This window comes from Salvelinus fontinalis, chromosome 9 (assembly GCF_029448725.1).
Source record: "Salvelinus fontinalis isolate EN_2023a chromosome 9, ASM2944872v1, whole genome shotgun sequence".
Classification (NCBI taxonomy): Eukaryota; Metazoa; Chordata; class Actinopteri; order Salmoniformes; family Salmonidae; genus Salvelinus; species Salvelinus fontinalis.
The window spans coordinates 8,739,876-8,883,529 of record NC_074673.1 but is presented as its reverse complement, the minus strand read 5'-3'; the positions used below and the strand labels follow the sequence as shown (position 1 = coordinate 8,883,529).

At 44.1% G+C, this 143,654-nt stretch overlaps 6 protein-coding genes and 2 non-coding genes across 13 annotated transcripts; 7 read left to right on the top strand and 1 right to left on the bottom strand.

Moving 5' to 3' along the window:
- The first annotated feature begins 38,658 nt into the window (after window positions 1-38,658).
- Window positions 38,659-47,492, top strand: LOC129862017 (lamina-associated polypeptide 2-like). The gene is made up of 6 exons (XM_055933302.1): window positions 38,659-39,302; window positions 39,725-39,842; window positions 40,124-40,291; window positions 40,555-40,667; window positions 40,879-40,985; window positions 45,200-47,492. Exons 1-6 carry the CDS (start codon window positions 39,069-39,071, stop codon window positions 45,615-45,617), a joined length of 1,158 nt encoding a protein of 385 aa, XP_055789277.1. The 5' UTR covers window positions 38,659-39,068; the 3' UTR covers window positions 45,618-47,492.
- A 1,756-nt stretch (window positions 47,493-49,248) lies between these two features.
- LOC129862015 (phosphate carrier protein, mitochondrial-like) lies at window positions 49,249-56,969 on the top strand. Of its 2 annotated transcripts, none has more exons than XM_055933297.1 (8): window positions 49,249-49,348; window positions 49,722-49,885; window positions 51,358-51,482; window positions 53,104-53,283; window positions 53,721-53,902; window positions 55,030-55,202; window positions 55,480-55,590; window positions 56,228-56,969. In XM_055933297.1, exons 2-8 carry the CDS (start codon window positions 49,738-49,740, stop codon window positions 56,386-56,388), a joined length of 1,080 nt encoding a protein of 359 aa, XP_055789272.1. In that variant the 5' UTR covers window positions 49,249-49,348; window positions 49,722-49,737; the 3' UTR covers window positions 56,389-56,969. The 2 variants fall into 2 exon arrangements, with proteins under 2 accessions (XP_055789272.1, XP_055789271.1); XM_055933296.1 differs by lacking the exon at window positions 51,358-51,482 and adding an exon at window positions 52,468-52,595 and having other exon boundaries at window positions 49,251-49,348.
- LOC129863053 (small nucleolar RNA SNORA53) lies at window positions 54,169-54,405 on the top strand. Its single transcript, XR_008760918.1, has one exon. It is a non-coding gene; the product is annotated as a small nucleolar RNA SNORA53 (small nucleolar RNA).
- Window positions 55,843-56,079, top strand: LOC129863052 (small nucleolar RNA SNORA53). Its single transcript, XR_008760917.1, has one exon. It is a non-coding gene; the product is annotated as a small nucleolar RNA SNORA53 (small nucleolar RNA).
- A 782-nt stretch (window positions 56,970-57,751) lies between the features above and the next one.
- On the top strand, window positions 57,752-64,358 carry LOC129862016 (L-lactate dehydrogenase B-A chain-like). 4 transcript variants are annotated; one of them, XM_055933301.1, is made up of 8 exons: window positions 57,752-57,845; window positions 58,978-59,114; window positions 60,662-60,779; window positions 61,008-61,181; window positions 61,299-61,472; window positions 61,757-61,874; window positions 62,160-62,283; window positions 63,286-64,358. In XM_055933301.1, exons 2-8 carry the CDS (start codon window positions 58,986-58,988, stop codon window positions 63,451-63,453), a joined length of 1,005 nt encoding a protein of 334 aa, XP_055789276.1. In that variant the 5' UTR covers window positions 57,752-57,845; window positions 58,978-58,985; the 3' UTR covers window positions 63,454-64,358. The 4 variants fall into 4 exon arrangements, with proteins under 4 accessions (XP_055789276.1, XP_055789274.1, XP_055789275.1 ...); XM_055933299.1 differs by having other exon boundaries at window positions 57,815-57,918; XM_055933300.1 differs by lacking the exon at window positions 57,752-57,845 and adding an exon at window positions 57,948-58,053.
- Window positions 64,359-67,911: 3,553 nt separating this feature from the next.
- Window positions 67,912-72,130, bottom strand: LOC129862014 (vesicle transport protein GOT1B-like). Its single transcript, XM_055933294.1, has 5 exons — window positions 71,995-72,130; window positions 71,585-71,676; window positions 69,672-69,850; window positions 69,287-69,368; window positions 67,912-69,012 (listed from the first exon to the last, which is right to left on the bottom strand). Exons 1-5 carry the CDS (start codon window positions 72,017-72,019, stop codon window positions 68,974-68,976), a joined length of 417 nt encoding a protein of 138 aa, XP_055789269.1. The 5' UTR covers window positions 72,020-72,130; the 3' UTR covers window positions 67,912-68,973.
- Window positions 72,131-72,202: 72 nt separating this feature from the next.
- Window positions 72,203-88,668, top strand: LOC129862013 (UDP-xylose and UDP-N-acetylglucosamine transporter). The gene is made up of 10 exons (XM_055933293.1): window positions 72,203-72,584; window positions 72,807-72,920; window positions 73,060-73,162; window positions 73,307-73,356; window positions 73,516-73,597; window positions 73,843-73,903; window positions 74,880-74,989; window positions 75,689-75,764; window positions 85,337-85,412; window positions 87,695-88,668. Exons 1-10 carry the CDS (start codon window positions 72,508-72,510, stop codon window positions 87,945-87,947), a joined length of 1,002 nt encoding a protein of 333 aa, XP_055789268.1. The 5' UTR covers window positions 72,203-72,507; the 3' UTR covers window positions 87,948-88,668.
- Window positions 88,669-89,312: 644 nt separating this feature from the next.
- Window positions 89,313-107,941, top strand: LOC129862011 (uncharacterized). 2 transcript variants are annotated; one of them, XM_055933291.1, is made up of 9 exons: window positions 89,313-89,432; window positions 99,111-100,269; window positions 100,590-100,680; window positions 100,884-101,064; window positions 101,854-101,868; window positions 102,064-102,147; window positions 105,220-105,290; window positions 106,629-106,761; window positions 106,877-107,941. In XM_055933291.1, the coding sequence occupies exons 1-9, from the start codon at window positions 89,367-89,369 to the stop codon at window positions 106,895-106,897; spliced, it is 1,821 nt and encodes a 606-aa protein (XP_055789266.1). In that variant the 5' UTR covers window positions 89,313-89,366; the 3' UTR covers window positions 106,898-107,941. The 2 variants fall into 2 exon arrangements, with proteins under 2 accessions (XP_055789266.1, XP_055789267.1); XM_055933292.1 differs by lacking the exon at window positions 101,854-101,868.
- Window positions 107,942-143,654: the final 35,713 nt, after the last annotated feature.

Sequence of the window (143,654 nt, the reverse complement as noted above, 5' to 3'; positions counted from 1 at the left end):
TCTTCCCTGTCCTGGCCAACCACCTCTTTTCCATGTCCTGTCCTGTCCAACCGACTCTCTTCCCTGTCCTGTCCTGGCCAACCACCTCTCTTCCCTGTCCTGTCCAACCGACTCTCTTCCCTGTCCTGGCCAACCACCTCTCTTCCCTGTCCTGTCCTGGCCAACCACCTCTCTTCCCTGTCCTGTCCTGGCCAACCACCTCTCTTCCCTGTCCTGTCCTGTCCTGGCCAACCCGACTCTCTTCCCTGTCCTGTCCAACCACCTCTCTTCCCTGTCCTGTCCTGTCCAACCGACTCTCTTCCCTGTCCTGGCCAACCACCTCTCTTCCCTGTCCTGTCCTGGCCAACCACCTCTCTTCCCTGTCCTGTCCTGGCCAACCACCTCTCTTCCCTGTCCTGTCCTGGCCAACCACCTCTCTTCCCTGTCCTGGCCAACCACCTCTCTTCCCTGTCCTGTCCTGGCCAACCGACTCTCTTCCCTGTCCTGTCCTGGCCAACCGACTCTCTTCCCTGGCTGGAGAAAAGTAACCATTCCCAAATTCATAGACAGAGCAATAGATTCAAGGACTGACCGTCCATGATATCACCATTATAGTTGAAACCATGTTTTGAGGCTATACAGTGTTTGTTTACATTTACATTGTTTACAAACATTGAAGTAAAACAAGCTTATATTTTGAGTTCTGATGGGGTACAACTTCAGCTAATCTAAGCTCACGGGGTATATTCTTCAAGACTCAAGTGGGTATACAGTATGTCATTAATTTGAAAGTAAATAAATGCACGTACCAATCACAGATTGGCACTTTAACATTGCTAGAGGTCAATGTTCTTATTAGACACTGTGTGAGCCTGCCAGGTCTGAGCTACTGTAGACTCTGAGGGATGCGTGGGCATGTCCACCCCAGTACAGTAAGTGATCAGGTGTTTGACTGTCTGGGAGGAAGGAAGTTGTCATTAATGCTGAGAGAGAAGGCAGAGTCTCAGCAACCTCAGGCATGCCTGACCACACACACACACACACACACACACACACACACACACACACACACACACACACACACACACACACACACACACACACACACACACACACACGCACGCACGCACGCACACACACACACACACACACACACACACGCACGCACGCACGCACGCACGCACGCACAAACTCACACACATACATACACACTCTCTCTCTCTCTCTCTCTCTCTCTCTCTCTCGCTCTCTCACTCTCACACACCCTCACACTCGCACTCACACACCCTCACACTCACACACTCACTCACATTCAGATCCATACAGAAGTAGTAGGCAAGGCACTCGCTGTGGTTGATTACGGTGAGAGAGGGTGTAATCCAAGGTGTGCTCTTACAGGAAAGGGGGTGATTGAGAACATATATTTATAGCTTGTGAAGGTGTCTGAAAATAAATGAGGACCGGACACCCAACCTCTCTACCTACAGTATATTCCTCTCTCTTTCTCTCTCTCCCTCTCCACCCTCCTTTCCTTCCTTCTTCCCTTCTTCCCACCTCTCCTACCCCAACTCTACCATCTTACATTCAAAGCAGCTGCACCAGTGTACAATAACTCTCCATCTCTGAGCTCCGTAACTCTCCATCTCTGAACCCCGTCTAAATGAAACATGCTCTGTGCTGACTTAGGAAACCCCTACTCTCCTCATAAGCAGACTGGCTATTTTAAGGCTATTTTACAAAACGTTACTGGAAATTTACCAAATGTTTTAAACGTTTTACTCCATTAGGTTTTTTCTTCTGTATGAAACATGAATCAGTGAAAAACAAATCAGTGAATCGGGCCACCTAACCAGCAATAACTCTTACACAGACAGAAGCCAGATAACGTTATGATAACACGGCATCCTTGACAGCAGCAACTGGAATGACAGATCACACCCACTCAGCCACTTAAATATAGAGCAGGTTCCTCCTAGTAACATTCACTTTAATAACCAGCGACACTTTTCTCCCCCCCCCCCCCCCCCCCCCCCCCCCCCCTGGCTGTAATACATCTGTGCCACGAGCTCAGCTGCCCCTGGGACATTATATTATAAACATAGTCTACATGGCTCAATATTTCCAAATCCACCCCCACAAGTCTTGTGGGGAGCCATGAACTCTGAATCAGTACAGCTTTATTTACAACCTTTTAAAAACAAACTTTTAAAAACCTAATCCCCTCTTGCTCATGAATTGCCGTAGAGTTAATGAAAGCCTGGCCTTATGTAGAGGCTTGAATGGATGAGACAGAGGCCTGAGAGCGTGGGCGGTACAAAACAGACAGTTAGCTCTAGCCACTCCAGCCTTCCTTCCCCCGGTCCGGCCCGGCTTCTTTACGAGGGGACGCAGATTTGAGAAATATGCTGGTTTGTTTTGAACGAAATTCTGTTTCATGGATTTAGACTGTTGGAAAACCACAGTCGGACAGAAAACAAGTTTGTCTGGCGAGGGCGTGTGTTTGGACAACACTGCGTGTTGATTTATCTGCTGCCCAGAATGTGTAATCAAATGTCTAATGAATTCACTGTTCATTAGTGAATTAACACATTCTTACATTTACATCACTGATGCTGGGCATATGCTTTCAATTTAAGTTAGTACTAATACGTTATTTTTGTTTTTGGGGCAGTGAGGTGTAGAATTTTTCTCTGACTGTGTGTGACATCTTGACAAGGATTATAGTCTATATCCAGTATCCACTCCACCAAAGGCCAACACAAACCGACTTAACTCCAACCCTTGGCCCTCTGTTAGAATGACAAAACTGTTGACAGGTTATGAGAAATCAATCTAACTTTTAAAAACAATATTACCAGTCTTGCAATGTAACTGTATTTGAAACATGCTGAAAGACCCAATTAGCTTAATGGCAAAACAACGAGCCCTATAGAACAGAAGAGAAGCACTAGAAGGCATTACAGGGGAAATCTGTGATTGCTACATTCACTTTGAGATTGGTTCAATTTCTCCAACCCCATCCCTCAGCTGTTTACAAAAACAAGTGACAGGCCGCTTTGTTGTTGTTTCAACTGAAGATTGCCCCTTTAAAGGGCGCTGCAAAGTATGAGGGAAGATTATCCTTCACATCAGTGTTACTGGATATATTTCACATCAGTGTTACTGGATTCAGTGGAGCTTAAGGCAAATAGCACGAAGAGGATAAAATGGAAAATACTTCTTAACAAATATGTGAGATTCTAATCTAGGGGGGGGGGGGGTGATTGGTACTCAAACTGAAATTAGCTGGATGATTTCACTGTTTGAATCATGTCATTTTCCCTAATGGACATGTGTTATTTAAAAGCATACAGTACAGTATGCTCAAGCCAACCATGTTTCTATAGAAAGACGAACTGGAGCCACAGTACTTTGTCCCCATCCAGCACAATCACACAGACGTGAAAATGTCAAACAACGGACCACGGTTTGACTGGAAAAACTTTCAAACCACTTGCAAACAGAGCACTCACAAAATGTTAATTGATAAAAAGATAACCTTTCAATTTGAACGTGTCTTCTCTCTTTAAGTTGTATTTACCTCCTATGCCTAACAGTGTTGTTGACTTGATTGAACATGGTATTTATTAAACATTTATGAAAAACTGAAAAGGAGACAGTGGTTGTGTGGTTTTCTCTCTGTCTTTGTTAAATGTGAAGAAAGTCTTCAGTAACAAAATGATATATGGCCTCATGGCCTAGGGTAAAAGAACATGAAGTCATTGTTCACCACAATGGGTATTTTTCTTAGATTTAATCATCTGACTCATATATTTCTGCTCTGAAGTAGGGGTGTGTCATGCACCACTCTACTATTCTGAATAGAGCTGCAGTGTGCTTGGCTTTTGATCAGAGACTGAATTGTAGCCTGCATGATTGACCAGGTGAGGGACATCTCTGGATAATCAAGTTCAAGTTTCAAGTCATGCACTGACAATTCCTTTCTAATTTCCCCTTGGGAATTAATAAAGTCTAATTGAATCGGAAAAAAAGTTTAAACATGATAAGCTAGAGATTTCACTCATCAATCACTGACACTAGGGAGACACGAAGACGTGCAGGACATGTATCCCCAAAGATTGAAGTTGTGCTTTAAAAGATGGGGAATAATACGCAGGGAATAATACACAGGGAATAATGCACAGGGAATAATACACAGGGAATAATACACAGGGAATAATACACAGGGAATAATGCACAGGGAATAATACACAGGGAATAATACACAGGGAATAATACACAGGGAATAATACACAGGGAATAATACACAGGGAATGATACACAGGGAATAATACACAGGGAATAATACACAGGGAATAATACACAGGGAATAATACACAGGATATAATACACAGGGAATAATACACAGGGAATAATGCACAGGGAATAATACACAGGGAATAATGCATAGGGAATAATACACAGGGAATAATGCATAGGGAATAATACACAGGGAATAATACACAGGGAATAATGCACAGGGAATAATACACAGGGAATAATGCATAGGGTATACTACACAGGGAATAATCCATAGGGAATAGTACACAGGGAATAACACACAGGGAATGATACACAGGGAATGATACACAGGGAATGATACACAGGGAATAATGCATAGGGTATAATACACAGGGAATAATCCATAGGGAATAATACACAGGGAATAATACACAGGGAATAATGCACAGGGAATAATGCACAGGGAATAATACACAGGGAATAATAAACAGGGAATAATGCACAGGGAATAATACACAGGGAATAATGCATATGGTATAATACACAGGGAATAATCCATAGGGAATAATACACAGGGAATAATACACAGGGAATGATACACAGGGAATAATACACAGGGAATAATACACAGGGAATAATACACAGGGAATAATACACAGTATATAATACACAGGGAATAATACACAGGGAATAATGCACATGGGGAAAATACACAGGGAATAATACACAGGGAATAATACACAGGGAATAATGCACAGGGAATAATACACAGGGAATAATACACAGGGAATAATACACAGGGAATAATACACAGGGAATAATGCATAGGGAATAATACACAGGGTATAATACATAGGGAATAATCCATAGGGAATAATACACAGGGAAATATACACAGGGAATGATACACAGGAAATAATGCATAGGGTATAATACACAGGAAATAATCCATAGGGAATAATACACAGGGAATAATACACAGGGAATAATACACAGGGAATAATGCGCAGGGAATAATACACAGGGAATAATGCATAGGGTATAATACACAGGGAATAATCCATAGGGAATAATACACAGGGAATAATACACAGGGAATGATACACAGGGAATGATACACAGGGAATGATACACAGGGAATAATGCACAGGAAATAATACATAGGGAATAATACACAGGGAATAATGCATAGGGAATAATACACAGGGAATAATACACAGGGAATAATACACAGGATATAATACACAGGGAATAATACACAGGGAATAATGCACAGGGAAAATACACAGGGAATAATACACAGTGAATAATGCATAGGGAATAATACACAGGGAATAATACACAGGGAATAATGCATAGGGAATAATACACAGGGAATAATGCACAGGGAATAATACACAGGGTATAATACACAGGGAATAACATAATACACAGGGAATAATACATTTACATTTACATTTTAGTCATTTAGCAGACGCTCTTATCCAGAGCAACTTACAGTAGAGTGCATACATTTTATTACATTTTACATACTGAGACAAGGATATCCCTACCGGCCAAACCCTCCCTAACCCGGACGGCGCTATGCCAATTGTGCGTCGCCCCACGGACCTCCCGGTTGCGACAGAGCCTGGGCGCGAACCCAGCCCAGCCTGGGCGCGAACCCAGAGACTCTGGTGGCGCAACTAGCACTGCGATGCAGTGCCCTAGACCACTGCGCCACCCGGGAGGCCGGGAGGCCGGACACATGGAATAATGCATAGGGAATAATACACAGGGAATAATGCACAGGGAATAATACACAGTGTATAATACACAGGGAATAATATAATACACATGGAATAATACACAGGGAATAATGCATAGGGAATAATACACAGGGAATAATACACAGGGAATAATGCATAGGGAATAATACACAGGGAATAATATATAGGGAATAATACACAGGGAATAATACACAGGGAATAATACACAGGGAATAATGCATAGGGAATAATACACAGGGTATAATACACAGGGAATAATATAATACACAGGGAATAATACACAGGGAATAATACACAGGGAATAATGCATAGGGAATAATACACAGGGAATAATACGCAGGGAATAATACACAGGGAATAATACGCAGGGAATAATATAATACACATGGAATAATACACAGGGAATAATGGATTCCGTTGAACTGTATCCATTTATTGCTCAATATGGATAAGTTGTACAGAACCTGAGGATAAGAACAGTTTTACACCATCTATCATTTGTAAATAATTATTCTATGATCCTAATGAAGAAATGATATTAAAAGTCTGGAGCGAGGAAGAGTGGGGGGTTGATTTTCCTCAGAATCTCTCCATTTCAAATGTTGTTGTCTTGACAAGGCGCACTGTTGTTTGTAATGGACAGGTTCTGTCATGAACTGTTGTCAAGCATTGTGCTCATCTTGTCTTCCACTTCTCTTTCCTAATAACCACCCTGAAGCCTAATACAATTATTGGAATTGTGTTACACCTCTTGAGTATAGCATATTACTCATCTATCCAAAGAGCCAAGATTTACATTTTTTCTTTCCTCAACAGACTCTTCATTGTATTGAGTATTGGGGGACTGCCCTGTAGTTAACACAAAATGCATTTGTCAACAGTGTATCAAAACAAAATGTTGCCATAGTTACCTCAAATGAGTAACAGCAATATGCATCATATTTATTCCGCCTTTAATATGTCCAAGACCTCCATAAAGCAGGGTACAATTATTATATTGTTTTTACTTGTTGATTTATAAAAATGAGTTTATTAGCCTTTGCCCTCAAAATGTCCTTCTCATGTCAGTCTTATTGAGCGTTGTTATTCCAACAGGGGACTTAACAGTGAACTGCACTTTAGTACATGGAAAATGGAGGCCTAAGTAATCAATCACACAAGTCCAGCAAAGTTCCTCAATCAAGCAGTGGGTTATTCCTTGGTTAAGTGCTTTTTAACTAGGCTACAATTAAGCTCAAGCTAATTCCTTTATTTTGGGCATGACTGGACACCTCTGTAATGTAACTTCAGTGCAGGTACAGTACAGTTTCTTGTAGAAGAAGAAGAAGAAGAAGAAGAAGAAGAGAAAGATAACAGCAGACAATAGGAAAAGAGGGTTCCTCAAGGTGAAGGGTGATGGTTGTGCAGTATGTAGTTCAGAAAAGTGCTCTTTCCTCTCTTTCCTCTCTGATAGTTCAAATGTAGGGGCGGTATTTTAGTAGAATATTTTGGGGTGTGGCTTGCTCACAGCTCTTTTTGTGCAACCGTAAGTGAGTGAATGAATGAGTGAATGTGTGAGTGTGTGAGTGAGTGAGTGAGAGTGTCATTCCAATTTATCTAATCTGTTGTGTTATGCCATTACACTGTCAGAACTCTGGTTCCCCGGTCTGGGACAGAGGTCCGCCAGTCAGTACCCTGGGCTCCCGGTCTGGGACAGAGCTCTACCAGTCAGAACACTGGTTCCCCGGTCTGGAGAGAGCTCTGCGAGTCAGAATCCTGGTTTCTGGTCTGGGACGGGACCGAGGTCTACCAGTCAGAACACTGGTTCCCCGGTCTGTAGAGAGCTCTGCGAGTCAGAACCCTGGTTTCTGGTCTGGGACCGAGGTCTACCAGTCAGAACACTGGTTCCCCGGTCTGGAGAGAGCTCTACGAGTCAGAACCCTGGTTTCTGGTCTGGGACCGAGGTCTACCAGTCAGAATCCTGGTTCCCCGGTCTTGGAGGCTTGCGGGTGGCCTTTCCCATTGGCCCTGCGTGGTAAAGTTGTTCAGAGTCTCCCTATCCCTGCGTTCCCTTCAGGCTTCAGCATCCGTCTCTGTCTGCCAAACGCTGCTCACCTTGCATGTCCCAGGGCAGGCTGGGAATGCGTCCCAAATTACACTATTCCCTTTGTAGTGCGCTACTTTTGACTAGGGCCCGTAGGGTGCTTTTTGGGACGCAAACCTGGAAGGCTGGAAGGACAAGGACAAGGACAAGGCCGCTCAGCTCAGCAGCTCAACAGGGCCTGTATGTGCGTTGAAAGGCGTCCATTTAAAATAACCTATGGATAATTAAATACAGAGCTCTAAGTTCACTGTACAGTAATTGGTCAGGAAGCCGTTTGCAAGCAAAGCTCATTTACAGTAAATGGATCAGCCTGGAGCTGCTGAAGTACACTTGGCTCCCTCCGTGCATTATAACGATTGGAAATTTCAAGTGAAGTCCCAAAGTTTTTTTTTTTATGTGCAAATATTTATTGCGATGTCTCTTAGACGCTGTTATTTTTTTTCTGTGGACAAAGTCAACACTGTTTGAGTGTGTGAGTACAGGTTTAGTTCAATATTGCGTTTTAAAAGTATAAATATTACAGGAATGTTTTTGATCATGTGATCTGTGACGTTGTGTTAGAGTCTCAGAGGGCAATGAGGTGCAGGTTTAAAATAGAGATTCTTACTATTAAACTGTTGATGTAGAGAGAGAACAACGAGCATAACAAGAGAGGACATATTATCCTCATTGAAGGGCTCAGTCATTTAATTAGAGACATCTGAAAGACAGTGAAGAAATCAACCAATTAAGTTAGATTATAATTGTGGATGTGCTTGCTCTAATAGAGAGGTTTTACCCCGATGACCACACACACACACACAAATCAAATCCAATTTGTATTTGTATTTATTATGGTTCCCCATTAGCTGCTGCCAGGGCAGCAGCTACTCTTCCTTGGGTCCAGCAAAATGAAGGCAGTTTATACAATTTTAAAAACATTACAATACATTCACAGATTTCACAACACACTGTGTGCAATCAGGCCTCTACTCCACCACTACCACATATCTACAGTACTAAATCCATGTGTATGTGTGTGTATAGTGTGTATGTTATCGTGTGTGTTGTATTCATTGAATACAGCAGGTGTAGACCTCACCGTGAAATGCTTTCTTACAAGCCCTTAACCAACAATGCAGTTCATGAAATGGAGTTAAGAAAATATTTACTAAATAAACTAAAGTTAATTATTTATTTATTTTAATCTAAAAGTAACACAAGAAAATTACATAACAATAACGAGGTTATATATACACCGTGCAGGGGTACAGGTTAGTCCAGGTAATTTCTACGTATGGATAATAAGCAGCTAGTAGCAGCAGTGTAAAAACAAAAGTAAATAGTCAGGGTGGCCATTTGATTAATTGTTCAGCAGTCTGATGGCTTGGGGGTAGAAGCTGTTAAGGAGCCTTTTGGTCCTAGACTTGGCACTCCGGTAACGCTTGCCGTGCTGTAGCAGAGAAAACAGTCTATGAATTGGGTGACTGGAGTGTATGACAATTTTTTGGGCCTTCTCACATACTATATTTGTTCCTTTGGTCCAGGTTGGAAAGGGCAGTGTGTAGTGTGATTGAGATAGCATCATCTGTGGATCTGTTGGGGCGGTATGTGATTTGGAGTAGGTCTAGTGTTTCCGGCATGATGATGTTGATGTGAGCCATTACCAGCCTTTCAAAGCACTTCATGGCTACTGACATGAGTGCTACAGGGCGGTTGTGATTTTGGCAGGTTACCTTCGCTTCCTTGGGCACATGGACTATGGTGGTCTGCTTGAAACATGTAGGTATTACAGACTCGATTAGGGAGAGGTTGAAAATGTCAGTGAAGACACTTGCCAGTTGGTCTGTGCATGCTCTGAGTACACGTCCTGGTAATCCGTCTGGTCCCACGACCTTGTGAAAGTTGACCTGTTTAAAGGTCTTGCTCACATCGGCTACGGAGAGCGTGATCACACAGTCGTCCGGAACAGCTGGTGTTCTGATACATGCTTCAGTGTTGCTTGCCTAGAAGCGAGCATAAAAGGCATTTAGCTCGTCTGGTAGGTTCACGTCACTGGCCAGCTCGTGGCTGGGTTCCCCTTTGTAGTCTGTAATAGTTTTTAAGCCCTGCCACATCCGATGAGCATCAGAGCCGGTGTTATAGGATGCAATCTTAGTCCTGTATTGAAGCTTTGCCTGTTTGATGGTTCGTCTGAGGGCATAGTGGGATTTCTTATAAGCGTCCCGATTAATGTCCCGCTCCTTGAAAGAGGCAGCTCTAGCCTTTAGCTCAATGCGGATGTTGCTTGTAATCCAAGTTTACCTACTCGTCGGCAGTGGTAGTTTACCTGCTCGTCGGCAGTGGTAGTTTACCTACTCGTCGGCAGTGATAGTTTACCTACTCGTCGGCAGTGATAGTTTACCTACTCGTCGGCAGTGATAGTTTACCTACTCGTCGGCAGTGGTAGTTTACCTACTCGTCGGCAGTGGTAGTTTACCTACTCGTCGGCAGTGGTAGTTTACCTGCTCCTCGGCAGTGGTAGTTTACCTACTCGTCGGCAGTGGTAGTTTACCTACTCGTCGGCAGTGGTAGTTTACCTACTCGTCGGCAGTGGTAGTTTACCTACTTGTCGGCAGTGGTAGTTTACCTGCTCGTCGGCAGTGGTAGTTTACCTGCTCCTCGGCAGTGGTAGTTTACCTACTCGTTGGCAGTGGTAGTTTACCTACTTGTCGGCAGTGGTAGTTTACCTACTCGTCGGCAGTGGTAGTTTACCTACTCGTCGGCAGTGGTAGTTTACCTACTCATCGGCGAACTCTAACAAGGCACCCTGCCCTCCTTCCTCTTCTTCTCAGGCTTTTCTTCACGCATGCAAACACTGCGGTGAGCCAACCTTGTTGATCTACTGGCTTAGCATGGGGTTACATGCTGTATGCAGAGCATTCATTGACCTATTGAAGCTGCTCTTCACATAAACAAACATACAGGCTCAATCCGTCATTGCTGTGTCAGACTAGACGTGTGTGTGTGTGTGTGTGTGTGTGTGTGTGTGTGTGTGTGTGTGTGTGTGTGTGTGTGTGTGTGTGTGTGTGTGTGTGTGTGTGTGTGTGTGTGTGTGTGTGTGTGTGTGTGTGTGTGTGTGTGTGTGTTTCTGTGCGTGCATGCATGTGTGTGTGCGTGTGTGTGTGGTTTCAGGGGTAAACCTTTTTATTGGACTGTCCTTTGTGTTTCCAATCCTCAGTAAAACATCAGGAAGGGTCTATGAAATTACTTGATCCCATTGGCTACACACCACATTCTTTTTATTTTGATTCCTTCTAGCTCCTAGTGGTCTAAAGAGTCCATGTACTCAGAAACGTCTCGGGTGTAACATATTTATATATTATATATTATTTATATATTATATTTATAATATAGTTTATTTAACAGTAGTAATGGTTTAATAACATTATTTAACTGTACAGACAGTAGTAGTAATGGTTTAATAACATAATGTACTCCTTAGAGCTTCTGGTCTTTATCATCAGCAAAACTTCACTATCCTCCTGGATCTTCCCCTGCCATTCATATACAGATGTGATTTTAGTAGTAATGGTTTAATAACATGCTGTAACTGTACAGCAGTAGTAGTAATGGTTTATTAACATACTGTACAGTAGTAGTAATGGTTTATTAACATACTGTACAGCAGTAGTAATGGTTTATTAACATACTGTACAGCAGTAGTAATGGTTTATTAACATACTGTACAGTAGTAGTAATGGTTTATTAACATACTGTACAGCAGTAGTAATGGTTTAATAACATACTGTAACTGTACAGACAGTAGTAGTAATGGTTTAATAACATACTGTAACTGTACAGACAGTAGTAGTAATGGTTTAATAACATACTGTAACTGTACAGACAGTAGTAGTAATGGTTTAATAACATACTGTACAGCAGTAGTAATGGTTTAATAACATACTGTAACTGTACAGACAGTAGTAGTAATGGTTTAATAACATACTGTACAGTAGTAGTAATGGTTTAATAACATACTGTACAGCAGTAGTAATGGTTTAATAACATACTGTAACTGTACAGACAGTAGTAGTAATGGTTTAATAACATACTGTACAGTAGTAGTAATGGTTTAATAACATACTGTACAGCAGTAGTAATGGTTTAATAACATACTGTAACTGTACAGACAGTAGTAGTAATGGTTTATTAACATACTGTACAGTAGTAGTAATGGTTTAATAACATACTGTACAGCAGTAGTAATGGTTTAATAACATACTGTAACTGTACAGACAGTAGTAGTAATGGTTTAATAACATACTGTAACTGTACAGACAGTAGTAGTAATGGTTTAATAACATACTGTACAGACAGTAGTAGTAATGGTTTAATAACATACTGTAACTGTACAGACAGTAGTAGTAATGGTTTAATAACTTACTGTAACTGTACAGACAGTAGTAGTAATGGTTTAATAACATACTGTAACTGTACAGACAGTAGTAGTAATGGTTTAATAACATGTTGTAACTGTATAGACAGTAGTAGTAATGGTTTAATAACTTGCTGTAACTGTACAGACAGTAGTAGTGTTTTAGTAACTTGCTGAAACTGTACAGACAGTAGTAATGGTTTAATAACTTGCTGTAACTGTACAGACAGTAGTAGTGTTTTAGTAACTTGCTGTAACTGTACAGACAGTAGTAGTGTTTTAGTAACTTGCTGTAACTGTACAGACAGTAGTAGTGTTTTAGTAACTTGCTGTAACTGTACAGACAGTAGTAGTGTTTTAGTAACTTGCTGTAACTGTACAGACAGTAGTAGTGTTTTAGTAACTTGCTGTAACTGTACAGACAGTAGTAGTGTTTTAGTAACTTGCTGTAACTGTACAGACAGTAGTAGTGTTTTAGTAACTTGCTGTAACTGTACAGACAGTAGTAGTGTTGGTGGCACCGGTTTGATTCCAAAGGCAACCATCACCATGGCAACACCACAAGTCACAGAACATAAAACACCATGGTAGGTTTTTATGCTGTGTGTAAACTGCCACCACCAGAACCAAGAGAGCCTCCACACACGCACGCACACACACACACACACACACACACACACGCACAAACACACAACCACCTTCTCAACCAACCCCTCAACCTCCTCCCTTCGTCCCTCAGACTTCATTGCAGAGCTATCTTTACTTGGGCACGGGGGTGGAGAGTGGGTCTAACTGTGTCTGACTGTGAGCTGTGCTGTGTGTTGCTTGGCGGTGCGGCTGAAGTTTATGGTAATGTTTTGGGTGATAGGTCGGTCGGGGGCAGTGGGTTGGCGGGTGGCAGGCCAGGCCAGAGCAGCCATTGGTGGTGGCTATGTGGTGACTGTGTGAGGTTTCAGGCCGTGTCCAGCTGGCCAGAGTTCGTTCTCTGAGGTCAGGGGAATGAGAGGAGGCAGGTAGCAGGCAGTTCGACCTGGAGCTGCTCGTGGTCAGGGTGGGCGGGCGGGGGGCGGCGAGACGGAGCGCCCCTCTCTTGTAGACCAGAGCACAGGGCCAGAGAGGGTCGCCACAGTCAGACACACAAACACAAACACACACACATAAACCCACACATAGTCAGACACACACACAGTCAGACACCCCCAATGCTCTCTCTCTTCCCACAAACAACATCTGCCAAGACTGAGCAATGCCACAGTGACCACTTCATGAGGCCAGGGCAGAAGGCTCGGACTCTGGGCTTCATTTTCTGCTTCTGAATCCCCTGAATCTATTTAAAGTACTGAGGTGTTATCACACAGGCACACACGCACATACACACACAGTTTAAGAAGGGTTAGCGACTACGGGAGCTCAACATTTTATAGATTTATCTACATAGTTTTCTACATAGTTTTTTCTAGCAAAACTCCTTCCCCTGACCTTTAATACAAAGGCCTTTGTGAATTCACACTAAAGAGTTTTTGGAATATTTACTGTAAATGCCTATTTTTAGTACCCATATATATAACATATCTGTTGCCACCCCATGTTATGAAATTTCTCTCCAGTCATCATCAGACCCACACATCTGGTCCCAAGGTGTTCCCCCTGGTTTACCTCCCTGAATCAATTCAAGCCACATTGTAGATGCTTTTGCTACAAAGAAGTGGGTGGAGAGATAAGAGCATCTGCTAAATGACTCAAATGTTAAGCATGTCAAATGCATACAAGGGGATGGGTGCGTTTTGAAGCTACAGGGTGAAAAGATACATCAAAGACCGTTGGCAAAATTTGTTCCAGGCTCTGCCCATATTTTCAATTTCAGTACAAAAAGCTTCTGTGAATTCAAACTAAAAAAATATATGTAAATAATACAACAAATAAATAATATTTATTTAAAAAATAATTTTTTAAAGAAATGAGACATAGAGAAAGGTAACAACAGTTGTTCCTCCTAGTTTCTCTCCCAGCATCACACTGAGTCTGACAAGCCGCTGAAAAATAGGACCAGCTCGAGTTTCACCCTCCAGAAAGAATGTGCTGTGAGGGGCTGTGACTGCTACCAACTACCAACCCTGTGGTCTAGCCCTGGCATGTTTGGTCTGGCTCTTCTGAAAATGATGTTGAGTGCCATTGAAGACCTAGCTAGGCTGGGTATGTACTGTACTGTACACCAAAGAGCTACTCTGAGTGTGTGTTCCAAATGGCACCCTATACCCTTTATAGTGCACTACTTTTAACCAGGGCCCATAGAGATCTTGTCAAAAAGTAGTGCACGATATGGGGAATAGGGTGCCGTTTGGGACGCACACTTATTCTGACTGAGGGTGTTTCTACTCTGGAACTCTGGAGAACAGACTTCGTCCACCAAGACCTAATAGTAGCACTGGTAATCAGTCTTAACCCGGGCCTCAACATCAAAGCATTTTCTCAGGGGCGGTTGGGGTGGTCGGTTGGTGACTTTGGCGGGAATGCGTTCTTTATCATTGGCACTGGGACATTATAAACACCTGGTATTAGATTGGCATTATATGAAGGCTGCACACTAACTGCTGAAAGAAAGAAATATCTTCAGGACAGGAGTAACACTTAGTTTAAAGTGTCAATGAAAAACAATAAAAGCTTTTAGGAGATTTAGGACCAGCAGTGTTTGTTGTACAGTGAACACTTTGTTTTGAAACAAAAGTATACTATCCCAGCAGTGCCCTTTATTAAAAGTAAAGAAAGAAGATTATACAGAGACTAAGACAAAACATTTTTTTTTAAATGGTCTGTGTGATGTAAATTGAAAACAATTATGTTATTGTATTATAAACATATTAATCTCCCATAAATCAATTCTGTTTCATAGTATACCAACTGTTCAGCGCTCACCTCCGGGCAGAACATCTCAAATCCTCAACCTCTCCTTTTATCAAAACCAGAAGTATTGGAAGCCGCTGGCCTAAGCAAGGCTGCGATCTGGTTCAGTTACATAGAGACATAAAGTCCCAACAGAGGAAGAAAAACACTCAAAGACAATTTGGTCAAAACACCTGATCTCGACTGGAATGTATTAGGTGTCCCGTCCCCCCCCCCCCCCCCATAGATGCTTGGTACTTTACCAAATTGTATTCCTTACACCACGTCTGTCTTGCTATTGCACCTGTTCTGAATTTGCAGGAAGACAGAAAACACATACTATACACTAATGGGAGGAAGAGTATCACTCCGACTCAAATGACACCCTATCCTAATGGAAGCCCTCTGGGCCCTGGTCAAAAGTAGGGCACTATGTAGGGAATAGGGTGGCATTTGGGATGTACCCTATGCCAATTAGAAAAAGGAGGTAAATCAGATCAAACCACCCAACATGCAGCATTTTCACTGTGAATTAATTCAAATTGATTTCCCCAGCAAGGCCAATATTTTTTGTCCTGCCTGCCACTAAACATCGGGCGATTTATCATCCAAACATCCTAAGCTAGGGTGAGGGGTTTTGTGTATAGGTACTCTTGGACCTCAGGACCAGTGGGTGTGATGTCCGGCCAGAGATAATATGGCTGTCTTGCCAAGAGCCCAAGCTGTGAACGCTTGTCTGAGAGTTACCGTAAATCCTTCTGCCTGCACCACTAAGAAGCTCAGAAAGCCACAGCCCTGCTATTCGCCACCCCTGTGGTCCTTTACAGGTAGCCTAGACTGACTTACAGACTGAACTATGATCTCCCTCCTCCGTTTGTAGAAGGGAGCATTGCAAGGACAGACAAAGCTCTCAATAGATATAGGATACTTTACTTATTTTGTATCATTATCCATAGGTGAAACCATGAGCAACAACTTTGCCTCATGGATAATGAAAAAATGAAATATTTCAAAAGCTTCTCTCTTAAAAAATATACAGTTCCTTCGGGAAAGTATTCAGACCCCTTGACTTTTTTTTTTTTTTTTTTTTTTTTTTTTTTTGTTACGTTACAATCTTGTTAAAAAAAAGTATTAAACTTCCTCATCAATCTACACACAATACCCCATAATGACAAAGCAAAAACAGGTTTGTAGAATTTTTGGGACATTTCTTAAAAATGAAAATCAGAAATACCTTATTTACATAAGTATTCAGACCCTTTGCTATGAGACTCGAAATTGAGCTCATGTACATCCTGTTTCCATTGATGTTTCTACTCCTTGATTGGAGTCCACCTGTGATAAATTCAATTGATTGGACATAATTTGGAAAGGCACACACCTGTCTATATAAGGTCCCACAGTTGACAGTGCATGTCAGAGACAAAAACCAAGCCATGAAGATAAAGGAATTGTCCGTAGAGCTCCGAGACAGGATTGTGTCGAGGCACAGATCTGGGGAAGGGTACTAAAACAATTCTGCAGCATTAAAGATCCCCCAAGAACACAGAGGCCTCCATCATTCTTAAATGGAACAAGTTTGGAACCACGAAGACACTTCCTAGAGCTGGCCGCCCAGCCAAATTGAGCAATCGGGGAGAAGGGCCTTGACAAGGCACATGACAACCCACTTGGGGTTTGACAAAAGGCACCTAAAGGACTCTCAGACCATGAGAAACAAGATTCTCTAGTCTGATGAAACCTTTGGCTTTGGCCTGAATGCCAGCGTCACGTCTGGAGGAAACCTGGCACCGACCCTACGGTGACGCATGATGGCGGCAGCATCATGCTGTGGGGATGTTTTTCAGAGGCATTGACTTGGAGACTAGTCAGGATCGAGGCAAAGATGATCGAAGCAAAGTACAGAGAGAACCTTGATGAAGATCTGCTCCAGAGTGCTGAAGACCTCGGACTGGGCGAAGGTTCACCTTCCAACAGGAAGCACACAGACAAGACAATGCAGGAATGGCTTCGGGACAAGTCTTTGAATGTCATTGAGTGGCACAGCCAGAGCCTGGACGTGAACCCGATCAAATATCTCATGAGAGACCTGAAAATAGCTGTGCAGCAACGCTCCCCATCCAACCTGACAGAGCTTGAGAGGATCTGCAGAGAAGAATGGGAGAAACTCCCCAAATACAGGTGTGCCAAGCTTGTACCGTCATACCCAAGAAGACTCGAGGCTGTAACCGCTGCCAAAGGTGCTTCAACAAAGTACTGAGTAAAGGGTCTGAATACTTATGTAAATGTAATATATCAGTTTTTTTTATTCTAAAAACCTGTTTTAACTGTGTAATTATGGTATATTGTGTGTATATTAATATAGCAAAAAAACTGTAATGTAACAAAATGTGGAAAAAGACAAGCGTTTTGAATACTTTCCAAATGCACAGTAAATATCTATCTATATCTTGAAGAAGTCTTGAATTGGAGGGAGCACTAGCCATGTAACAAAGGATTGTATAAAGGGCATGCCACTATCTGAAAGCCTGTCTCAGTTTTAGTACAGATGTAGGATCTTAATTTGACCAGTTTCTCACAGCAGTAATATAATCATGCATCAAAAGGAAATGTGAACTATTGTGTGGATTATAATTAATGGATTTGTGTCGGGATTAATTCATTTCTAGTATTAAAAATGTTAAAGTAGAAATTACAAAGTTTAGAAACCTTTTTAAACCTTGAATACACTACAAGTTTTCATTTTCTGTTATGCAGGAAATTTCCTACATCAACAGAGTGATCAAATTAAGATCCTACATCTGTAGCTGCTTGGTTCAGTCAATGGATCGTTATTTGCTTCTTCTCTCTTGCAATTGTTTCTGGAATTACCCTTTGTGTACACAAGTGCTTTCTTTGGCATTTCCGTACGATTGGTCTTGATAGCATTCCTGGGTGCAAACGTTTTGTCAAGTACACCTGTTGGAAAAACCTTTTAAAAGGGGTTTGGGTATCCTGAGACCCAGCAAATGTCCTTGTTTCATAGAAAGAGAGGGAAAGTAAGAAAAAACATAATAATACGAATATTAACAATAATTGTACTAGTTGATTCGAAAAGCTCAGAAAATATATCTGTATTATGAAATTGTATCTGCTGCAATTTGTCACCAAATTCTAATGCTAACTATATTTTATCAGCGTTTGCTGCTGATCATTGTACCTGCTGCTATTTGCTATTTGATATGATTTCTATGTGATTTATGTGATTTATTTTTATTTATTTTTGTCTTTATAATTATTATAAAAACAATTACAATAATAATATTATCATTATTATTTTTCTAAGTGCACCTGTTCCCCAAGTTCATTTGACTTATTAGTTCCTTTGACATAAAGGCTTTGGAACAGCACATGACCCTTCTACGTGTTAAAGGGATACTTCGGGATTTTGGCAATGAGGCCCTTTATGTACTTTATCAGAGTCAGATGAACCCGTGGATACCATTTTGGATGTCTCTGTGTCCAGTATGAAGGAAGCTAAGAGATATATTTGCAAGCCAATTCTAACTAGCACAATGGCTAGAAGTCTATGGGTATCTGCTAGTTAGCAATTGCGCTAGCGCTAGTTAACAACTTCCTTCAAACTGCACACAGAGACATAAAAATGTTATCCACAAGTTAATCTGACTCTGGGAGAAGTAGATACAATCCTGAAGTATCCCTTTAAAGTGGGACACATAGTACCCTGGAAAAAATATGCTGGACCTTCAGGTCTCGCTCAAGTGTTACATCTTTTTTAGTGTTAGAAATACAAATATTTTATACACAAGTTACGGCATGTTATGGACCAATGAAATGTGATGGTATCAGAGGACCAGGCAATCTGATTTTGCGTTGAGATATCATACTGTGACTAAGACCAGTAAAAAGGTCCATGAAAGTCCATTGCCTAATCTGATTGGGTTTTAAATTCAAATTCAATTCATAGTGAATTTATGAACTTCAGGAATTCAATTGTCATGGTATAATCAAGAGAGAACCTCAGATTTCAGATGCTCTCTATTTCTGTGACTTACATTAGAGATCACCCATGGCACACTGGCTCTGCATAGGAACTAAGGACGCGAAACAAGGAATTACCCAACTTTCTTTCCTTTTGATATCAAAGCCTGCCGTTTGGGAGGTAGGTTAGGAGGACAGGTAAGGTCCAACACTGCCCCCACCAGGAGTTATCATCCCAGCAGGGTCCCAGGATCGAACCCTCCATCCCGATCTGTCGCTGCCTGGTCCTCAACCCCAAGCCATAGGGACAGAGAGGGAAGGTAGACTTGGGAGGTGGCAGATTGGGAAAGCTAGGGGAGGTGGAGGTCTTAATCAGGACGAGAGAGACAGCACACCCTAGCTGCGTGTAACTAACTGCCATAACTGCACAGTGAATCCTTTCGCTCGCTGTCACGCCATCCTGCGACCACAGGATTGCAGCGTTTACTTAACAGCCGGTGCATAAGAGAAAGGCACCCTATTCCCTATGTAGTGCACTACTTTTGACCAGGGCCCATAGACTCTATTCCCTAAGTAGTGCACTACTTTTGACCAGGGCCCATAGACCCTATTCCCTATGTAGTGCACTACTTTTGACCAGGGCCCATATACCCTATTCCCTATGTAGTGCACTACTTTTGACCAGGGCCCATAGACCCTATTCCCTATGTAGTACACTACTTTTGACCAGATCCCTATGGGCCCTGGTAAAAAAAAATGCCATTTTGAACGGACCTAAAAAGGGAAGACCACCGGCAGTTGCCACCCGTCGGGTGCTGGGCAAGACCTGGGGCTCATCTTTGTTGAACGTGGCTCTGGTACCTGCCTGCCTCTCACCTCCCAGTGGGCAGCCCGTACTGGAGACTATATTTAGCAACAAACTGAAAAAGAAAAACCCTCTCATTCTTAAAAAAGCTTTCTGTTTATGTTTCCATTGAGGCGGGCTGGGGGTTTAAAAGAGGTGAGAGGAGAGGAGGAGAGGTGAGACACTGGGCTGCACTCTGATGCTCTGACTAAGTGGTGATTTGATTTGCACAGGGTGGTGGTGGTGATGGTGCAGATCAGTTTTTCCCCCGCAGCATTCACGTGTAGATGTTGTGTCTGTACTGCAGACAGTCACTCTCTGGTTAGAGCTAGATCCTCCCCAAGCTCATCTCCTTTCCTAAGCTAAGTACAAAAGCACTGGACCAGCCCGCACAATAAATGAAGCCTTGGATAATTATTTCAAGACAATGATGGGATTTTTCATCCTGGACACATTTACATTTGTAACAGTCCTGACCTATTTATGTTAGTTTTTATGTGTTTTTGGTCAGGGCATGTGTTTTGGGTGGGCAGTCTATGTTATTCGTTTCTATGTTGGTTTTGGTTTGCCTGGTATGGCTCTTGATTAGAGGCAGGTGGTTTGCATTTTCCTCTAATCAAGAGTCATATTTAGGTAGGGCATTCACACTGTTTGTTTGTGGGTGGTTGTCTCCTGTGTTTGTGTCTGTGTGATGTTACGCCACATGGGACTGTAGCGTTTTGTTTGTAGTCGTGTACCTGTTCGTGCGTTCTTCAAGTTATATGTAAGTTCGTGTCCAGGTCTGTTTTCATCGTTTATTTGTTTTGTAGTTTATTCAAGTATAGTTCGTTTTCTGTCTACGTCGTGTTTGTTATTTTGTCGTGTCTTCAATAAATCATTATGTCTTCACAATCCGCTGCGCCTTGGTTCCCTCAATACTCCTCCTTCTCCGAAAATGGAGAGGAGGAGGAACGTCGTTACAGAACCACCCACCTCTCCAGAGCCAAGCAGCGGAGTCAAAGGAGAAAGGGACAGGAAAAGAAGGAGCAATGGACATGGGACGATGTTCTGGATGGAAAGGGTGTCTACACATGGGAGGAGATCCTAGCTGGTAGAGATCGCCTCCCATGGGAACAGCTGGAGGCACTGAGGAGAGCGGAGGCTACCGGAGAGAGGAACCGGAGCTATGAGGGAACGCGTCTGGCACGGAAGCCGAAAAAGCCCGTGAGTAACTCCCAAAAATTTCTTGGGGGGGGGCTAAAGGGTAGTGGGCCAAGGGCAGGTAGGAGACCTGCGCCCACTTCCCAGGCTTACCGTGGAGAGCGGGAGTACGGGCAGGCGCCGTGTTACGCAGTAGAGCGCACGGTGTCTCCTGTACGAGTGCATAGCCCAGTGCGGATTATTCCACCTCCCCGCACTGGGAGGGCTAGATTGGGCATTGAGCCAGGTGTCATGAGGCCGGCTCAACGCGTCTGGTCTCCAGTGCGTCTCCTCGGGCCGGCATACATGGCACCTGCCTTACGCATGGTTTCCCAGGTTCGCCTACATAGGCCGGTGCGGGTTATTCCACCTCCCCGCACTGGTCGGGCAACCGGGAGCATTCAACCAGGTAAGGTTGGGCAGGTTCAATGCTCAAGAGTGCCAGTACGCCTCCACGGTCCGGTATTTCCGGCACCACCTCCCCGCCCCAGCCTAGTACCTACAGTGTCTACACTATGCACTAGGCTACCAGTGCGTATCCTGAGCCCTGTTCCTCCTCCACGCACTCTCCCTGTGGTGCGTGTATTTAGCCCGGTGCCTCCAGTTCCGGCCCCACGCACTAAGCTACCAGTGCGTCTCCAGAGCCCTGTACACACTGTATATTCTCCCCCTACTAATCCTGATGTGCTTGTCCTCAGGCCGGCGTCACCAGTGCCGGTACCACGCATCAGGGATAGAGTAGGCTCTGAGAATACAGTGTGCCCTGTCCCTGCTCCCCGCACTAGTAGGAAGGTGCTTGTCATTAGCACGGTGCCTCCAGTTCCGGCACCACGCACCAGGTCTACAGTGCGCCATATCCGGCCAGAGCCATCCGTCTCCCCAGCGCCATCTGAGCCATCCGTCTCCCCAGCGCCATCTGAGCCATCCGTCGCCCCAGCGCCATCTGAGCCATCCGTCTCCCCAGCGCCATCTGAGCCATCCGTCTCCCCAGCGCCATCTGAGCCATCCGTCTGCCATGAGCCTGCAAAGCCGCCCGTCTGCCATGTGCCTACAGAGCCGTCAGCCAGACAGGAGCCGCTAGAGCCATCAGCCAGACAGGAGCCGCTAGAGCCGTCAGACAGACAGGATCTGCCAGAGCCGCCAACCAGACAGGATCTGCCAGAGCCGCCAACCAGACAGGATCTGCCAGAGCCGCCAACCAGACAGGATCTGCCAGAGCCGCCAACCAGACAGGATCTGCCAGAGCCGCCAACCAGACAGGATCTGCCAGAGCCGCCAACCAGACAGGATCTGCCAGAGCCGCCAGCGAGCCATGAGCAGCCAGAGCCGTCAGTGAGCCATGAGCAGCCAGAGCCGTCAGTGAGCCATGAGCAGCCAGAGCCGTCAGAGCGCCATGAGCGTCGAGAGCCGTCAGCCTGCCATGAGCGTCGAGAGCCGTCAGCCTGCCATGAGCGTCGAGAGCCGTCAGCCTGCCATGAGCGTCGAGAGCCGTCAGCCTGCCATGAGCGTCGAGAGCCGTCAGCCTGCCATGAGCGTCGAGAGCCGTCAGCCTGCCATGAGCGTCGAGAGCCGTCAGTCTGCCATGAGCGTCGAGAGCTGTCAGCCAGCATGGACCTGCCAGAGCCGTCCAAACAGGACCTGCCAGAGTCCTTCAGCCGGGATCTGCCCCTTGTCCCGGTGCTGCCCCTTGTCCCGGTGCTGCCCCTTGTCCCGGTGCTGCCCCTTGTCCCGGTGCTGCCCCTTGTCCCGGTGCTGCCCCTTGTCCCGGTGCTGCCCCTTGTCCCGGTGCTGCCCCTTGTCCCGGTGCTGCCCCTTGTCCCGGTGCTGCCCCTTATTCCAGTGATGGTCCTTATCCTGGTGCTGCCCCTTGTTCTGGTGCTGCCCCTTGTCCCGGTGCTACCCCTTGTCCCGGTGCTGCCCTTTGTCCCGGTGCTAGCTGTTTATTTAGGGGAAGCTAATGTTTGGGTGGTCAGTGGAAGGGGTAGAAAGAAGAGGGGAGTGACTATGGTGGTGCGGGGACAGCGTCCTGAACCGGAGCCACCACCGTGGTCAACTGCCCACCCGGACCCTCCCCTGGACTTTGTGCTGGTGCGCCCGGCGTTCGCACCTTGGGGGGGGGGGTACTGTAACAGTCCTGACCTATTTATGTTAGTTTTTATGTGTTTTTGGTCAGGGCATGTGTTTTGGGTGGGCAGTCTATGTTATTCGTTTCTATGTTGGTTTTGGTTTGCCTGGTATGGCTCTTGATTAGAGGCAGGTGGTTTGCATTTTCCTCTAATCAAGAGTCATATTTAGGTAGGGCATTCACACTGTTTGTTTGTGGGTGGTTGTCTCCTGTGTTTGTGTCTGTGTGATGTTACGCCACATGGGACTGTAGCGTTTTGTTTGTAGTCGTGTACCTGTTCGTGCGTTCTTCAAGTTATATGTAAGTTCGTGTCCAGGTCTGTTTTCATCGTTTATTTGTTTTGTAGTTTATTCAAGTATAGTTCGTTTTCTGTCTACGTCGTGTTTGTTATTTTGTCGTGTCTTCAATAAATCATTATGTCTTCACAATCCGCTGCGCCTTGGTTCCCTCAATACTCCTCCTTCTCCGAAAATGGAGAGGAGGAGGAACGTCGTTACAACATTACATTTCTTCTTCTTCTGTACATCCTGTCCAACAACATCGCATTTCAAGTGGCTGATTTTACGTTTTGTAAGGTGTTTAAAATAACAAATATAATGGAATCATTGGAGAGGAAAGTCAGGGGTTTGCAGCTCATTGAGCCACTGAGAGTCTTCAACCAAAACCACAGAAAATACCTGCTTTTAAAAGAAAGGGTTGAGGACAGCGACCAGTGTTGTCTTTCCTGCGAAACATAAGTAACATTTTTTAAATAAAAGTATTATTCTGCTCCAACCTCCCCAACATGTGTGTACGTCTGTCTTCCAGAGGGATCGGGAGAAAGGAGATATTCGTCAGACATTCTTGGACATTGGACAATAATGTAATCTTATTTTTCTAAGTTCCCAATCCATCTTTATAAGGATTGGACGGGATGCAGCAGTTTCTAAGGAGGACATTTCTTTAAGATATTAGTTCCATGTTCTTGTTCACCCCTACACTGGGGTGAACTAATGTATGTGCGCTCCAATCGAGAGACAATCCCTCTTTTCATGCCTTCGCTTTCTTTCCATGTTTGATTCAGTGGTTCAGTGGGTGGTAAGACTCACAGCAAGAGCCTCACTGTGATTGGGGATGAGGGAGTTTGGCCTGGGAGCATGTTCCAATCCAAGGTGAGTAGGTGGCCTACCTCCCGACGTAACTTATGGGAGATGACTGGTGTGTTCTGTTCACTCACTGCCATTAGTCTAAGTGCAGTAGTGTCAGTTAACTCGCCACTGGCACCAAGAGCACCAGGACTACTTAATGCCAGATGGAGGGAGCTGTCCTTGAAGTCTTCACAAGCAAGACATAGAGAAACAAACCCTTTATTCAGTAGAGGAGAGCGTAGAAAAAAACGGATATCTTAGCAAGGTTACCACAAAGTGTAGGTTAAATCCCACATAGGAAAAGGGAGGGATAAAGGAGATGGGGGGGGGGAGGGGTTGAAATTCCAATTCCATTCCAGAAGTGTATAAAAAAAACACAATTTGGATGTTGCTGACTGTAATTTTTTATTGCGTTCAAAATACAGGCTGAGATATAAAACAAAGCAGTGGTTGTCACGCTAAAGGATCCTGCTGCTGAAGAGGTGTCAAATTATTGTACCTCAGCTGGATACGTGGGTGTTGGAAGCCAGGGGGGTGAGGATGGAGCCAAACCCAGTAGACTTTGGCACATCTGTCCCCTCACCGCTGGCACGGATCAACCCCGCTCGCTGTGAGGCTTCAGACCATCCGTAGGCCTCTGGTGGATTGGCAACCGACTACTACCGAGAAACCATGAAAAACATGCAAGGGCTTCACTGACTGACTCCCAAATATTGATCTATGATGAAGAGGATCATTGGATTGGAAAACAAGTAAACATGACAACAACACTTGTCACTTCCTGTTGTAGGCTTATCTCCACCCAATCCCCTTGGAACTGACACTTACACTGACGTAACACTTCTTCTATGGTACAAATAGGTCAACACTAAACTAGAGAGGGGCCCGCCCAAACAGTACAAAGATGGAATGAAAAGTTTACGTTTTCAGGATTACATAAATAAAATTATAGCGGGAAAAATGCTATGCTGTTTTACCAGAGCGTGTGTTTTACCAGAGGGTGTGTTTTACCACAGGGTGTGTTTTACCAGAGGGTGTGTTTTACCAGAGGGTGTGTTTTACCACAGGGTGTGTTTTACCACAGGGTGTGTTTTACCAGAGGGTGTGTTTTACCACAGGGTGTGTTTTACCACAGGGTGTGTTTTACCAGAGCGTGTGTTTTACCACAGGGTGTGTTTTACCAGAGGGTGTGTTTTACCACAGGGTGTGTTTTACCAGAGGGTGTGTTTTACCAGAAGGTGTGTTTTACCAGAGGGTGTGTTTTACCACAGGGTGTGTTTTACCACAGGGTGTGTTTTACCACAGGGTGTGTTTTACCAGAGTGTCTGTTTTACCAGAGGGTGTGTTTTACCACAGGGTGTGTTTTACCATAGCGTATGTGTTACCAGAGCGTCTGTTTTACCAGAGCGTGTGTTTTACCAGAGCGTGTGTTTTACCACGGGATGTGGTTTACCAGAACTTGTGTTTGCCTGCTTCGGCACATTGCATGAGCTTTAGACAGCTCGGAACTGAATGAAAGCTAATGACTGGATCAAACCTGTTCTGATAAATTCCTTTGAGTAAGCAAGCTCTTGTTTAAGTAAGTGCATACAGTACATTTATACAATGTTTTTGTTTATTTTTGGGGGGTTTATCCAGAACAACAATAAGCAAGGCAGTGACAAAACTGGCAAGACCATTGATGGCCTTGAGTGTGAGCCCCCCCCCCCCCCCCCCCCATAACCATTCAGTTAGAGCCCCCCCATAATCATTCAGTTAGAGCCCCCCCATAACCATTCAGTTAGAGCCCCCCCCCATAACCATTCAGTTAGTCCCCCCCATAACCATTCAGTTAGAGCCCCCCCATAACCATTCAGTTAGAGTCCCCCCCATAACCATTCAGTTAGAGCCCCCCCCCATAACCATTCAGTTAGAGTCCCCCCCATAACCATTCAGTTAAAGCCCCCCATAACCATTCAGTTAGAGCCCCCCATAACCATTCAGTTAGAGCCCCCCATAACCATTCAGTTAGAGCCCCCCCCCATAACCATTCAGTTAGAGCCCCCCCCATAACCATTCAGTTAGAGCCCCCCCATAACCATTCAGTTAGAGCCCCCCCCATAACCATTCAGTTAGAGCCCCCCCATAACCATTCAGTTAGAGCCCCCCATAATCATTCAGTTAGAGCCCCCCCCATAACCATTCAGTTAGAGCCCCCCCCATAACCATTCAGTTAGAGCCCCCCATAATCATTCAGTTAGAGCCCCCCCCCCATAACCATTCAGTTAGAGCCCCCCATAATCATTCAGTTAGAGCCCCCCCATAACCATTCAGTTAGAGCCCCCCCCATAACCATTCAGTTAGAGCCCCACCATAACCATTCAGTTAGAGCCCCCCCCCCCATAACCATTCAGTTGGAGCCCCACCATAACCATTCAGTTAGACTCTCCTCTTTATTTAACTTCTTTACTCAATTACAATTTCTTGTTTTGCTGAAACAGCAGTAATATTATAATTTGTTTCATCTTTGCTGTAGTCAAAAGTATGTGTTTCTTTCTGTAGCCTATTTCAACTTCCCAATACCAGATCACCAGTGTTGGAGAGAAGAGAACAACATATAGTTTAACTGGTAATTTAACTAAATATTGCAGTAGTTTGGTGGTAGTTGCAATAAATTCAAATCTTGGTAGTGTTTTTAATAGTCGTTTTTTAGTAGTTTTTTGCCATGTAGCGGTGTAGCTAACTACTGGAACTACACTCTACTTTTTTGGCAAAAATCAAATATGGGTTTTTATGTTTAACAGGCCAAATTACACATTCTGTTAACTCCAGAGTGACCAGTTCTTGCAATTTGTAGTCAGATTTCAGATTTAAATATATTTGAATGTACTTTGGATGCAGTGAACTACTTTTTCAAAGTAACTTTAGTTAAGTAAACTATCTTTTTATCAATGGTAGCTATAGTGTAGGTTAACTTCTTCCAGTAATTGGTAGCTTGGTAAACTATATTTTCAGAGTGTCTTCCCCAAAACTGCAGACCACCACTACCAGACGTTTTTTTCCTTTCTCATGCTCTAGAGATGAATTGAAAGCATTCATGTTTCATACACGGAACCTTGGAAAAATACTTTTCAACACTGACTTCCGTTTCACTGTGAGACCTTTATTATTTCTTTAATATAGAACTGTAGACTAAAGGAACATTCTTTTAAGGTGGCGATGTCCGATTTCCTCTATAACATTCAATGCTCCGTTTCAAAGTGCTTCCTATTGCTTCTCTATGCAAACAACTCACTTCACGCTGTCCACTCTGATTGTGGGTGGGCAGTGGGCACCCATAGTTTCAACTGACTGACCAAATAAATCTGATCATTTTAAAACACATATTGAGAGTCTATGCTTGGCTTGTGATTCATGATCTGCTTTAAAATGTGAAAAAATATATATTATTGACATCTTTATTCCTTACGATCAAGATCATCATTTTTTCATATAATATCATCTCTTCAACTACATGTAGGCAAAGGTCTCCAGCCATGCACGCCTGACAATACTTTTATTATCAGCTATGGTAGACCCACTCTCCATCCACTCTCCAATTAATTTCTTAATTGAAAAGTTTAGGCTGGAGCTATGCCAAAAAGGGGAGAGTGGGGTAAGTTTAAATGTTTTTTTAAATTCAGCATCACTCCCTCAAGGGAAATATAGTATTCTTTCCAACAAAGATGCCTACATATATTTCAGGATGTTATGTATCCCTGGAAATAATCATAATCCATGTAAATATTACAGTTCTGAAAACATAGCTTGTTCAAAAAAAGTTGTCTCTTGGCACAACTTACCCCGGGTATGAGGTAAGTTGAGCCGCTGGACAGGGTAAGTTAAACCACCTACAAATGTATGTACTGAATGAAATATTACCACTACCTATTAGCATTGACTTAACACCTAACAAAAACTTAACACAGGCCAGGCCCTGTTATTACCTCATATCCCATCGATAATGCCTTGCATTACGCCTGGGAAGAAAACACTTCAATTTGCTCAACTTGCCATTGGCTCAACTATTGGTTCAACTTACCCTGTGGCCATTGTCTCTGCTTACCCCAAGGCAAACATTTTGACTATATTAGCCCACACAGCTACAAGGATGCACTTTCATGCTAGGTTTAGGACCTAATATTGAAGCTTATAGAGACCCTAACTTATGTAGAGAACAATCTTAAAAGTATCTACTTTGGTTAAGATTACAAGCATCATGAAACCTCTAACACAATACATGAATTTGACTTGGTAACAAAATCTGTTTTTTGGACCTAACTTGCTGACTACTTTTTCCATGTAGTTTCCCACTGGGCACAGATGTCAGTTCAATGTCTAGTTTTGATTAACATTTTGGTGGGAGTTGTCAACTAATGTGAATTCAATTTGAAATCAAGAAAAAATATCACCATATCATTGGATTTAGGTAAAAAGTTGGGTAAAAAAAAGACAAAATGCCCTTTCATTGATTACTTTCTGCAAATCCAATCTGTTATCCACGTTCAATCAATCAATCAAGTTTATTTTATATAGCCCTTCGTACATCAGCTAATATTTCGAAGTGCTGTACAGAAACCCAGCCTAAAACCCCAAACAGCAAGCAATGCAGGTGTAGAAGCGTTGATTGAACGTCATCACATTTTTGGGGGTTGAAATGATGTGGAAACAACGTTGAGTCAACCTGTTTTTGCCCGCTGGGTTCTTCCTTCACAGACTCCATGAAATTATGACTTCTTCCTAAATATTTGGACAAATCATAAATGTTGTTTATGGTTTCCTAGAAGCAAGGGTGTTGAGCAACTTACCCATTTGGCTCAACTTACCCCACTCTCCCCTACAGTGAAATGATAAACACATTGAGATGTTGACATCTCCCTCGATCTGGCCCGGTGTGACTGTGAGTGCTGCTTGTGTTTCTACTGAACGCTGGTTGATTAATTAGGTAGGGTTAACAATGAGGCTCCAGACTCCAGGACGACTGGTGGCCTGCTCCCATGGAGGGCAGACTTGGGTTCAAATTCTATTTCAAATATTTCAAATACTTTGAGTGTTTGGCTTAGCCTGCCAGTAGTGCCAGATGGTGCCAGGGTTTGCCGTTTTGGGGCTATTCTATTGGACTGTTAAGCCAGGTGCACTCAATCTAGCCCAGCTCAATCAAGCCCAGCTCAATCAAGGCCATCTAAAGGATTTGAAATGGATTGTATTTGAACCCCAGTCTGCTGCTCCCAGAGGGCCGCTGGGCCAGGCTGGTGAGCTCAGAGTCCAGTCATCAAGGATGGAGAGGAGAGGATGGAGAGAGAGGGAAACGGACAGAGCCAGAGGGCAGGCTGATGCCATGGCTGCCACTGGCATATCACAGCACAGGAGTCTTTTGAGAAAGGTATTTTGCTCTTTGGCTTTTCCACACATCCGCCGGGGCCAGGCAGTTGGTTCGGTAACGATGTTCATTCAACCATGCGAGGCGACCGGTGGGCAGCGCAAAGAAACTGAGCAGAAGCTGGTCTGACTGCTTGCCTTGCCTGACTGAGGGTTCCTGGGCCAAGTTAAGCACAGAAATATTTATTTCCTGTAAATTCAAGAGCCTTCTAGGTTACCCTCTCTCTGTTCATCCTGAGGTACCGGCCAGCCACTCGGTTCAACCGTGTCAGTCAGCCACAGGACTGTAGGCTATGTATGGTCAACTGGGTTCGTGGCTTGGTAAAACCATGTAGCGGCAGGTAGCCAGGCAGTTAGAGAGGCGAGCCAGCAACTGGAACTGAAGGGTTTGCCAGTTTAAATCCCTGGTCCGACAGGAAAAAATCTGTCAGGAAGTGAGCTGGCAGGGTTGCTGGTATCAATTCCTAGATGCCATTGCCTGCTGTTGTGTCCTTGAGCAAGACACCTACAACCCACCCTCACAACAGCTCCCCGTTGTCCCAGTGTGGCAGCCCCCCACACTGCCAAATAAAACAAACTGTATTTGTATGTGTGTCTTTCAAAGGGGTTGGGTTAAAAGCGGAAGTGACATTTTTGGTTGGACCTTGTGTGCAATTCACCAATAAAGTGATGTCAATCTTAATGTAGGTCGGCCATATTAATTTATGTTTGTTCAGTGACGGTTTGAGACATGGTTAAACCATGTTTAGGTGAAGGGTTTAACTGTTTGTCTGAATTACCGTTGAGAATTTCAGTGATAAATTGCTTACACATCTGTTGTTCATTTTCAATAACATTTAGCATGCTCAGAATCTCCATTGAAATAACTTTATAGTCCAGGACTAGGAGTAATCTCTGTCCGGGAAACAGGCCCATAGAATTTAATCGAAGACTCTTTAGCTATGTCTATTATATCAGCTGTCGCCTATATAAGGAGACGTTCACTTAGCAGGGTGGTTTTTTGTTGGCCAGAGTAAAAGTTCCCTTAATTGTGCTGCAGGTATTGAGTTGCTGAGGGACGCTGGGAGGCTGAACGGCATAAGGTTTTCTCGGAGAGCCAGGTCTGTGCTGGGGGACACGAGATGGATTTATGTTTGGTCAGGGCTGCTGGGCTGGTGATTGTGTTTGGCGTACAGCACTGTAGCTCTCCTGGCACCGGCTATGCTTAGCTATGCACATAGGGCCCGTGATCTCTTAAATTACAGCAAGGAGGATAAAAGATTTACAGGGTTGAAAGCTCCAACTCCTGTACTAATGTCTACTGGGATGTGAGCTGGGAGTCAGGGGTAACTTTAGGTCCTGTATTCAAAAAGTGTCTCAGAGTAGGAGTGCTGATCTAAGATCAGATCCCCTTTGTTCATGTAATCTTATTGATTATGATCCTTGATGGTAAAACTGATCCAATATCAGCACTCAGTGAGTCTTTTGTGAATATGGGCCTAGATATTGAATATGTATTGGGTAGTGTTGACCCTTGCATAGTATTTATTAGATATGACTCCATTACACTAGGAATAGACATTGGGTTCACACTTCAGTTTTCCTCTAAAAGGTGCTAATTTTAAAAACTCACATAAGCCCTGACGAAGGTCGTGAGGTCGATACGTAAAGCTTATTAAAGAGCAGTGATACTATCAAGAGCAGTGATACTACCAAGAGCAGTGACACAATCAAGAGCAGTGATACTACCAAGAGCAGTGATACTATCAAGAGCAGTGATACTACCAAGAGCAGTGATATTATCAAGAGCAGTGATACTGCCAAGAGCAGTGATACTATCAAAAGCAGTGATACTATCAAGAGCAGTGATACTACCAAGAGCAGTGATACTATCAAGAGCAGTGATACTACCAAGAGCAGTGATACTATCAAGAGCAGTGATACTACCAAGAGCAGTGATACTACCAAGAGCAGTGATACTATCAAGAGCAGTGATACTACCAAGAGCAGTGACACTATCAAGAGCAGTGATACTACCAAGAGCAGTGATACTACCAAGAGCAGTGATACTATCAAGAGCAGTGATACTACCAAGAGCAGTGATACTATCAAGAGCAGTGATACTACCAAGAGCAGTGATACTATCAAGAGCAGTGATACTACCAAGAGCAGTGATACTATCAAGAGCAGTGATACTATCAAGAGCAGTGATACTATCAAGAGCAGTGATACTATCAAGAGCAGTGATACTACCAAGAGCAGTGATACTACCAAGAGCAGTGATACTACCAAGAGCAGTGATACTACCAAGAGCAGTGATACTATCAAGAGCAGTGATACTATCAAGAGCAGTGTGCGGGTTTCTTCTTTTTTCTAATTTTATTCAACTGTTACCATGCACCTGCAAAAAAGATATCTCAGATGTGCCTTTTGAATTTGAATCCTCTAAATTACCTAACACGTCATGCCATACCCTGCCGGTGGCCTTGACAGGGATTTTAACAAATGAAATAAAATATTCATTTTGAGACTTGAAAGTTCACCTAACATTTGTCTGAACTGAAGCAACCCAGTGCAGTGCACACAGACATGAGCTGTGTTTTCTGTATTCGACAGCCAAACAAAACTGGTATAATAATTTTTTTTTTAACTATAATAACAATAATGCAAGTATATGGAGCACTTAGTTGGTATGGTGCCAATGAGTGGAGAGCCATATGAGCATCAACAGATGGGCCAAGAGAGAATCTCAGTTTCCCCTGCAGAGAGAAATGTCCACAACTAAGTGTGTGTCCTTTATGTACAGTTAGTTTGAATTGTCAACAGACGTAAATATACTGTGTGAGCAGCAGACTGAGTTGAACCACCACTGGATGGCTGGATGGCTGTTCTTAGGCCAGGACACATAAATCTCCTCTTCAGCTCCTGTGAAACGAAACACAGTCAGAGTGCCGGCGCCCGCATCCCTCCCTCCCTCCCTCCATCCTAGCTCCGTACCTCCCTCTTGAACAGGAAACGACAGGGTCTGATCTTAATTCGCTTGGCAGTTATGAATAACATCCTCAGTGGATTAAGGGGATTGTTGTTGTAGGTTTGTGTAGGGAGCAAGGAAAATGTCTCAACAACCAACCATTCTGATTCCGTTATTGTATAGTGATGGTACACACACATGCACACACACACCTTGAGTGTGTATCCAGTGCCACGGAACTGTTGGAACTGTTGGAACCCACCAAGGCATGATCAGGATTACACAAGGGGCCATATTCAATCAAACATCAAACCCAGTAAATGTGAGATTTGGGATACCAGAAAACAGGTTAGTAGATCACCTGTGGGTTGCACACATAACGAACATAGTGTAAAGAATGTGTACTCCACTTGTAAACTCTATTCCTTGTGCAATGTACCCAGGGCCAAACCTAGCCTTTTGGGGGCCCTAAGCGATTTTTGTTTGGAGGGGCCCCACCTCACAGGTATAACATTACCGTGCCCCCACCCTTCTTGGCAGTGGATCCTTTTTTTCAGTGTTACATTTATTTCCTGCAACTCCGCACATTTTGCCATCGGGTGTAGAGAAAATGTATCCGTTTTATAACTAATTTCATGCAATTCTACACATTTTGCCATGAGGTGTAGAGAAAATGTTTCAGTGTTATAACTAATTCCATGCAATTCTACACATTTTGCCATGAGGTGAAGAACTGCTGATGCACTACCAAATTTTGAAATTGCATCTTGTGTTTTCTACTTTTGTAACTCTCAACAATAAATTGAGACTCAGAGTGTGGTCGGCCACTGGGCCCTACGCGTAGTCTGCATATAGGCAGAGGCGGCACTGAATGTACCTGGTTGTCTCCATGCAAAATATCAAAGTGCTTTCATCAAGTTCAACCATTTACAGTAACGGCTTTCTTCCTGGGATGAAGGAGAGGACCAAAATGCAGCATGGTTATTGTTCAACATGTTTAATAAGACGATAAACCGTGAACATTAACAAATAACAAAATAACAAATGTGAAAGCCGAGACAGTACTATCTGTTGCAAAACACAAACACAGAGACAGGAAACAATCACCCACAAAATCCCAACACATAACAAGCCTCCTAATATATGATTCTCAATCAGGGACAACGATTGACAGCTGCCTCTGATTGAGAACCATATTAGGCTGGACACAGAAACAGACAAACTAGACACACAACATAGAATTCCCACCCAGCTCATGTCCTGACCAACACTAAATAAGCAAAACTCATAAGAACTATGGTTACGACGTTACAGTACCCCCCTTGAGGTGCGGACTCCGAACGCACCCCTAAAACTCAAGAGGAGGGTCTGGGTGGGCATCTGTCCGCGGTGGCGGCTCCGCCGCAGGACGAGGCTACCTTTCCACCATTGTCTTTGTCCCCCTCCTTAGCGTCCTTTGAGTGGCGACCCTCGCCCCCGACCTTGGTCTAGGAACCTTCACCAAGGCCCCCCCTAGATAGAGGAGATAGCTCAGGACAGAGAGGTAGCTCAGGACAGAGAGGTAGCTCAGGACAGAGAGGTAGCTCAAAACAGAGAGGTAGCTCAGGACAGAGGGGCAACTCAGGACTGAATGGCAGCTCCGGACTGAATGGCAGCTCCGGACTGAGTGGCATCTCCGGATTGAGTGGCAGCTCCGGACTGAAGGGCAGCTCATGACTGAAGGGCAGCTCATGACTGGAAGGCAGCTCATGACTGGAGGGCAGCTCATGACTGGAGGGCAGCTCATGACTGGAAGGCAGCTCATGACTGGAAGGCGGCTCTGGCAGCTCCTGACTGGCTGGCGGCTCAAACAGCTCCTGACTGGCTGGCGGCTCTGGCAGCTCCTGACTGGCTGGCGGCTCTGGCAGCTCCTGACTGGCTGGCGGCTCTGGCAGCTCCTGACTGGCTGGCGGCTCTTGCAGCTCCTGACTGGCTGGCGGCTCTGGCAGCTCCTGACTGGCTGGCGGCTCTGGCAGCTCCTGACTGGCTGGCGGTTCTGGCAGCTCCTGACTGGCTGGCGGTTCTGGCAGCTCCTGACTGGCTGGCGGCTCTGGCAGCTCCTGACTGACGGACGGCTCTAACGGCTCGGGACAGACGGGCGGCTCTAATGGCTCGGGACAGACGGATGGCTCAGACGGCACTGGGCAGACGGATGGCTCAGACAGCACTGGGCAGACGGATGGCTCAGACGGCACTGGGCAGACGGATGGCTCAGACGGCACTGGGCAGACGGATGGCTCAGACGGCACTGGGCAGGCAGGCAGCTCAGACGGCGTTGAGCAGACGAGCAGTGCAGGCGGCGTTGAGCAGACGGCCGACTCTGACCTGCTGAGGCGCACAGTAGGCCTGGTGCGTGGTACCGAAACTGGAGGTACTGGGTTGGAGATACGCACCATAGGGAGAGTGCGTGGAGGAGGAACAGAGTTCTGGAGACGCACTGGAAGCCTGGTGCGTGGTGTAGGCACTGGTGGTACTGGGCTGGGGTGGGAAGGTGGTCCCGGATATACCGGACCGTGAAGGAGTACACGAGCTCGTGAGCACCGAGCCTGCCCAACCTTACCTGGTTGAATGGTCCCCGTAGCCCTGCCAGTGCGGCGAGGTGGAATAGCCCGCACTGGGCTATGCTGGCGAACCGGGGACACCATTTGTAAGGCTGGTGCCATGTACACCGGCCCGAGGAGACGTACTGGAGGCCAGATATGTTGAGCCGGCTTCATGGCACTTGGCTCAATGCTCACTCTAGCCCGGCTAGTGCGGGGAGGTGGAATAACCCGCACCGGGCTAAGCACACGTACAGGAGACTCCATGGGCTCTTCCGCACAACACGGTGTCTGCCCGTACTCTCGCTCTCCACGGTAAGCCCGGGAAGTTGGCGCAGGTCTCCTACCTGACTTCGCCACACTCCCCTTTAGCCCCCCCCCCCCCCCCCCCCCCCCCCCAATACATTTTTGGGTGAGCCTCTTGGGCTTCCAGCCGCTCTGCCTTGCTAGCGCCTCATAATGCCGCCTCTCCGCTTTTGATGCCTCCAGCTCCGCTTTGAGGCAGCGACACTCCTCTGGCTCTGCCCAGGGTCCTTCTCCATCCAGAATCTCCTCCCATGTCCATTCCTCCTTGTACCACTGCTGCTGTCGCTGCTGCCCGTTTCCACGCTGCTTGGTCCGGGTTTGGTGGGTGATTCTGTAACGGCATTCTTCCTGGGATGAAGGAGAGGACCAAAATGCAGCGCGGTTATTGTTCAACATGTTTAATAAGACGATAAACGGTGAACATTAACAAATAACAAAATAACAAACGTGAAAGCCGAGACAGTCCTATCTGGTGCAGAACACAAACACAGAGACAGGAAACAATCACCCACAAAATCCCAACACAAAACAAGCCTCCTAATATATGATTCTCAATCAGGGACAACGATTGACAGCTGCCTCTGATTGAGAACCATATTAGGCTGGACACAGAAACAGACAAACTAGACACACAACATAGAATTCCCACCCAGCTCACGTCCTGACCAACACTAAACAAGCAAAACACATAAGAACTCTGGTCAGGACGTTACATTTACATTTGACATCTTCTATCAATTTCACCAGTATATATTTTGTTGTTTCAGTGGAATTGGATCAGACACATTCACTGGGTGGTAAAAGGTTGAGTTTTCTTATGCTCCTAACGCAGCGGCGGTCGGCTCTATTGGGATTCAGAAATGCTTAAAATCCAAGATAAACTGGACCAAGGACAGAGTCTTATGTTCAACATTTTTCCAAATGATCAAAAAATTCATTGGATCTTTGAGTTGGATTTCAGTCAAGACCTCATCCGAGTCCCCACCCATCATGCTGTTACATTCTTGAATATGGAGACTTTCTGAGTATATGAATCTTATCTGGGCTCATCTGAGACTATACAACTGTAATTATAAGGTTTATAATAATGTTATGCCTCTATGACACACTTAGTCACAATAATACTAGGATGATAATAGCGTGTTGTAAGGGTGTCATAAAAGTCAAGTCTTATAATGCATTATACGTACAGGCTTTAAGTGAAATGTTACCAAACTCCACACAATAACTATATAGGTCACGGAGAGCCTAAACATCTCCCATATCTGGAGACAAACAAATTCACTGACAAAGCTAAAAGATGACAATCAAATACTTTGCATGCTCAGATGAAGGTCTTCATGACTGAAAGCTTGAACTGTATACTCATTGACTGTGCATTGATCTAAGTGCGCAGAGACTCGTCTACAATTTAATCAGGTGGGGAAATTTAAGAGAGGTTCAGTAAGTTCAGTAAGTATCTAAAAGTTAACACCAGTGAAAAATCTTTATCTAGCCTCAAGAGGTTACAAACATTCATCCCAAAATATATATTATTAGCTATTCACAATCACTGTATGGTACTGTAGCCTAAGAGAGCAATGTCCTTATACAGTATTTAATTTTTACATGAACTCATTTTGAAAACGTGAACGTTGATAATTGCAGCCTCCACTTTGATCATTTTTCAGAGGGCACGACTGTTATGCTTAAGGAGGTACTTCCTGTGATTCTTGGCCCGCCGCGTATTTTCTGTGTAAATGACATACAAAGAAAACTTAAGAGGTGTTTCTCAAGGGCTCAACATTTTTTATGCTTACACCCCATTGGCAAGTCGGCTATGGAAAACCTGAACTATAAACTTCAAGCACTGTATTCTGTGTGGTTTGAGGCTGAAGGCTGAGGTGGGCTGTGGATCCATTGCTTGGTTTCTACGGTAGCAGCAGCATCCCAGAAAGGCCAGGGTTGTGTCCCAAATGGCTCTCTATTCCCGGTATAGTGCACCACATTTGACCAGGGCCCAATGGGCTCCAGTGCACTATAGGGAATAAGGTGCCATTTGGGATGCAGCCCAGGTCTAGGGGCAACACTCTGCCACCTCAAACCACTGTCACCATGGCATCATATGGCCTTCACCACCACAGAGTTTAAAGGCTTGGCAACTGGCATGCCCTGAAGACCAGAGCCAGACAGTGGTCAGAAATATTTTTTATGACTGTGCTCTCTCTCTCTCTCTCTCTCTCTCTGTCTTTCTCTCTCTCAGCTGGTCAAATTAGTCATGGACATTTATTTCCTTGTGAGATAAGGAGGGACCTCTTATCTTACATAAATTTATAATTTATACTTCAGAACGATCTGACCAGCATGTACATAATGTTAAGAATATTCCTATGTACGCCTGTGTCAAACAATGTTTATAACGTTTAATGTAACACTGTTATACCAGCTTTCCCTTGTCTGTGAATTGTGAAGTGCTTAGGGGACTGCTCTCACAGAACACTGGTTTAAAGACTCAACCATATAGTGGATAACACTGCCATCTTCAGATGGGGATGCAGAGTTTCATCATCATCATCAGTGTTATAAAATTGTAAATTACCTCTCATGTCATTATAAAGGACTTTTGAACTATACCAAAAATCAATCTGGGCAGAAATTCAGACGACATACTATGTTGACTGCTGACTAGGCCTACTGATGTTGAAGCTCCTCTTTCTTTGTGGCAGGTGCATCTGTTATTTTCAAGACCGACCAATCACCATCTAGTTTATATTTCATTGCGGTCTACTGTCCAATAGCTCTCCTCTTTGTTGCCTTGGCTTGGTATTAACTGGTTTACGACTGCGGACAGACAGACGCAAATAGGCCGGGCTTTAATTCATAGGGCCTACAGTTCTTTAAATAGTTTTAAATCCGTATTTACTTGTTCGGTTTAAATATACAATTAAATTGCATCTGTATTTTTGCTAAATAATCGCAGCCTGAGACAAGCGATCGGAGGTGATATTATCTGAAGATAAAAAATAAGTAACTAAACCGGATAGCTAGTTCATGCTAGCTAAATTAAATCGCTGGGCGCCAGTCTTTTCATTTGCTGACATTGCTAGCTCTGCACGTTTCCTTGTTGTTGTTGTTAGCGACCGCGTTTGCTAACTGCTACATTTCAGCATTACTTGCTAGCTACAGTTTTTAGCTAGAAGAAAGCAACCAGGCATGGCGGAATTCCTCGAAGATCCGTCTGTTCTCACCAAGGATAAGCTCAAAAGTGAGCTCACGGGCAACAATGTCCCACTTCCCAGCTCCGAACAGAAGAAAGATGTTTACGTCCAGTTGTACCTGAAAAACTTGACCGTTCAGAACAAGAAATGTCCACCATCTGTAGACACGTTCTCCAGTGATGAAGAATTGCCTGCCCCTGTAGTCTCCAACAAGAGCCGATCTGGAAGAGTAAGTAATGAAATGTGTATGATATAAATGGTTATTACAGTGCTATGAGTGAATTGATATTCTAATCTTAGTCATAATGCATTAAATCACTAGATACCTGTGTTGTAAAATGAAGGTCGCTGTCCATGTGATGTTATTTACACACTTAAAAAGAACAAATGTGCTAAGAACAAATTCTTATTTTCAATGACGGCCTAGGAACCGTGGGTTAACTGCCTTGTTCAGGGACAGAACGACAGATTTTTTACCTTGTCAGCTCAGGGATTCAATCTTGCAACCTTTCGGTTTCTAGTCCAACGCTCTAACCACTAGGCTACCTGCCGCCCCAAGGTGGCAGATAACGTTAGATAGGCAAATATTTGGTATCTATTAGATAATCTAATTAACCAGTATATGTATTGACACCCATAATCAATCCATAGAAAGCTACCAGGAAGACAGACAAGCCTCGCTCAGAAGAAGTGGAAGTCACAGACCTCACCGATGCAAGTTTGAAAGATGAGCTGTTGAAGCATGGAGTCAACGCTGGACCCATAGTTGGTGAGTCCTGCTTATATCTCTCACTTGTCTAAGGTGTTCTCCTCTCCTTCGTCTGCACTGATTGGAGAAGAGAAGTGAGAGCGAAATGGCAGAAGCCTACTGAGGAATCTGCTTTCACCTCGTCAGTTCTTTCAAACCTGTGCAGATGAAAAAAGGAGACGAGGAGAGGAAGCCACTTGAGACTATGGAGGTGTTTGCGCCAACAGACTCAGACAAACGGAGATATATTTTTAACCACAGTTCACTTCATCCCTAACTGGTTTCCTTTGCCTTCCCCTCAGGCTCCACCAGGAAGCTTTATGAGAAAAAGCTTCAGAAGCTACTGGATACACCTGCAGCTGAGACTACGCCCAGCCCACCTGAAACTGCCACAGTTAACGCTGCAGCCAAGGCAGATGGCAACCAGAACGGCAACACATACTCTGGCCAGTACAGTGACAAGGAGGAAGGTGAGAGCAATCATCTTACCACTGCACAAGAACATGCACAATTAATTAGGCAGCTCACCTATACAAATAAAGTTCATTCAGAGTTGGGATCAATTCCATTTCAATTCAGGAAGTAGGCCTAAACTGAAAAGCAATGAGGAAAATGTTAATTTCAGTCTACTTCCTGAATTGAAATGGAATGTATCTTTTTTACTTTATGATGTTTGACTGTCAGTTTAGATGCCTTGATTCTCACTGACTCATGTTGGCTTTGCCTGTGCCAGATGAGATAGGTACCGCTACGGAACCAGAGCCTGTTCCTGTTGTGGAGAAGCCTGTGAGGAGCGGAGGAAAGACTCCTGCCACTGTTAGGAACAGCAGCAGACGGAGCAGCAAGGTAAGTTTTCAAGTTCAACTTTATTTTCCATATAGAATAAATAATAAATAAATAAAAATTAAAACATACAATGGAAATCAGAGCTCTCACATTAAAACCGCTTTTGTCTTCAACAGCAAGAAAGTTCAGCACAAATATGTACAAATAACATTATCTTGCCCCCATAAACTCCAGCCTCTCAATCATCTGTTGCTATTGTCAATGTTCACAGCTACAGGTGGTGGAGGTGAGCCTAGCAACTGGCGACCAGACCCCTAAGAAGACGAGGGAGAATGTTGAAGAGATTCTCGCTGAGATCCTTTCACCCACAGGCATCAGGTAAGTCTGTTGACATTTCATTTCATCAGCAAAGTAGCCTTGAAGAATGGTTGTTTTTCCCAGAAAGATTAAATAGAATTTTGGAAAAGTACTTATCTTTCCAGTAGGCCTGGCACAATTACTGTATAACCATGTAATCAACCGTTATGAATGAAGACTGTCATGAAAAAAAAATAACTGTCATAACCGCAACAACAACAAAAATGAACTAACAAACACTGACTGAAGACGGGATGGCTAGGTATTCGTGTGGTTGGGTCTAGAGGTCCACCGATTAATCGGAATGGCCGATTAACTTCTACTGCCTCAGAAACCCGGATCCGGGAGCACCCCCCACCCCCCACACACTGTTTAGCATAGCTAGCATAGCTTCACAAGTAGATAGTAGCATCTAAATATCATTAAATCACAAGTCCAAGACACCAGATGAAAGATACAGATCTTGTGAATAAAGCCACCATTTCCGATTTTTAAAATGTTTTACAGGGAAGACACAATATGTAAAGATGTACATCTATTACCTAAAAACACATTAGCATAATCCACCATCTTTTATTTGTCCACCAACACCAGTAGCCATCACCAATTCGGCTAAACTAAGATATTTATAGCCCCTAACCAACAAAAAAACTCATTAGATGACAGTCTGATAACATATTTATGGTATAGGATAGGTTTTGTTAGAAAAAAGTGCATATTTCAGGTAGCTGCCATAGGTTACAATTGCACCCACCGTCACAAATGGACTAGAATAATTACAATGAGCAACGTGTTTACCTAACTACTAATCATCAAACATTTCGTAAAAATACACAGCATACACTAATCGAAAGACACAGATCCTGTGAATACAGACAATATTTCAGATTTTCTAAGTGTCTTACAGCGAAAACACAATAAATCGTTATATTAGCATAGCACATAGCACATAGCAGCCCAGCATTGATTCTAGCCAAAGTGAGCGATGAAAGTCAACATCGCCAAAAGATATTAATTTTTTCACTAACCTTCTCAGAATTCTTCCGATGACACTCCTGTAACATCATTTTACAATATACATATACAGTTTGTTCGAAAAGGTGCATATTTAGCCATACAAAACCGTGGTTACACAATGAAAATAGTAGCAAAACAAGCCTGAAAATGTCGGTCGCCATCTTTCAGAGTGATCTAGTTTAATTAATAGCTAATCATATACTTGACTAAAAAATACAGGGTTTACAGGAATCGAAAGACAAATTAGTTCTTAATGCAACCGCTGATTTACATTTTTAAAATTATCCTTACTTTTCAATACAGGGTTCGCCAAGTGAAGCTATACCAAACAAAATGGCGAAATATGCGTTTAAAATATTTCGACAGAAACACGATTTATCATATTAAATATTGCTTACTTTGAGCTGTTCTTCCATCAGATTCTTGGGCAATGTATCCTTTCTATGTTATAAACGTCTTTTGGTCGATAGATGTCCTCTGTCCTTCGAAATGTCCACCACCAACGACCGACACCCCAAAACGTGTCCAAAGTTTCAGAGTGCACAACAAATAAATTCCTCTAAAATCGCACTAAACGGATATAAATTGCTATAAAACGGTTCAAATTAACTACATTTTGATGTTTTTAACACCTAGAACGAGTAAAAACATGACCGGAGAAATATTGCTGGTTAGAAAACGATTTGGAACGAGGCAGGTCCGATGCCCTTCACGCTTCAGGCGCACGACGAGAAAGGGCGGTCTCTATACATTTTGGTCTTTTATACTGGCTGTGAATATCCCATCGATTCCATTGAAAGCGTGATGACGTACAGACACCCAGAGGAAGACGTAGGCAGTGTCGGTTTCTTCATAGCATTCACTGTCGCCTTAAAAACAGACCCCAGATCAGAGGTAAAAAAAATTGAAATCTGAACCCTGTCATGAAAAGTGCTGTAGAAATTGTTCTGTACAACTCAGAGACAAAATTTCAACTTCTATAGAAACTAGAAGGTGTTTTCTATCCAATAATAACAATAATATGCATATTGTACGATCAAGAATTTAGCACGAGGCAGTTTAATTTGGAGACACAAATATGCTAATGCGGAACAGCACCCCCTATAGTTCCAAGAGGTTAATTTGGGGCCGATTTCAAATTTTCATAACAATCGGAAATGGGTAATTTTGGACGCCGATTTCGCAGTTTAAAAAATAAAATAAAATGTACACCTTTTATTTAACTAGGCAAGCCAGTTAAGAACACATTCTTATTTTCAATGACGGCCTAGGAACGGTGGGTTAACTGCCTTGTTAAGGGGCAGAACGACAGATTTTTACCTTGTTAGCTCAGGGATTCAATCTTGCAACCTTAGGGTTAACTAGTCCAACGCTCTAACCACCTGCCTTACGAGGAGCCCACCTGTTATGGGAATGCAGTAAGAAGCCAAGGTAAGTTGCTAGCTAGCATTAAACTTATCTTATAAAAAACAATCAATCAATCATAATCACTAGTTATAACTACACATGGTTGATGATATTACTAGTTTATCTAGCGTGTCCTGCGTTGCATATAATCGATGCAGTGCGCAATCGCGAAAAAGGACTGTTGTTGCTCCAACGTGTACCTAACCATAAACATCAATGCCTTTCTTAAAATCAATACACAGAAGTATATATTTTTAAACCTGCATATTTATCTAAAAGAAATCCAGGTTAGCAGGCAATATTAATCAGGTGAAATTGTGTTTCTTCTCTTGCGTTCATTGCACGCAGAGTCAGGGTATATGCAACAGTTTGGGCTGCCTGGCTCATTGCGAACTAATTTGCCAGAATTTTACGTAATTATGACATAACATTGAAGGTTGTGCAATGTAACAGGAATATTTAGACTGATGGATGCCACCCGTTAGATAAAATATGGAACAGTTCCGTATTTCACTGAAAGAATAAACATTTTGTTTTCGAGATGATAGTTTCCGGATTCGACCATATTAATGACCTAAGGGTCGTATTTCTGTGTGTTATTATGTTATAATTAAGTCTATGATTTGATAGAGCAATCTGACTGAGCGATGGTGGGCACCAGCAGGCTCGTAAGCATTCATTCAAACTGCACTTTCGTGCGCTTTGCCAGCAGCTCTGCTGTTTATGAATTCAAGCTTATCAACTCCCGAGATTAGGCTGGTGTAACCGATGTGAAATGGCTAGCTAGTTAGCGGGGTGCGCGCTAATAGCGTTTCAAACGTCACTCATTCTGAGACTTGGAGTAGTTGTTCCCCTTGCTCTGCATGGGTAACGCTGCTTCGAGGGTGGCTGTTGTCGATGTGTTCCTGGTTCGAGCCCAGGTAAGAGCGAGGAGAGGGACGGAAGCTATACTGTTACACTGGCAATACTAAAGTGCCTATAAGAACATCCAATAGTCAAAGATATATGAAATACAAATCGTATAGATAGAAATAGTCCTATAATTCCTATAATAACTACAACCTAAAACTTCTTACCTGGGAATATTGAAGACTCATGTTAAAAGGAACCACCAGCTTTCATATGTTCTCATGTTCTGAGCAAGGAACTTAAACGTTAGCTTTCTTACATGGCACATATTGCACTTTTACTTTCTTCTCCAACACTTTGTTTTTGCATTATTTAAACCAAATTGAACATGTTTCATTATTTATTTGAGGCTAAATTGATTTTATTGATGTATTATATTAAGTTAAAATAAGTGTTCATTCAGCATTGTTGTAATTGTCATTATTACAAATAAATTTCAAAAAATCGTCCGATTAATCGGTATCAGCTTTTTTTGATCCTCCAATAATCGGTGTCGGCGCCGAAAAATCATAATCGGTCGACCTCTAGTTGAGTCCTTTTCTAAGGTAACATGGACTCTTAACAACGTGATGAAACTTTGTTTCTCTTTTCTGAAACAAACCAGGTGTTGTAGCAAACAAGCACACATAGAAATCTGCAAGCAAATTGCAGCAGCACACAGAAATGTAATCTATGGTAGCTCATGCAGTCAGGAGTGGAGGAGAAGAAAAAATGTGTGTAATAATAATATTTAACATTTCTTGCTATTCGAATGGTTAATGGGGAGACTTGCGGTCATTTGGCTGGCCAATTACCGTCATCCAAAATTCCATGACCTTCACAGCTCATTTCAGTGATATTTAAAGCAGTAGATTTAAATTACTTTAGTCACTCACCTCGTCCTCTAATCCCTCTCTCCCCAGCGCCAGCTGCAGGCGACCTATTCGCGGCGCGGCGGGCCGACCGGTGAAACCCAGCAACTACTGGCTGAACGAGACTCTCCTGGAGCGCTCCATCTATACAGAGTCTGATTCTGAATGCAGCTCCTTGGGCTCCAACGTGCCGGCCAGGCCCGGCTTCCTCTCTGTCCTACTAAAGCTCATGGTACTCGTCACTGTAGCTGGGTCCATCTACTTCGCCATTCAGCACCTCGATGCAGATCAGGTTCAGGCCTTCAAGGGAATGCTAACCAATGCCAAGGGTCACCTGAACAGCGCTAAGGGTCATCTGTGTAGCACGGTTGATAAGATGGTGGATGCCGTGTTCGATAATGTGATTGTGCCGCTTGGTATCGGGGGAGGCAGCAGCCAAGGTGCAGAAGCAGAGAGTGGCGGCAGGTAAGCAGTGCACCCTTTCCACCCTGCTCTCTTTTTTTATTGTATTTTTTGAACCTTTATTTTACCAGGTTGTCCATTTGAGGTCAGAACCCCGGTTATTCAACAGACCACCTGGCCACTGCTCTGCCATCCACACCTCACTAGCTCACCACACCCCCTCCATCGTCATCCTCTGGTCACCACATTGGAGGACTGACTGACTTTTAATCTGGGCTGGTAGACTATCACCCTGTCCCCTCCTTGTTCGCTTTTCCTCACCCCACGTGAGGAGAGGAGGAGGGGTATTCAACCCAACCAACTCCAGCTTCCTGGAAAACCAACACTGTCTTGCCAAGACAGTCTGAAGAGACTTTGTTTTTAATTATTAAGTTGTTTTTAATTGTAGTGTGAAGTCTATGTTGTGTATTCTTTGTGTGTGTATTTTTTAGAAAGGACAGACAAGTCGTATGCATGGTTGTAGTTCTTGAAGGACATGTTTGTAGTTTTTGGAGTGTCTGTGGTGCCAGGTGTTTTTCTGATGGTGAAGTGCATGCACAGTGATAGCACTTAGTGCCAGTGTAGGTGTCCATTACATTTCAATTCCAGTCAATTCAGAAAGTAAACAATTCCAAACGTTCCTCATTAAAAAGCATGGAAGAGAATTGGAATTCCAGTGTACTTCCTGAATCGACTGGAATTTACATGGAATTTACCTCAACCCTGCTTAGTGCCCTCCCACTAATTCAAGCACAAAGAAATGCTATTAATTACGGAAACATTTACAAGTATTTCTGTATTGTTTTTTGAATATACACTAGTAGTAATAATAAAGCTAGGTAGAATAATGGTGCTCAGGTCTATTCTAATCTGCTCTAAATTAATCTGATCAGTGCTGGGAGGAGTGACAGTGTCCAATAGTGTATCTTCAGGTCTCGTCACTGTATGAGGAAAAACCCTTATTTTCAAGCTATAAAGGTTATAAAACTGATTTTCTTTGGTTAAATTGCTCGTTTTTGGTATATGCTGCAGTAACTAAGTAAGTGGTCTGACCTTTGAATGGTTCATGATGGCACCTGACTTGACGGGCAGTGACCCAAATCCCAGTATAGCTTTGTGAGTTTGTGTGAGTTTACGTACATGTTTCATTTAGTAGTGATTTGTTGTGCTAAAGATTCCAGATCTTCCAGTCCCATCTACCGGGTCATGTTCAGTAGGGCACCGTAGCAAAATGGTTATAATCCTCCCTGTTTTAATGTGTGTTTTCCCTGTTTGTTGCCTAAGGAACATGACCCAAGACTGGCTGTTTTTTTTAGTGCACCCACACTGCCCTTCTAAGCGGTTCTGCACACTACTAATCTGGGAAGAATAACGTTTTTGCAATAGGTAGTTGAGCAAATATACGAGTTAACAATGTATTCCATTTTGTTACTTGAATTATAAATTGAAATTTACTCTGCCTCATGTACACTTCATTGTCATAGAAGAGGTAACACTAAAGGGGACAGTAAAACAATTGACTGAGGAGAGACAAATGGTAATATTGATAGCAACTTAACTTATGTTGACCATTCATAGAATTTTGATGTCAAGATGTTGAAATTTTTGTCCAGTGTTGAAAATAAGTATTTTTTATTTCTGTAATTTTCTAATGTGAATTGTTAATGTTGGTCTTTTGTCTAGGTGAAAGTGATTTTTTTTTTTTTAAATGCTATCCTAAAACTGAACCTCTGTTGACTTGTGGTTACACAGTGAATATATTAAAGATTCAATGTTTTTGACTTTAATCAGGCAGCTAGCTTCCCAACGATGGACAGATATGATAGGGATTGTGGGGGTAAGGATTTTGAATCTGTTTTTATTTAAAATACTGTCAAGAAATAAATGTGGTAATTCAATTGTCTCCCCGTGGTTTTCTTTATTGAGATGGAGTGTGTACTCTGTTCGATGGACAGCTACTGTATTGATATCTGTAAGTGACGATTATGAGAACCCTTGTCTTGCCTGAGACTTGAAGATTTGTGTTGGCTCACTGAGGTAATGCCTAGGATTTAGTTCAGTGGGTTAACAGTCTTGTGGTAGGCGCTGTGCAGACGCCCACAGTCGAACACAGTTGGTCACATGCATAAAAACACCTCAGAAGGATGCTCTTGTTTGAGAATATTTCAACAAAAACTGAAAACATTCATGCATGGTAAGATGAGCGTCCAACTCAAAGGTGAAAGAAGAGTTGAGTGGCATCCTTCAACTTGAATCAAATCAAATTTTATTGGTCACATACACATGGTTAGCAGATGTTATTGTGAGTGTAACGAAATGCTTGTGCTTCTAGTTCCGACAGTGCAGCAATATCTAACAAGTAATATCTAATAATTCCACAACAAATACCTAATTTACACAAATCTAAGGAATGGAATAAGAATATATAAATATATGGATGAGCAATGTCAGAGCGGCAGCATAGGCTAAGGTGCAATATCAATCAATCAATCAATTTTATTTTATATAGCCCTTCGTACATCAGATAATATCTCGAAGTGCTGTACAGAAACCCAGCCTAAAACCCCAAACAGCTAGAATGCAGGTGTAGAAGCACGGTGGCTAGGAAAAACTCCCTAGAAAGGCCAAAACCTAGGAAGAAACCTAGAGAGGAACCAGGCTATGAGGGGTGGCCAGTCCTCTTCTGGCTGTGCCGGGTGGAGATTATAACAGAACTATGCCAAGATGTTCAAAAATGTTCATAAGTGACAAGCATGGTCAAATAATAATCATGAATAATTTTCAGTTGGCTTTTCATAGCTGATCATTAAGAGTTGAAAAACAACAGGTCTGAGACAGGTGGCGGTTCCATAACCGCAGGCAGAACAGCTGAAACTGGAATAGCAGCAAGGCCAGGCGGACTGGGGACAGCAAGGAATCAATAGATAGTATAGAATACAGTATATACATATGAGATATGTAAACATTATTAAAGTGGCATTATTAAAAGTGGCCGATGATTCAAGTCTGTCTGTAGGCAGTAACCTTTCTGTGCTAGTGATGTTTTCTTTTTAACAGTGATGGCCTTGAATAGAAGCTGTTTTTCAGTCTCTCGGTCCCAGCTTTGATGCACCTGTACTGTACTGACCTCGCCTTCTAGATGGTAGCGGGGTGAACAGGCAGTGGCTCGGGTGGTTGTTGTCCTTGATTATCTTTTTGGCCTTCCTGTGTCATTGGGTGCTGTAGGTGTCCTGGAGGGCAGGTAGTTTGCCCCCAGTGATGCGTTGTGCAGACCGCACTACCCTCTGGAGAGCCCTGCGGTTGTGGGCAGTGCAGTTGCCATACCAGGCAGTGATACAGCCCGACAGGATGCTCTCAATTGTGCACCTGTAAAAGTTTGTGAGGGTTTAGGTGACAAGCCATATTTCTTCAGCCTCCTGAGTTGCTGTTGCCCCTTCTTCACTACACTGTTTGCATGTGTGCCTGTCACAAAGGAAAGGGACAAATCAATGAATGAACAACACAAAAAATGACACAAATTGCCACCTGGGGCAGTCAGAAACCTTCATATTGTATGCAGAAAAGCCTGGTATAGGTAGGAGGCCACATAGCGCAAGAGGGCATCCCAAAGACACCAAAAGTGCGGAACTGACGTATCCTCTAACCTCAGGTGACGTAGTCTCTTGCACAGTTAGGACGGACACTTGCCAGACACATCGGTCTCTACGATTCGCCGGTGGTGAAGGACGGCGGCGCCATTTTGCGACTGAACGCGTGGAAGTAAAGAACATATAAAGATAACTTTTTGTGAATTTATACTTTACGTAGTAACACATTTGTTGATGTGGGATACATTTCTCAATACAAGAATATTGGTTGCTCCAGCAAGGATAATCTAAAAAATGTTGGCCGGCTAGCTAACGTTAGCTAGCCTAGCAACTAGCTAACACTCAGGCTAGCCAGCAGGCTTTTGTGTACTAACGACGTTAGCTAGATAGCTCTCTTGCTTTAAAGTAACAAGTACACGTTGAAACAACTTACATGACATGTAATTTCAGGCCAAGTTGGCCAACTATCTAACTAAATACATTTGTTTCGTCCATTGTTTTTGGTAAAGCTAGCTAACCACGTTGTCTTTATCTGTTCCCCACAGCCACCCTTAAGGAACAATGTACCCCAACGCGTTAACACAGTTGGCGCGATCGAACCCGTTCAGCGCTCCCCTTTTCACTTTCCAGAAAGTCGAGGAGCCATCACAAAGTCTTGCTGCCGATCATGGACCAAGAAAACGCACATTGGCTGCCGCTGCAGTGGCCGGTAAGAAGAGTGGTGTATGTTACTTAATATTAGCCAACTAACGCTAGCTAGCTTGCTAGCAAAGTCCTCAAAGAATTAGCTAGCTAAAATAGGTTTGATAGATAATATTACCACTTATGTTTTTACTAGTCCATAGCGTTATGGATTTATGAACGAAAGCCAATTGAACCGTCTCTTATCTCTCTGTACTTATCAGTGAGTACACCAATGACTATGTTTGAACTACACCAATAAAGTTTAAATCGTCTGGGCCCAGTTTTTCTAAAATTATCTATCCGGATTTCGGCTATAGGATTAAATGTGCATACATAGAATGAATAGAACAGACTAATCATTGACATGAATATGAACTAACGTTCTATTTCTATTCGTGTAATACTATCCAATAGCCGAAGTACAGATAACTTTTAAAAAACTGATCGCTGAATGTTAGGCATCAGACATTTTTTAAATTTGCGTTTGGCTTCTGTACAGTCCCTTTGCACTTCCTTTTAGGCAAGGCCTTGCAGTCATGCATGGAGGACACTGTGAAGGGCAAAGTTTTGCAGTAAGTAGGTCAGAAGCTATGACAACTTATTAGTAGAAGTCTGCAGAAAAATCGAGCTAGCTTGAGAATTGTTAAATAGGAATGCAGCTAATACCAAGGCCCAATCCCCTTTTTATGACGACTAAAGCTACAAGGCAAATCATATTGATAGACCTAAATTGTCTCGTGTTGTCTATAGCCCTGGCACAGGTAGCTAGATAATTACAAAGTAAACACTAACAGCCTAGGACTGATTTTGTTGCAAATAAGTGGAATAATACATGGGGGCCTAATGTCATGGTTGAGTTGAAAGAATACTGTCATGAAGACGTGTGTATAGGGGCTTGCACATGGTGTGTCCTGATCTCCTTGCCACGTGAGTTTGGAAGTCTACCAATTTACTAAAGGTCTCATGCCCTTGTCCTGGGCTGTGCTACTAAAGGTCTCATTATGGCCTTGTCCTAGGCTGTGCTACTTGCTTTGACAGTTTCTTCCATTAAGTCTTATCAGTTAGTGATTTAATGGGAACCGTTGGGCTTCGTTATACTTGAGCCCCTATCAAATAGATTAGATGGATAGGCTACCGTTTACAACCCTCAATTTATGTACTATGTAAGATACGGTGCCCTTTAACTACATGTACCCATATATAAATGGAATAATCAGCCGTAACGCCGTCATGAAGGTGATCTTTTTTGCCACCGTTGCTAGACTGTCGAGCTCAGGTATCGGCTTGAATAGAATGTGAGGCGCCAGTTAAAGACTCAGTACTAGAAAAAATATATGGTCTTCACTCTTGGAGTTGAACTGAACATTTGTATTCAGGTCTGCACCAACTACCCAACTAAAGAGTAGGCCTAATACTGCAGTGTATATTTAAAAAAAAATGTTTCCCCCCCCCCTCTTACATCTGTGAAAGAACCCCAATTCACTGTCTTTTCCTCAGAGGGAGACAGTTGTGAGTTTGGCTCATCACATTATTTCATCATGTGTGGCATCGGTGGAATCCTGAGCTGTGGTACCACACACACAGCAGTGGTGCCCCTTGACCTGGTCAAGTGCAGGTTGCAGGTCTGTGGCCCCCGACCACGGTTTGCATGGCATGTATATTGTGTTGTGGATTCCACTAAGACATTGACTTCCCAGTTAACAGTATTTTTCTGAAACAAGACTACATCCCAAATGGCTAGTATTTTCAGGAACGGTGTGTTTCCACTAATATGCAGTGGGGGGGGGGGGGGGGGGGGGGAGCAGCAGCCAGTTATCATTTTATTTGCATGCTTGAACTAGAGATGTATTGTTGAGGCCCTAGGAGCTAAAATGAGAGTAAAGTAAGTCACATGAACTGGGAAGCTTTAACAGAATGCGAAGCTGGCATTCTTTAACTTTATGGTATGACCCCCTAAATGGTCCTGGCAGGCACTTGCTCTTTCTCTGTGCCGCTAACAGCAATTTGATACTGTACCCACATTCGTTCAACATCAGCGACCTTTAGCCTAGCAAAAACTGCAGTCAAATTCCTAGCCAGGACAGGACATCCTCCTTGTTAAAAACTGGACTGCCCTGCCTTGGAGTTGGGCCTATAATACTTGCAGAACAAGTTTTCAAAATGACGACTGGTGTCCTTGGCCAGTATTCACGAAGCGTAGGAGTGCTGATCTGGGATACGTTTTGACCTTTCGATCATAATGATTAAGATTACATTGATAAGAAGGGACCTGATCCTAGATCAGCACTCCAACTCTTGACACTCAATGAATAATGACCCTGGTATGGGAATAGAGGAATCAACCAAACACACCTTGCTTTTGTTATTGAAGATTTGTTTTGTGGTATTACTTAACAATAACAACATGAATGACTGTCAGTGTCGGGGAGAGAATATTCTCCACTGTGCTAGAGGGCATAATCAAGAGAAAAGCCTAGAGAGCGTATTATGATAATCCATTGCTAACGTTGTGGTGTGAGACACTCGGCATGGCTTCGAAGTGATGTTGACTAACAGCATGGTGTGTGTTGTCTGTCTCTCTTCTGGATTGTGTTCGGTCTGCCCTAGATTCTGACGTTAGCTGTGAGTTTGGCTCTAAGAAATACTATGCCTTGTGCGGCTTCGGCGGCATCCTCAGCTGCGGGATCACACACACGGCGGTCGTTCCCCTTGACCTGGTCAAGTGCCGTCTGCAGGTCTGTATATCCGCTTGTCGTGTGGGATGCGCCCCAAATGGTGCCCTATTCCCTATATAGTGCACTACTTTTGACCAGGGTCCCATAGGGTTTGTGTCAAAGTAGTGCACAATGTAGATAATAGGTTACCATTTGGGACGCACTTCTAGTCTGTGATCAATGTGCTCTGCTGCGCTGGAAGAATGGATACATTGTAGCGTTGAAAGTCAATTCCATTTCAATCCAGGAAGTAAATTGAAATTCCTTTTATTTTTTATGATTTGAAATGGCATTGACCCCAACTTTAATAAATGTATAATAAATACATTGAGTGTGTTTTGGCACTGTAGTATTGAGTGCATTTCTGTAGTATTGAGTGCATTTCTGTAGTATTGAGTGCATTTCTGTAGTATTGAGTGCATTTCTGTAGTATTGAGTGCATTGCCCTTTACAGGAACCCTGCAGCACAATTTCCCCACTTTAATTTTTTTTTTATCAGTTCAGTTTCTAATGTAGGTTCTGTCTCCAGGTGGACCCAGACAAGTACAAGAGCATCTTCAAGGGTTTCTCCATCACCATTAAAGAGGATGGCATGAGAGGGCTGGCTAAGGGCTGGGCTCCCACCTTCATCGGTTACTCCATGCAGGGCCTCTGCAAGTTTGGCTTCTATGAGGTGTTCAAGATCACCTACAGCGACATGATCGGAGAGGTCAGTACTGTAGTAGTGCTCATCAGTGAGACTAAGTCCACGTCCCAAATGGCACTCTTTGAACAAAAGTAGTGCCCTGTACAGGGAGTAGCCAATATGTTGATTCCTGTATCCTTGACTCCTCAACTGTATTGGACCTTCTTCGCAAGGAGAGCGAATGCAAGGAATCAAGTAAAGTTGAATTGCGAAAGACCCAAAGAATAACGTCGTCCTCCTCCCATTTTTTATAATAATCCATCGGCTCTTTCTCAATTAATCTTTCCTTGATTCTTTGCATCCTCTCGCCAGCTTTTCAAAACGCATTGAATTATGTCTTGAAGTAAGGAATCTTGGCGCTTCTGTCCCAATGCAGGTGAGATGTGAGGAGTCGTGGAAAGACTTAATTGAGATTGTGATTTTGCTCTTCACCTCCTACCCTGCCTGTCTGGTAAATGCAGGAAAACACCTACCTGTGGAGGACCTCACTCTACCTGGCTGCGTCTGCCAGTGCAGAGTTCTTCGCTGACATCGCCCTGGCCCCAATGGAGGCGTGTAAAGTGCGTATTCAGACCCAGCCCGGCTACGCTAACACCCTCAGACAGTGTGCCCCTAAGATGTTCGCCGAGGAGGGAGTCTGGGCGTGAGTATCCCTACTGAATCAGCCAGTCACATTTTGCTACCTCCGTCTTAGCCCTAACCCTTTTGATGTTTTGTTATTCTGAAGGGTCTGGGTTGGTATGGTCAGTGAAGTGCTGGTGCTCTCAGATCTGCAACCATCGAAAGGGCTAGGGCCGAGGGTCAGGGAACACATTGGGACCAGCTGAATTAATATGGCCTTGTTTTGTAATGACTAGAATAAACTTGGCCCAGAATAAACTCCTCAATGACGAGGATGTTTCAAAGTCCAACACGCTCCTTAGATCCACCTCTGGGGGGCGCTCCTGGTCTGTTGAGTCTGCTTTCTCTCTCTTGAGTGTTGACTGCAGCTCCAGGCCAGATGCTCCCAGCAGCTTTCTGGCTGTACAGTTGGAGGTGCTTGAGTCATTGGCGTGTGAGAACAGTCTACCTGCTCCTCAGCCCACTCCCTGCACTGGCACCCTCGCTGGAAAATGACCAGTGCAGACAGGCTGGGGAGCGGACAACTTTTCTATGTCCCTACATAACTTTTTCTTTACACAGGTCATAGACTATTTGGTTCCTGTTTCCTATACCCAGTTTAAACCTACTCCTGGTCTTAAATACATGCTCATGGAATAATCTATTAAAACAGTTGTTTTAGTCCAGAATTAAAGGTCCAACGTAGCTGTTTTTATCTCAATATCAAAAAACCTTAAGTGTGATTGCTTTCATTTAAAACGGTCAAAAATAAAATAGCTTTTTTAGCAAAGAGCAATTTCTCAAGCAAGAATTTAGCTAGGACTATCTGGGAAGGGTCTGAGTTGGGAGGAGAAAACTAGCTGTTATTGGCAGAGTTTGGAACTTTCTTATTGGTTTATTAACTAATTTACCGACTGGTGATGTCACCAGGCCGGTCAAAACTCCATCCCACCAAAACAGGCTGAAATTTCAGGTGGTCTTTTCAAACAGCTCTTACACTAAAATGTCATTATTTTCACACTATTATTTCAACCTCAGTGTGGAAATGGTATATAAAACAAGAGGACAGTCACGTTTTTGACTGCACTGGGCCTTTTAATCCTGGCGAGGTAAAGGTCAATAACATGGAACAAGTCACTCACGCTCTGCCCCTTTGTTGCTGCTCTATAGTTTCTACAAGGGTGTAGTCCCTCTGTGGATGAGGCAGATCCCCTATACCATGATGAAGTTTGCCTGCTTTGAGAGGACCGTGGAGCTGCTGTACAAAAATGTGGTGCCTAAACCCCGTGCTGAGTGCTCCAAGGGTGAACAGCTGGTCGTCACCTTCGTGGCCGGATACATTGGTGAGTCCACAGTTCTAAAGAGAAGCGTATTGAAGTTGGTAGATGTTTGTTTTGGTTAGACTTCCAACCACAAATGGGTATACTGGGTATTAAATAATTTAAAGATGAGTTTTACAACTTATTTCCGTTGGTATGAGATGTAGCCTGTAACTTTACTCCTAAGCCATAACTCATCCAAAATGGGGGGTTTTTCTTAATCGATTTAAGAATTTCGACTTATCTGATATTTTCTATGTTGTCCTGATCACATCTCTGATGGTTGTTCTGTCCCCTGCAGCTGGTGTGTTCTGTGCCATCGTCTCCCACCCTGCTGACTCCGTGGTGTCTGTGCTGAACAAGGAGAGTGGCAGCACCGCCATCGGAGTGCTCAAGAAGCTCGGGCCCAAGGGTGAGGAGTAGCACTGCATTCCTCTGTCAGAACCCTCCCTACCCCCATATCCTTTTCACTCTACTGAGACATACCAAATTGTACTGTGTTGACGCTGGTATTTCCCTTTCACCTTGTTCTGTCCAGTAACTTCTATTAACTGTGGCAGATGTGTAACCAGGCCAGCTCAGTACCGCTTGGTTTGGCTCGGTAGTGTGACTCAGCCAGTAGGATTTTTCAGATGGAAATGTATTGTGTAGTAAAGAGGTTTCCAACACGCTCCTTAGATCCACCTCTGGGGGGCGCTCCTGGTCTGTTGAGTCTGCTTTCTCTCTCTTGAGTGTTGACTGCAGCTCCAGCCCAGACGCTCCCAGCAGCTTTCTGGCTGTACAGTTGGAGGTGCTTGAGTCATTGGCGTGTGAGAACAGTCTACCTGCTCCTCAGCCCACTCCCTGCACTGGCACCCTCGCTGGAAAATGACCAGTGCAGACAGGCTGGGGAGCGGACATGATTCAATATCTCCTACATCATCTGAGTACCACCATCAGACTTTTTGATTGGTTGATATTTTTGATGTATATGCTGTAACAAAGTATTACATTTTGACTTGAGTGTAAACTGTTGTGTTCTGTTGCTTTCTTCCTTTCTATCTCCTCAGGTGTGTGGAAGGGTCTGGTGGCCCGTATCATCATGATCGGTACCCTGACCGCCCTGCAGTGGTTCATCTACGACTCTGTCAAGGTCTACTTCCGCCTGCCCCGTCCCCCTCCCCCAGAGATGCCCGAGTCCCTCAAGAAGAAGCTGGGGATCACAGAGTGAAGAAACAAAAAGGGCGGCCTTATCAACAACTATCTATTCAAAATGGCGGCCTTATCAACAGCAATATAAGATGGCGGCCTTCAAACAACACATCCTTAAGTTAACATCCACACTGCACACCGCTATCTGCCTGGTATAGTCATAGCTGTCCTGTTCTGTCTGTAGACCACCTACCCTGGTCTGAGCTACTTCAGCATATTACATTCAGAGCGAAATTTGCTATGTAGAACGGACATGCCGCTACGACGTGTAGAATAAAGAATCATGTTGACTCTATTAGCGTTTCTATATGCGACGTTCCAAAACTTTTTCGTACTGAACATGGCCCTGGTCAGCATGAGTTGGGGTCCATTTCAATTAGATTCCAGAAGTAAACTGAAATTTCACTTCTAAATTATAAATTCTTAATTGGAATTTCAGTTTTTGGATTTGTTTGAAATGGAACTGAACCCAACCCTACTGGTCAAAAGGGAGGAGGGTTCGCTCCTGTGGGGGAATAGAGAGAAGACAATAACACATGCCATCAGGTTAACACCCGACTGCAGTTGGTTAATGTTCTAATAAATGAAAATGTGGAAACATTTTATGTCCTTGTTCTTCAACGGTGTGTGTGACTGATGTTTGATTGTAGTTCAGGGGATGTTTTATTCCCCTTTTAAACAGATCATTGCTTGTTCTGTTATTGGTTGTAGTTTAGTTATGAGGATTTTTGCACTAAAGTTATGGAACATTCTTATGATTTGTCTGATTCTTGCATTATTACCTAGAATACACATACATCCTACAGGTGAAGAAGCCTTGTGTGGAGGTCCTGGGCTGGTGGGGTTACAAGTAGACTGCGGTTGGGAGGCTGGTTGGATTTACTGCCAAATTCTCTAAAATGACATTGGAGGTGGCTTATGGTAGAGAAACCAAAGCGACTAATACACGCCTTGCTCACAATGATTAGTGTCATATCACAAAACAGTATGCAGCATCATCTGGATGTGTGCAAGAAATGTTCAACATTCACCTTATGCTACCATTTCTGTCAAGCTGACTACGTGTACAGTTTGACACAAATGTTTGATAAATCCAATGTACTGTACTCACTGCAACTGCCTCTGTACTGCAAATGCAGCGTTCCATTGGAAATGAATGTACTTCTAGTGTACCAAAATGCAAAGGACCTGTCGGTGTGATCGTAAACCACAAGGGATTAAAAAAAAAAAAAAAAAGTATTTAACCTTTAACAAGGCAAGTCAGTTAAGAACACATTTTTATTTACAATATCGGCCTACCAAATGGTAAAAAGCCTGCGGGTGCTGGGATTAAAAATAAATTACATTTAAATATTGGACAAAAAACGCATCGCGACGGAGACAACACTACATAGAGAGACCTAAGACAATATAGCAACACGGTAGCAGCACAAAACGGTATAAACATTGGGCACAGACATCACAAAGGGCAAGAAGGTAGAAACAATACATCACGTAAAGCAGCCACAACTGTCAGAAAGAGTCCATGATTGAGTCTTTGAATGAAGAGGTAGAGCTAAAACTGTCCAGTTTGAGTGTTTGTTGCAGCTCGTTACAGTCGCTAGTTGCAGCGAAACGTAAAGACGAGCGACACAGGGATGTGTGTGCTTTGGGGGCTTTTAACAGAATGTGACTGCCAGAACGGGTATGTGGAGGATACACAGTGTAGATCGCCATCTGAGGTGCACCAGATGGAGCCTGTGTCATTACAGACATTTGGCATCCGATTAGTAAACCTAGAGCGTTGTCCGGTCGGAGTAAAGCAGGAGGAGGAGCCGATTCTAGAGCTTTGTGCTGCTGTCACTGTCACATTCTGTGGTACACACTCGTTTTGGGCCTGCGTCACATGCTCCGACTCTAGTGCTGCAGCTCATCTACAGTATTCCTCCTGACCTGACTGGATAGAGGATACGGTCGTTGTGTGAGGTCCTGTGGTTGCAGGGAGAACGCACCTTAGCTCTCTTCTGGTCTAGTCAGACATGTTGATTACATGGTGGTATTTATATCTTACAGCTCGGGGCATCCTCCAACAAAGCAAGTATTTGTTTGTTATTGTTTGTGCCTAAAGTAGTTAAGGGTTTCCTGCTAGGATCGACAAGCTCTGCACGGTGAAATGGTGTTTCTGTTGATTGAATGATTGGTTGTGTGCGTGTTTAAGAATCGGGTGTAGGTGGTAGTAGGCGAAAGTCATGCAGGACTAAAGACTAGAATCAAATGTCTAAAACCTTAATCTCTAATCTCTGGGCAGTGCTGTCAACCTGCCATTTTAAAGCGACGCAGGCTATTTTTTGAGTGCATCAATTATTTAATGAAACCCAAATGAATCCTAGCTGGGTCAGGAAAAGTGTTTGTCCTGCTTGTTTCTGATGGTTCACTATTGTGTCTCTTTGGACATGTAAAAGACTTACATTTTATGTGTCTGACCAGGTACATTCTCTCTCCCCCCTTTCTCTCCCTCTACCCTTCCCTCCTCTCACTCCCCTCTCTTTCTTTCCTATGTCTGCCCTCCCCTTGCATCTCTCTTCCTCCCTCCTCTCTCCCCCCTATTTTCCCATCTCCTTCCCTCCAGCTTTGAACATGGCCTTTATCCTTCAGAAGCTCATGACCCCCCTGGTCAGTGGGAACCCGGAGCCACCCAGGAACAAGGTGACGGTGGTGGGGGTCGGCCAGGTGGGCATGGCCTGTGCTGTCAGCATCCTGCTGAGGGTAAGACCCGACCTGCTCTCTATTGTTGACTGACTCGTGTCAAAGGCATTGCTACAGTATTATGTCTAGTCTAACCCCCACCGTGTGTTACAGTATAACCTGTCTAGTCTAACCCCCACCCTGTGTTACAGTATAACCTGTCTAGTCTAACCCCCACCCTGTGTTACAGTATAACCTGTCTAGTCTAACCCCCACCCTGTGTTACAGTATAACCTGTCTAGTCTAACCCCCACCCTGTGTTACAGTATAACCTGTCTAGTCTAACCCCCACCCTGTGTTACAGTATAACCTGTCTAACCCCCACCGTGTGTTACAGTATAACCTGTCTAGTCTAACCCCCACCCTGTGTTACAGTATAACCTGTCTAGTCTAACCCCGCCCTGTGTTACAGTATAACCTGTCTAGTCTAACCCCCACCCTGTGTTACAGTATAACCTGTCTAGTCTAACCCCGCCCTGTGTTACAGTATAACCTGTTTAGTCTAACCCCCACCCTGTGTTACAGTATAACCTGTCTAGTCTAACCCCCACCCTGTGTTACAGTATAACCTGTCTAGTCTAACCCCGCCCTGTGTTACAGTATAACCTGTCTAGTCTAACCCCCACCGTGTGTTACAGTATAACCTGTCTAGTCTAACCCCCACCCTGTGTTACAGTATAACCTGTCTAGTCTAACCCCCACCCTGTGTTACAGTATAACCTGTCTAGTCTAACCCCCACCCTGTGTTACAGTATAACCTGTCTAGTCTAACCCCCACCCTGTGTTACAGTATAACCTGTCTAGTCTAACCCCCACCCTGTGTTACAGTATAACCTGTCTAGTCTAACCCCACCCTGTGTTACAGTATAACCTGTCTAGTCTAACCCCCACCCTGTGTTACAGTATAACCTGTCTAGTCTAACCCCCACCCTGTGTTACAGTATAACCTGTCTAGTCTAACCCCCACCCTGTGTTACAGTATAACCTGTCTAGTCTAACCCCCACCCTGTGTTACAGTATAACCTGTCTAGTCTAACCCCACCCCGTGTTACAGTATAACCTGTCTAGTCTAACCCCCACCCTGTGTTACAGTATTACCTGTCTAGTCTAACCCCCACCCTGTGTTACAGTATTACCTGTCTAGACTAACCCCCACCCCGTGTTACAGTATAACCTGTCTAGTCTAACCCCACCCCGTGTTACAGTATAACCTGTCTAGTCTAACCCCCACCCTGTGTTACAGTATAACCTGTCTAGTCTAACCCCCACCGTGTGTTACAGTATAACCTGTCTAGTCTAACCCTCACCCTGTGTTACAGTATAACCTGTTACTACTCATCTCTCAGTAGTCTGTGTTACACAAACATTCCCTCTTTATTAGTGTCAGAACAAGGTTCTTGCTATGCTTTTGTGCTGTGTTATTGTTCATGTAGGAACACCTCGTTCATTGTGTGTTCAACTAATTTATAAAACATTGGTTTTTAGAAGCATACATGCAAATGATATGTAATCAATAATGTTACCATTTACTTATATGAATGACCTGTATTGGGGCTATCTCTCTGCAGGAGCTAGCTGATGAGCTGGCCTTGGTGGACGTGATGGAAGACAAGCTGAAGGGAGAGATTATGGATCTGCAGCACGGCAGCCTCTTCCTTAAAACATCCAAGATAGTCGCAGGCAAAGGTGAGTCTATAGCAATGCGACACTAGGTAACCAGAGAGCCAAGATGGCCACCCTCTACGTGTCAAATGTCTTTGTGATATTCAGTACCCTTACTGACTGAGGGGACCACGATATAAATAAGTGTTTTGACTTTTTAGTATATTTCTAAATTTTATTGGTCACGTTGTCTTTTGATATGTTATACATGTCCTAATAAACTGAACTTGTTCATTTGTCTCCCGCGGCCAGACTACTCTGTGACGGCTAACTCTCGCATCGTCGTGGTAACGGCGGGCGTACGTCAACAGGAAGGAGAGAGCAGGTTGAATCTGGTTCAGAGGAATGTCAACATCTTTAAACACATCGTCCCTCAGATCATCAAACACTCCCCCAACTGCATCATCATTGTGGTTTCCAACCCAGGTACTCACTACACACACACACACACACACACACACACACACACATACTAGTGTTAGTGACTCCAATTATTTGTTAAAGCAGTGTAGTCTAAGCCCAGAAGTCTCTCCCTGGCCATAGTTGATGTGCTGACCTATGTGACCTGGAAGTTGAGTGGCCTGCCCAAGCACCGCGTCATCGGCAGTGGCACCAACCTGGACTCCGCCCGATTCCGTTACCTGATGGCAGACAAACTGGGCATCCACACTACCAGCTTCAACGGATGGATCCTGGGAGAACACGGAGACACCAGCGGTAAGTGTCCGGTGTGTGTGTGTGTGGTGTGAGCGTGTGGTGCATAATTAGGACAAATTAAAGAACACACACTCAGGAAGTCAAGACAAGTGTGTATTTTTATTCCATTCAAATATGCTTTAGAATTCTTCTACTATAAATAGTAGCAACCCCCTCCTTTAGGGTTACTGTGATAAAGGTGAGACGTGAGAGCCCTGCTAATCTATCTGGGCCTTAAGGAGTTAAGTGTTAATTAGGTTAACTGTGTGTGTGTGTGTGTTTGTGTTTGTGTTTGTTTGTTTTAGTGCCTGTGTGGAGCGGTGCTAACGTAGCAGGCGTTAACCTGCAGACGCTGAACCCTGACATCGGTACTGATGCTGACCAGGAGAACTGGAAGGAGACGCACAAGCAGGTGGTCGACAGGTAATGTCGGCCTACACAGTCTTATTCAAGCAACCTGTTATCTCTGTTGCTGTTGGTGTAAATCAATGTCATTTGAAGTTGACATTTCTGTAGTTCTGCTCTCTCACTGTTCTGGAGTTGTGTGTATGTTGTGCTCAAGGTCACAACTGCAATCTGGTTGCCTGCTCACTTCCACAATCATTTTTACTGTCACCCCTGGGATTCGAACCGACAACCCACCGGTTACTCCCCTACTTCTCGAACTGCAAGGCTACTGAGATTTAAAAATGTGACTGTGAGTTTCAGTGCCTATGAAGTGATCACGCTGAAGGGCTATACTAACTGGGCCATTGGCCTGAGTGTGGCTGACCTGACAGAGAGTCTGATCAGGAACATGAACAGAATCCACCCTGTCTCCACCATGGTCAAGGTAAGGAAGACACACACAGTACTGTATGTGTGTGTGAGAGTGTAGAATGTGTGTTAGTGTGTAGACACTTATCTAATGTACAAGCACACACCTACACCCACATATTACAGCACACCCATAATGCATAACACACATACTACCGTTCAGAAGTTTGGGGTCACTTAGAAATGCCCTTGTTTTTGAAAGGAAAGCAAATGTTTTGTCCATTAAAATAACATCAAATTGATCAGAAATACAGTGTAGACATTGTTAATGTTGTAAATGACTATTGTAGCTGGAACTGCATTTTTTTTAATGGAATATCTACATAGGTGTACAGAGACCCATAATCAGCAACCATCACTCCTGTGTTCCAATGGCACGTTGTGTTAGCTAATCCAAGTTTATCAATTTAAAAGGCTAATTGATCATTAGAAAACCATTTTGCAATTGTTAGCACAGCTGAAAACTGTTGTTCTGATTTAAAGAAGCAATAAAACTGGCCTTCTTTAGACTAGTTGAGTTTTTGGAGCATCAGCATTTGTGTGTTCGATTACAGGCTCAAAATGGCCAGAAACAAGTAACTTTCTTCTGAAACTTGTCAGTCTATTCTTGTTCTGAGAAATGAAGGTTATTCCATGCGAGAAACTGAAGATCTCGTACAACGCTGTGTACAACTCCCTTCACAGAACAGCGCAAACTGTCTCTAACCAGAATAGAAAGAGGAGTGGGAGGCCCCGGTGCACAACTGAGCAAGAGGACAAGTACATTAGTGTCTAGTTTGAGAAACAGACACCTCACAAGTCTTCAACTTCAACTGGCAGCAAAACACTAGTCTCAACATCAACAGTGAAGAGGCGACTCTGGGATACTGGCCTTCAAAAACAAGGACATTTCTAAGTGACCCCAAACTGAACAGTAGTGTGTGTGTGTTACATACAGTAGATATAAATACATCCACACAAATAACTACACACACACATACCTACACTGCTCTAAAGTGTCCGTGCTGTTGATCTTCAGGGCATGTACGGTGTCAAGGACGAGGTGTACCTGAGTCTGCCGTGCGTCCTGAACGCTGGGGGCGTGGCCAGCGTGATCAACATGACCCTGACGGATAATGAGATCGGCCAATTAAAACAGAGTGCTGACACACTGTGGGGCATACAGAAGGACCTGACGGATGTGTAACAGAACAACAGGGGGCGCCACACTCCACTCACCACCAGGTTGCGTCCCAATAATATCTCCTTTGTCCGGAAGTGTGGACTCCTTCACAATTTTCGAATCTACAAAATGTATCTAATCTTATAATCTAGATTCACACAATCCAAAAGCATTGGATCTCTGGAGGCATGGGCCAGTGCGAGTTTACATCAGTAATTTCCTTTCAAATCAATGAAGGGAACTAGTACACACCTTTTGGAGGAAGGATCGATAATTGGGACAGAGCCCCACTCTCTTGATCACCTACAACTCAACGTTTGCCACTTAGCAGACAGTCGCTTTTATCCAAAACGACTTTCAGTACAGGGAATGCATATATTTTCAATGTGTATTTGTTTCCTGCGGTAATTCCCTTCATTCATTTTAAATGTTTGAATTCACTACTGTAAGTCGTTCTGGATAAGAGTGTCTGCTAAATGACGTAAATGTAAAATGTAAAATGTAATTGAACCTGAAACTTTCCCATTGCTAGTACTGCACTACTCTCTTAACTGGGCTACACAGTAAAGAAATTACTCAACTTCCAAAAATACACTGTCAGTGTCACTGCTCCCATTTTACACTCTAGTACTGTTCTTAGCTTCCCTGTCATCTGGGGGGGTTACCATAGAAATAGGATCTAGTCGTTCTATTTCTATGTTGGTCTCATGGGCACTTGGTGTATGGGTTACTTTGTACATGACTGCTTTACTGGAAAAGGGGCCAATTACAGCGTCTTTGGGTTGGTGAACAGCACTATAAAAATAACATTTATTCAGGTGTGGGATCAGCAAAAGCCTCGGTCATTTGTCCTTGTCAGAATGAAGGGAAATACAATCTGTCAGTCATGTTGTTTGATGTGTAAATGAATAAAGCAAGATTATTTATTGGTCCTGTCTCATTTCTTTAGTTTTCAGGGACAGAATCATTCTTAATCAATGGTAATTTATTTGTTTCAGATTTATAAACATGTCTTCTGTAAGAAAATCGCGAGTCCCATATGGTGGCGCACAATTGGCCCAGCGTCGCCCGGGTTTGGCCGGGGGCGGGGTCTACTTAGCTCATCGCGCTCTAGTGACTCCTTGTGGTGGGCTGGGTGCCTGCAGGTTGACTTCGGTTGTCAGTTGAACGGTGTTTCCTCCGACTCATTGGTGCGGCTGGCTTCCTGGTTAAGCGGGCAGGTGTTAAGAAGCGCAGTTTGGCGGGTCATGTTTCGGAGGACGCATGACTCAACCTTCGCCTCCCGAGCCCAATGGGGAGTTGCAGCGATGAGACAAGATCAAAAAAGGGGGGTTGTGGCCTACTTATTTGAACTGTATTTTTATTTATTTATAATGATTTAAAGGGCCAATCAGCAGTTGAAACAATAACAAAGCATCATCCCCACCACTGTTTCACTAAAAAGCTGAGAGATGGGGCTAGAGAAATGTAATTACTCTGAACTTCATAGACCGCTATGGATGCAAGAACTGACAATCCATTATATCAAATTACAGTTTGAATCACGTTTTGAGGCTATACAGTGTTTGTTTACAAACATTGGAGTAAAAAAAGTGTATATTTTGGGTTCTGATTGGATATGACAGTTGAACTATACTCTTCGAGAATCAATGGGAGTACAATATCATGAATTTTAAAGGGTTTAGCCCTTTAAGGCATGCATTAACACTTGTTAACACTGACCTTTTATAAGGGGTGTTTTCAGTAATGCTCAGATTGGGCCCCAAGCCTAGGGTGGAGTGTCACCGTACTGTTTTTTATTAGACAGATTGTGCCTCTAGGTGCAACCTAGAAAAGGTTAAATAAAAATTCTGTATGAGGCAGTGTGGTGCAGGACAACAACCTCTCAATGTGAGCAAGACAAAGGAGCTGATGGTGGACTACAGGAAAAGGAGGGCCGAACAGGCCCCCCATTAATATCGATGGGACTGAAGTGGAGCGGGTTGAGAGTTTCAAGTTCCTTCGTGTCCTTATCACCAACAAACTATCATGGTCCAAACACACCAAGACAGTTGTGAAGAGTGCACGACAACACCTTTTCCCACTCAGGAGACTGAAAAGATTTGACATGGGTCCCCAGATCCTCAAATAGCTCTACAGCTGCACCATTGAGAGCATCCTGACCAGTTTCATCACCACCTGGTATGGCAACTGCTTGGCCTCCGACCGCAAGGCACTACAGAGGGTAATGCGAATGGTCCAGTACATCACTGGGGCCAAACTTCCTGCCACCCAGGACCTGTATAATAGGTGGTGTCAGAGGAAAGACCAAAAAATTGTCAAAGACTGCCAGTCACCCAAGTCATAGACTGTTCTCTCTGCTACTGCACGGCAAGCGGTACCGGAGCGCCAAGTCTAGGACCAGAAGGCTCCTTAAAAAGCTTCTACCTCCAAGCAATAAGACTGCTGAACAACGAATCAAATGGCCACCTGGACTATCTACATTGACCCCCCCCCCCCCCTTTGTTTTTGCACTGCTGCTTATCGCTGTTTATTATCTATGCATAGTCACTTTACAAATTACCTAGACTATCCGGTACCCCAGCACATTGACTCGGTACCGGTACCTCCTGTATATAGCCTCCTATTGTTATGTACATTTATTGTGTTACTTTTTTATTGATTTGATTTTAGTTTATTTAGTAAATATTTTATCAACTCTTTCTTGAACTGCATTGTTGGTTAAGGGCTTGTAAGCATTTCACTGTAACCCTAACCTGTTGCATGTGACAAATACACTTTGATTTGATGGATGGTGTTCAGAGTGGTGTGATGGCAGTGTCCAAAATGGTACCCTATTCAGGGGTCAAAAAAGTGTATTTTATAGGTAATAGGGAGCCATTTTGGCCACAGGCCATGTTAAGTATGGTGGACTGTCAGTTAAGTTAGACTACTTTTGTTTTTTATCACCTCAGAGTTTATGAATGAAAGTCCACCATACAGTGACCGTCTTCCCTGGTCCCTCATTAGCTTCTTAACTTTCCCTGGTCCCTCATTAGCTTCTTAACTGTCCCTGGTCCCTCATTAGCTTCTTAACTTTCCCTGGTCCCTCATTAGCTTCTTAACTTTCCCTGGTCCCTCATTAGCTTCTTAACCGTCTTCACTGGTCCCTCATTAGCTTCTTAACCGTCTTCACTGGTCCTTCATTAGCTTCTTAACTTTCCCTGGTCCCTCATTAGCTTCTTAACTTTCCCTGGTCCCTCATTAGCTTCTTAACCGTCTTCACTGGTCCTTCATTAGCTTCTTAACTGTCCCTGGTCCCTCATTAGCTTCTTAACTGTCTTCACTGGTCCCTCATTAGCTTCTTAACCGTCTTCACTGGTCCCTCATTAGCTTCTTAACTGTCTTCACTGGTCCCTCATTAGCTTCGTAACTGTCTTCACTGGTCCCTCATTAGCTTCTTAACTGTCTTCACTGGTCCCTCATTAGCTTCTTAACCGTCTTCACTGGTCCCTCATTAGCTTCTTAACTGTCCCTGGTCCCTCATTAGCTTCTTAACCGTCTTCACTGGTTCCTCATTAGCTTCTTAACTGTCCCTGGTCCCTCATTAGCTTCTTAACTGTCTTCACTGGTCCCTCATTAGCTTCTTAACTGTCTTCACTGGTCCTTCATTAGCTTCTTAACCGTCTTCACTGGTCCTTCATTAGCTTCTTAACTGTCCCTGGGCCTTCATTAGCTTCTTAACTGTCTTCACTGGTCCTTCATTAGCTTCTTAACTGTCTTCACTGGTCCTTCATTAGCTTCTTAACTGTCCCTGGTCCCTCATTAGCTTCTTAACTGTCTTCACTGGTCCCTCATTAGCTTCTTAACTGTCTTCACTGGTCCCTCATTAGCTTCTTAACTGTCTTCACTGGTCCTTCATTAACTTCTTAACTGTCCCTGGTCCTTCATTAGCTTCTTAACCGTCTTCACTGGTCCTTCATTAGCTTCTTAACTGTCCCTTGGGTATTATTATAACCCATTGTGCGCTAACTGTGAACTGTCATTACTCCTGAGGCAGAAAGTTCATCCACAGGTTGGAGATATCCGATTCAGATTCAAAAGCTTGTAAGTTTTGAGGGGGGGGGGGGCAACAACTCTTCCCTGCGTTATGGACAGTATCCATGCAGTTATGGGGAGCATTAACATTTGATCTTTGAACTTTCATTAGGGCATATATAGAAAACAGAGTATGTATAACCTGTGTTCACTGGATTATCCCGCTTATTGTTCCTAATTATACATGCTACGAATGAAAGGGGGATACTTAGTCAGTTGTACAACTGAATGTATTCAACTGAAATGTGTCTTCCGCATTTAACCCAACCCCTCTGAAACAGAGAGGTGCGGGGGGCTGCCATAATCGACATTCCAATTTAAAGCAGAATTTCCGGTTATTTTAATCTACATTACTGTCATCTGAATTTCATGTGTCATTAAAACAAATTTGTCTGACAAACAGAATTTTAAAAACATACTTTATTTCAAGCATGTATTTACAAAAGATACTGTACATTGAGTAAAACATCTCTCTGACAACAAGCCTCTTAATACATTAAATAGAAAGTGACTTGTAAAGCCAAGCTGTGAGACCAGCAGTATCTGGGCTGTAGAGACACATTTGTAGTATTGGAGGCATTTGTTTTAGCTCGCGCAGTGTCCCGGGTGGGTGGAGATTTCCTGTAGGACCAATGGAATAGACTCAAATTTGAAAATTCAGCTCACAAGGTGCCCTGGACGCGCTAAAACAAATGTACCCGTTGTGCGCTCAGGGCTATTTATCTACAACAGCTCCAGATACCATTCATGGGCAGGTGTAGCAGGTGTGTATTCAGTGACGCTGAACATTCTGAACATTGCAGATAGAAATAGAATAAGCAGAGCTGACGTAATTCTCTGACAATCATATCTGTTCTACTCTATACATTTCTATCTGAGCGTTCTGTAACGCTACAGCCTCCAGAATAGGCCCCAGGTGTAAAACAAGCTGTGTTCTCAACAGCCGTACAAAATCTTCAGAAACGCTTCTTCATCATCAAGGTAACCCAAAAAACGATTTTCTTCGTGACGCTACAGGCACAACATTCCAATCTAGAACATATCTATCAATGTAGAAGGCATCTGTAACAGATTCCAGACTCCTCCATAGAGATGTCCATTCCAGTGGTTGGTCCAGTCACATGTCAATCATCATCATCAGTCGATCAGGAACGGACAGTAACACAAAAAGGGCCCAATTCACCCATTGGGCTTCGAAATAAAGTAGTCCTTTAGTAACAATGTCCATCAATGGCAACCAGGTTACGAAGCCGTTTCCTTATTGTCAAAATAAACTTTACGATGCCAGTCGTATTCATACACCTGCCCAAAATAACGTTATATTTCTTTGAACAGAAAGAGGTTTTTGATTCACAGCTTTGACCTTTAACTTGTGTTGACCAATATTAGTTGACCAGTAAGGAACAAAGTCCCCATTATAAATAGAGTTAAGCGATGTAATATCCTCCAATCCAAAGGTTGTCACTGTTATACCATATTGTTGCTGTCGCTGACTTTGTCCACCAACTGAAGAAGAGAGAATTTGATTATCAGTAAACCACAATCTTACCAATTCAGGGGCTGGTTTCCCGGTCACAGATTAAGCCTAGTCGTAGACTAAAAGCTCAACAGAGAATCTCCATTTAAGCACTTTTTAGTCAAGGACTAGGCTTAATGTGCATCTGGAACCCCTCCACGAAAACAGGCACAGTGATGAAAAAAAGCAAGGAGACAAAAACATCTGACTGGCAATTCTATGAACTTTGCCACATTACACACAGCAAATAAACGTGATACTTACTCCACTAATCCCTGGGAGGTTGAGTATGGAGCCGAGGACAGGCACCCTTCTGATGAAGCCTACTGCCACTGGGAAAAAGCCCCTGTAAAAGAGAAGAGAGTGGCATAGAGAGGTGAGAGACTGAGGAGGACTATCATTTAGGGTGAAATTCAAAAGTATTTTTCTTGATTCATCACATCCTTGATACATCACACACCCCCCCCCTTCCCAAAATATCAGAGGGAAGCAAACGGGAGAGCACTGGAGGAGAATATATAAGGTTGTTTCTCCTCCAAAGCTCTCATCGCTTCCCTCTGATATTTTGATTAGACAAGGAGAGAGGAAGCAAGGAAAAAACTTGAGATTAGCCCATTTTTTGACCAACATTAATTTCAGACCAACTCACCTGAATAAGAGGAAAAATCCATAGATCTCCAGCACCACTCCAATGATGGGCCAGCCAATCAGAACCACGATCACACCCCCCAGGAAGAAACTGGTGGCTTTAAATTTGTGTCTCTGGAAGAAGAATTTGAAGGTACGCTCCAAGCCGATGACAAAGGCTAGGCCTGCTACAAACAATATCTGACACACAAACACAGGGAAAATTAATGAACAGAGGATTGGCAGTACTAGCCTGGCTGCATCCAAACTGATTTATACTGAACTAAAATATAAATTCAACATGCTACAATTTCAAAGATTTTATCGAGTTACAGTTCATATATGGAAATCAGTCAATTGAAAAACATTCATTAGGCCCTAATCTATGGATTTCACATGACTGGGAATTCAGATATGTATATGTTGGTCACAGATCCCTTAAAGAAAATAGGTAGAGGCGTGGATCAGAAAACCAGTCCGTATCTGGTGTGACCACCATTTATTTGCCTCATGCAGCGCAACACCTCCTTCGCATAGAGTTGACCAGTTGACCAGAGTTGATTGTGGCCTGTGGAATGTTATCCCACTCCTCTTCAATGGCTGTGCGAAGTTGCTGCATATTGGCTAGAACTGGAACATGCTGTCGTACACGTCGATCCAGAGCATCCCAAACATGCTCAATGGAAGACATGACTGGTGAGTATGCAGGCCATGGAAGAATGGGGACATTTTCAGCTTCCAGGAATTGTGTACAGATCCTTGCGACATGGGGCTGTGCATTATCATGCTGAAACATGAGGTGATGGCGGCGGATGAATGGCACGACAATGGGCCTTAAGATCTCGTCAAGGTATCTCCATTCAAAATTGCCATTGATAAAATGCAATTGTGTTTGTTGTCAGTAGCTTATGCCTACCCATACCATAACCCCACCGCCACCATGGGGCCCTATGTTCACAACGTTGACATCAGCAAACCGCTCGCCCACACGACACCATACACATGGTCTGCGGGTGTGAGGCCAGTTGGACTTACGGCCAAATTCTCTAAAACAACGTTGGAGGTGGGTTATAGTCGAGAAATTAACATTATATTCTCTGGAAACAGCTCTGGTGGACATTCCTGCAGTCAGCATGCAAATTGCACACATCCTCAAAACTTGAGACATCTGTGGCATTGTGGTGTGTGACAAAACTGCACATTTTAGATTGGCCTTTTATTGTCCCCAGCACAAGGTGCACCTGTGTAATGATCATGCTGTTTAATCAGCTTCTTGATATGTCACAACTGTCAGGTGGACGGACGGATTATCTTGGCAAAATATAAATGCTCACTAACAGGGATATAAACATTTTTGCCAAATATTTGAGATAAACGAGCTTTATGTGCATATGGAACATTTCCGGGATATTTTATTTCAGCTCATGAAACCTGGGACCGATACTTTACATTTTGCGTTTATATTTTTGTTCAGTGTAGCTACAGTTCGCTGTTATTTCACTTCAGGTGAAAGGTAGTGGCGAGGTAGTGAAATCATTTTGGATGCAAAGCTAGTGCAGTACAGTATGTCATATCACTTAATTTAGCTATACAAACTGCTGGAGGTCACATACCAATAATACCAGCTAGACAGGTCCTGACACGATGGTTTAATCAGAAACCCTGATAATACTGTCGCTAAGGAAGTGTCGCCATGCATTACAACAGAGAATCATCAAAGGCCTCCACAACAATAGCTGAAAGTGTTTCTTCCAGAGAGAAAGGAGTATAGCAGCAGAAATACGTCATTATTGTTACTTTACCATAAAGAAAGTTGGTGCACATACACACAGAGGGGCATCTATGGCATACGTCATACCATTATGATTATGTAGGCTTGGGCTGTAACTCACATTTAATACCATTATGATTAAGTAGGCTTGGGCTGTAACTCACATTTCCAATGGCAAGAAGAACTTTGTCAAAAAACAGGACCATACCGAAGAAGAGGAAGAACACGCCAAAGCCTGTCAACCCCATCCCGATCTCTGTGGAGCCAAAATAGATGTCAATACATAGTGAACTTACGCTTTCCATTGACATTGATTGACACCTTCATTCATCCATCCATTCATTCATATGGGCACTCAGTCTGCAGATCAGGGAACTCATGAGTACGAACTACTGTACAGATTCTTCTAACTAGCGATGCCTAGCTGCAATGATATGACTAGCATTGAAGCTCATAAAATAGGGCGATAGGCCCAACTGGTCCCATTCATTAAATTATGGCTAGCTAGAAGAAGTAGTACACAAAGCGAAGAAACAAGCTTAAAACATTTCATTTATAAATTAAATGGTCTTACTTTGTGAATCCGTTAGAGATATCATTTTGGCTGCAGTGTAGCAATTGGCCAATAACTACTGCTCATTCAATAATCGTTAGATAGCTAACTAGCAGTCTCTGTTGTGTGAAGCTTGTTGACAGCAGAGGAGAGAAGCTGGCGCCACGTCTTCTGGAACACGTACGTACGCTCAAATGATACGTTCGCAGGAATCAGTTATCCGCAGTGCTGCGTAGATGCAATTTTGTTGTTCCTCGTTGTAGAAAATGGGGATCTATTTGTAAATATTTAAGCTACTACCACTTGGATGTTCTTTCTATCAAGGCTCTCTGCAGTTCAGATTTCTTTGAACAAGACTATCTTTATGGGAAATGTGGTTATCCGTGTGAAAACTACAATACCCATGCGTACCAATTTATTTATCTAGCTTTATCTCGGGCAGAAACCTGTGTTTACACAATGTCCTCGTTAGAAATACTCTTGAACAAGTAACGTATATAATTTTCGACAAAGTTTTTACCGATAACTGCAAACATGAACACCATTTTTGCAGTACTTCTTGTTTTTGTTGGGTGCTGCAGCAATGTTGTGTTTCTGGAACTACTTGTAAGGTCAGTTATTAACTGAACGAATGAACTATTGACTGCGCTAGACTAGGCTACTAGCTTCCATGGTTAAATTAGGTTAAATCTTTCCAGTATTTCTGCATTCTTTGGCTGTATAGCTAAGATGATGTTTCGCTTACATTACAATATTATATTATGTAGGCTAGCATATTACCTACTAATGTATACTATTCATGCACACTTTTAATGCATTCTGCCTACTCCCAGAACGTTTCCAGGATGTGGCAACATTGTGACCTTTGCTCAATTTGCCTTCATTGCATTGGAGGGGTTCATCTTCGAGACGAACTTTGGAAGAAAGAAACCAGCTATTCCAATGAGGTAGCCAAACGTCTGTATGTCTAGTTATCGTTTTGTTGTGTGCTTGTCTGTCTGCGTGTCGGTCCGTCTGTATGTCTATTAAGAATGAGATGAGAAGCACAGTTTTCATTCAAACTTTGTGTTTATTTCTTCTTTATAGCAACTATGTGATCATGGTGACCATGTTCTTCACTGTCAGTGTGATCAACAACTATGCCCTCAACTTCAATATCGCTATGCCTCTGCACATGATCTTCAGATCTGTAAGTATATCAATTTCCTTAGTCCAAATCAATTTCCTTATAGCCTAACTTTAACTCAATGTCTGATGCCTCATACCACCTATTACCATCTAAAATCTCTTATTGGTTGACTAAGCGTGTGCTTTGTGTGTTATATCTCCACAGGGATCATTAATAGCTAATATGATCCTGGGTATAATAATTCTGAAGAAAAGGTATACATCCCTGCCTAATATCTTTTGCATGCTCAGACTGCTGTTTATAATTGTGATCTTATGAGCTTAACTATATTTTTATAGATCTTATAGCTTATTTGGTTATCCAAACTCTGATAGGAAGGTTCTAAAACCAGGTACTGCATCTTTCCCCTGCAGGTATTCAATGAGTAAATATCTCTCCATAGCGATGGTGTCTCTGGGTATCTTCATATGCACCATTATGTCGGCCAGACAAGTGGTGAGGTCCTCATTAACATGTTTCTGTTCAACCACACACTTTTCTTCCATATAAAGTGCATTGTGGGTTGCAGCTTCGCAGTTGTGTTGTAGCAGAGTTGTTAATAACATTGTTACACAGTTGCAACACTTTGTTACACACCTACAGTACATGTTCATAGTGTACAGTGAGATCTTTAACTCAACACAGAACAACATAATACGTTACGCTGTGCTATTTAGTGACCTCTGTTTTTCCTTGTGCAGAACACAGGGGCCGAGGGCTCAGAGGAGCAAGATGTTTATGCCTTCCTACACTGGCTGCTAGGTAAGTTTGCCATGGACTGTTGGGTGTGTACAGGATTGATTTGAGTGAGTCATCACTCCCACTCAGCCAGAAGTCTTTGTTGACTTGCATTTTTGATATTGAGATCGTTACCTGAGCCCAGACAAGTTGGGACTGACTACATTTTAACCGAGAACTGGCCACTTATTGTTTCAGTTGACAGTTTTAATTTTTTATTTAACCTTTATTTAACCAGGCAAGTCAGTTAAGAACAAATTCTTATTTACAATGACAGCCGACCCCAGCCAAACCCGGACGATGCTGGGCCAATTGTGCGCCGCCCAATGGGACTCCCAATCAGCCTGGATTCGACCCTGGGGACTGTAGTGATGCCTCTTGCACTGCGATGCAGTGCCTTAGACCGCTGCGACACTCGGGCGGAAAAATGCTTGAGATACGCATGCACAACTCTAACAATCACATAAATAAACCACAAATTCATGTCAATGGGAAATGACTTGATTTGCATAAATTCTATTTACGCCTGCAGATCTCAACTCAGAATTCCACCCCTGGTGCATTACCTATCCAATTCCCTATTTAATGTTTACATACTAGCTGATCCCAAAGACTTCCAGGCATTGTGCTAACGCTTGATAAGCATTGGTTCGTGAAACTACCTCTAACTTCCTTCATACAGGGCGCAGATATAATGTGGTATCCACAAGTTCATCTGAATCTGGGGAGTCAAGCTAAACAAAACAAACTTCCTTCAGTGTTTGAAAAGAAATGGAACTCACTCAGCCCCAGCCTGATTCTCTCTGTGTGTGTGTGTGTGTGTGTGTGTGTGTGTGTGTGTGTGTGTGTGTGTGTGTGTGTGTGTGTGTGTGTGTGTGTGTGTGTGTGTGTGTGTGTGTGTGTGTGTGTGTGTGTGTGTGTGTGTGTGTGTGTGTGAGAGAGATCAGTATCTCAACCATGATCCACTTCATTTTCTGACCTAGCTTTGTTGTTATTCTAGGGATCGCCATGTTGACCTTTGCTCTGCTCATGTCTGCGAGAATGGGCATTTTCCAGGAGACCCTGTACAAGCAGTATGGCAAACACTCCAAGGAGGCTCTCTTCTACAATGTGAGTGTCAACCAGGGCTTAGACGATACTATCAACGCGATACTCTTTAGTAACGTGGCAAGCAAACAGAACACAAAGTGGAAATTATCCCTAATGTTGTCATCCAGAGTCACATTTATTTATTTTATCAAGCTATAGCACACAATATTTTACATACAGCAGGTTTAAAAAAAGGACCAAGAGTTTTGTCTGCTTTGTGTTTTCATTTTTTGCCTTGGAAAAAATATCGCAGTAGTGGTATCATCACAGCCCTAGTGTCAACCCCAAACTCCTGTATGCAATGCATTTCATACCTGACCGATGCCGTACACTTCTTCAAGCAAAGTAACTAACAAAAGTGATTGTCGTGTATCCCCTGGCAAGGGCGATAAAAAGCTTTGCTTCTCTCACCAAACATAGTGCTCCACCATACAATAGTACAAAGCCTAATCCTTAACATTTGCTGCAAACAGAGTTGCTGAATTGTCAGTGTTTTGTGTGCATTGCTTGATTTGTACTGTACCTCTATGAATGTATGTCTCTTCTCTGCACATTTAGTTTCCTTGACGCAGATTAAGTTTAGTCCTGGACCAAAAAAAACATTTCAATGGAGATTCTCAATTGAGGATGTTTTCTAGTTTAGGACTAGGCTTCATCTATGTCTGGGAAATGTACCCATAATCTCTGACATTGTAATATGTTTTGTTGTTGCCATCTCAGCACTGCTTGCCTCTTCCTGGGTTCCTGCTTCTGTTCTCAGATATCTACAACCACTGTGTCCTCTTCAGTCAAAGCAGTGAGTTAAAACACAGTCAAATATTTGAATGAAACATGTCAAAGTAACCTCATTGAGTAGAGTTGCAAAGTTCCTGTCATGCCCTGACCTTAGAGAGCCTTTTTATGTCTCTATTTGGTTTGGTCAGGGTGTGATTTGGGGTGGGCATTCTATGTTCTTTATTTCTATGATTTGTGATTCTAGGTTTTGGCCGGGTATGGTTCTCAATCAGGGACAGCTGTCTATTGTTGTCTCTGATTGGGAATCATACTTAGGCAGCCTGTTTTGCCACTTTAGGTTGTGGGGTGTTGTTTTTGTTAGCTCTGGTGAGCCTTCAAGACGTTACGTTCGGTGTTGTTTTGTTTGGTGTTTGTTTTTTTTAATAAAGAAGCATGAACACGTACCACGCTGCACCTTGGTCTTCTTCCCACGAGCGTGACAGTTCCCAAGTTTTAAAAACATTTTTTTTAGCCCAGTTGGAGGATTCTCTTCCTGCTTATTTCTTCATGGTTCCAAAAAACCTCTGGGATTTCTGAACAACCTGGAAAAAATCTGTTAACTTTCGAATTTACAACTCGAATCCTCATTCAGTGTAGTAAAAGGACTTCAAACCTCAATCTAAGGTTAAGTTTGTTGTTGTTGTCTTTGCTGACTGAAGTCATTTATGCTTTGTTGAATCTACACTGATCAAAAATATTAATGCAACTTGTAAAGTGTTGGTCCAATGTTTTATGAGCTGAAATAAAAGATTCCAGAAATTTTACAAACGCACAAAAAATGTATTTTGCTCAAATTTTCTGCACGGAGTTGTTTACATCCCTCTTAGTGAGCATTTCTCTTTTGCCAAGATAGTCCATCCACCTGACTGGTGTGGCATATCAAGAAGCTGATTAAACAGACTGATCATTACACAGGTGCACCTTGTGCTGGGGACAATAAAAGGAATGTCCAACAGAGCTGGTGCCAGATCATTTAATGTTCCTTTCTCTATCATAAGCGGCCTCCAATGTCCTTTAAGAGAATTTGGCAGTATGTCCAACCGGCCTCACAACCGCAGACCACGTTTAGCCACACCAGTCTAGGACTATCCACATCCGGCTTCTTCACCTGCGGGATCACCTGGACAGCTGATGAAACTGTGGGTTTGTACAATTGAAGAATTTCTCAATAAACTGTCAGAAACCATCTCAGGGAAACTCATCTGCGTGCTCGTCGTCCTCACCAGGGTCTTGACCGGACTGCAGTTCGACTTCAGTGGGCAAATGCTCACCTTCAATGGACACTGGCACGCTGGAGAAGTGTGCTCTTCAAGGATGAATCCCAGTTTCAACTGTACCGGGAAGATGACAGACAGCATGTATGGCGTCATGTGGGCGAGCTGTTTGCTCCATGGTGGGGTTATGGTTTGAGCAGGCATAAGCTACGGACAATGAACATAATTGCATTTAATCTATGGCAATTTGAATGTACAGAGATATCGTGACGAGATCCTAAAGCACATTGTCGTGCCATTCATCCGTGGCCGTCACCTCATGTTTCAGCATGATAATCCACAGCCCCATGTCGCAAGGATCTGTAAACAATTCCTGGAAGTAGAAAATGTCCCAGTTCTTCCATGGCCTGCATACTCACCAAACATGTCACCCATTTAGCATGTTTGGGATGCTCTAGATCGACGTATACGACAGCGTATTCCAGTTCCCACCAATATCCAGCAACTTCGCACGGCCATTGAAGAGGAGTGGGACAACATTCCACAGGCCACAGTCAACAGCCTGATCAACAATATGCGAAGGAGATGTATCGCGCTGCATGAGGCAAATGAATGGTGGTCCCATCAGATACTGACTGGTTTTCTGATCAACGCCCCTACCTATTTTTTAAGGTATCTGTGACCAACAGATGCATATCTGTATTCCCAGTCATGTGAAATCCATAGATTAGGGCCTAATGAATTTATTTCAATTGACTGATTTCCTTATATGAACTGTAACTCAGTAAAACCGTTGAAATTGTTACATGTTGCGTTTATATTTTGTTCTGTGTGTGTGTGTACAGTACCAGTCAAAAGTTTGGACACACACACCTATTATTTTCAAGGGTCTTTCTTTATTTGTACTATTTTCTACATTGTAGAATAGTAGTGAAGACATCAAAACTATGGAATAACACATATGGAATCATGTAGTAACCAAAGAACTGTTAAACAAATCTAAATATATTTTAGATTCTTCAAAGTAGTACGACAGCGTATTCCAGTTCCCGCCAATATCCAGCAACTTCGCACGGCCATTGAAGAGGAGTGGGACAACATTCCACAGGCCACAGTCAACAGCCTGATCAACAGGCTTTGTTAAAACAAAGCAGCCAACAAGTGCTCAGCATATGTGGGAACTCCTTCAAGACTGTTGGAAAAGCATTCCAGGTGAAGCTGGTTGAGAGAATGCCAAGAGTGTGCAAAGCTGTCATCAAGGCAAAGGGTGGCTACTTTAAAGAATCTCAAATATAAAATATATTTTGATTTGTTTAACACTTTTGGTTACTACATGATTCCATATGTGTTATTTCATATGTCTTCACTATTATTCTACAATGTAGAGAATAGTACAAATAAAGAAAAAACCTTGAATGAGTAGGTGTGTCCAAACTTTTGACTGGTTCTGTGTCTATGTTTTTTATATACAGTCGTGGCCAAAAGTTTTGAGAACGACACAAATATGAATTTCCACAAAGTTTGCTGCTTCAGTGTCTTTAGATATTTTTGTCAGATATTAATATGGAATACTGAAGTATAATTACAAGTATTTCATAAGTGTCAAAGGATTTTATTGACAATTACATGAAGTTGATGCAAAGAGTCAATATTTGCAGTGTTGACCCTTCTTTTTCAAGACCTCTGCAATCCGCCCTGGCATGCTGTCAATTAACTTCTGGGCCACATCCTGACTTATGGCAGCCCATTCTTGCTTGGAGTTTGTCAGAATTTGTGGGGTTTTGTTTGTCCGCCCGCCTCTTGAGGATTAACCACAAGTTCTCAATGGGATTAAGGTCTAGGGAGTTTCCTGGCCATGGACCCAAAATATCGATCTTTTGTTCCCCGAGCCACTTAGTTATCACTTTGCCTTATGGCAAGGTGCTCCATCATGCTGGAAAAGGCATTGTTCATCACCAAACTTTTCCTGAATGGTTGGGAGAAGTTGCTCTCGGAGGATGTGTTGGTACCATTCTTTATTCATGGCTGTGTTCTTAGGCAAAATTGTGAGTGAGCCCACTCCCTTGGCTGAGAAGCAACCCCACACATGAATGGTCTCAGGATGCTTTACTGTTGGCATGACACAGGACTGATGGTAGCGCTCACCTTGTCTTCTCCGGACAAGCTTTTTTCCGGATGCCCCAAACAATCGGAAAGGGGATTTAGAGAAAATGACTTTATCCCAGTCCTCAGCAGTCCAATCCCTGTATCTTTTGCAGAATATCAGTCTGTCCCTGATGTTTTTCCTGGAGAGAAGTGGCTTCTTTGCTGCCCTTCTTGACACTAGGCCATCCTCCAAAAGTCTTCGCCTCACTGTGCGTGCAGATGCGCTCACACCTGCCTGCTGCCATTCCTGAGCAAGCTCTGTACTGGTGGTGCCCCAATCCCGCAGCTGAATCAACTTTAGGAGACGGTCCTGGCGCTTGCTGGACTTCCATGGGCGCCATGAAGCCTTTTTCACAACAATTGAACCGCTCTCCTTGAAGTTCTTGATGATCCGATAAATGGTTGATTTAGGTGCAATCTTGCTGGTAGCAATATCCTTGCCTGTGAAGCCTTTTTTTGTGCAAAGCAATGATGACGGCACGTGTTTCCTTGAAGGTAACCATGGTTGACAGAGGAAGAACAATGATTCCAAGGACCACCCTCCTTTTGAAGCTTCCAGACTGTTTTTCGAACTCAAACAGCATGACAGAGTGATCTCCAGCCTTGTCCTCGTCAACACTCACACCTGTGTTAACGAGAGAATCACTGACATGATGTCAGCTGGTCCTTTTGTGGCAGGGCTGAAATGCAGTGGAAATGTTTTTGGGGGAGTCAGTTCATTTGCATGGCAAAGAGGGACTTTGCAATTAATTGCAATTCATCTGATCACTCTTCATAACATTCTGGAGTATATGCAAATTGCCATCATACAAACTGAGGTACCAGACTTGGTGAAAATTTATATATGTGAAATTCTCAAAACTTTTGGCCACGACTGTGTGTATGTGTGTGTGTGTATATATATATATATGATAGTAAAGAAGTGACTTTACATGTTATGTGTTATGCTGGTGAATGAGGACCCAAAAGCGACTTAACAAAAACAGAGTCTTTATTCCAGTCTTAAACAAAACGGTACTCCAGGATATATCTTAGATGACACCTGCTCACACGCAGCATCTGTTGAAGGCAAAAACACGACAGGGCGGAACCAGGACACAGAACAGCAAACCTCAAACAAAGATCCGACAAGGACAGAAGCGGAAAACAGAGGGAGAAATAGGAACTCTAATCAGAGGGCAAAATAGGGGACAGGTGTGAAAGATTAAATGAGGTAGTTAGGAAAATGAGGAACAGCTGGGAGCAGGAACGGAACGATAGAGAGAGAGCGAGAGAGGAAGAGAGGGAGGGGAAGAGAGAGGAATAAAAAGAGGGAAAGAACCTACTAAGACCAGCAGAGGGAGACAAATGGAAGGGAAGCACAGGGACAAGACATGATAATCAAATGACAAAACATGACAGTACCCCCCCACTCACCGAGCGCCTCCTGGCGCACTCGAGGAGGAACCCTGGCGGCAACGGAGGAAATCATCAATCAACGAACGGTCCAGAACGTCCCGAGATGGAACCCAACTCCTCTCCTCAGGACCGTAACCCTCCCAATCCACTAAGTACTGGTGACCACGTCCCCGAGAACGCATGTCCATGATCTTCCGTACCTTGTAAATAGGTGCGCCCTCGACAAGGACGGGAGGGGGGGAGGGAAGACGAACGGGAGCGCGAAGAAAAGGCTTGACACAAGAGACATGGAAGACAGGGTGGACGCGACGAAGATGTCGCGGAAGAAGCAGTCGCACAGCGACAGGATTGACGACCTGAGAGACACGGAACGGACCAATGAACCGCGGAGTCAACTTGCGAGAAGCTGTCGTAAGGGGAAGGTTACGAGTGGAAAGCCACACTCTCTGACCGCGACAATACCTAGGACTCTTAATCCTACGTTTATTGGCGGCTCTCACAGTCTGCGCCCTGTAACGGCAAAGTGCAGACCTGACCCTCCTCCAAGTGCGCTCACAACGTTGGACAAAAGCCTGAGCGGAGGGAACGCTGGACTCGGCGAGCTGGGACGAGAACAGAGGAGGCTGGTAACCAAGACTACTCTGAAACGGAGATAGCCCGGTAGCAGACGAAGGAAGCGAGTTGTGAGCATACTCAGCCCAGGGGAGCTGTTCTGCCCAAGACGCAGGGTTTCGAAACGAAAGGCTGCGTAAAATGCGACCAATCGACTGATTGGCCCTTTCTGCTTGACCGTTAGACTGGGGATGAAACCCGGAAGAGAGACTGACGGAAGCACCGATCAAACGACAGAACTCCCTCCAAAACTGTGACGTGAATTGCGGACCTCTGTCTGAAACGGCGTCTAACGGGAGGCCATGAATTCTGAACACATTCTCAATGATGATTTGTGCCGTCTCCTTAGCGGAAGGAAGCTTAGCGAGGGGAATGAAATGTGCCGCCTTAGAGAACCTATCGATAACCGTAAGAATCACAGTCTTCCCCGCAGACGAAGGCAGACCGGTAATAAAGTCTAAGGCGATGTGAGACCATGGTCGAGAAGGAATGGGAAGCGGTCTGAGACGACCGGCAGGAGGAGAGTTACCTGACTTAGTCTGCGCGCAGTCCGAACAAGCAGCCACGAAACGACGCGTGTCCCGCTCCTGAGTAGGCCACCAAAACCGCTGGCGAATAGAAGCAAGCGTACCCCGAACACCGGGGTGGCCAGCTAACTTGGCAGAATGAGCCCACTGAAGAACAGCCAGACGAGTAGAGACAGGAACAAACAGAAGGTTACTAGGACAAGCGCGCGGCGACGCAGTGTGAGTGAGCGCTTGCTTTACCTGTCTCTCAATTCCCCAGACAGTCAACCCGACAACACGCCCTTCAGGGAGAATCCCCTCGGGGTCGGTAGATACCACAGAAGAACTAAAGAGACGGGATAAGGCATCAGGCTTGGTGTTCTTATTTCCCGGGCGATAGGAAATCACGAACTCAAAACGAGCGAAAAACAACGCCCAACGAGCTTGACGTGCATTAAGTCGTTTGGCAGAACGGATGTACTCAAGGTTCTTATGGTCAGTCCAAACGACAAAAGGAACGGTCGCCCCCTCCAACCACTGTCGCCATTCGCCTATGGCTAAGCGGATAGCGAGCAGTTCGCGGTTACCCACATCATAGTTGCGTTCCGATGGCGACAGGCGATGAGAAAAGTAAGCGCAAGGATGAACCTTATCGTCAGACTGGAAGCGCTGGGACAGAATGGCTCCCACGCCCACCTCTGAAGCGTCAACCTCGACAATAAATTGTTTAGTGACGTCAGGAGTAACAAGGATAGGAGCGGATGTAAAACGCTTCTTGAGGAGATCAAAAGCTCCCTGGGCGGAACCGGACCACTTAAAGCAAGTCTTGACAGAAGTCAGAGCTGTGAGAGGGGCAGCCACTTGACCGAAATTACGAATGAAACGCCGATAGAAATTAGCGAAACCGAGAAAACGCTGCAACTCGACACGTGACTTAGGAACGGGCCAATCGCTGACAGCCTGGACCTTAGCGGGATCCATCTGAATGCCTTCAGCGGAAATGACAGAACCAAGAAAAGTGACAGAGGAGACATGAAAGGCGCACTTCTCAGCCTTCACGTAGAGACAATTCTCTAAAAGGCGCTGGAGTACACGTCGAACGTGCTGAACATGAATCTCGAGTGACGATGAAAAAATCAGGATATCGTCAAGGTAAACGAAAACAAAGATGTTCAGCATGTCTCTCAGTACATCATTAACTAATGCCTGAAAGACAGCTGGAGCATTAGAGAGACCGAACGGCAGAACCCGGTATTCAAAATGCCCTAACGGAGTGTTAAACGCCGTTTTCCACTCGTCCCCCTCTCTGATGCGTACGAGATGGTAAGCGTTACGAAGGTCCAACTTAGTAAAGAACCTGGCTCCCTGCAGCATCTCAAAGGCTGACGACATAAGGGGAAGCGGATAACGATTCTTAACCGTTATGTCATTCAGCCCTCGATAATCCACGCAGGGGCGCAGAGTACCGTCCTTCTTCTTAACAAAGAAAAACCCCGCTCCGGCGGGAGAGGAAGAAGGCACCACGGTACCGGCGTCGAGAGAAACAGACAGATAATCCTCGAGAGCCTTACGTTCGGGAGCCGACAGAGAGTATAGTCTACCCCGAGGGGGAGTGGTCCCCGGAAGGAGATCAATACAACAATCATACGACCGGTGAGGAGGAAGAGAGTTGGCTCTGGACCGACTGAAGACCGTGCGTAGATCATGATATTCCTCCGGCACTCCTGTCAAATCCCCAGGTTCCTCCTGAGTAGAGGGGACACAAGAAACAGGAGGGATAGCAGACATTAAACACTTCACATGACAAGAAACGTTCCAGGATAGGATAGAATTACTAGACCAATTAATAGAAGGATTATGACATACTAGCCAGGGATGACCCAAAACAACAGGTGTAAAAGGTGAACGAAAAATCAAAAAGGAAATGGTCTCACTGTGGTTACCAGATACTGTGAGGGTTAAAGGTAGTGTCTCACATCTGATACTGGGGAGAGAACTACCATCTAAGGCGAACATGGGCGTGGGCCTCCCTAACTGTCTGAGAGGAATGTCATGTTTCCGAGCCCATGCTTCGTCCATAAAACAACCCTCAGCCCCAGAGTCTATCAAGGCACTGCAGGAAGCAGCCGAACCGGTCCAGCGTAGATGGACCGACAAGGTAGTACAGGATCTTGATGGAGAGACCTGAGTAGTAGCGCTCACCAGTAGCCCTCCGCTTACTGATGAGCTCTGGCTTTTACTGGACATGACATGACAAAATGTCCAGCAGAACCGCAATAGAGACAAAGGCGGTTGGTGATTCTCCGTTCCCTCTCCTTAGTCGAGATGCGAATACCTCCCAGCTGCATGGGCTCAGTCTCTGAGCTGATGGGAGAAGATGGTTGAGATGCGGAGAGGGGAAACACCGTTAACGCGAGCTCTCCTCCACGAGCTCGGTGACGAAGATCTACCCGTCGTTCTATGCGGATGGCGAGTGCAATCAAAGAGTCCACGCTGGAAGGAACCTCCCGAGAGAGAATCTCATCCTTAACCTCAGCGTGAAGTCCCTCCAGAAAACGAGCGAGCAACGCCGGCTCGTTCCAGTCACTGGATGCAGCAAGAGTGCGAAACTCTATAGAGTAATCCGTTATGGATCGATCACCTTGACATAGGGAAGCCAGGACCCTGGAAGCCTCCTTCCCAAAAACTGAACGATCAAAAACCCGTATCATCTCCTCTTTAAAGTTCTGATATTCGTTAGTACACTCAGCCCTTGCCTCCCAGATAGCTGTGCCCCACTCCCGAGCCCGACCAGTAAGGAGTGATATGACGTAGGCGATCCGAGCTCTCTCTCGTGAGTATGTGTTGGGCTGGAGAGAAAACACAATATCACACTGGGTGAGAAAGGAGCGGCACTCAGTGGGTTGCCCAGAGTAACATGGTGGGTTATTAACCCTAGGTTCCGAAGACTCGGAAGACCAGGAAGTAACAGGTGGCACGAGACGAAGACTCTGAAACTGTCCTGAGAGGTTGGAAACCTGAGCGGCCAGGGTCTCAACGGCATGACGAGCAGCAGACAATTCCTGCTCGTGTCTGCCGAGCATTGCTCCCTGGATCTCGATGGCAGTGTTGCGAGAATCCGTAGTCGCTGGGTCCATTGTGGTCGGATCTTTCTGTTATGCTGGTGAATGAGGACCCAAAAGCGACTTAACAAAAACAGAGTCTTTATTCCAGTCTTAAACAAAACGGTACTCCAGGATATATCTTAGATGACACCTGCTCACACGCAGCATCTGTTGAAGGCAAAAACACGACAGGGCGGAACCAGGACACAGAACAGCAAACCTCAAACAAAGATCCGACAAGGACAGAAGCGGAAAACAGAGGGAGAAATAGGAACTCTAATCAGAGGGCAAAATAGGGGACAGGTGTGAAAGATTAAATGAGGTAGTTAGGAAAATGAGGAACAGCTGGGAGCAGGAACGGAACGATAGAGAGAGAGCGAGAGAGGAAGAGAGGGAGGGGAAGAGAGAGGAATAGAAAGAGGGAAAGAACCTACTAAGACCAGCAGAGGGAGACAAATGGAAGGGAAGCACAGGGACAAGACATGATAATCAAATGACAAAACATGACATTATGTCTGTTGGAGTCTTTCTTGTAATATTATTTTGAGTTCTTGTCCTGTTGTCTTCTTGTTGTCCTCTTGTTGTGCTGTAGCCTAAATGTAATTTGTCTTCCAGCTCCTGTAGAGGTTCCTGTGATTGGCCAGGCTGTTCCAGTGATGTGGCTCTACCTGCTGATTAACGTAATCACACAGTATCCTTGATCAAATTGTATTTGTCACATGTGAAAAGTAACACAAAGTAACAATAACGAGGCTTTGTACAGGGGGTACAGGTTAGTCGAGGTAATTTGAACATTTTGGTAGAGGTAAAGTGACTATGCGTAGATGATTAACAGCGAGTACCAGCAATGTCAAATCAAAGGAGGAGGTGTGGGGGGGGGGGGGGGGGATCGATGTAAATAGTCCGGGTGGCCATTTGATTAGTTGTTCAGCAGTCTTATGGCTTTGGAGCCTTTTGGACCTAGACTTGCTGCTCTAGTACCACTTGCCGTGCAGTAGCAGAGAGAACAGTCTATGACTTGGGTGACTGGATTCTTTGACAATTTGTTGGGCCTTCCTCTGACACAGTAGGTCCTGGATTGCAGGAATCTTGGCCCCAGTGATGACCTGGGCCATACGCACTACCTTCTGTGGCGCCTTACGGTCGGATTCCAAGCAGTTGCCATACCAAGTGGTGATGCAACCTGTCAGGATGCTCTCGATGGTGCAGCTGTAGAACTTTTTGAGGATCTGGGGACCCATGCCAAATCTTTTCAGTCTCCTGAGGGGAAAAGGTGTTGTCATGCCTTTGTTGGTGATGTGGACACCAAGGAACTTGAAACCTCTGGTTGGGATATGTAAGTATGGTCACTGTGGGGATGACGTCGTTGATGCACTTATTGATGAAGCCGGTGACGGAGGTGGTATACTGCTCAATGCCATTGGATGAATCCCGGAACATATTCCAGTCTGTGCTAGTGAAACAGTCCTGTAGGATCCGCATCATCTGACCACTTCCGTATTGAGTCAGTCACGGGTACTTCCTGCCTTATTTTTTGCTTGTAAGCAGGAATCAGGAGGATATAATTATGGTCAGATTTGCCTAATTGAGGGCAAGGAGAGCTTTGTATGTGTCTCTGTGTGTGGAGTAGAGGTGGTCTAGAGTTTTTCCCCGCCCTTTGGTTGCACGTGACATGCTGGTAGAAATGATGTAAAACCGATTTAAGTTTGCCTTCATTAAAGTCCCCAGCTACTAGGAGCGCCACTTCAGGATGAGCATTTTCTTGTTTGCTTATGGCCTTATACAGCTCGTTGAGTGCGGTCTTTGTGCCAGCATCGGTTTGTGGTGGTAAATAGATGGCTACGAAAAATATAGATAAACTCTCTTGGTAGATAGTGTGGTCTACAGTTTATCATTAGGTACTCTACCTCAGGCGAGCAATACCTCGAGACTTCCTTAATATTAGACATTGTGCACCAGCTGTTAATGACAATTCGACACACACCCCCACCCCTCGTCTTACCAGATGTAGCTGTTCTGTGCTGCCATTGCTAGGAAAACCCAGCCAAATGTATATTATCGGTGTCTTCGTTCAGCCACGACTCGGTGAAACATAAGATATTACAGTTTTTAATGTCCCGTTGGTGGGATAGTCTTGAACAGAGATCATCCAGTTTATTCTCCAGTGATTGCACGTCAGCCAATAGAATGGGTGGTAGAGGTGGATAACCCACTCGCCGACGAATTCTAACAAGGCACCGCGATCTCCGCCCCCTCTATTTCCGTCTTTTCTTCACCCGAATATCTAGGATTTGTGCCTGCTCTCGGAGAAGCAGTATATCCTTCGTGTCAGAATAATTAAAGAAAATATCTTTGTCCAGTTCGAGGTGAGTAATCGCTGTTCAGATATCTAGAAGCTCTTTTTGGTCATAAGAGGCGGTAGCAGCAAGATTATGTACAAAATAAGTTACAAACAATGTGAAAAAACATACAAAATGGCACAGTTGGTTTGGAGCCTGTAAAACGGCAGCCATCCCCTCCGGTGTCATTCTGTTACAGTATTATTGCAATTGTTTTATTTGTTTTTAAAGTACACCTAAAGACAAAACATAATCGACAGTAACAAAACATTAAGGACAAAAACCTCAGAAAAGTGTCCTCACAGGGCTTCACTCACGTCACGTAACTCTTACTTGAAACACTTTGTGTGTAGTCACTGAACACAAATGGGCATAATTGGTGGGGAATACATCGCACTGTAAACTAATTAGATGAATGTAGAGATTGTTTTTATACAGCTGTAAGAACGGCACACTATTGCTCTCTGCATACTAGAAGACTATGAACATTCACCTTAAACATGTATGACTGTACATAGTACTCATGCAAGGATATAGAAGAGCCCCCCCCCCCAAAAAAAGCATAACATTTATATTAATGAACATTTATTAAATATCATCATCACCCTCTTGCAGTCCTTCACCTTCTCCTCAGATACGTGTGTATCCGCGGCGTGTTCATCCTGACCACAGAGTGTGCCTCTCTCACTGTGACCCTGGTGGTCACACTGAGGAAGTTCATCAGCCTCATCTTCTCCATCCTCTACTTCAAGAACCCCTTCACCACCTGGCACTGGGTGGGCACTGCCGTCGTCTTCCTGGGCACCCTGATTTACACGGAGGTCTGGACTAGCGTCCGCATGGCACTGAGAGGAAAAGAAGAGCTGAAAGAGAAGAAAGCGGAGTGATACGCAGCACTGAAGGCGGAGTAATACACAGCACTGACGTATCACTCAATGACTGTTTTTCACTTAATCTTTCCTCAATTCCTTGCATCCTCTCTCCTTACCTCATTCTCAAAACACATTGGAGAAGAAGGTCTAGGGAGGGACCTGAGACATTCTCTTCCAATATGACTGTAAAGTAGTAGAGGAGAGAGGATGCGAGGAAATAGAGCCAATGTCACGAGAGTGCCTCTGGCAGCACTGTTGTGTGTGTGTGTACTGTATTTGTTGTAGGTGTGCTTCCCCCCTTCTCTCTCTGCTGCAGTTGCAGTGGGACCACCTCCGTTTTTAATATGATCATAATTATGTATTTTTAGTACGGATTTTCCTATTTCCTTAGGAAAGATGGCTTCCCAATAGGCTTCCCGCCTAACCCATTTTTAAGGACATCACCTAACAGTGGAGGCTGCTGAGGGGAGGACGGCTCATAATAATAGCTCGAATGGCGTGAATGAACAGGCATCAAACGCATGGAAACCAGACCATTCCACTATTCCTTTCCAGCCATTACCACGAGCCCGTTCTCCCCAATTAAGGTGACACCAACCCCCTGTGCTAGACAAACACTACAGTACCTATTGACCGAATAAGCCAAGGCAAGATAAAAAATAAAACACATATTTGTCCTCTGAAGACAAAGGGGTTAATAAAAAAAATAAAATAAGGCAAGCTATTGTGAAACTGATACCGTACTGTTATGTTAATTTTGTTTTGTGAAAACAGTATTTATTTAACTAAATATGAGGTTGGGGATATTCTGATCTATGTGTTAGTGAGTTGACAAACTACTTCATCAACGGATATTGATGGGACACGATTGAAAAGCATTATGTTAATGTATTGTGATACTTGTTCGTTTTATTTTAGAAATATTTCATTAGGAAACTGTTTGTCCTATCAAAGTAGTACTTGGCAGGACCAGTAACTTTGTCATGAAAAACACCAATGTGAAAAACCATGCAAATGCATTTTTGCCATTTTCCTACATTCTAGAATCATTACACCATCCATTCTCTATCTACTGAAATTGCATTGTATTATATAGTTTCCATAGATTACATTTCTCTGTACGTATATTTCCATAACATCAGACCCTGATAATGGGACATACTGTACTTCTTACGTCATAGTTTCCGTGAAAATGAAGACCAATGGAAAGGGGTCTTGTTCAAGACGCTTTTTCTCAGCCAATAGAAATGACCAATAAACATTACTCAGAAGTGGGAAGGGCAGGCACTTGCGGTTGTGTTTGTATCGGAGTTGTGAGATTAAACTGGGTCCCGTGTTCTCGGTCCAACGACCCACTTTGTGGTACAAGATCTACACCAAACTTACCTACACATTTCTCAATAACATTTTAGGCACTCTGTCTGTACGAAAAGGATGGGAGGCAACAGCAGCCACGTCTCGTATGAAGACAACCACGTTACTTTTGTGAAGGGCATTAGGGTGAGTGAGCAACGAGATACAAAGTTTATGTAACCCCAAAAACATGCAACGATGTTACGCGCCCTTAGTCATTGATTACAGAAAACTGAAATTATACGGTTATGTTGCATTTGTTTTTGTCGAATGTCGATATTATGCCAAAATACTGAAACGCACCACATTCGTGAAAAGCATCGATACATAGGCTTCTTCCAACAGCCTCATCAGCACGTTCACTTTCCAAGTAAATCAAAATCGATGTATTTTCATAAGCGGGCAAACAGCCAGTTTTTACACATTGCACAACCATTTAATTTGAAAACAATATGCTGCTACACCCCCCAAATTGCCCAGGCCTTTTCTCATTTGGGGAAAAGTCCGTCCCCGCCCTCCATCCTCTCTCCTCCGTGACCCCCCCGTCCCTTTTTAAATCGTTTGCAGTACTGCAATAATTTTGAAATGTAACTGCAGTTACAATTTGATTTTGGACAGTAATTGTCACATGCACAGAATACAACAGGCGAAGACATTACCGTGAAATGCTTACATAGGAGCCCTTAACCAACAATGCAGTGTTTTTTTTGGTGGTTTTTTTTTTCAAGTTAGAAAAATGTGCTAAATAAACTAGAGAAAATTGTAACAGAATAAGATAACAATAACGAGGTTATATACCGAGTCAATGTGCAGTGGTACTAGTTAGTCAAGGTAATTGAGGTAATATTTAGGTAGGAGTGAAGTGACTAAGCATAGAGAATAGCAGCAGCATATGTGAAGGAATGTGTGTCAGTGTAGTGTGTGTGTGGTTGGAGTCCAGTGAGTTGACATCAAGTCTGTGCAAGAGAGTTGATGCAAATAGTCCGGGTTGCTATCTGATTAACTATTCAGCAGTCTTATGGCTTAGGGGTAGAAGCTGTTAAGGAACTTTTTTGACCCAGACTTGGCGCTCCGGTACCGCTTGCCGTGCGGTAGCAGAGAAAACAGTCTGACTTGGGTGGCTGGAGTTTTTGAACATTTTTAGGGCCTTCCTCTGACACCGCCTGGAAGCTCAGCCCCAGTGATGTACTGGGCCGTACGCACTACCATCTGTATTGTCTCGTGGTCAGATGCCGAGCAGTTGCCATACCAAGCGGTGATGCAACCAGTCAGGATGCTCTCGATGGTGCAGCTGTATAACTTTTTGAGGAGTTGATGTCCCGCCATGCCTAATATTTTCAGCCTCCTGAGAGGGAATAGACGTTGCTGTGCCCTCTTCACGACTGTGTTGGTGTGTTTGGACTATAGGTCGACTGACAATGATTTTTCAACGCCGATACCGATTATTGGAGCACCAAAAAAAGACGATACTTGTTTTATTTTATTTTATTTATATAGTTGTAATAATGACAATTACAACAATACTGAATGAACAATGAGCACTTATTTGAACTTAATATAATGCATAAATAAAATCTATTTAGTCTCAAATAAATAATTAAACATGTTCAATTTGTTTAAATAATGAAAAACACAGTGTTGGAGAAGAAAGTAAAAGTGCAGTATGTGCCATGTAAAAAAGCTAACGTTAAGTTCCTTGCTCAGAACATGAGAACATATGACAGCTGGTGGTTCCTTTTAACATGAGTCTTCAATATTCCCAGGTAAGAAGTTTTAGGTTGTAGTTATTATAGGACTATTTCTCTCTATATCATTTGTATTTCATAGACCTTTGACTATTGGATGTTCTTATAGGCACTATAGTATTGCCTGCCTAATCCCGGGAGTTGATAGGCTTGAAGTCATAATCAGCGCTGTTCTTCAAGCATTGCTAAAAGCTGCTGGCAAATGGAGGAAAGTGTGGTCTGAATTAATGATTTAGAGCCTGCTGCTGCCTACCACCGCTCAGTCAGACTGCTATATCAAATCATAGACTTAATTATAATATAAACACACAGAAATACGAGCCTTAGGTCATTAATATGGTCAAATCTGGAAACTATCATTTTGAAAACAAAACGTTTATTCTTTCAGTGAAATACGCAACTGTTCCGTATTTTATCGAACGGGTGGCAACCCTAAGTCTAAATATTGCTGTTACATTGCACAACCTTCAATGTTATGTCATAATTATGTAAAATTCTGGCAAATTACGGTCTTCACACAGTTCGCAACGAGCCAGGCAGCCCAAACTGCTGCATATACCCTGACTCTGCTTACACTGAACGCAAGAGAAGTGACACAATTTCAGGCACCGCATTGATGCAACGCAGGACAAGCTAGTTAACCTAGTAATATCATCAACCATGTGTAGTTAACTAGTGATTATGTTAGGATTGATTATTTTTTACAAGATAAGTTTAATGCTAGCTAGCACCTTACCTTGGCTCCTTGCTGCATGCACTCACGTAACAGGTGGTCAGCCTGCCACGCAGTCTCCTCGTGGATTGCAATATAATCGGCCATAATCAGCGTCCAAAAATGCCGATAACCGATTGTTATGAAAACTTGAAATCGCCCCTAATTAATCGTCCATTCTGATTAATCGGTCGACCTCTAGTTTGGACCGCGATAGGTCCGTAGATGTGGATGCCAAGGAACTTGAAGCTCTCAACCCGCTCCACTACAGCCCTGTCGACGTGAAAGGGGGCGTGCTCGGCCCTTCTTTTCCTGTAGTCCACAATCATCCCCTTTGTTTTGATCACATTGAGGGAGATGTTGTTGTCCTGGCACCACACTGCCAGGTCTCTGACCTCCTCCCTATAGACTGTCTTTTATATTGACAAGATAGTTGAGTGACCGCTCCAACAATGGAAATACATGTCCTCAAAGATAGAAGGCTGATGGGAGAAAGCGAAATCAGGTTGGACCATTCTAGTCAATGCGAGGGCAGATACGCGTGTGATCAGTCCTACCACGTCATAGCCACGCGGTCGTGGGTGAACAGGGAGATTAAGCACTGTGGTGGAATAATTGTTTTATTTTCCACAACAGCACGTACCCCTGAGGGGCCCCCGTGTTGAGGATCAGCGTGGCAGATGTGTTGTTGCCTACCCTCACCACCTGGGGGTGGCTCGTCCCAGGATCCTTAGCTTAGTGATGAGCTTGGAGGGCTCTATGGTGTTGAACACTGAGCTGTAGTCAATGAACAGCATTCTCACATACACTATATATACATAAATATGTGGACGCCCCTTCATATTAGTGGATTCGGCTATTTCACCCACAACCGTGGCTGACCTGTGTATAAAATCCAGCACCCAGCCGTGCAATCCATAGACAAATATTGGCAGGAGAATAGCCTTAATGAAGAGCTCAGTGACTTTCAACGTGGCACTGTCATAGGATGCACCTTTCCAACAAGTCAGTTTGTCAAATTTCTAGGCCACACAAGCCATAGAACGGGACCGCCGACTGCTGAAGCGTGTGTAAAAATCGGCTGTCCTCCATTTCAATAGTCACTACTGAGTTCCAAACTTCCTCCGGAAGCAACATCAGCACAATAACTATCTGTGGGGAGCGTCATGAAATTGGCTTCCATGGCCGAGCAGCCGTACGCAAGCCTAAGATCACCAATGCTAAGCGTTGGCTGTAGTGTTGTAAGGTGTTCCGCCATTAGACTCTGGAGCAGTGAAAATGCATTCTCTGGAGTGATGAATCATGCTTCACCATCTGAAAGTCCGGCGGACAAATCTGGGTTTGGTGGATGCCAGGAGAACCTGCCCCAATGCATAGTGCCAACTGTAAAGTTTGGTGGAGGATGGATAATGGTCTGGGGCTGTTTATCATGGTTCGGGCTAGGCCCCTTAGTTCCATTGAAGGAAAATCTTAACGCTATAGCATACAATGACATTCTAGATGATTCTGTGCTTCCAACTTTGTGGCAACAGTTTGAGGAAGGCCCTTCCCTGTTTCAGGATAACAATGCCCCCATGCACAAAGTGAGGTCCATACATAAATGGTTTGTTGAGATCGATGTGGAAGAACTTGACCGACCTCCACAGAGTCCTGACCTCAACCCCATCGAACACCTTTGGGATGAATTGGAATGCTGAGTCCGAGCCAGGCCAACATCAGTGCCCGACTTCACTAATGCTCTTGTAGCTGAATGAAAGTAAGTCCCCGCAGACATGTTCCAACATCTAGTGGAACGCCTTCCCAGAAGAGTGGAGGATGTAATGGCATCAAAGGGGACCAACTCCATATTAATGCCCATGATTTTGAATGAGATGTTCATGTAGTCTAGGTGTTTCTTTTATCCAGGTGGGAAAGGGCAGTGTGGAGTGAAATAGAGATTGTGCAATCTGCGGATCTGTTGGGGCGGTATGCGAATTAAAGTGGGTCCAAGGTTTCTGGGAGGATGGTGTTGATGTGAGCTATGACCAGCCTTTCAAAGCATTTCATGGCTACAGATGTGAGTGCTATGGTGGTGGTAGTCATTTAGGCAGGATACTTTGGCAGTCTTGGGCACAGGTACTATGGTGGTCTGCTTGAAACATGTAGGTACAGACTGGGTCAGGGAGAGGTTGAAAATGTCTGGCATGTGTCCAGCGCATACTGGTAATCTATCTGGCTCTGCGGCCTTGTAAAAATTAACCTGTTTAAAGGCCTTACGCACATCAACTATGGCGAGTGTGATCAAGCATAGTTGTCTGGAACAGCTGGTGCTCTCATGCATTGTTCAGTGTTGCTTGCCACGAAGCGCGCATAGAAGGCATTTAGGTCATCTGGTAGGCTCGCAGCTGGGATTCCCTTTGTAATCTGCGATAGTTTGCAAGCTCTGGCCTTTAGCTCAGTGCGAATGTCTCCTGGAATTTATGGCTTCTGGTTGGGATATGTACGTACGGTCACTTTGGGGATGACTTCCACAATGCACTTATAATGAAGCCGGTGACTGTGTTGGATTCCTCAATGCCATCGGATGAATCTCCGAACATATTCCAGTCTGTGCTTGTGAAACAGTTCTGTAGCTTAGAATCCGCTTCATCGGGCCGCTTTCCGTATTGAGCTGGGACTTTTTGAGTTTTAGCTTGTAAGCAGGAATCAGGAGGATAGAGTTATGTTCAGATTTACCAAATGGAGGGAGAGGGAGAGCTTTGTACGTGTCTCTGTGTGTGAAGTAAAGGTGATCTAGAGTTTTTTTTTTTTTTCTTCTTCTAGCTGCACATGTGACATACTGGTAGAAATGAGGTAAAACGGATTTCAGTTTTCCTGCATTAAAGTCCCTGGCCACTAGAAGCGCCATGAGCATTTTCTTGTTTTCTTATGGCCTTATACAGCTCTTTGAGTGCTCTCTTAGTCCCAGGATCAGTTTGTGGTGGTAAATAGACAGCTACGAAGAAAATAGATGAAAGCTCTCAGTAAATAGCGTGGTCTAAATCAAATCAAGTTTATTTTATATAGCTCTTCGTACATCAGCTAATATCTCGAAGTGCTGTACAGAAACCCAGCCTAAAACCCCAAACAGCAAGCAATGCAGGTGTAGAAGCACGGTGGCTGGGAAAAACTCCCTAGAAAGGACAAAAACTAGGAAGAAACGTAGAGAGGAACCAGGCTATGAGGGGTGGCCAGTCCTCTTCTGGCTGTGCCGGGTGGAGATTATAACAGAACATGGCCAAGATGTTCAAAATGTTCATAAATGACCAGCATGGTCAAATAATAATCAGGAATAAATGTCAGTTGGCTTTTCATAGCCGATCATTAAGAGTTGAAAACAGCAGGTCTGGGACAGGTAGCACGTCCGGTGGACAGGTCAGGGTTCCATAACCGCAGGCAGAACAGTTGAAACTGGAACGGGAGCAAGGCCAGGTGGACTGGGGACAGCAAGGTGTCATCATGTCCGGTCGTCCTGACGCATGGTCCTAGGACTCAGGTCCTCCAAGAGAGAGAAAGAAAGAGAGAAAGAGAGAATTAGAGAGAGCATACTTAAATTCACACAGGACACCGGATAAGACAGGAGAAGTACTCCAGATATAACCAACTGACCCTAGCCCCCCGACACATAAACTACTGCAGCATAAATACTGGAGGCTGAGACAGGAGGGGTCAGGAGACACTGTGGCCCCATCCGATGATACCCCCGGACAGGGCCAAACAGGAAGGATATAACCCCACCCACTTTGCCAAAGCACAGCCCCCGCACCACTAGAGGGATATCTTCAACCACCAACTTACAATCCTGAGACAAGGCCGAGTATAGCCCACAAAGATCTCCACCACAGCACAAACCGGGGGGGGGGCGCCAACCCAGACAGGAAGATCACGTCAGTAACTCAACCCACTCAAGTGACGCACCCTTCCTAGGGACGGCATGAAAGAGCACCAGTAAGTCAGTGACTCAGCCCCTGTAATAGGGTTAGAGGCAGAGAATCCCAGTGGAGAGAGGACAACCGGCCAGGCAGAGACAGCAAGGGCGGTTCGTTGCTCCAGAGCCTTTCCGTTCACCTTCACACTCCTGGGCCAGACTACACTCAATCATATGACCTACTGAAGAGATAAGTCTTCAGTAAAGACTTAAAGGTTGAGACCGAGTCTGCGTCTCTCACATGGGTAGGCAGACCATTCCATAAAAATTGAGATCTATAGGAGAAAGCCTTGCCTCCAGCTGTTTGCTTAGAAATTCTAGGGACAATTAGGAGGCCTGCGTCTTGTGACCGTAGCGTACGTGTAGGTATGTACGGCAGGACCAACTCGGAAAGATAGGTAGGAGCAAGCCCATGTAACGCTTTATAGGTTAACAGTAAAACCTTGAAATCAGCCCTTGCCTTAACAGGAAGCCAGTGTAGGGAAGCTAGCACAGGTCTAATATGATCAAATTTCTTGGTTCTAGTCAGGATTCTAGCAGCCGTATTTATCACTAACTGAAGTTTATTTAGTGCTTTATCCGGGTAGCCGGAAAGTAGAGCAGTGCAGTAGTCTAACCTAGAAGTAACAAATGCATGGATAAATTTTTCTGCATCATTTTTGGACAAAAAAAATCAGATTTTTGCAATGTTACGTAGATGGAAAAAAGCTGTCCTTGAAACAGTCTTGAAATGTTCGTCAAAAGAAAGATCAGGGTCCAGAGTAACTCCGAGGTCCTTCACAGTTTTATTTGAGACAACTTTACAACCATCAAGATTAATTGTCAGATTTAACAGAAAATCTCTTTGTTTCTTGGGACCTAGAACAAGCATCTCTGTTTTGTCCGAGTTTAAAAGTAGAAAGTTTTCAGCCATCCACTTCCTTATGTCTGAAACACAGGCTTCTAGCGAGGGCAATTTTGGGGCTTCACCATATTTCATTGAAATGTACAGCTGTGTGTCATCCGCATAGCAGTGAAAGTTAACATGATGTTTTCGAATAACATCCCTAAGAGGTAAAATACACTGCTAAAAAAAATAAAGGGAACACTTAAACAACACAATGTAACTCCAAGTCAATCACACTTCTGTGAAATCAAACTGTCCACTTAGGAAGCAACACTGATTGACAATAAATTTCACATGCTGTTGTGCAAATGGAATAGACAAAAGGTGGAAATTATAGGCAATTAGCAAGACACCCCCAATAAAGGAATGGTTCTGCAGGTGGTGACCACAGACCACTTCTCAGTTCCTATGCTTCCTGGCTGATGTTTTGGTCACTTTTGAATGCTGGCGGTGCTTGCACATTTGTGGCCTGCTGGAGGTCATTTTGCAGGGCTCTGGCAGTGTTCCTCCTTGCACAAAGGCGGGGGTAGCGGTCCTGCTGCTGGGTTGTTGCCCTCCTACGGCCTCCTCCACGTCTCCTGATGTACTGGCCTGTCTCCTGGTAGCGCCTCCATGCTCTGGACACTACGCTGACAGACACAGCAAACCTTTTTGCCACAGCTCGCATTGATGTGCCATCCTGGATGAACTGCACTACCTGAGCCACTTGTGTGGGTTGTAGACTCCGTCTCATGCTACCACTAGAGTGAAACCACTAGAGTGAAACTACATTTGTATACGATATCACATATATCTCTCTATTATGCATGGGAATACTTTGGACCAAAGATTTCCCAAATTAAAATCACTTGATTTGCTGGTGTTTTTAGGCTTTTATGTTCCCCCCCCCCCCCCCCCCCCCAAAAAATATAGTTTTTCGTAGAGAACTTGGGGGTCCAAATAAAAATCGCCCGCAGGCCGCCAGTTGGGGAACCCTGCGGTAAGTGGTTGAGAAGAGTGTTAACAGAGAGGAAGAGGCAAAGCGAGAGGTTTTACTCCGCCCAAAGTCTGACCACGAAAATAAGCACACTAAGTGAGGAGTGTCAAATATGGGGGAGCAAAATGTTTTATTGCTTATTTGCTACGTCGGGATTATTTGATCAAATAGAAGTTTGGTAATAGTTAGGTTGTTACGAATGCACTGATATAAGTGGACGCACGTAATATTTCGGCAACTTTGGAAAAAAATGACTTTATATTGGAGTTGTGCCTGTGTAACGGATTTGAAATGGCTAGCTAGTTAGCGGGTACGCGCTAGTAGCATTTCAATCAGTTACGTCACTTGCTCTGAGACTTTAAGTAGGGTTGCCCCTTGCTCTGCAAGGGCCGCGGCTTTTGTGGAGCGATGGGTAACGACCGTGCTTCGTGGGCAACCGTTGTTGATGTGTGCAGAGGGTCCCTGGTTCGCGCCCGGGTCGGGGCGAGGGGACGGTTTAAAGTTATACTGTTACACCTGTTGACATAGATGACTCATGGATATAACCTGTTTTAGAATGGACATTACCATTGAGGCCTTCCGACATTTTTTAAGTAGTCAACTGGGTGGGGATTGCTCCCAACTCATAGGAATCAGCCAATGAAGAAGAAGAAGAAGAAGAAAGCACGAGCAGCGTCATTGAGGCTCTCAGAGACACTATGATGGCACAGACATAAAGATGAGTGCTCTATCTCTGTGGCCTGTTTACACGCGTATCTGCCCTCGCATTGACTAGAATGGTCCAACCTGATATCGCTTTCTCCCGTCAGCCTTCTATCTTTGAGGACATGTATTTCCATTGTTGGCGCGGTCACTCAACTATCTTGTCAATATAAAGACAATCTTTGGTGTCAATTCATTAGTAGGCAAACGGAAGACTGTCCTCCCCTTCTCGATAGCCTCCTTTTGGCGAGGAAGCACAAGTGTATCCTACTTGAGTCCTTCGCAGAAGAGTTTTGCTATCTGCAACACACCCCTTGAATTAGCTATTGTTTTCTCAAAGGAGAAAAGCATGCAAACATTTAAAAACAACGTATCCTTTTATCTGCTAAACGTCTTGCACAACTAGCTACATTTTGTTTTTATCACTTTATACATTTTATTTTGGAAATCTATCCTGTAAAGAAAATTTGCCGGAGGACGCGCAATTGGAGAAGGAGTTTCATACAAGCGTATTTTCCTCCACTTTCCCTCTCCTTGCCTCCTCTCCTTGCCTCCTCTCCTTGATTACCTTTTGACCTTTCTCTCAAAAGGAGGCTAGAGAGAATGGAGGAGCGAGGACCCAAGAGTTGAGCAAATCTAATTGAGAAAGTTCCCAGTCTTTACATGGTGTAAGCTTGTGCACGTCTTTGCATGAGCTGGTGGGAGGGGGGGTGCTACGCCAACATAAGCTATTAGTGTTAGTTGATTTACATGGCACACAAATCTAATTGTATTATCTTTAGTACAGTCTAGTGCTGTGTTTTCTAGAAATATCTTATGCCTGATGATTGTTGACCTTTTGCCTTCTTTCCCTGACAGCTGACCGACAAAGTCATCAATCGAATGAGAGAGGAGTGCCAGGCCCAGAAGGTTGTCCATCCTCGCTCACAGCAGAATGGCCCCGCTTCCACGGTCTCAACAGAACCTGTGGTCCCTCTGTCCACACCGGCCCCCACAGTCGATCATTTGGTCCCCCTTCTGGTCTCCCCTTCCCTGTTTATCCCCACAGCCCCTCCACCTGTGGTCCTACCCACACCTCCGTCTCCCCCTGTTCAGCCAGTAAAGCTTACTCCTCCACCTCCTGTCACATTTGTTTCTGCTCCCTGTCCACCTGCGGCCCTACCCACACCTCCCTCTCCACCTAAGGAACCGATAGTCCGAGCTCCAGCTGTTGAACCTATTGTTCCACCTCTAGATACAAAAGTGCTTCCTCAAGGGGCAGAACCCATACTTCCTCTGGTGCCTTTAGAACCTATAGTGCCATCTTTGGCCCCATCTCCACCAATAGAAGAACCAGTACCTGTACTCCTATGTACCCCTACCACCGAGGAACCTGTAGTTCTGCCGACACTGGCTGAAGCTATTATCCCACTTGTCCCTATAGAACCCGCCGTACCACCTAAGCCTGTGAAAAATGTGGTTCTAGCTCCTCCAGCTGTGGAACCAATTGTGCTGCCTCCAGTGGTTGAATCTGTTGTCCTACATCACCCTGTAGAACAGGTAGACCCCCTTACCCCTGACCCTTCACCTGTTGTGGTTGAGGAAGTAGCTACACCTACCCTCGTAGAACCTGTAGTCCTGTCACCTTTTGTGGAATCTATCACCATTACGACACCGCTTGTTGTTGAAGAGGTTGTCCTACCCACACGTCCACCTGTAAAGCCCCTACCTGTCTCTACTCCTCCGCCTGTTGCAGATCCTCCCCCAGTCCTAGCACCTATCCCAGAGCCTATTATGGAGGAACTTCCTCCAGCACCATGTCCCTACATGGAGCTGGCCACCCTGTCTACTGCATCGACTGCTAGCAAACCAACTGATATCCCTCCCCCTGTAGAAGAGCCCATAGCTCCCCCTCCTCTCTCTGCCCCAGTAGAACCCATGGTCAGCATTCCACCATTCCCTCTCATTGAAAACGTGGCTGTTCCAGTCGTGGCTCCTGTTGTGACCCCCACTGTGATCCCACTGCAACCTCCATTAGGTGAGTCTGCTTTCTCTCATTCAAGTTGTATTGATTTGTGTTATTGGTTTGTAATCATGTAGGCATGATGTATTCCTTATTGGCTGCAATAATTGAAGCGTATATGGTTGTTGACCATGTGTACCCGATTGCAACGGTGACGTAAATGAAGACACAGAGACCTGTCATGATGCATAAGTGTGTGCTTTGTTTGACTCCTACACTACAGAATTCAATATAGACCTTTCAGATGTCTCGGATGATTTGATAAGTCGAGCATTGTTGATTTTAACACAAAACCTTCGCATGAAACGTGTCCATCTTTTCTGGTTTGGTGATAGATGAAGAAGTGCTGAGGAGGCAGATCCAAGCTGAGCTAACGAAGGGCCTGGAAGAGGAGATGACAGTGAAGCGGCAAGAGTTTGAAAAACAGTGAGGAGACCAACATAAATAATAAAGGGCTGTTTAAGCATAGGTTAAGCCGAGTACTGGACTTAAACACAAGCTCGATGGAATATCTCATTTGAAAATGCCTTTTTAGTAAAATACTTAGTAAAATACACTTTTTCAAAGTGGTCCTAGGAATAGCCTTTTTAGGGACATGGTCAGGTCTGAACTTCTGTGTCTATCTATAGGTTGTATGAGGTGAAGGTCCAGGCCAGAGCCCAGGCGCAGGCTGTAGCCCAGGCCCAGATCCAGGAGGAGGTTAAGAAAATCCTGGATCTGGAGAAGGCAGCGCAGGGAGAGAACCTGATGGCGGCCCTCGCGAAGGAACGCATGACCGCAGAGGATGAGAGACTCATGGCCCAGCTCTACGTAAGACACAGCACTAGATACAGTGGTGGATGTGCAAGCTTGAATAAAAGCAATGCCTGAAATGCTAACTAAGTACAGTCAGACTGGTCTATCAACTTAACCAGAGCTACCTAGCCATTTGCCACTAATTGTGTTCACTAAGAGGTATTTGCTCTTCTGTAGTTTAAATATTTGAATATATTTGTATATTTTAATATTTGTTTGAGGTTTGTCTGTTTATACTTTCTGTCTGATAATGACTAATGTTACAGAGTACTTGGATTTATTTATCTATTGTTTCATTCTGTCTAAAATGCTTGCGAAGGCCTTGCAAGTAAGTGTTTTAGCTGTTTCCATAAAAAGTCTGACTGATGTTGGTAATATTTTGTGCATGACTGCTTGTGGCTTGTTTGGCATGCTGGATTGCTCCTATTCTTTTGGCACGAGATCACCTCTTAGGGTGAGCCAGGTGATTTGCCCAGGAAAACAGGCAAAGGTACCACTCCTTACCCCCTGCCACCACTAATGAGCTTGGCTGCAGCTGGCCGATACAGCTCACCCAGATTTGTGGACAGAGCACTGGTCAGTTGACTGCCAGGCTGGCAAGTTGAGTTCAGAACAGAGCTGCTTCCTCAACCCTGACTGCCAGGCTGGCAAGTTGAGTTCAGAGCAGATCCCAAGGGATGGCTTGTTGTTTCTTTCTGCATGACGCTGCATCTTGGATGTCTGCGTTTCCTCTTAGACCTGTAAAGATCCTAGTTCTCACCAATCCGTCTTCATCTTCCTTCCTGTTCTGCTATCTTGTTTCAGTGGATAGAGCTTAAGGTAAGACAAGGGAGTGATCCTACTTCATGCATGCCTTGAAGATTATCTATTCACTTCCTTAAAAACAAAAGTTCTATATGAATTTCGGGTTGAATATTTGATTTTCATTGTCATTCACTCAGGCTGTCATTTAGTAGGAAAGAATAAATTACTTTATGTTCCATTATACAAATATATTCTCTCTGTCCTTCTCAGGCCCACAAACTGCAGGAGAAAGAGAACCAGGTGAAGAAACAAGATGCACTCTTCAGGGAACAGGTCGCCAAGCTGGAAGAAAAGGTACACGGACTCTGACATACAAACGTCTCACACACACGGCCACAGCCTCTGTTATTATTCCTGTCACATTGTGTTATTACTGTAGGCACTGGAGAAAGGTTTGTGGTCATACGCACATCCTTAAAGGTAGGTGCTGGACTAAGGAAGAATACTAGAAAATAACAAAGGCCCGCACACTGAATATGCTCCCAATTGCCACCGTTATTGACAATGTTTAGATCCTTAAAGGATTTTATTCAGGTCAAAATTACTGTGCACACTGCGTTGCAGCATTGCATCTACAGTTGAAGTCGGAAGTTTACGTACACTTAGGTTGGAGTCAGTAAAACTCGTTTTTCAACCACTCCACAAATTTCTTGTTAACTAACTATAGTTTTGGCAAGTTGGTTAGGACATCTACAGTGGGGCAAAAAAGTATTTAGTCAGCCACCAATTGTGCAAGTGCTCCCACTTAAAAATATGAGAGGCCTGTAATTTTCATCACTTCAACTATGACAGACAAAATGAGAAAAAAAATCCAGAAAATCACATTGTAGGATGATTTTTAAGAATTTATTTGCGAATTATGGTGGAAAATAAGTATTTGGTCAATAACAAAAGTTTCTCAATACTTTGTTATATAGCCTTTGTTGGCAATGACAGAGGTCAAACATTTTCTGTAAGTCTTCACAAGGTTTACACACACTGTTGCTGGTATTTTGGCCCATTCCTCCATGCAGATCTCCTCTAGAGCAGTGATGTTTTGGGGCTGTTGCTGGGCAACACAGACTTTCAACTCCCTCCAAGGATTTTCTATGGGGTTGAGATCTGGAGACTGGCTAGGCCTCTCCAGGACCTTGAAATGCTTCTTACGAAGCCACTCCTTCATTGCCCGGGCGGTGTGTTTGGGATCATTGTCATGCTGAAAGACCCAGCCACGTTTCATCTTCAATGCCCTTGCTGATGGAAGGAGGTTTTCACTCAAAATCTCACGATACATAGCCCCATTCATTCTTTCCTTTACACGGATCAGTTGTCCTGGTCCCTTTGCAGAAAAACAGACCCAAAGCATGATGTTTCCACCCCCATGCTTCACAGTAGGTATGGTGTTCTTTGGATGCAACTCAGCATTCTTTGTCCTCCAAACACGACGAGTTGAGTTTTTACCAAAAAGTTCTATTTTGGTTTCATCTGACCATATGACATTCTCCCAATCTTCTTCTGGATCATCCAAATGCTCTCTAGCAAACTTCAGACGGGCCTGGACATGTACTGGCTTAAGCAGGGGGACACGTCTGGCGCTGCAGGATTTGAGTCCCTGGCGGCATAGTGTGTTACTGATGGTAGGCTTTGTTACTTTGGTCCCTGCTCTCTGCAGGTCATTCACTAGGTCCCCCCGTGTGGTTCTGGGATTTTTGCTCACCGTTCTTGTGATCATTTTGACCCCACAGTGTGAGATCTTGCGTGGAGCCCCAGATCGAGGGAGATTATCAGTGGTCTTGTATGTCTTCCATTTCCTAATAATTGCTCCCACAGTTGATTTCTTCAAACCAAGCTGCTTACCTATTGCAGATTCAGTCTTCCCAGCCTGGTGCAGGTCTACAATTTTGTTTCTGGTGTCCTTTGACAGCTCTTTGGTCTTGGCCATAGTGGAGTTTGGAGTGTGACTGTTTGAGGTTGTGGACAGGTGTCTTTTATACTGATAACAAGTTCAAACAGGTGCCATTAATACAGGTAATGAGTGGAGGACAGAGGAGCCTCTTAAAGAAGAAGTTACAGGTCTGTGAGAGCCAGAAATCTTGCTTGTTTGTAGGTGACCAAATACTTATTTTCCACCATCATTTGCAAATAAATTAATTAAAAATTCTACAATGTGATTTTCTGGATTTTCTTTCCTCGTTTTGTCTGTCATAGTTGAAGTGTACCTATGATGAAAATTACAGGCCTCTCTCATCTTTTTAAGTGTGAGAACTTGCACAATTGGTGGCTGACTAAATACTTTTTTGCCCCACTGTACTTTGCATGACTCAAGTAATTTTTCCAACAATTGTTTACAGACAGATTATTTCACTTATAATTCACTGTATCACAATTCCAGTGGGTCAGAAGTAAACATACACTAAGTTGACTGTGCCTTTTAAACAGCTTGGGAAATTCCAGAAAATGATGTCATGGCTTTAGAAGCTTCTGATAGACTAATTGACATAATTTGAGTCAATTGGAGTTGTTTGCAGCTGCACGAAGATCGTACTTTTTGGAGAAATGTTCGATGAAACTAAAATAGAACTGTTTGGCCATAATGACCATCGTTATGTTTGGAGGAAAAAGGGGTAGGCTTGCAAGCCGAAGAACACCATCCCAACCATGAAGCACGGGGGTAGCAGCATCATGTTGTGGGGGTGGTACACTTCACAAAATAGATGGCATCCTGAGGTAGAAAAATTATGTGTAATATATTGAAGCAACATCTCAAGACATCAGTCAGGAAGTTAAAGCCTGGTTGCAAATGGCTCTTCCAAATGGACAATGACCCCAAGCATACTTCCAAAGTTGTGGCAAAATGGCTTAAGGAAAACAAAGTAAAGTTATTGGAGTGGCCATCACAAAGCCCTGACCTCAATCCTATAGAAAATTTGTGTGCAAAACTGAAAAAGTGTGTGCGAGCAATGAGGCCTACAAACCTGACTCAGTTACATCAGCTCCGTCAGGAGTGGGCCAAAATTCACCCAACTTATTGTGGGAAGCTTGTGGAAGGCTACCCAAGCTTCCCACAATTTAAAGGCTACCCACAATTTAAAGGCAATGCTACCAAATACTAATTGAATGTATGTTAACTTCTGACCCACTGAGAATGTGATGAAAGAAATAAAAGCTGAAATAAATCATTTTTGCTAGGATTAAATGTCAGGAATTGTGAAACTGAGTTTAAATGTATTTGACTAAGGTGTGTCTAAACTTCCAACTTCAACTGTAAATGCTGACACACCCACCTTACTTTCCCTACAATGCATGACAGCTCAGTAGACAGTCATACCAGTGTCCTACAGCTTGTCAACAGTCCAACAGCTGTTGTGTTGTTCACCTCGTTAACAGAGTGCTCAGTTCTTCAAAGTCACCACAGAGAACTTCAAGAAGGGCAGAGAGGACGCTCACAACACCTTCAAGTGAGTATCATCATTATTGGGGCTGGGATTTGCCAGGGACCTCCCAATATGATTGTTTCACTATACTTAGGTGCCGGTTCGATACTTTGATTTTATTGCAATTTGATGTTCCAAACTTTGCTAGGGCTGGCACAATAACCATGTAACTGACAGTTGTGGATGAAGAAATAAAATGTCCGCTATAACCGAACGAACAGGTGACTGAAGACGGGATGGCTAGGTATTCGTGTGGTTGAGTCCGTTTCTAAGGTAACATGGACTCTTAACAACGTGATGAAACTGTGTTACCCCTTGCTGAAACAAGCCAGGTGTGGTAGCAAACAATGAATAGAATGGGCTTGGAACCTCTAACCCTGGCAATTTTATAGGTAAACTCATGGGTACAATGACTGCCTGGTATTGTGATGCAATAATTTCCATGGTAATGGAGAATATTCATTCAAATTATGTTAACTGATGTGGCTCATGCAATAGAATGTGTTTTTATTTTTTATGTCAGTTGAGTTGAATCAACAAATCACAGCACATATTGATGGGTGCACTTCCTGCTTTTACATCCTCCTTTGTTCCTATGGATACACTCGCAATGGCCGCCAGTCCACCCATTATGCCATCATTGACTTGAATTCGGAGACCCGTTCTATTCATTTTATTTCTTTGGCATCACATGCAGTCAGGAGAGGAGAAAATGTGCATCCATTTTTTATGTATATATATATATATATATATATATATATATATATATATATATATATATATATATATATATATATATATATATATATATATATATATATATTCAAACTGTTATTACCATGGTAATTTGGCTGGTCAATTACTGTCATCCAAAATTCCATGACCTTCAGCCCTACATATTGCTCACCATATGTCTGCTACAGAGGGACAAGAGACAGCATGACAAAATTAGTTCTGATCAGTCGTGGAAGTAAAAGTACTGAAAACATGTTGGATTACTATTTAAAAAGATGGAGAACAAGCTATAGGATGAAAAATACCAGCGTTTTGTCGGAGATACAGCTGACTAGCTCTATCTAACGCTACCTAACAAAATTTTGTTTTTAAAATCAATACTTGGAGGCAAGTATCAATTTATAATATCATCCAAAAATTATATCGCGATATGTAACTATCTGTTTTTGTCCCCCCCCATTGCTCGTCATTACACTGGGCCATAGGCTAAAGGTTTTAACTTCCTTTACTATTTAACCAGGTAGGTTATTGAGGACACATTCTGTTTGACAAAAACAAACTGTCTTGACTGGGCAGACTATGGTATAGTAGGATGTGTCTATCATCTCTTTCTCTCTCTATTCCCAGGCGTGTTGACATCAAGCCAGTGTGTGGTGACCTGCAGAGTCAGATCCTGAAGTGCTACAGGGAGAACACTGGACAGACCCTCACCTGCTCTGGCATCGCCAACTTGTACATGCAGTGTGTGGACAACCACAAGGTCTCACACACATCTTTATTTCTCTCTCTGACACACAGACTGAAAGTGAAACATACACAACGCTATTGTGAACTGACATTTTAGTCAAGCCCCGTTCTTCTTCTTTGTTTTCCAGACTAAGAGCATTGGAGGTTAGACGAGCCTCATTTTTCACCAATGTTACTGTTTAACCAGAGGAACAGGAGCCGGACGCCATCAGCCATCGAGACACACCAAAACCAGTTGAACTGTTGAACCACCCCAGCTGAAGACACCATCCCTTCCTCCCATCCATGGTATCTGTATTAACACCCCCCCGCCTCCACCGAGAGGGTCAGAGGTAGAATGAGGAGACCATGTCCTGACCCAGTACAGGCTAGAGACTGGTACTGATGTGAGAGAGAGCGCACAATATGGTTCTTGGGTACACAACTGGACAGTGCTACTAGCACTACACTGACAGAAAATGGACATTGTTACCATGACTACACTATGACAGAAAATGGACATTGTTACCATGACTACACTTTGACAGGAAATTGACATTGTTACCATGACTACACTGACAGGAAATTGACATTGTTACCATGACTACACTATGACAGGAAATGGACACTGTTACCATGAATACACTATGACATGAAATGGACATTGTTACCATGAATACACTATGACAGGAAATGGACATTGTTACCATGACTACACTATGACAGGAAATGCGAGACATCTCATCCCTGACTGTATATAAAATGCTTTATACATCTCCACCAATGGAAATATTGGGATTACGGTTTTGCCGTTGACAGCAGTATGAAACATAATGGAATAGCCAAGTTGTGAAAGATATTGTGCATTGTTTGTTTGTTGAGTTAATATGCACCTATGCCTTAATGTTCTATCAAAACACAAATGTTGCCTATGCAAAAAAAATAATGTCATTTTGATCTTTATTGTTATAAAATACAAACACATATGGGGGTGGGAACTGTCTGTGTGTCCCAAATGACATTCTATTCCCTATGAAGTGCACGATGACCAAGTGTGAGGTCTGGCTAAAACTAGTGCAAAAGTAGTGCATAGTGTGTAATTTGGGCCAGACCTCACACTTGGTCGCCACAGACCAAGACAAATTTGGCACTTTGTTCACGGAGGGTGTAAACGGGAGTTGTTCTGATCTCAATAAATTGTTGTGAAACACCCATCAGCCTTCAGATTGGAATTTATATTGGTTCAGCTATAAGAATGTTTATTGGAAATAAAAATGTTGCTTTGTTTGTGGCACTGCCCTCCTGTGGACATGGTTAGAATTACACAATTGTTATTGATTTTTAATTCAACCTTTATTTAACTAGGCGAGTCAGTTAAGAACAAATTCTTATTTACAATGATGGCCTTCCCTGGCCAAACGCAGACGACGCTGGGCCAATTGTGCGCTACCCTATGGTACTCCCAATCACGGCCGGATGTGATATAGCCTGGATTCGAACCAGGGACTGTATTGACGCCTCTTGCACTGAAGATGCAGTGCCTTTAGACCGCTGCGCCACTCGGGAGAGGATAACAAGTAAACAATTGACCCAAAATGTCACTCTTTAAAGGGTTGTTGTTTTAACTTAATCACATCCAGTGTAGCCTACTTGTGTGGAAATGTATCGTCTTCCGATACCTGTCACTGCGTATAGTCTACTGCGCTCGTGTGTTGACCATTAGATTGCGCACCTTTTATCGCATACTGCAGCATGCGGAGATCGGGCGACCCGGGTACATACTCAACTGTAGGTCTACCTGTCGGATTTCTAATCTACCACTTCGGAGTTACCTTAAATTTCCAAAGAGAGAAGACGCACATTATGGCATGGGTACGATGACAGAATAGATAGGGAAAAGCAAAGTGCGCAACGGACCACAAAAACATCGGTCAAAGCGAGCGCACGGAACGTCCCACCTCCATCCATTCCACTCGGAACGACATAGGTGCGGTGGACCACACCATCCGCGACTCGCGCTTCGTCTGCAGGGCGGGGAGACGGACACCTGCACGGAAGCTTCGCCATTTGCTTGTACATGCAAGTTTGACATTTTATTTTATCTTAATTTCAATTATGTAAGTCCAATTATTTACTGTATCCCAGTTGGTTTATTTGATGCTGAAGTGTTGTGTTTTATTATGCCGATTCTAAGTATGCTATGCTAATATATTTAATTGTAGCTACAATAACGGTGGCCAACGACGTTAATTTGTTTGTTTTATTAAATAGTCTATAAAAACATTTCTATAGACTAGTGTGACTAGAGGAATTGATGCTGCCCAATGTTTTTGTTGCCAAATGGAGGATGTTTTCGTCAGCCGCCACATGTGTCTGACACTTGGGGCATTGCCCAACGTCCGCATTCCGCATCATGTTGCGCAGATACAAATCCAGTGCTGAAGTATTCGGAATAACCAGGAGATTAATGTCTTTTTAGCTATCAATACAAGAAAGTGAAACCGTAAATAACTTGTGAATCCCTCTGCTATTTAATGCACGTAACTCCTCAGTGGATGACCTGATAAATATATAATCCTCAAACACTGTTTTCTACTCGAGATCTGCAGGAGACTGCCATGATTCTAGGAGATCCCAAAGTATTGGCTTCTATAGGCTGTATGATAATTGTTCCTTCAGGTGAACCTGACGTGTGGTACATGTATAGCAGCTTGCTTTATAGATGTATTCAATGTCCACCCCGTTTTTACCGATTTAAAACAAATGTGCTGTGGTACTTGGCTGCACCATGCTCTGTCACCAGGAGAGGGCCCTCTTTCTTAGACCCTTTTCAAACCTAGTGAGCCGAGCTGTACTGCATTGGCCTGGTTACAACAACTAAAAGACTGAGTCAGTTTGACTCGTTCCTCAGTCAACTCTAGCTCACCTCATCTGCTGCCTTAAAAAGCTGTGAACTCACCGATTATATTTTGCATCCATTGACTGATGCTTTGCCATGCCTCCTACAGAGTGAGAGTCTTGGCAGTTCTCCTGTGCGCCAGACATCAGGGCATGTCTCTGTCTCGCCATTATGCTTATGGGAGAGTGTCTGACAGTGCATATTTATGCCAGCAAATTTGGGTGAGTGTTTTTTAGGCTTGTGTGTTTGAGTGGGACTGGTAGTCAATGTCCCATTATAGTACATGAAGCAGGTACGGGGAAAAAAGAATCACATCCAAACCCATTAACCATTGCAGAATATATTATAACTGGGTGTTGTGTTGGGGGCCATCACACTGGCGCCATTTGTGTTAACAAGTGTGTGTGTGTGTGTGTGTGTGTGTGTGAGATGACAGGAATTAGACAGAGAAGGTGGGTGGTCCAAGTGAGTTGTACCGTAACCTAGTAGGGGTAGTGAGAGCAGGAGGAAGAGGAAGTGGCTACCACACGACACATTTTAGAACACATTTTCAGTCCTTTCACTTTTAGCATCTCTTGGCAACGAGTTCAGTTGCTGAGGTGTGAAGTCGTCACTCTGCAGGACCAGTCAGTGCATCTCAGACAAGAAGAGCATGTGGTAGTTCATTGTTAGAGATCCAATGGCAGAATATTTCAAGGGGGAACTGTATTGACCACAGTAATAGTTCTGTTTGTCTTAGTAGAGCAAGTGTGCGTGCGTGTTTTTTTTGTTTTTTGTCTTCTGCCTCAAACACTCCCACAGCTGCTTATGGGCTAACCCACCTAATAGCAGACTGGGAAAACAAAACACTAAACCAAACTGTGGTCTGCGTCTCCAAAACCAGACTTGGCGTCTGTCTGCTCCCTACTCCATTATCCAGAGAGGATGCTGTGGTCAGAATAACATGGTGGTTTTCTGTGGCTTGTTCTGTTTGTACATCATGATTCTGACTGGTGTGAGTTTGACGTAACTGTGTTAGTGCACACCCATATTCTCTCTCTGTGTGTGTGTGTGTGTGTGTGCATGAGCGAGTAGTACAGTACTTAATCGTTGTATACTAGCTTATAAAGACTAGAGCATACAGCTGTCACTATTAGAGATTCTAAATCTCCCCCCCCTCCACCCCGTTGACCTGATTGGTCACTCAGAGGTACAGGAATTCACACATTTGAGATGCATGTTGTAAGATGTATGCAATAGCTAAAAGTTGTACTGAATCGTACAATTACATCAGTGTCCATAGCAACATAATCTGGGCAATGTTATGTCTTCAGATTTAAGATTTTGGTAAAAACGTTCTAGCGAATGTGTTCATACAGCCTTGTTTCAGTATTCCAATCCCCTATGTAAATGTATAGCAGCTCCAGCTGTATAGCTGTGTTTTATAAGGGATACAATTGGCTATTATATTTGGTATTGTTGGTATTTTATTAGGATCCCCATTAGCTGTTGCAAAAGCAGTAGCTACTCTTCCTGGGGTCCACACAAAACATGACATAATACAGAACATCAATAGACAAGAACAGCTCAAGGACAGAACGGCCTCATTTCATAGACTCAGGTGGCAGGGCATGCCATAGTGATTGTTACCAAGGATGTGTCTGTTTGCAGTCTGGAGACCAATCAGGGGTAGTATTTATTTTATATACACTACCGTTCAAAAGTTTTGGGTCACTTAGAAACGTCCTTGTTTTTGAAAGAAAAGCCTTTTTTTTTGTCCTTTAAAATAACATCAAATTGATCAGAAATACAGTGTAGACATTGTCAATGTTGTAAATGACTATTGTAGGTCCAAACGGCAGATTTTTTATGGAATATCTACATATGCATAAAGAGGCCCATTATCAGCAACCATCACTCCTGTGTTCCAATGGCACGTTGTGTTAGCTAATCCAAGTTTATAATTTTAAAAGGGTAATTGATCATTAGAAAACCCTTTTGCAATTATGTTAGCATAGCTGAAAACTGCTGTTCTAAATAAAGAAGCAAATAAACTGGCCTTAGACTAGTTGAGTATCTGAGCATCATCATTTGTGGGTTCGATTACAGGCTCAAAATGTCCAGAAACAAAGAACTGTCTTCTGAAACTCGTGAGTCTATTCTTGTTCTGAGAAATGAAGGCTATTCCATGCGAGAAATTTCCAAGAAACTGATGATCTCGTACAACGCTGTGTACTACTCCCTTCACAGAACAGCGCAAACTGTCTCAAACCAGAATAGAAAGAGGAGTGGGAGGCCCCGGTGCACAAATGAGCAAGAGGACAAGTACGTTAGTCTAGTTTGAGAAACATACATCTCACAAGTCCTCACCTGGTAGCTTCATTAAATAGTACCCGCCAAACACTAGTCTCAACTAAAGGTCAACCGATTATGATTTTTCAAAACCGATACCGGTTACTGGAGGACCAAAAAGGCCGATACCGATTAATCAGCCAATTTTTATTTATTAATTTGTAATAATGACAATTACAACAATACTGAATGAGCACTTATTTTAACTAAATATAATACATCAAAATCAATTTAGCCTCAAATAAATAATGAAACATGTTCAATTCGGTTTAAATAATGCAAAAACAAAGTGTTGGAGAAGAAAGTAAAAGTGCAATATGTGCCATGTAAGAAAGCTAACGTTTAAGTGCCTTGCTCAGAACATGAGAACATATGAAAGCTGGGGGTTCCTTTTAACATGAGTCTTCAATATTCCCAGGTAAGAAGTTTTAGGTTGTAGTTATTATAGGAATTATAGGACTATTTCTTTCTATACGATTTGTATTTCATATAGCTTTGACTATTGGATGTTCTTATAGGCACTTTAGTATTGTCAGTGTAACAGTATAGCTTCCATCCCTCTCCTCGCCGCTACCCGGGCTCGAACCAGGAACACATCGACAACAGCCACCCTCGAAGCAGCGTTACCCATGCAGAGCAAGGGGAACGACTACTCCAAGTCTCAGAGCGAGTGACGTTTGAAACGCTATTAGCGCGCAACCCGCTAACTAGCTAGCTATTCACATCGGTTACACCAGCCTAATCTCGGGAGTTGATAGGCTTGAAGTCATAAACAGCGCAATGCTTGAAGCACGAAAACGCACAAAAGTGCTGTTTGAATGAATGCTTACAAGCCTGCTGGTGCCTACCATCGCTCAGTCAGACTGCTCTGTCAAATCATAGACAGACTTAATTATAACATGATAACACACAGAAATACGAGCATTAGGTCATTAATATGGTAGAATCCGGAAACTATCATCTCGAAAACAAAATGTTTATTCTTTCAGTGAAATACGGAACCGTTCCGTATTTTATCTAACGGGTGGCATCCATAAGTCTAAATATTCCTGTTACATTGCACAACCTTCAATGTTATGTCATAATTACGTACAATTCTGGCAAATTAGTTCGCAATGAGCCAGGCGGCCCAAACTGTTGCAAATGCCCTGACTCTGCGTGCAATGAACTCAAGAGAAGTGACACAATTTCACCTGGTTAATATTGCCTGCTAACCTGGATTTCTTTTAGCTAAATATGCAGGTTTAAAAATATATACTTCTGTGTATTGATTTTAAGAAAGTCATTGATGTTTATGTTTAGGTACACGTTGGAGCAACAACAGTCCTTTTTCGCGATTGCGCACCGCATCGATTATATGCAACGCAGGACACGCTAGATAAACTAGTAATATCATCAACCACGTGTAGTTATAACTAGTGATTATGATTGATTGATTGATCGTTTTTTATAAGATAAGTTTAATGCTAGCTAGCAACTTACCTTGGCTTCTTACTGCATTCGCGTAACAGGCGGGCTCCTTGTGAGGCAGGTGGTTAGAGCATTGGACTAGTTAACCGTAAGGTTGCAAGATTGAATCCCTGAGCTGACAAGGTAATAATCTGTCGTTCTGCCCCTGAACAAGGCAGTTAACCCACCGTTCCAAGGCCCTCATTGAAAATAAGAATGTGTTCTTAACTGACTTGCCTAGTTAAATGAAGGTGTAAAAAAAATCAAAGAAATCGGCGTCCAAAATTACTGATTTCCGATTGTTGTGAAAACTTGAAATCTGCCCTAATTAATCGGTCGACCTCTAGTCTCAACGTCAACAGTGAAGAGGCGACTCTGGGATGCTGGCCTTCTAGGCAGAGTTGCAAAGAGTTCCTCTGTCAAGTGTCTGCTCTTTTTCCCATCTTAATCTTTTCTTTTTATTGGCCAGTCTGAGATATGGCTTTTTCTTTGCAACTCTGCCTAGAAGGCAGGACAATGACTCTAAACACACGGCCAAGACAATGCAAGAGGGGCTTTAGGACAAGTCTCGGAATGTCCTTGAGTGGCCCAACCAGAGCCCGGACTTGAATCCGATCTAACATTTCTGCAGAGACCTGAAAATAGCTGTGCAGCGACGCTCCCCATCCAACCTGACCAAGCTTGAGAGGATCTGCAGAGAAGAATGGGAGAAACTCTCCAAATACAGGTGTGCCAAGCTTGTAACATCATACCCAAGAAGACTCGAGGCTGTAATCGCTGCCAAAGGTGCTTCCACAAAGTACTGAGTAAAAGTATGAATGTGATATTTCTGTTTTTACATTTGCAGAATTCTTTTTTTTAAACAGTTATTGCTTTGTGATTATGGTGTATTGTTTGTAGATTGAAGAGGTAAAAAAAACAATTTAATCCATTTAAGAATAAGGCTGTAATGTCACAAAATGTGGAAAAAGTCAAGGGGTCTGAATACTTTCCGAATGCACTGTATATCTTGATGTTTAGCATATTGTATTAAACTGAAACACCATTCTATGGTTTATGACCTTTATTTTTTTGTCACATTTTATTAAAGGTATGGGCCTGTAATCAGCAGGGGACTCTCCAGATTGTCCTGTTTTTAATATCACTGAAATAACTGTTTGATACATGGAATGTAAGGCCCAGTACATCCCTGGGGCCAAGCTTCCTGCCATCCAGGAACTCTATACCAGGCGGTGTCAGAGGAAAGTCCTAAAAAGTGTCATACTCCAGCCACCCTAGTCATAGATTGTTCTCCCTGCTACCGCACGGCAAGCGGTGCCGGAGCACCAAGTCTAGATCCAAGAGGCTCCTAAACAGCTTCTACCCCCAAGCCATAAGACTGCTGAACGTCTAATCTAATGGCTACCCAGACTATTTGCATTACCCCCCCCCCCCCCCCTTTCTACACTGCTGCTACTCTCTGTTGTTATTATCTATGCATAATCACTTCAATAACTCTACCTTCATGTACATATTACCTCAATTACCTCGACTAACCGGTGCCCCCTGTATATAGCCTCACTAGTGTTCTTTTACTGCTGCTCTTTAATTATTTGTTACTTTTATTTTTTATGTATTTTCTTGAAACTCCATTGTTGGTTAAGGGCTTGTAAGTAAGTATTTCACTATTGTATTCGGCGCATGTGACAAATACAATTTGATTTTAACTAGGAAGTGCGGAATTGAATGACATTTGTGTAAATAAGGGAGCTGCTTTGTACCAAAATGTTAACCGTGTCTAATATTTATATTTGGGTGATCTCTGTTTTTACATTTTTTTGTCTGCTGATAATTGTTTCAGGGTTGTTGAGTCTAAGAAGGCTGTAGGTTGTTAAATTCTGATTTATATCGATTTTCATAGAAGCTTTTAAAATAGTCCTTAATTGCGGTATTGTTTCTAATTAACACATTTGTATGTTTTCAAATTATAACTGGTTTGGGGATTATTTGTTTTGTGAGAGCTGCGAGATGTTTACCAGGTGTATTTGCCATTAAACCGTATGCTTTATTTGAGTTCAACCTGTAGTTGTTGGCTCTCTTCAAACGTAAAAGATCATATTCTTGCTTAAGTTCAGAATTTAAATATTCTTACCTTGTAAAGATTTTAGATGGTCTTTTTTTATTTAATTTTAATTTCTAACTCAGATTTAATTTTTGCCTAGTATGAGATTATCATTCACCTAATGTACGCCTTAAAAGCATCCTAAATTATATTGGGGGTCGGCTTATCTCTGTCCTCAATGTGTACATTTGTAATGGTAAAGGTTTTCATTATTTAATTTACGTATTTAATACATTTCATTGAAGATGCGCTCTGTTCATATTCTGTCGCTAAGTGTATTTTCTGTTGTAATTTAGCATGAAAGTGGAGAATGATCCAATATCACTGTCATGGATTTTTTAACCAAGTAAATTGCTGACAGCATTTTTTTTGAGAAGAATAAAATGTCAATACTTAAATAGCTTTTTCTTACGTTAAGAAAAAAATAGTAGTCTTTTATAGTTGGGAATAGTAAACTTCAGGTATCCTGTAAATTATTTGTAGAGGTTTTTCAGCCTCTTTGGAGTTTCCTTGAATTTGCCTTTTTTTTGTTGCTACTTTTCAATCTTATCAAATGTATGATTTAGGTTGCATGCTAAAATAATAGTTTCTGTCTGGATTTGATCTAATATAGTTTGAATTCTATCTAAAAACACACCAGATTTGCCCCTGGTAGGATATAAAGTCAGCAAAAAAAGAAACATCCCTTTTTCAGGACCTTGTCTTTCAAAGATAATTCGTAAAAATCCAAATAACTCCACAGATCTTCATTGTAAAGGGTTTAAACACTGTTTCCCATGCTTGTTCAATGAACCATAAACAATTAATGAACATGCACCGGTGGAACGGTCGTTAAGACACTAACAGCTTACAGACGGTAGGCAATTAAGGTCACAGGTATGAAAACTTAGGACACTAAAGAGGTCTTTCTACTGACTCTGAAAAACACCAAAAGAAAGATGCCCAGGGTCCCTGCTCACCTGTGTGAACGTGCCTTAGGCATGCTGCAAGGAGGCATGAGGACTGCAGATGTGGCCAGGGCACTAAATTGCAATGTCCGTACTGTGAGACGCCAAAGACGGCACTACAGGAAGACAGGACCGACAGCTGATCGTCCTCGCATTGGCATACCATGTGTAACAACACCTGCACAGGATCGGTACATCTGAACATCACACCTGTGAGACAGGTACAGGATGGCAACAACAACTGCCCGAGTTACACCAGGAACGCACAATCCCTCCGTCAGTGCTCAGACTGTCCGCAATAAGCTGAGAGAGGCTGGACTGAGGGTTTGTAGGCCTGTTGTAAGGCAGGTCCTCACCAGACATCACCGGCAACAACGTCGCCTATGGGCACAAACCCACTGTCGCTGGACCAGACAGGACTGGCAAAAAGTGCTCTTCACTGACGAGTCATGGTTTTGTCTCACCAGAGGTGATGGTCGGATTCTCGTTTATCGTTGAAGGAATGAGCGTTACACCGAGGCCTGTACTCTGGAGCGGGATTGATTTGGAGGTGGAGGGTCCGTCATGGTCTGGGGCGGTGTCACAGCATCTCAATGCTGTGCATTACAGGGAAGACATCCTCCTCCCTCATGTGGTAACCTTATTGCAGGCTCATCCTGACATGACCCCCAGCATGACAATGCCACCAGCCATACTGTTCATTCTGTGTGTGATTTCCTGCAAGACAGGAATGTCAGTGTTCTGCCATGGCCAGCGAAAAGCCTAGATCTCAATCCCATTGAGCATGTCTGGGACCTGTTGGATCGGAGGGTGAGGGCTAAGGCCATTCCCCCCAAGAAATGTCCAGGAACTTGAATGTGCCCCGGTGGAAGAGTGGGGTAACATCTCACAGCAAGAACCGGCAAATCTGGTGCAGTCCATGTATGAGATGCACTGCAGTACTTAAACCAGATACTGAATGTTACTTTTGATTTTGACCCCCCCCCCCCCCCCCCCCCCTTTATGTTCAGGGACACATTATTTAATTTATATTAGTCACATGTCTGTGGAACTTGTTCAGTTTGTCTCAGGTGTTGAATCTTGTGTTCATACAAATATTTACACATGTTAAGTTCGCTGAAAATAAATGCAGTTGACGTTTTTTTTTTTTTTGAGTTTACAATGAAATCAATGTGTATTTTTCACCATGTAAGGTACAATTCAAAATTAGAAAATGTCCTTCTTGGTCCATGTGCTGGGATAAGGGAAAAGGGTGTCTTCTTATTTATCAGGATGCCTATACCTCTGTTGTTACCACAGTAGGTGGAAGCATAGGCCTCTCCAACCCAGCTCCTCTTTAAATATTACATTTCTCATTTTTTGAAGTGTAACTCTTGCAGGAAACCACATCTGCTGACAATCTCTTTAAGTGTTCAAGAACCATATACTTCCCCCCCGTCACGGAGCCCGGACAGATTCCATGTAATAAATTGGATTTTCTTGGTCTTGTACAAAATCAAGTTAACCTTTTCTGTTCTGTCTATCATTGAAGAACTAGATAAAAAAAATGTATCAGACATATGAGGGCAGTGGACATTCTATGGAATGGAGAAGTTATAGTATGAATACATAGTTATTATGTAATTACATACAGTTGAAGTTGGAAGTTTACATACACTTATGTTGGAGTCATTAAAACTCGGTTTTTCAACCACTCCACAAATTTCTTGTTAAACTATAGTTTTGGCAAGTTGGTTAGGACATCTACTTTGTGCATGACACAAATAATTTTCCAAACAATTGTTTACAGACAGATTATTTAACTTATAATTCACTGTATCACAATTCCAGTGGGTCAGAAGTTTACATACACTAAGTTGACTGTGCTGTTAAACAGCTTGGAAAATTACTGAAAATGATGTCATGTCTTTAGAAGCTTCTGACAGGCTAATTGACATAATTTGAGTCAATTGGAGGTGTACCCGTGGATGTATTTCAAGGCCTACCTTCAAACTCAGTGCCTCTTTGCTTGACATCATGGGAAAATCAAAAGAAATCAGCCAAGACCTCAGAAAAACAATTGTAGACCTCCACAAGTCTGGTTCATCCTTGGGAGCAATTTCCAAACCCATGAAGGTACCACGTTCATCTGTACAAACAACAGTACGCAAGTATAAACATCATGGGACCATGCAGCCGCCATACCTCTCAGGAAGGAGACGCGTTCTGTCTCCTAGAGATGAACGTACTTTGGTGCGAAAAGTGCAAATCAATCCCAGAACAACAGCAAAGGACCTTGTGAAGATGCTGGAGGAAACGGGTACAAAAGTATCTATATCCGTAGTAAAACAAGTCCTATATCGACATAACCTAAAAGGCCGCTCAGCAAGGAAGAAGCCACTGCTCCAAAACGGCCATAAAAAAGCCAGACCACGGTTTGCAACTGCACATGAGGACAAAGAGCATACTTTTTGGAGCAATGTCCTCTGGTCTGATGAAACAAAAATAGAACTGTTTGGCCATAATGACCATTGTTATGTTGGGGGGGAATTGCAATCCAAAGAACACCATCCCAACCGTGAAGCACGGTGGTGGCAGCATCATGTTCTGGGGGTGCTTTGCTGCAGGAGGGACTGGTGCACTTCACAAAATATATGGCATCATGAGGCAGGAAAATTATGTGGATAGATTGAAGCAACATCGCAAGACATCCGTCAGGAAGTTAAAGCTTGGTATCAAATGGGTCTTCCAAATGGACAATCACCCCAAGCATACTTCTAAAGTTGTGGCAAAATGGTTTAAGGACAACAAAGTAAAGGTATTGGAGTAGCCATCATAAAGCCCTGACCTCAATCCTATAAAACATTTGTGGGCAGAACTGTAAAAGCATGTGCGAGCAAGGAGGCCTACAAACCTGACTCAGTTACACCAGCTCTGTCAGGAGGAATGGGCCAAAATTCTACCCAACTTATTGTGGGAAGCTTGTGGAAGGCTACCCAAAACGTTTGACCCAAGTTAAACAATTTAAAGGCAATGCTACTAAATACTAATTGAGTGTATATAAACTTCTGACCCACTGGGAATGTGATGAAAGAAATAAAAGCTGATATAAATCATTCTCTCTACTATTATTCTGACATTTTCACATTCTTACAATAAAGTGGTGCTCCTAACTGACCTAAAACAGGGAATTTGTACGAGGATTAAATGTCAGGAATTGTGAAAAACTGAGTTTAAATGTATTTGTGTCACGCCCTGGCCTTAGTATTATTTGTTTTATTTATTATTTTAGTCAGGTCAGGGTGTGACATGGGGTATGTGTGTATTTTGGGTTATTATATGGTAGAGGGGGTGTTTGTTGTAGTTTATGGTTTTGTGTTGAGTGTATGTGTCTAGCTGTGTCTATGTTGGGTGTAGTTCTAGGAAAGTCTATGGTGGCCGGAATGGGTTCTCAATTAGAGACAGCTGATTTCGGTTGTCTCTAATTGGGAGCCATATTTAAGGCTGCCATGGGCTTTAGCTGTTTGTGGGTCATTGTTTGTGTATATGTATAGTTCGAAGTAAGTAGTTTGTGTGTGCACTTACGTTTGAAGTTTTCACGATCGTTTGTTGTTTTCGTTAGTGTTGTATAAGTGTGTCGTGTTCATCTTCGTCGTTGTTATTAAAAGATGTATTCAAATCATGTTGCGCCTTGGTCCTCTCGTTCATGTCAACGCGATCGTGACAGAATGCATTCTTATACAACACTTATACAACACTAACGAAAACAACAAACGATCGTGAAAACTTCAAACGTAAGTGCACACACAAACTACTTACGTCGAACTATACATATACACAAACAATGACCCACAAACAGCTAAAGCCCATGGCAGCCTTAAATATGGCTCCCAATTAGAGACAACCGAAATCAGCTGTCTCTAATTGAGAACCCATTCCGGCCACCATAGACTTTCCTAGAACTACACCCAACATAGACACAGCTAGACACATACACTCAACACAAAACCATAAACTACAACAAACACCCCCTCTACCATATAATACCCCAAAATACACACATACCCCATGTCACACCCTGACCTAACTAAAATAATAAATAAAACAAATAATACTAAGGCCAGGGCGTGACAATTTGGCTAAGGTGTATGTAAACTTCCGATTTCAACTGTATGTAGAGCGTGTGTGACATTCAACATAAAACACAGAAAAAACATAAAGCAAAGTACTTTGCACTCGGGAAGTCTGATGTAACACCAGTGTTTATGTGGCCTCAGAGTCTCGGCTCTCAGTGGCAGGTTAAACATTATGGAAACTGATTGCACTGTTGATTATACAGTGAATGTTCATTGTAATTATGTGCATTTTATATGTAATTGGTTTTGACAGATTAATGAAGATGCCTGTGTAAAGTGCTTCTGTGAAACTGTGTGAGCGTTCGTGTGAAAAGAGAGAGAAAGTTCCACTTGCTAGGTGCCAGATAAGACAGCTGGTTTGTATTTTAAACAGACAGAGAAATAGAGGGGTGGTCAGGATTTCTGGTAAAAGGGTGGGGACTGTTTGTGGGACAGCAGCATTCCACACGATGCTGTGGCAGCATGCAGCTCAGATGGTCAGCTGGTCAGAGCACAAACAGAGGGAGAGGCGAGAGTAGAGGAGCAGCAGGTGCACACACACAATGGACTAGTATTATTTTTATTCAAAAAAAATCTAGATCCAAGAAACCATCCCTGAAACATGATGATTCTGTCACTTGTTAGTGGTGTGTGGAGGGGATGAGTGGTGGTGATGGAGGCTGATCTGGGTGAGGGGTTATGGGTAGCTGTGACTCAGCCCCCGCAGAGATGGAAGATGAAAGGAGGAGAGGAAGGAGAGCGGGAGTGACTCAGCATGTGGTCAGCTGACTCTGACCACAGGGAACGACGGGGAGCATGTGCAGCTGGAGGGGCAAGTGTGTGTGTGTGTGTGTGTGTGTCTGTCTCTGTCTCTGTGTATGTGAGTGAGTGTGTGTGGTCGTTGTCAGCCAGGGCTTCCATTAGTTCTGTTTCCTGTCACTTGATTGGAATGTTGGAGCAGGATTCCTGTCCTGTTAGTCTCTCCCACTCACCTGCCCAACCTTCAACACCTGGATACCAATACATCCTCTTGTCTATGCGGGACTTTCCCATTCTGTGTGCTCTGGACATAGTGAATGTCACTGGGGTTGTAGTGCGTGCACATGTGGATAATTAGATCTCAAGTGTGCCTGATTTTAGGGATTTATCATTTATGATGAGTCTGTCTCTCATCAAAACAATATTATTTTTTAAATGTGTTAAGTATTATTTTAAAAGGGGCTCTGAGGAGAAAAAGCAAACAATGTCACCATGTGGTGAATACTGAAGCTGCACTGTGGGTGTGTCGCACTCGGTTTCAAGTGTACGGGAAGTGATTCTAAAAGTGTGTTTGTACAGTTGTGATTCTAAAAGTGTGTGAGAGTACAGTTTGTGTGTGTGTTTTAAAAGGAGAGCAAGAGTGTGTCATAAAGCCTGTTGACTCACAGCATAAGAATGACTTAATCTGCTTCAGTTCTGGATGAACAGATCACAGCCTCACACTTAGAGTAAAGAGGAGAGGAGAGAGGGAGGAAGGCAGAGAGGAGAGAGAGGAAAGGGAGTGAGAGGAAGGTAGAGAAGAGAGAGGGAAAGGCAGAGAGAGGGGAAGGCAGAGAAGAGAGAGCGAGAGGAAGGCAGAGAAGAGAGGGAGGAAGGCAGAGAGGAAGAGATGTAGTAGCTGTACAGTCTCTCTGGAACCTTCCCTTCAGAGCATCTATTCTTCACTCTCTTTGGGCTTGTTTAGAGACAGACATGAGGGCTTAGAGAGCTACATAATGTTTCTATAGTGTGGCTGGGTGGATGGACTCCTCTCCTTTAAACCAAACAGTTTAATGTTTCTATAGTGTGGCTGGGTGGATGGACTCCTCTCCTTTAAACCAAACAGTTTAATGTTTCTATAGTGTGGCTGGGTGGATGGACTCCTCTCCTTTAAACCAAACAGTTTAATGTTTCTATAGTGTGGCTGGGTGGATGGACTCCTCTCCTTTCAACCAAACAGCACAGCAACACAGGCAACATGGAGATGGCTCCTGGACCTCATGTGGCTCACAGGGGGAGTTTTCTAACAGGTTAGTGTGTCTTTGTGTACATGGTACTTATTCTAGAGTATAAATGCAACTGAAATTCACTGTTACAACAACTATGTTAAATTATGTTCAATGGCATTTAGATGGTGTAATTGGAAAAGTAACTCATGTTTTCAGTAAGATTCGGCATTTATAGTGTATCCATTTATAATAACGGTTTGTCTTTATTTTTGTCATAGATGTGGTAACTGTTCATGTAGTAGTGGTGTGTGTTTGTGTAGTTGAGTACGTTTTTGAAAACATGTAGTGCATCTAGCAGTCAAACCGGGAGACAGTTGAATCAATCTCCTATTCTCTGGCACGCGCTGACAAGACTGTTGAATCAATCTCCTATTCTCTGGCACGCGCTGACAAGACTGTTGAATCAATCTCCTATTCTCTGGCACGCGCTGACAAGACTGTTGAATCAATCTCCTATTCTCTGGCACGCGCTGACAAGACAGTTAAATCAATCTCCTATTCTCTGGCACGCGCTGACAAGACAGTTGAATCAATCTCCTATTCTCTGGCACGCGCTGACAAGACTGTTGAATCAATCTCCTATTCTCTGGCACGCGCTGACAAGACAGTTGAATCAATCTCCTATTCTCTGGCACGCGCTGACAAGACTGTTGAATCAATCTCCTATTCTCTGGCAGGCGCTGACAAGACTGTTGAATCAATCTCCTATTCTCTGGCACGCGCTGACAAGACAGTTGAATCAATCTCCTATTCTCTGGCACGCGCTGACAAGACTGTTGAATCAATCTCCTATTCTCTGGCACGCGCTGACAAGACAGTTGAATCAATCTCCTATTCTCTGGCACGCGCTGACAAGACTGTTGAATCAATCTCCTATTCTCTGGCACGCGCTGACAAGACTGTTGAATCAATCTCCTATTCTCTGGCACGCGCTGACAAGACAGTTGAATCAATCTCCTATTCTCTGGCACGCGCTGACAAGACTGTTGAATCAATCTCCTATTCTCTGGCACGCGCTGACAAGACTGTTGAATCAATCTCCTATTCTCTGGCACGCGCTGACAAGACTGTTGAATCAATCTCCTATTCTCTGGCACGCGCTGACAAGACAGTTGAATCAATCTCCTATTCTCTGGCACGCGCTGACAAGACTGTTGAATCAATCTCCTATTCTCTGGCACGCGCTGACAAGACTGTTGAATCAATCTCCTATTCTCTGGCACGCGCTGACAAGACTGTTGAATCAATCTCCTATTCTCTGGCACGCGCTGACAAGACAGTTGAATCAATCTCCTATTCTCTGGCACGCGCTGACAAGACAGTTGAATCAATCTCCTATTCTCTGGCACGCGCTGACAAGACAGTTGAATCAATCTCCTATTCTCTGGCACGCGCTGACAAGACTGTTGAATCAATCTCCTATTCTCTGGCACGCGCTGACAAGACTGTTGAATCAATCTCCTATTCTCTGGCACGCGCTGACAAGACAGTTGAATCAATCTCCTATTCTCTGGCACGCGCTGACAAGACTGTTGAATCAATCTCCTATTCTCTGGCACGCGCTGACAAGACAGTTGAATCAATCTCCTATTCTCTGGCACGCGCTGACAAGACTGTTGAATCAATCTCCTATTCTCTGGCACGCGCTGACAAGACTGTTGAATCAATCTCCTATTCTCTGGCACGCGCTGACAAGACTGTTGAATCAATCTCCTATTCTCTGGCACGCGCTGACAAGACTGTTGAATCAATCTCCTATTCTCTGGCACGCGCTGACAAGACAGTTGAATCAATCTCCTATTCTCTGGCACGCGCTGACAAGACTGTTGAATCAATCTCCTATTCTCTGGCACGCGCTGACAAGACTGTTGAATCAATCTCCTATTCTCTGGCACGCGCTGACAAGACTGTTGAATCAATCTCCTATTCTCTGGCACGCGCTGACAAGACAGTTGAATCAATCTCCTATTCTCTGGCACGCGCTGACAAGACTGTTGAATCAATCTCCTATTCTCTGGCACGCGCTGACAAGACTGTTGAATCAATCTCCTATTCTCTGGCACGCGCTGACAAGACTGTTGAATCAATCTCCTATTCTCTGGCACGCGCTGACAAGACTGTTGAATCAATCTCCTATTCTCTGGCACGCGCTGACAAGACTGTTGAATCAATCTCCTATTCTCTGGCACGCGCTGACAAGACTGTTGAATCAATCTCCTATTCTCTGGCACGCGCTGACAAGACTGTTGAATCAATCTCCTATTCTCTGGCACGCGCTGACAAGACTGTTGAATCAATCTCCTATTCTCTGGCACGCGCTGACAAGACTGTTGAATCAATCTCCTATTCTCTGGCACGCGCTGACAAGACTGTTGAATCAATCTCCTATTCTCTGGCACGCGCTGACAAGACTGTTGAATCAATCTCCTATTCTCTGGCACGCGCTGACAAGACTGTTGAATCAATCTCCTATTCTCTGGCACGCGCTGACAAGACAGTTGAATCAATCTCCTATTCTCTGGCACGCGCTGACAAGACTGTTGAATCAATCTCCTATTCTCTGGCACGCGCTGACAAGACTGTTGAATCAATCTCCTATTCTCTGGCACGCGCTGACAAGACTGTTGAATCAATCTCCTATTCTCTGGCACGCGCTGACAAGACTGTTGAATCAATCTCCTATTCTCTGGCACGCGCTGACAAGACTGTTGAATCAATCTCCTATTCTCTGGCACGCGCTGACAAGACTGTTGAATCAATCTCCTATTCTCTGGCACGCGCTGACAAGACTGTTGAATCAATCTCCTATTCTCTGGCACGCGCTGACAAGACTGTTGAATCAATCTCCTATTCTCTGGCACGCGCTGACAAGACAGTTGAATCAATCTCCTATTCTCTGGCACGCGCTGACAAGACTGTTGAATCAATCTCCTATTCTCTGGCACGCGTTGACAAGACTGTTGAATCAATCTCCTATTCTCTGGCACGCGCTGACAAGACAGTTGAATCAATCTCCTATTCTCTGGCACGCGCTGACAAGACTGTTGAATCAATCTCCTATTCTCTGGCACGCGCTGACAAGACTGTTGAATCAATCTCCTATTCTCTGGCACGCGCTTACAAGACTGTTGAATCAATCTCCTATTCTCTGGCACGCGCTGACAAGACTGTTGAATCAATCTCCTATTCTCTGGCACGCGCTGACAAGACTGTTGAATCAATCTCCTATTCTCTGGCACGCGCTGACAAGACAGTTGAATCAATCTCCTATTCTCTGGCACGCGCTGACAAGACTGTTGAATCAATCTCCTATTCTCTGGCACGCGCTGACAAGACTGTTGAATCAATCTCCTATTCTCTGGCACGCGCTGACAAGACTGTTGAATCAATCTCCTATTCTCTGGCACGCGCTGACAAGACTGTTGAATCAATCTCCTATTCTCTGGCACGCGCTGACAAGACTGTTGAATCAATCTCCTATTCTCTGGCACGCGCTGACAAGACAGTTGAATCAATCTCCTATTCTCTGGCACGCGCTGACAAGACTGTTGAATCAATCTCCTATTCTCTGGCACGCGCTGACAAGACTGTTGAATCAATCTCCTATTCTCTGGCACGCGCTGACAAGACAGTTGAATCAATCTCCTATTCTCTGGCACGCGCTGACAAGACTGTTGAATCAATCTCCTATTCTCTGGCACGCGCTGACAAGACAGTTGAATCAATCTCCTATTCTCTGGCACGCGCTGACAAGACTGTTGAATCAATCTCCTATTCTCTGGCACGCGCTGACAAGACTGTTGAATCAATCTCCTATTCTCTGGCACGCGCTGACAAGACTGTTGAATCAATCTCCTATTCTCTGGCACGCGCTGACAAGACAGTTGAATCAATCTCCTATTCTCTGGCACGCGCTGACAAGACTGTTGAATCAATCTCCTATTCTCTGGCACGCGCTGACAAGACTGTTGAATCAATCTCCTATTCTCTGGCACGCGCTGACAAGACTGTTGAATCAATCTCCTATTCTCTGGCACGCGCTGACAAGACTGTTGAATCAATCTCCTATTCTCTGGCACGCGCTGACAAGACTGTTGAATTAATCTCCTATTCTCTGGCACGCGCTGACAAGACTGTTGAATCAATCTCCTATTCTCTGGCACGCGCTGACAAGACTGTTGAATCAATCTCCTATTCTCTGGCACGCGCTGACAAGACTGTTGAATCAATCTCCTATTCTCTGGCACGCGCTGACAAGACTGTTGAATCAATCTCCTATTCTCTGGCACGCGCTGACAAGACAGTTGAATCAATCTCCTATTCTCTGGCACGCGCTGACAAGACTGTTGAATCAATCTCCTATTCTCTGGCACGCGCTGACAAGACAGTTGAATCAATCTCCTATTCTCTGGCACGCGCTGACAAGACTGTTTAATCAATCTCCTATTCTCTGGCACGCGCTGACAAGACTGTTGAATCAATCTCCTATTCTCTGGCACGCGCTGACAAGACTGTTGAATCAATCTCCTATTCTCTGGCACGCGCTGACAAGACTGTTGAATCAATCTCCTATTCTCTGGCACGCGCTGACAAGACTGTTGAATCAATCTCCTATTCTCTGGCACGCGCTGACAAGACTGTTGAATCAATCTCCTATTCTCTGGCACGCGCTGACAAGACAGTTGAATCAATCTCCTATTCTCTGGCACGCGCTGACAAGACTGTTGAATCAATCTCCTATTCTCTGGCACGCGCTGACAAGACTGTTGAATCAATCTCCTATTCTCTGGCACGCGCTGACAAGACTGTTGAATCAATCTCCTATTCTCTGGCACGCGCTGACAAGACTGTTGAATCAATCTCCTATTCTCTGGCACGCGCTGACAAGACTGTTGAATCAATCTCCTATTCTCTGGCACGCGCTGACAAGACTGTTGAATCAATCTCCTATTCTCTGGCACGCGCTGACAAGACTGTTGAATCAATCTCCTATTCTCTGGCACGCGCTGACAAGACTGTTGAATCAATCTCCTATTCTCTGGCACGCGCTGACAAGACAGTTGAATCAATCTCCTATTCTCTGGCACGCGCTGACAAGACTGTTGAATCAATCTCCTATTCTCTGGCACGCGCTGACAAGACTGTTGAATCAATCTCCTATTCTCTGGCACGCGCTGACAAGACTGTTGAATCAATCTCCTATTCTCTGGCACGCGCTGACAAGACAGTTGAATCAATCTCCTATTCTCTGGCACGCGCTGACAAGACTGTTGAATCAATCTCCTATTCTCTGGCACGCGCTGACAAGACTGTTGAATCAATCTCCTATTCTCTGGCACGCGCTGACAAGACTGTTGAATCAATCTCCTATTCTCTGGCACGCGCTGACAAGACTGTTGAATCAATCTCCTATTCTCTGGCACGCGCTGACAAGACAGTTGAATCAATCTCCTATTCTCTGGCACGCGCTGACAAGACTGTTGAATCAATCTCCTATTCTCTGGCACGCGCTGACAAGACTGTTGAATCAATCTCCTATTCTCTGGCAGGCGCTGACAAGACTGTTGAATCAATCTCCTATTCTCTGGCACGCGCTGACAAGACTGTTGAATCAATCTCCTATTCTCTGGCACGCGCTGACAAGACTGTTGAATCAATCTCCTATTCTCTGGCACGCGCTGACAAGACATTTGAATCAATCTCCTATTCTCTGGCACGCGCTGACAAGACTGTTGAATCAATCTCCTATTCTCTGGCACGCGCTGACAAGACTGTTGAATCAATCTCCTATTCTCTGGCACGCGCTGACAAGACTGTTGAATCAATCTCCTATTCTCTGGCACGCGCTGACAAGACTGTTGAATCAATCTCCTATTCTCTGGCACGCGCTGACAAGACTGTTGAATCAATCTCCTATTCTCTGGCACGCGCTGACAAGACAGTTGAATCAATCTCCTATTCTCTGGCACGCGCTGACAAGACTGTTGAATCAATCTCCTATTCTCTGGCACGCGCTGACAAGACTGTTGAATCAATCTCCTATTCTCTGGCACGCGCTGACAAGACAGTTGAATCAATCTCCTATTCTCTGGCACGCGCTGACAAGACTGTTGAATCAATCTCCTATTCTCTGGCACGCGCTGACAAGACAGTTGAATCAATCTCCTATTCTCTGGCACGCGCTGACAAGACTGTTGAATCAATCTCCTATTCTCTGGCACGCGCTGACAAGACTGTTGAATCAATCTCCTATTCTCTGGCACGCGCTGACAAGACTGTTGAATCAATCTCCTATTCTCTGGCACGCGCTGACAAGACAGTTGAATCAATCTCCTATTCTCTGGCACGCGCTGACAAGACTGTTGAATCAATCTCCTATTCTCTGGCACGCGCTGACAAGACTGTTGAATCAATCTCCTATTCTCTGGCACGCGCTGACAAGACAGTTGAATCAATCTCCTATTCTCTGGCACGCGCTGACAAGACTGTTGAATCAATCTCCTATTCTCTGGCACGCGCTGACAAGACTGTTGAATCAATCTCCTATTCTCTGGCACGCGCTGACAAGACTGTTGAATCAATCTCCTATTCTCTGGCACGCGCTGACAAGACTGTTGAATCAATCTCCTATTCTCTGGCACGCGCTGACAAGACTGTTGAATCAATCTCCTATTCTCTGGCACGCGCTGACAAGACTGTTGAATCAATCTCCTATTCTCTGGCACGCGCTGACAAGACAGTTGAATCAATCTCCTATTCTCTGGCACGCGCTGACAAGACTGTTGAATCAATCTCCTATTCTCTGGCACGCGCTGACAAGACTGTTGAATCAATCTCCTATTCTCTGGCACGCGCTGACAAGACAGTTGAATCAATCTCCTATTCTCTGGCACGCGCTGACAAGACTGTTGAATCAATCTCCTATTCTCTGGCACGCGCTGACAAGACTGTTGAATCAATCTCCTATTCTCTGGCACGCGCTGACAAGACTGTTGAATCAATCTCCTATTCTCTGGCACGCGCTGACAAGACAGTTGAATCAATCTCCTATTCTCTGGCACGCGCTGACAAGACTGTTGAATCAATCTCCTATTCTCTGGCACGCGCTGACAAGACTGTTGAATCAATCTCCTATTCTCTGGCACGCGCTGACAAGACTGTTGAATCAATCTCCTATTCTCTGGCACGCGCTGACAAGACTGTTGAATCAATCTCCTATTCTCTGGCACGCGCTGACAAGACTGTTGAATCAATCTCCTATTCTCTGGCACGCGCTGACAAGACTGTTGAATCAATCTCCTATTCTCTGGCACGCGCTGACAAGACAGTTGAATCAATCTCCTATTCTCTGGCACGCGCTGACAAGACTGTTGAATCAATCTCCTATTCTCTGGCACGCGCTGACAAGACTGTTGAATCAATCTCCTATTCTCTGGCACGCGCTGACAAGACTGTTGAATCAATCTCCTATTCTCTGGCACGCGCTGACAAGACTGTTGAATCAATCTCCTATTCTCTGGCACGCGCTGACAAGACTGTTGAATCAATCTCCTATTCTCTGGCACGCGCTGACAAGACTGTTGAATCAATCTCCTATTCTCTGGCACGCGCTGACAAGACTGTTGAATCAATCTCCTATTCTCTGGCACGCGCTGACAAGACTGTTGAATCAATCTCCTATTCTCTGGCACGTGCTGACAAGACTGTTGAATCAATCTCCTATTCTCTGGCACGCGCTGACAAGACTGTTGAATCAATCTCCTATTCTCTGGCACGCGCTGACAAGACTGTTGAATCAATCTCCTATTCTCTGGCACGCGCTGACAAGACTGTTGAATCAATCTCCTATTCTCTGGCACGCGCTGACAAGACAGTTGAATCAATCTCCTATTCTCTGGCACGCGCTGACAAGACTGTTGAATCAATCTCCTATTCTCTGGCACACGCTGACAAGACTGTTGCTAACAAACTGGGCGTCTGAGGTTTCACTAACATCTGTCATGCACTGTACTGTAGACACCAGGGTCCCCAAACACTCATAGACATCAGAATGCTGTGCTGTCGTGTAATGCAGTATGTAGCTACTCCCTCACGCCAAACGTCTCACAGATGCTAAGGCTTAGCCACAGAGAGACTGGCTGGAAGACGTTACCCTCACAGATGCTAGGCTTAGCCACAGAGAGACTGGCTGGAAGACATTACCCACTCAAGACTTGAAAGAGTAAACAATGATCTCATATTCAGTTGTAACCTCACACACGCATGTATGCACACACACACACACACACACACACACACACACACACACACACACACACACACACACACACACACACACACACACACACACACACACACACACACACACACACAGCTAAAAACATGACTGTGTGTGTGTGTGTGTGTGTGTGTGTGTGTGTGTGTGTGTGTGTGTGTGTGTGTTTGTTTCACTATCGTTCTCTTTCTCTCTTGTATGAGACTGTGTGTGTTTGTTTCACTATCGTTCTCTTTCTCTCTCTTGTATGAGACTGTGTGTGTATGTTTCACTATCTTTCTCTTTCTCTCGTATGAGACTGTGTGTGTGTGTGTGTCTGTGCCTTTTTTGTGTGTAAGTTTCACTTTGACTCTGCTTAGCTTTCTCATTCTCTCTCGTATCCACATAGCCCATGTTAGTTCCGGGTGATCACACCTGGATTTTGTCCTACATTGGCTGTGCATGTATATAGCTACGTCTCTTCCTGAGTGGCGAGCCTCATTCTGTCAGTTCTATCCTGTCTGTTCAGCCCCTGATCTGTAGAGTCGGTCCCTCTGTCTGTACAGTCCCTGATCTGTAGAAATGGTCCCTCTGTCTGTACAGCCCCTGATCTGTAGAGACGGTCCCTCTGTCTGTACAGTCCCTGATCTGTAGAAATGGTCCCTCTGTCTGTACAGTCCCTGATCTGTAGAGACGGTCCCTCTGTCTGTACAGTCCCTGATCTGTAGAGACGGTCCCTCTGTCTGTACAGTCCCTGATCTGTAGAGACGGTCCCTCTGTCTGTACAGTCCCTGATCTGTAGAAATGGTCCCTCTGTCTGTACAGTCCCTGATCTGTAGAGACGGTCCCTCTGTCTGTACAGTCCCTGATCTGTAGCGCGGGTGACAAAGGTTCAGCCTAATTAACTACAAACTTTTGCTTCTCTCAGTGTAAAGTGTAGCTTAACTGTAGTAACGCGGTCTAGTTAGATGAGGACTCTCATCCATACATTACTATCCATACATTACTGTACTGGCGAGGACTCATGGCTGGCCCATACACCAAATCTTGTACTAGGAAATGCACTTTGACCTTTTCTTCCATTATTTATGTGGATATTTAGCATATTTTTGCATCTCATAATGGCAAGGATTCTATATGTAGATGGCTAATATTTTCATTTATGGGCTTTACAATCTGGTTTACCTGGTTTCAGACTATCTCCTTTGAAGCTGTCTATTGAAATGAAAATCTACTGAGTGAAAATCCATGTTATTATGACTGATCAATGATAGGCCAGTAGAATGGGTCGAGCGCGTCGTTGCCATGTTGCGCACGCCGCTCTGACGTCTCAGTTGAAGTGTTGACATTGGTAGGAGGAAGCAAGGCGGACCTGGTTGGAGGAGTACATTATAACATCCTGGTTAGAAGGATGATGGGAAGGGATGGGTTTCTCCTGTCTGGCCCACTGCCCAGTCCCAGAACCTTACTGGGTTCCTGTACTGAAAGCCCCACTCAGTAACTTGAAAAAACAACAGAACGGCAGCCCCGCCCCGCTTTGTTTTCTCTAAAAGAGAAACGACACAGAACACACTCCCTGAAGTCTCTCACGGTGAGTCAGTATCCCTTAGGGAAGTAGCGCTGGGAAATTGTGCTGACATTTGTATCCATAATAAACGATAAGAGGACATGAAGTGGTGTTTTGAAATTATTATAAGGTAAAGTGTCCATTCTGGGAAAGTACAAGGATGAGGTCATGGTTTTAGACACATTTGAAAGGAGTTTGGATAAGAGCTTGTTCTTAGCTTTTTTGACTAACTTCCATTAGAATGCTGTTTGGATTTGAAATTGACTAACTGCCATTAGAATGCTGTTTGGATTTGAAATTGACTAACTGCCATTAGAATGCTGTTTGGATTTGAAATTGACTAACTGCCATCAGAATGCTGTTTGGATGTGAAGTCCAGGTTACGACCTTGTTAGTCACAGCCAGGGTGTGATTTGAGCACGTTGTGTCCTGGAGCATTTTTTGGTTGTCAATCCAGAAAGCAGAGTCAAGTAATTTACTCCTTAATCCCTCTTCAATCCCCTGTATTACATTTGAAAGGAAAATGCTTACCCATGTTAGGAAGGAAAGTTTGCGTGTGCATTTAAACCGGGAGTGTTGATGTAAGTACACTGTGTTGTATAATGTCCTAGTAGCTCATGGCATGATGAATATCAGACCGCTTCTCTGGGGCGGTTCCCTGGAATACGCTTCTGTCAGCAGATTCACACTTTCCATAGCTATAGCCTAGCTTGTGCTATTAAGGATAATTGCTCTGTGTGTGTGTGTGTGTGTGTGTGTGTGTGTGTGTGTGTGTGTGTGTGTGTGTGTGTGTGTGTGTGTGTGTGTGTGTGTGTGTGTGTGTCTGTGTGTGTGTGTGTGTGTCTGTGTCTGTGTGTGTACCCCAAGCGTGAACCCACTGCGGTATGCTAAGGGACTTTAACTCAGACGTGAACCTGGAGAGGCACAGCAAGCCACTTTAACTTCGACATGAATTATGGTAGTGTACAGACACAGCTCCCTGTCCTCCCTAGGCACAGGGGATAACTCACTGTCATATCCTCATCTTTAGGGTACAGCATAATACTGTATATGGCACTTGACAGACTATTTTATCCAATGTGACCTACAGTATAGGGAATGCAGACATTTTGAGTCTTTTGTATGTGATCACTGTGGGAATTGAACCCACAACCTTGGTGTTTAGCGCCATGCTGTTACAAACTGAGCCTCTCAGTAGGTCCACTCCTTATGGTCCAACAAGGAGCTGATGTGACTCACTTAGACTGTATCCGGTTACGGACCAAGCCCCGATTTCCAGGATATGTTAAATGACGTGGTGATGGGAGAACTACTGATGTGATGAGTAACAAATTGGTGACTCAAAACACAAGTGCCACTCTCTCAGATTCCTGTCTGCATTAGTCAGTCATTGCTCCTGGAAATACAATCCTTTAAGTTGATGCAGAGACAAAACCCTTTCACACAATGGGTCACAGACAGACCTACTAATGTGTTGTGATGTCTGCAGAAGATTGTAGAGTAATGAATGTGTTCTTTCCTCTTTCCTGGACATGTACTTGTTTTGCTTTAACAGTCTCTCTGCATGGCAGTTTGAACTGCTTTGCTTAGCCTAGGAGCTCTGACACGTACAGTTGAAGTCAGAAGTTTACATACACCTTAGCCAAATACCTTTAAACTCAGTTTTTCACAATTTCTGACATTTAATCCGAGTAAAAAGTCCCTGTCTTAGGTCAGTTAGGATCACCACTTTATTTTAAGAATGTGAAATGTCAGAATAATAGCAGAGAGAATTATTTATTTTAGGTTTTATTTCTTTCATCACATTCTCAGTGGGTCAGAAGTTTACATACATTCAATTAGTATTTGGTTGCATTGCCTTTAAATTGTTTAACTTGGGTCAAACGTTTCAGGTAGCCTTCCACAAGCTTCCCACAATAAGTTGGATGAATTTTGGCCCATTCCTCCCAACAGAGCTGATGTGATTGAGTCAGGTTTGTAGGCCTCCTTGCTCACACACGCTTTTCAGTTCTGACCACAAATGTTCTATAGGATTGAGGTCTGGGCTTTGTGATGGCCACTCCAATACCTTGACTTTGTTTTCCTTAAGCCATTTTGCCACAACTTTGGAAGTATGCTTGGGGTGATTGTCCATTTGGAAGACCCATTTGATACCAAGCTTTAACTTCCTGACGCATGTCTTGAAATGTTGCTTCAATATATCCACATAATTTTCCTGCCTCATGATGCCATATATTTTGTGAAGTGCACCAGTCCCTCCTGCAGCAAAGCACCCCCAGAACATGATGCTGCCACCACCGTGCTTCACGGTTGGGATGGTGTTCTTTGGATTGCAATTCTCCCCCTTTTTCCTCCAAACATAATGATGGTCATTATGGCCAAATAGTTCTATTTTTGTTTCATTAGACCAGAGGACATTGCTCCAAAAAGTATGCTCTTTGTCCTCATGTGCAGTTGCACACCATAGTCTGGCTTTTTTTATGGCAGTTTTGGAGCAGTGGCTTCTTCCTTGCTGAGCGGCCTTTCAGGTTATGTTGATATAGGACTCGTTTTACTGTTGATATAGATACTTTTATACCTGTTTCCTTCAGCATCTTAACAAGGTCCTTTGCTGTTGTTCTGGGATTGATTTGCACTTTTCGCACCAAAGTACATTCATCTCTAGGAGACAGAACGCGTCTCCTTCCTGAGCGGTATGACGGCTGCGTGGTCCTATGATGTTTATACTTGCGTACTGTTGTTTGTACAGATGAACGTGGTACCTTCATGGGTTTGGAAATTGCTCCCAAGGATGAACCAGACTTGTGGAGGTCTACAATTGTTTTTCTGAGGTCTTGGCTGATTTCTTTTGATTTTCCCATGATATCAAGAAAAGAGGCACTGAGTTTGAAGGTAGGCCTTGAAATACATCCACAGGTACACCTCCAATTGACTCAAATTATGTCAATTAGCCTATCAGAAGCTTCTAACATGATATCATTTTCGGTAATTTTTGAAGCTGTTTAAAGGCACAGTCAACTTAGTGTATGTAAACTTCTGACCCACTGGAATTGTGATACAGTGAATTAATCTGTCTGTAAACAATTGTTGGAAAAATTATTTGTGTCTTGCCAAAATTAATATTTTGTTTTTTTCCAGGTAAGTTGACTGAGAACACATTCTCATTTACAGCAACAACCTGGGGAATAGTTACAGAGGAGAGGGATGAATTAGCCAATTGTAAACTGTGGATTCTTAGGTGACCATGATGGTTTGAGGGCCAGATTGGGAATTTAGCCAGGACACCAGGGTTAACACACCTACTCTTACAATAAGTGCCATGGGATCTTTAATGACCTCAGAGAGTCAGGACACCCGTTTAACGTCCCATCCGAAAGACAGCACCCTACACAGGGCAATGTCCCCAATCACTGCCCTTGGGCATTGGGATATTATTTTTTATTTTAGACCAGAGGAAAGAGTGCCTCCTGCTGGCCCTCCAACACCACTTCCAGCAGCATCTGGTCTCCCATCCAGGGACTGACCAGGACCAACCTTGCTTAGCTTCAGAAGCAAGCCAGCAGTGGTATGCAGGGTGGTATGCTGCTGTCTTGTTAACAAGAAATTTGTGGAGTGGTTGAAAAACGAGTTTTATGTAAACTTCTGACTTCAGCTGCAGAGCCTATAGTGGACATATGGTGTGTGTGTCCGTGCAACATGGTGAACTCGCCATGCCAAATGACACCGGGTGACACCCGGGGCTGGTGGTGTGTGGACCATCTGAGAACAGCCCACGCTCTCAACACAACCGTTATGTACATGGTTGCATTGAGATTCGTAGACTCTCACTATAACACACAACTCCTCTCTATATTACAAGCTAAGTCTTTTTTCTTCTCCCTCTTTACTCTCAGGAGGAGACCTCCCAACCACCCGGGAGCGTCCTGCCGTGCTTTGCTGATGCTGCACAACGGTACTGTACTGAACCTCTGTCCTCTTCAGGGAAACTGTACTCTCGTAAGAATGTAGGAAGTACTGCCAACTGTAATGGTAAATGTGCAAGCTTTCAGAATATCCATGTACTGCTCCTCACTCCTCCTGAAGTAAATGGTAACCTACCCTCTTGTGTATCCAGGAAATACTACGTATTGTATTGCTAGAATGCAAGCTGGCAGAATTTCTCCATGACGCTCCCTCTTTGTTTCCCTGTTCAGGTTTTCATCACAACCGTTTTGGTTTCTGAATAGTTCATGTGACCAGGCCACACTCCCTATTCTCTATGCTCTCATTTTTAGAATGGAACATGACATGCAGACAGTGAAATGAGAGAATTAGGACAGTTTCTCTTTCTCTCCCTCTCCCTCTCCAACCCGTGACCAAGGTAACCTGTGATCTCCCTACTTCCTACTTTAATAACAAGCCGGTCTCAGCCAGGCCATCGCATTGCTCTATAATCCACAAATAACCTACCACACCCACTGTCTGCAGACCTCTGCTGGCAGAATGAAGACAATTTCAATGACCTCAGACACAGTAAAAATACAGAGCACTGAAGGTATACTGAGTTACTCCCCCCAGAAGCTGGTTTCCTATGGTGGTTTAGATGTGTGTTCCCTGTTCTAGCACCATATGAAATCAGTGTTCTGGGAGGCAGATTAGCAGCTCATGGAAACGGACCAAATCGTAGATTACACGTATATGATATATAATGATGTATGGTGTATATGGTAAGTACAACTGCATAAAGTGGTTTCATTGCAATTTTGTAAAAAATATATATTTCTGTCTTGATAACTATGTTATTAGTTTGGCTACTTTCTGTATAACATCTAAAGTTATTAAAGTGAATAAATGATACCGTCAGTGTGTATGACTCCTTTATTTATGGCTGTAGTCTCTATTGTTATTTATTCCTGTACTCTGTTGTTTATTCCTGTACTCTCTCTCTCTCTGTGGTTGTTTATTCCTGTACTCTCTCTCTCTCTGGTTGTTTATTCCTGTACTCTCTCTCTCTGGTTGTTTATTCCTGTACTCTCTCTCTGTGGTTGTTTATTCCTGTACTCTCTCTCTGTGGTTGTTTATTCCTGTACTCTCTCTGTGGTTGTTTATTCCTGTACTCTCTCTCTGTGGTTGTTTATTCCTGTATTCTCTCTCTTTGGTTGTTTATTCCTGTACTCTCTCTCTCTCTCTGTGGTTGTTTATTCCTGTACTCTCTCTCTGTGGTTGTTTATTCCTGTACTCTCTCTGTGTGGTTGTTTATTCCTGTACTCTCTCTCTCTGTGTGGTTGTTTATTCCTGTACTCTCTCTCTGTGGTTGTTTATTCCTGTACTCTCTCTCTGTGGTTGTTTATTCCTGTACTCTCTCTCTGTGGTTGTTTATTCCTGTACTCTCTCTCTCTCTGTGGTTGTTTATTCCTGTACTCTCTCGCTCTCTGTGGTTGTTTATTCCTGTACTCTCTCTCTGTGGTTGTTTATTCCTGTACTCTCTCTCTGTGGTTGTTTATTCCTGTACTCTCTCTCTGTGGTTGTTTATTCCTGTACTCTCTCTCTCTGTGGTTGTTTATTCCTGTACTCTCTCTCTCTGTGGTTGTTTATTCCTGTACTCTCTCTCTCTCTCTTTGTGGTTGTTTATTCCTGTACTCTCTCTCTCTCTCTCTGTGGTTGTTTATTCCTGTACTCCCTCTCTCTCTCTGTGGTTTTATGGTCCTTCTTTAATGGCGCCAGTTAAAATCAGATTTACCATAAGCATGTCGATACATGTCATCTCTTGTGGTGACTCGACGGTGACTGCACACACACACATGCAAGCTCGCGCACACACAGATGCCCGCACACACACTCAGGGCCGTAACTACATATGAGGACACCGAAGTCCGGACCTCGGTAATCTATTCGAATTTGAAAAAACTAAAATGTTGGAACTCGGTTGCGGTCTCATCTTACTGTTGACAGTTAGATTTGTCTGTGTTTTATTTATCTCCACACTATGAGGTTGGAATAATACTATGAAAATTATGATAATTACCTTTTAGTGTACGAGCTGTTGGTGGGATGGAGTTTTGGCAAATTAGTTCATAGACAAATTCTGTCAGGACCCGGTGCGAGAAACAGTCACTAATAATCGTCAGAACCCAGAAGATGAGGCAGACACAGCAGTACTAGAGATGGTGGTTTAATTAAAGAACAAAATCTTCAGGCAAAGAATCTAAATCCACAATGTCCAAACATAAAGCCAAGAAGCACAAAATGGATATCCTCCAAAATACAAAGCAACTCCACAAAGTGGTAAAAACAGCAGGGAAAAACAAACCTCAAAACACTACTCAAAAATACACAAGAACTAAACCAGAGAACCTCTGGAAAATCCAATAGGAGAATCATATGTTCAGAACAAGGCTTGGGCTGGGTGCTAACATACAAACACTGAGCAAGGAACTGAGGAACACACAGGGTTTAAATACTAACAAGGGAACGACACACAGGTGCAAACAATAATTAGAGCAAGGAAAAACAAAAGGTACAAAAAAGGTGCAATGGGGACATCTAGTGACCAAAACCTGACAGAATCCCCCTCCTAGGAACGGCTCCTGACGTTCCTACCAGCCTTCTCAGGGTGGAGGGTCCTGAACTGACGAATGAGGTCAGGGTCCAGTATGTCCTTGGCAGGAACCCAGGAACGCTCCTCGGGACCGTAGCCTTCCCAGTCCACCAGATACTGCCAGGACCGCTGCACCCGGCGGGAATCCAGTATCCGGTGGACGGTATAAGCCGACTGGCCACCGATGACACGGGGCGGAGGGGGAGGTCTGCCTGCCGGGATAAGGGGAGAAAAAACAACAGGTTTTAATAAAGAAATGTGAAATGTTGGATTGATCTTAAGGGATCTGGGTAAGTGCAGGCGAAAAGTAACGGGATTGACTCTCCTGGCAATCTTAAAGGGACCGATGAATCTCTGGGACAGCTTGCGAGACTCCACCCGTAGCGGTAAGTTCTTTGTTGAGAGCCATACTCTCTGGCCGGGGTACAGGGTAGGACCGGGACGGCGACGTCTGTTGGCTTGTCGTTGGTACTGCTGTGAGGAACGCAGAAGATTAAGACGTGCCTTCTTCCACGATAGCCGACAGCGTCTGATGAACCTCGAGGCTGAAGGCACTCTGACTTCTGCCTCCTGGTCCGGGAACAATAGAGGAGCATAGCCAAACTGACACTCATGCGGGGATATACCAGTGGAGGAGGAGCACAAGGTGTTGTGCGCGTACTCGGCCCAAACAATGAAGGATGACCATGTGGACGGGTTGTTGGAAACCATACATCTGAGGGTGGTTTCCAGCTCCTGATTCATCCTCTCAGTTTGGCCGTTGGACTCTGGATGGTACCCTGAAGATAAACTGGCCGTGGCCCCTATGAGTTGGCAGAAGGCCTTCCAAAACCTTGAGGCAAACTGGGGACCTCTTGTCGGAAACCATATCTTGCGGAATGCCAAAGACTCGGAACACATGGTTAATCACCAACTCAGCTGTTTCCTTGGCAGAAGGTAATTTGGTCAAGGGAACAAACCTGGCCGCCTTAGAAAACCTGTCGATGATGACTAGGATCATAGTATTACCATGGGACGGAGGAAGGCCAGTAATAAAGTCCAACGAGATATGGGACCAGGGTCGGTGGGGAATAGATAAAGGGTGAAGGAGTCCTTGAGGGCGGAGGTGAGAAGATTTGCCCTGGCAGCACACGGAACAGGCCTTGACGAAAGTAGCAACGTCTTATTTTATGGTGGGCCACCAGAACTTACGCTGGATGAACTCCAAGGTGCGACCTACGCCCGGGTGACAGGTGAGGCGAGAGGAGTGCCCCCACAGAAGGACTTGGGACCTTGCTGCCTTGGGAACAAACAACCGATTGGCAGGACCTCCTCCAGGGCCCGGTTCGATGGCTTGAGCTTGTCTCACGGTATCCTCCACTTGCCACGAGATCGGAGCCACGATCTTAGCGGCAGGAAGGACAGTCATGTCAGTATCTTCTCGAATGGCAGGAGAGTAGATTCGTGACAAGGCGTCCGGTTTGAGATTCTTCGACCCAGGTCTATAGGTGAGGATAAACTGAAATCGGCTGAAGAAAAGAGACCATCGAGCTTGTCTGGAGTTCAACCGCTTCGCCTGCTGGATATACTCCAGATTTTTGTGGTCCGTAAGCACTTGAAACGGTTGAGAAGCCCCCTCGAGCCAGTGTCTCCATTCCTTCAATGCCATCTTAACCGCTAGGAGTTCACGATCCCCCACATCGTAATTCCTCTCGGCCGGGGTAAGCCGGTGAGAGAAGAAGGCGCAAGGATGAAGCTTCTTGTCTTCACCCCTCTGAGACAGGACAGCTCCAACACCAACCTCTGATGCGTCTACCTCCACCACAAAAGGTTAATCCGCCGTTGGTAGTGTCAGGATGGGAGCAGAGAGGATGCGCTGCTTGAGTCCTTGGAAGGCCGTCTCAGCTTCTCTTCCCCACAGAAACCTTGTGTTGCCACCCTTGGTTACAGCTGAGAGAGGGGCTGCCACCGAGCTGAAGTTCTTGATGAACTTGCGGTAAAAGTTGGTGAAGCCCAGGAAACGCTGAACTTCCTTAACGGACTTGGGGGTGGGCCAATCCGCTACCGCCCCTACCTTCTTGGGGTCCATCTGGACTCGACCGGGTTCTACTATAAATCCCAGGAATTGTACTCGAGAGGAATGGAATTCACACTTTTCCGGCTTAACGTACAAATGGCTGTCTAGGAGGCGTTTGAGCACTTGTCTGACATGCTTAGTGTGTTCTTGAAGGGAGCTCGAAAAGATGAGGATGTCATCCAAGTAAACAAACACGAAGATGTTAAGCATATCCCTAACCACATCGTTTATGAGCACTTGGAACACAGCCGGGGCGTTGGTCAGGCCGAAGGGCATCACCGAGTATTCGTAGTGACCAGTAGGCGTGTTGAAAGCGGTCTTCCACTCGTCCCCGGGTTTGATCCGCACAAGATGGTATGCGTTCCGCAGGTCAAGCTTAGTGAAGACAACTGCTTCCTGGAGCAGCTCAAAGGCTGTGGCCATAAGGGGTAGCGGTTACGGACGGTTATGGCATTGAGTCCCCGGTAGTCGATGCAAGGTCGTAATCCACCGTCTTTCTTGGCCACAAAGAAAAACCCTGCTCCCGCCGGCGAGGTAGATGGACGCATGAGGCCTGCTGCCAGAGCGTCCTTGATGTAGGTATCCATAGCAGCTCGTTCGGGAGGAGAAAGGGAAAAGATCCGACCCCTGGGAGGGCAGGTCCCTGGAAACAGGTCGATGGTGCAATCGTAAGGTCTATGGGGTGGTAGTTTGGTGGCCCTCTGTTTGCTAAATACCGGTTTGAGGTCATGGTAACACTCGGGAACTCGGGACAGGTCAATGGATTCTAGAGACTCGGGAGGGGAACTCGGGGAACTCGGGAAGATACAAGTGGCTTGGCACGTAGGACCCCACTGCTTGATAGTGCCCACAGACCAGTCGATGTGAGGGTTATGGCTGTGAAGCCAGGCGTAACCAAGGACGAGAGGGAACTCGGAACAGGAGATCAGATGAAAGTTCATCACTTCCTGGTGTTGGGAAACTGAAAGTCGCAAGGGGGTAGTGGCACGAGTGACAAGTCCAGATCCCAAAGGGCTTCTATCCAACGTAGTAACCCTTATGGGGTCACTTAGAGGTTCAGAAGGAACGCCATTCTCCTTCGCCCAGACCCCATCCATGAAGTTACCTGCGGCTCCAGAGTCTACCAAGGCTTGAAGAGGAAACTCGTGGTCGTCCCAGGAAAGGGTAACTGGAATGAGCAGGCGGGAGTTGGATGGATGGGAGGAGGTTATGTTTCCCGTTACAGTCCTCCCAGGCCTGCACGGGAGAGTGCGTTAACCTGGAGCCCGGGACACGTGGAGCGGAAATGGCCCGGTTTGCCGCAATATAGACAGCATCGCTCCCTCATCCGGCGGTCTCTCTCACCCTGGGAGATGCGTCCAACCTGCATGGGTTCTGGTGGAGCCAGCGAGGATAAAGATGGAGACTCGGCGCTGGAACCGATAGGAGCTAGGGTGAGAGGTCTACGGTTGAGTTCTCTCTCTCAGACGCTGGTCTATGCGCGAAGCCAACTTGATAAGGGACTCGAGGTTGTCCGGTGGTTCCCGAGTGGCCAGTTCATCTTGGATGGTGTCAGAAAGACCCTTCAAAAAACACACTGTGAGCGCCTCGTCGTTCCAGCCACTTGCTGCTGCCACAGTGCGGAACTGGATGGCATAGTCCATCACGCTGCGCCGACCTTGGCGGAGAGTCAGGAGCTGTTTGGCTGAGTCAGGGCCGTTGGTAGGACCTTGAAACACTCGCTTGAATTCTTCAGCAAAGGTAGAGTAGCTGGCACAGCAGGGACTTTGGGCATCCCACACAGCAGTAGCCCAGGCTAGGGCTTTTTCCGACAGCAGGGTGATGATATATGCTATCTTGGACCGGTCGGTGGGAAACGACGATGGTTGTAGCTCAAAGGAGAGAGAACATTGGGTGAAAAAACCCTTACAAACACTCCGATCACCTGAGAACCGTTGGGGAGGCGGCAGACGAGGTTCAGCCAGGGAGTTAACTGCCAGGGGCACTTGAATCTGATGAACTGGAGCAGAAGCGGTTGCCGGGGAAAGTCGATCAGAAATATGCTTTATGGAAGTCAGCATCTCTGACAGAAGTTGAGAATGTCTAGCCATTAAGGCCTCTTGCTGAACCAGAGCAGCTTCGTGGCGTTGGACAGTCCCCTCGTGGTGGGACAGGATGGAACAAAAATCCTGGGTACTGGCTGCCTCTGGGTTCATTATAATGGCTCAGTGTTTCTGTCAGGACCCGGTGCGAGAAACAGTCACTAATAATCGTCAGAACCCAGAAGATGAGGCAGACACAGCAGTACTAGAGATGGTGGTTTAATTAAAGAACAAAATCTTCAGGCAAAAAATCTAAATCCACAATGTCCAAACATAAAGCCAAGAAGCACAAAATGGATATCCTCCAAAATACAAAGCAACTCCACAAAGTGGTAAAAACAGCAGGGAAAAACAAACCTCAAAACACTACTCAAAAATACACAAGAACTAAACCAGAGAACCTCTGGAAAATCCAATAGGAGAATCATATGTTCAGAACAAGGCTTGGGCTGGGGCTGGGTGCTAACATACAAACACTGAGCAAGGAACTGAGGAACACACAGGGTTTAAATACTAACAAGGGAACGACACACAGGTGCAAACA

What these genes read in the sequence shown, in the direction of transcription:
- LOC129862016 (XM_055933298.1), top strand. Translation starts at nt 58,388, where the DNA reads ATGTTGATTACATGGTGGTATTTATATCTTACAGCTCGGGGCATCCTC. An exon ending in CATTGTGGTTTCCAACCCAG is followed by an intron (nt 61,182 to 61,298) that starts GTACTCACTACA and finishes CCCTGGCCATAG; the next exon opens with TTGATGTGCTGACCTATGTG. An exon ending in CTGTCTCCACCATGGTCAAG is followed by an intron (nt 62,284 to 63,285) that starts GTAAGGAAGACA and finishes GTTGATCTTCAG; the next exon opens with GGCATGTACGGTGTCAAGGA.
- LOC129862013 (XM_055933293.1), top strand. Translation starts at nt 72,508, where the DNA reads ATGAACACCATTTTTGCAGTACTTCTTGTTTTTGTTGGGTGCTGCAGC. An exon ending in TTTCTGGAACTACTTGTAAG is followed by an intron (nt 72,585 to 72,806) that starts GTCAGTTATTAA and finishes GCCTACTCCCAG; the next exon opens with AACGTTTCCAGGATGTGGCA. An exon ending in TGTCCTCTTCAGTCAAAGCA is followed by an intron (nt 75,765 to 85,336) that starts GTGAGTTAAAAC and finishes TTTGTCTTCCAG; the next exon opens with CTCCTGTAGAGGTTCCTGTG.
- LOC129862011 (XM_055933291.1), top strand. Translation starts at nt 89,367, where the DNA reads ATGGGAGGCAACAGCAGCCACGTCTCGTATGAAGACAACCACGTTACT. An exon ending in TCGCCAAGCTGGAAGAAAAG is followed by an intron (nt 102,148 to 105,219) that starts GTACACGGACTC and finishes CCTCGTTAACAG; the next exon opens with AGTGCTCAGTTCTTCAAAGT. An exon ending in GACGCTCACAACACCTTCAA is followed by an intron (nt 105,291 to 106,628) that starts GTGAGTATCATC and finishes CTCTATTCCCAG; the next exon opens with GCGTGTTGACATCAAGCCAG.
- LOC129862015 (XM_055933296.1), top strand. Translation starts at nt 49,738, where the DNA reads ATGTACCCCAACGCGTTAACACAGTTGGCGCGATCGAACCCGTTCAGC. An exon ending in TGGTCAAGTGCCGTCTGCAG is followed by an intron (nt 52,596 to 53,103) that starts GTCTGTATATCC and finishes TTCTGTCTCCAG; the next exon opens with GTGGACCCAGACAAGTACAA. An exon ending in ACAGCGACATGATCGGAGAG is followed by an intron (nt 53,284 to 53,720) that starts GTCAGTACTGTA and finishes TGGTAAATGCAG; the next exon opens with GAAAACACCTACCTGTGGAG.
- LOC129862017 (XM_055933302.1), top strand. Translation starts at nt 39,069, where the DNA reads ATGGCGGAATTCCTCGAAGATCCGTCTGTTCTCACCAAGGATAAGCTC. An exon ending in ACAAGAGCCGATCTGGAAGA is followed by an intron (nt 39,303 to 39,724) that starts GTAAGTAATGAA and finishes ATCAATCCATAG; the next exon opens with AAAGCTACCAGGAAGACAGA. An exon ending in CAACGCTGGACCCATAGTTG is followed by an intron (nt 39,843 to 40,123) that starts GTGAGTCCTGCT and finishes CCTTCCCCTCAG; the next exon opens with GCTCCACCAGGAAGCTTTAT.
- LOC129862014 (XM_055933294.1), bottom strand. Translation starts at nt 72,019, where the DNA reads ATGATATCTCTAACGGATTCACAAA. An exon ending in ATCTCTAACGGATTCACAAA is followed by an intron (nt 71,677 to 71,994) that starts GTAAGACCATTT and finishes TTGGCTCCACAG; the next exon opens with AGATCGGGATGGGGTTGACA. An exon ending in TTCTTCTTGCCATTGGAAAT is followed by an intron (nt 69,851 to 71,584) that starts GTGAGTTACAGC and finishes TTTGTGTGTCAG; the next exon opens with ATATTGTTTGTAGCAGGCCT.